This window comes from Phodopus roborovskii, unplaced genomic scaffold (assembly GCF_943737965.1).
Source record: "Phodopus roborovskii unplaced genomic scaffold, PHOROB, whole genome shotgun sequence".
Taxonomy (NCBI): Eukaryota; Metazoa; Chordata; class Mammalia; order Rodentia; family Cricetidae; genus Phodopus; species Phodopus roborovskii.
The window spans coordinates 2,470,178-2,600,091 of record NW_026126433.1 but is presented as its reverse complement, the minus strand read 5'-3'; the positions used below and the strand labels follow the sequence as shown (position 1 = coordinate 2,600,091).

General features: G+C 41.6%; 3 protein-coding genes across 3 annotated transcripts; 2 read left to right on the top strand and 1 right to left on the bottom strand.

Annotated features, from left to right (window-relative positions):
• Positions 1-13,198: 13,198 nt before the first annotated feature.
• Acad9 (acyl-CoA dehydrogenase family member 9) lies at positions 13,199-38,608 on the top strand. The gene is made up of 18 exons (XM_051185806.1): positions 13,199-13,410; positions 17,323-17,416; positions 19,642-19,743; positions 21,444-21,550; positions 22,309-22,409; positions 23,188-23,266; positions 24,225-24,399; positions 26,061-26,134; positions 27,530-27,605; positions 29,186-29,256; positions 29,477-29,596; positions 33,206-33,334; positions 34,935-35,014; positions 35,881-36,007; positions 36,229-36,306; positions 36,719-36,847; positions 37,486-37,558; positions 38,307-38,608. Exons 1-18 carry the CDS (start codon positions 13,240-13,242, stop codon positions 38,405-38,407), a joined length of 1,887 nt encoding a protein of 628 aa, XP_051041763.1. The 5' UTR covers positions 13,199-13,239; the 3' UTR covers positions 38,408-38,608.
• A 14,789-nt stretch (positions 38,609-53,397) lies between these two features.
• On the top strand, positions 53,398-64,955 carry LOC127223317 (zinc finger protein 345). The gene is made up of 4 exons (XM_051185805.1): positions 53,398-53,603; positions 60,548-60,674; positions 61,175-61,270; positions 62,668-64,955. The coding sequence occupies exons 1-4, from the start codon at positions 53,601-53,603 to the stop codon at positions 64,842-64,844; spliced, it is 2,403 nt and encodes an 800-aa protein (XP_051041762.1). The 5' UTR covers positions 53,398-53,600; the 3' UTR covers positions 64,845-64,955.
• Positions 64,956-89,092: 24,137 nt separating this feature from the next.
• Positions 89,093-119,727, bottom strand: LOC127223316 (pyroglutamylated RF-amide peptide receptor). Its single transcript, XM_051185804.1, has 6 exons — positions 119,388-119,727; positions 96,178-96,336; positions 94,842-94,903; positions 91,683-91,918; positions 90,237-90,334; positions 89,093-89,552 (listed from the first exon to the last, which is right to left on the bottom strand). Exons 1-6 carry the CDS (start codon positions 119,725-119,727, stop codon positions 89,155-89,157), a joined length of 1,293 nt encoding a protein of 430 aa, XP_051041761.1. The 3' UTR covers positions 89,093-89,154.
• Between the last annotated feature and the right edge of the window lie 10,187 nt (positions 119,728-129,914).

The window sequence follows — 129,914 nt, the reverse complement described above, 5'->3', positions numbered from 1 at the left end:
CCCAGTTGCCGAGGTTCATGCTCCCTCCGTCAGCCTTGTGCCTCTGTAGTGGCTCCCATCCTTCCCCCTCAGCCCTGCTAGCCAGCGGACACCTGGGCTCCCCCTCCAGTCCCTGCTGCGGCCCTGCTCTGTTGTTGTGTTTTTCAATTCCATACTGACCTCAGTGTTAGGTCTCTTCAACATTTCTTTCTCCCTATTGAATTCAGCCTTCAAACCCGAGTTTTTCTTCAAAACAAAAATAAAATTTCTGTTTATTTGTGGTTTTTTTCATTATTCTAGCATTTATTGCTACTCTCTAAGTTCTTTAAACTGTTTGTGCCTTACATTACTTGAAGTCTTTGATGTTCACAACTGTTGGTTGAAGTTTATGAATAGGATAAGTGGCCACCCTGTGAGATAATTGCCATATAGTTGGACAGGTAATTATTCCAGCAAGCTCCCATGCCAGGAATTTAATAGAGATGTGGTCTGTTGGTAAATGAATTCCATAAGTTCCTGCAAAACATCATAGGTTGTATTCCATCCTATTCAAGGTTTCTGTAAACAATTCATTTCTATTTAAAAATTGTCAGGTTTCTTTGCAAGATGATGCAAAAAAAATCCTGAACATACTCTGATAGAGTGAGATAACTCTCAGAACTATCTCCAAAAGATTCTGTATACTTAAAAATGGGGTTTGTATGTATGGGGGGTGTCCTGATGGATAAAAAGTCTTGTGTGTATGGAGGATATGTCTTGATGGGTAAAATGTGGTATGGGGGATGTTTACAGATAGCTTAGACATTAATACAAAACCACCAGATTTAATGGATGTATACTGGACTCAGTTGATGTCTCTTAATAAACCTTATATTGCAGCTTCTACTTATTAGGTCCCCATGAAAGCCATTCCACACACAGGGACTGATATTTCTATTAGTAGAAATCTTAAACTAGATCCTAAACCCGAAGCCCACTCTTAATCCTAACCCTAATCCTAAAACCACCCTAACCCAGGTTTAATCTAAATCCTAACACTAACCCTAATCCTAATCTGATCCTAACCTAACTCTAATGCCCTAACCATCACATGTAAAACCCAGACCCCTAGAGATTCTGGGTTAAGGCCCTATCTTAGTTGGGGATTTTATTGTTCCTGTGAAGAAACACTGTGACCATGGCAACTCTTATAAAGGGAAACATTGAATTGGGTTGGCTCATTTACAGTTTCAGAGGTTCCGTCCACTATCATAATAGGGAGAGCCTGACGACATGCAGACAGATATGGTGCTGGAACTGAGAGTGCTACACTTTGCAGGCAACAGGAAGTCAACTGTCTGTCAAACCAAGGGAAGCTTGAGAAAAAGGCACTAAGCCTACCCCCACAGTGACATACTGCCTCTAAGGGGCCACACCTCCTAATAGTGACATTCCATTTGGGGGCCAATTTCTTTCAAATCACCACAGACCCATAACCCCTAGCCCTCTAACTCCAATCCTCTAACCCTCTAACCTTCTAACCCTAACCTATGCTAATATTAACCTATCCTAGCCCTAACCATAACCTTAACCCCAACCCCAACCCTAACCCTAACTGAACCCTAACCCTCTAACTCTTATTCTGTACACGAGCCAAGGGAAATGGAAAGTCTCAGCCTCAAGGTAGTCATTGCCCTTAGGAGGCTGATCACAAAAACTTAAAACTGCCAACTGTAATTTATGCCTTTATAAAGTGACAAGCTAATTGGCAGGTATGCGTCTGTCCAGAAAATCCCACTTCCCTGCTGCATGGCCCCACCTTGTGGTTTTAGAGGATAGAACGAAAATGAAAGGTAGACTCAGAAATAAAGCCTTCTAGGAGTTGTCCTGGCTTCAGTCTGCTGGTGACATTTCTCTTCCATTCTCATTAGTACTGTTTACAGTGCTGTTTACAGAGAGAGGCCAGCAACAGGAGAAAGTGGGTGCATTACTCTGATAGAGACCAGTCTAGTCTACAGGGTGAGTTCCAGGCCAGCTGGGGCTGCACAATGAGACCTGTCTAAAAGCAAGCAAACAAAAACAAAACCTCTGTTGAAGATTCCTATGAAGAATCTTTCCCCTTCCACATGCAGTTTATTTCTTGTTCAATAAATGCAGAGCAAAACACTGGTTTTAGGGACTGGCACAGATTCAGACACCTACAGAGACACAGAACAGACACAGGCAATAGAGACAGATCAAATCTTTCTCTCTCATACACAGAGTTACCTTTTACCAGTATTTTGTTAGCAATAGAAAGACAGAATAAAATATATAGCCCATACTTTATCCTCGTCCCATGTATCTTAATCTGAACATCATTATCTGGTGTCAAAAGTGGGATAAGGATATTCATGGGACCCAGGGAATCAGGTTTCACCCAGCCAGCAGGGCATCTGTGCCACACCACTCTCCTCATGCTGTCTTTTCCCAGCAATAGAAACCCTAAGACAGTAATGATAACTCATTCCATCTACTCTTCTGTGGGATTCCCTGAGCTCTGAGGGGTGGGGCTTTATGGAGACATCCCATTTACATCTGTGTCCATGGACTCTGTCTCTGTCTCTCTCTCTCTACATAATGTCTGGCTGTGGGTCTCTGCAATTGTTTCCATCTGCTTCCAGAGGAAGCTTCTCTGATGATGGCTGAATAAGTCACTGAGCTATGAGTATAGCAGAATATCATTGGGGGTGATTTTTATCACTTCTTAAAAAAAGAGAGAGAGCAGTAGTATTTGATTTTTACCTTCAGTCACTGGGCTATCAAGTCTCTGGTTCTTAGCCAACCAAGCAGTGTTGGGTATGGGTTCTCTTATGGAATGTGCCTTAAGTCACATTTGATTGGTTATTTTCCACAAGCTTGTGACACCATTTCCTTAGCATATTTTGCAGGCAGGACAGCATTGTAGATCAAAGGTTTTGTGGCTGCATTAGTTTCTCTTTTGGTATTCTGCAGAGTACCTTCCCATATCAAAGGCACTAGAGCATAGGAGGGGTGAAGGTTCTATAAAGGAACCTGCTTGACTTCTCTATGTTCAATGAATTGTGTGGGTGTTGTCTTCATCAATGGGAGCTTGCTGTCAGTTTGTAGAGAACAATCTATTGTCTTTGCAACAGCCTGGGTTGTTTGGGGATTTCCATGGGACATCTTTGGCCAACAACTCAATTGGATGCCACCCAGTCCCAGTACAGGAAGCTTTATTTGGTTACAAGTGATGTCCAGTTGGGACTGTTTCCCCATTACTTTGAGACATCATTTGGATCACCTTCATACATTTTAGGAAGTGTCTACTATAGTAGGTGTCTTAGTCAGTGTTCTATTGCTGTGAAGAGACACCATGACCATGGTAACTCCTATAATGGAAAGCATTTAATTGGGGGTGGTTTACAGTTTAGAGGCATAGCCCACTTTTAGCATGGCAGGAAGCATGGTGGCAAGCAAGCAGACATGGTGCTGGTGAAGCTGAGAGTTCTACATCTGGATCCACAGACACTAGGAAGATCAAAGCTTCTGATCCTGGCCTGGGCTTTTGAAACCCCAAAACCTACCCCCAGTGACATCCTCCAACACGGCTACATCAGCTCCAACAAGGTCACAAGTCTAATCCTTCCATTAGTGCCATTTCCTATAAGCATATGAGAGCTGTTTTCACCCAAACCACCACATTAGGTTTTCATATCACCCCTCAAATGCCCTTAATTCTAGCTGTTTCTCCCTTCATGCTCTACCCATCCCCACCATATCTTTCCATTTTAGTCCCCTCAACCTCCAGGATACATAAAAATCTATTCTATTTGCCCTCCCTGGGGAAATCCATTGTGATCTCCCCAGTTCCTCCCTCTATACCTAATCTCTCTAAGTCCATGGATTATAGCATGGCTATCATGTATTTAATGGTTAATAATAAAATATAATCAATATATATTTAATTTTTCTTTCTGGGTCTGCCTTACCTAACTCAGAATGATCTTTTCTGGTTCCATCCATTTGCCTGCAAATTTTGATGTCATTTTTTTAACAGCTGAGTGATATTCCAATACATAAATGTACTACATTTTCTATATCCACTTTTGGTTGAGGGACATTTAGGTTTTTCCAATTTCTGGCTATTATGAATAGAGCAGCAATGAACATAACTAAGCACATGTCCTTTGTGGTAGAGTGAAGAGTCTTTGGGGTATATTCCCACTAGTTGCATAGCTGGGTCTTAAGGTAGATAAATTCCCAATTTTCTGAGGTATTGCCATGTTTATTTCCATAGTGGCTGAACAAGTTTGCACTCCCACCAGCCATGGAAGATAGATATCCTTGCCAGCATGAGTGTTACTTGTGTTATTGTTCTTAGCCATTCTGACAGGTGTAAGAAGAAATCTCAAAGTAGTTTTGATATGCATTTCCCCAACGTCTAGGAATGTTGAAAAATTGTTTAAGTATTCCAAAGCCATTTGAGTTTCCTCTATTGAAAATTCTGTTTAGATCTGTACTCCATTTTAATTGGATTATTTGGTTTGTTGATATCTAGTTACTAGATACTAAAACTCTGTTGGATGTGGAGTTGATAAAAATCTCTTCCCATTTTGTAAGCTACTGCCTACACTATGGAGTGGACAGCCTTGCCTTGATCCTGATTTTAGTGAAATTGCTTTGAGTTTCTCTCCATTTAAGTTGATGTTGGCTACAGGCTTGCTGCATATTGCCTTTATTATGTTTCTATATGTCTCTTGTATCCCTAATCTCTCCAAGACTTTTGTCATGAAGGGGTGTTAGATTTTGTCAAAGGCCTTGTTTGTGTCTAATGAGATGATAATGTGCTTTTTTTTCTTTCAGTTTGTTTATATAGTAGGTTACATTTACTATTTTTTCATATGTTAAACTGTCCCTGAATCTCTGGGATGAAGCCACTTGATCATAATGGATAATCTTGTTCATGTGTTCTTTGATTTGGTTTGCAAATTTATTGAGTAGTTTTGCATCTAACTTCAGAAAGGAAATGGGTCTGTAATTATCTTTCTCTGTTGGGTTTTTATGTAGTATCAGTACCAGGGGTTATGTGGCCTTGTAAAATGAATTGGGCAATGTCTCTTTTGTTTTCATTTTGCAGAAAGATTTGAAGAGTAATAGCATTTTACTTCTCTGAAAGCCTAGTAGAATTCTGTGCTAATACCATCTGGTTCTGTGCTTTTTTTATTTAAAATTTTTAAATTCATTTTACATACCAACCACAGTCCTAACTTCCCCCCATCCATTCCCCAGAATGATGTCCCATGGGACATCAACAAAGCCTGGCACATTAAGTTGAGTCAGTTACAAACCCCCTTCCACATCCCATCGAGGCTGAGCAAGGCATCCACCATAGAGAATATGTTCCAAAAAGCCAGCTCATATACCAGGTAGTTGGAAGATTTTTAATGACTGCTTCTATTTCACTAGGAGTTATAGGTTTGTTCAAATTGCTTATCTAACCATTATTTAAGTTTGGTATATGGTTCCTATCCAGAAAAATTGTGCATTTATTTTGGATTTTCTAACACAGTGGAGTATAAGTTTTTAAAGTATGCCCTTATGATTCTTTGGATTTCCTCGGTGTCCATTGTTATGTCCCCCTTTTCACTTCTGATTTTGTTAATTTGCATATTCTCTTTGCCTTTTTGTTAATTTGGGTAGTTTTGACAATCATGATTTTTCTCAAAGAGTAAACTCTTTGTTTCATTGCTTCTTTGTATTTTTTTTATTTTATTAATTCCCAACCTGAATGATTATTTTTTGCTATCTACTCCTTTTAGGTGTGATTTATTCCTTCCTTCCTTTTCCTTTCCTTTTCTTTTCCTTTTTCTTTTGTTCTAGAGATTTCAGTTGTTCTGTTCAGTTGGTATTATGTCCAATTTTTTTAATTTAGGCATTTAGTACTATGAACTTGCCTCTTAGAACTACTGTTATATTGCTTCATGTGTTTGGGTATGTTTCACACTCATTTTTGTTTAATTGTATTAAGTCTTTAAGTTCTGTTTTGGCACATTTCCCATTCACTAGAGCCGTTCTGTTCTCATGAGATTTTAAGCTTTCTATTGTTTTTGTTGTTGCTATCCAGTTCTAATCTGTGTTCTGATAAGATGCAAGGTCTTATTTCAATTTTCTGTATCTTTTGAGACTTCCTTTGTGTTCAAGTTTGTGGTCCATTTTGGAGGAAGTTCCATGAGGTGTAGAGAAAAAGGTACGTCTTTTGTGTTTGGATGAAATGTTCTACAAATACCTGTTAGGTCCATTTGGTTTATAATAACTGTTAGCTCCAGAATTTATTTTCCTAGTTTCTGTTTGGATGGCCTGTCTATTGTTGAGAGTGAGGTATTGAAGTTTCCCTCTCAGTGTGTGAGGGTCAATATATGATTTAGTCTGCAGTAGTGTTTCATTTACAAATGTGGAAACCATTGTGTTTGGGGCATAGATGTTAAAAATTGAAATGCCATCTTGGTGGATTTTTCTTTGATGAGTATACAGTGTCCTTCCCTATCTCTTCTGATTAATTTTGGTTTGAAATCTATTTTGTTAGATATTAAAGTGATTAGTTACACTAGCTTGCTTCTTAGGTCATTTGCTTAGAATATCTTTTTGCAAGCTTTTACCCTGAGGTAATTTCTATCCTTGATATTGAGGTATTTCTTGGGTGCAGCAAAGGGGGGAATTAGGGTTTTGGCCTAATTTGTTAGTCTGTGTCCTTTAAAAATTTTTTTTCTTACTTTGTGTGTGTGTGTGTGTGTGTGTGTGTGTGTGTGTGTCTTTCACAGCATGCATCTCAATTCCATTCATTTCCTCATCTTTTTGTATTAACCTCTGCCCTTGCACCCCACCTCCAATAAAATAAAATTTAAGAGGATAAAAGAAAAAGGAAAGGAAAAATCTGGTCATGGAAGCTGCAGTGTGACACAGGGAATCACACAGAAACCCTTTTACCCATATATCTTTACTTGCAAATATTCACTGCAAAGCTTCATTGGTCTGGTGGAGGCCTCTGGTTTCTGCTACACTGTGGATGCTGGGCCCTCACTGGGACTCCTCTTGAATATCCTGCTGTTGGATCCTGCAGCTTTGGGTCTGCAGGACTCGTCCCTTCATGAACTCCAACAGATCACAGATGGGTGGATGTTGGGGTGGGCCAACTCATAGCCCTGGTTCTGGGCCTGGGTAGTGGCACGCTGGTCAGCCTACCCGCTCTTCTCCATCTTCACCACCAGGGTGAGCTCTCCAGCGTTGCCATGGCTAGTTCACACTGTGCAGCCAGAAGCAAGGGGGCGGGGCCAATTCTCCTGCTTTCACATCCTCAGAGTTGGCTCCCCCCACACCTATACCCTTAGTGCCAGCTGTTCTCTGCAGCCTGGGCAAGGTGCAGGGGCCATACTCCCGAATGCTGCAGCTGGTGAGCGGCAGGAAAGGCTCTCCTGCTCTTCCGACTTCAGGACTAGCTCTCCCACCCTCCAAAGGTGACGGGAGGTGGGATTCTCTCCGCTGCCCATACCATCACAGGGCAAATGAGGGACGAGACCGGATCTCCCATGCTTATGTGATTGGGTCTGGTTCACCCATACCTGTCAATAGAGTCAGCACTGCTGTGCTGCCCAGGAGAGATGCAGGGCCTGTTTTCCTGAGTTTTGCAGCTGGTGAGGGGAAGGATCTGGCCACAGGTGGCAGGGAGAAGATGCCCTCATCCATGGCAGTTGAAGGGGGTGTGGTCCACTACCTGCTCTCATACCCTCAAGGCCAGCTCACTGGCACCTCTGCTTACAGGGTCAGCACTACCGTCGCCGATTTCCTGAGTGCACCTGAGCTTTGCATCTGCTAAAGGGGAGGGTCGGCTCCCTAGTCTGTTGCAAGCCGCTGAAAGTGAAGGGTAAGGAGGGACATTTCTCCCCTGCTCACACTGCTGCTTGACAGACTAGTAGTGGGGACAGCTCCTCAAGCTCACAACTTTTCAGCTGGCTCACCCACACCTCCACCAACAGGATCAGCTCTGCTGGGCTGTCCAGATGAGATGCAGGGCACATTCTCTTGGGTGTTGCAGCTGGTAAAGGGGAGGGTTAGCTCCCTTGGAAGCTGAAGGCAGTTGGGGCGAAGAGGAGGCCATCTTTCTCTCACTCCCAACAACACACCTAGGATGAAGGAGGCGATACCAACTATTCTCCTCTAGTGTCTTCCGAGAGGCTTGCCTGTTCCCTCAACTCTACTGTGCTGCCTGAGGCGCAGGGCCTGTTCTCAGGAGTGCTGCAGCTGATGAGGTATTGGGTCAAAACTCCCACTTGCTGCAGGTAGCGAGGGGTGGAGGGAAGGAGGGCATCTTTCCCTCACCCATGCCACCACATGGCAGGTGCGATCTGCTGTCCCATTCTTATGCCCTCAGGGCCAACTCGCCCACGCCCCTGAAAACAGGGTCAGCTCTGTTGTGCTGCCCAAGTGTAGGGACTGTTCTTCTGAGAGCTTCAGCCAGTGAGGGGCAAAACCAGTTCTCCCTAGTGTTGCAAACAGTGAGGGGGTGGAGCCAACTCTGTACAGCCTTATCCTCTCAGTCTTTGATGGTGTCAGGAGCCACAGGCCTTAACAGAGACCACGACTGCATGAGAGCCATGAACCCAGACATTGGTCCTGGCAGTAGCCCAGGCCCAGGCATCACTATGGCCCTTGGTAGCAATGGAGCACCCACTTCAGCCTACTCCTCACCTATTTTGCCTCTTCAGATATGCCCCATCCACAGGACATGAACACCCCTACTCTTCCTTCCCCTCTCCCCCAAACCACACCATACAAATGCTCACCATAGTAAGGCTGTTTGCCCAATGCCATAAAGCTTTGGGTGGGCCTGGGTTTTCTCCTTGGAGCCCAGGGCAAATTGCCCAAGGCCCATGTATGGGTCATGATGTTGGGCAGGACCATGCTTCCTCTTCAGAAACAGATCATAATAGTGCCCTGGTTCAAGTGGAGGTGTTGCTGAAGTCCCTTTGCAGGCTGCGGCTAGAAAGCCTGGCTGGTCTCTGTCTTTTTTTTATCAGTGAACTGTGACAATTGTCGAGAGATATCAAAGACCAATAATTGTTGGTTCTTGTTATTTTGTTGTTGTTCATGGTGGTGATGGTATATGTGTGTGGTGGATAGTTTTATGTCAAATTGACATGACCTGGAATCATTTGTGAGGAGGAAACCTCATTTAATAAAATACCTCCATAAGATTGGGTTGTAGACAGTGATTGATAGAAGAATGTCCAGCCCATTGTGTATGGTACCATCCCTGGGCCTGTATTCCTATTATTCTTAGATTTTGTCTTTTCATAATGTTCCAGGTCTCCTGGATGCTTTGTGTCAGGAGCTTTTTAGATTTAACATTTACACTGACCTATCCATTTCCTTTATTAAATTTTCAAGTCCTGAAATTCTCTCTTCCATCTCTTGCTTTCTGTTAGTAAAGTTCACCTTTGTAATTCCTGTCTGAATTCCTAAATTTTTCATTTCCAGAATTCCCTCTTTGGGTTCCTTTATGGTATTTCCATTTCAGGTCTTAACATTTTTATTCATTTCCTTCCACTGTTTGTTTTCCTGAATTTAAAGGATTTATGCATTTCCTCTTTAAAGGCCTCTATCATCTTCACACAGGTTGTCTTAAGGGTTTTTTCCTTGTGTTTCAGCTATGTTGGAATTGTCAGGGCCTGCTGTGGTAGGGTTGCTGGACTCTAATGGAGACATATTGTCCTGATGTTATTGGTTGTGTTTTCACATCTGGGTTTGGGATGACTATAGTTCAAGGTGCTGGTGTCTGGTTTTGTCTTTGTTGGGTGGTTGTTTTGTTTCTTGGTTTCTGTTTCATCTCTGGGTTTTATTAGAGCTGTGTGTTGCCTGCTGGAAAATTTTCTGTGGACCTGATACATGTGGCCACTGGGGATTCTAGGTACAATGTATTTCTGGGTATTGGGAACTGACCTTTATTAATGGGGATAGGCTAGGAGTCTGAGGAAGGAACACAGAGTGTTCCACCAGGATCTGCTTATTTGGTCTCCTCGGAATGGGAACAGAGAGTGAAGAGTGGTCACCTAAGAAGGTCTGCTGTAGACCTGGGGATGACACTGTTGGATCTGGAAGAAACGAGGGGGGGGGGCGGTGAAGATATGCAGTCAACCTACCTTCTTCCCTGGCAGGAGTGGCCTGCAGGTTGAGTGCCTGCTGGGTTTGGGGACTGGGGTAAATCAACAAGTGGAGGGAGGGGGTAGCAGAGTAAGGTTTTTGGGAGCCACAGAAGATGTGGGTAGGGGTGGAGGAAGGCTGAAGCAGATGTCCTGTTGCAGAAGTGGGGATGAGACTTGGGGATTGGCTTTGGAGATGAGGCAGTGTTGAAGGTCTTCAGTTAACTCACCTGTTTCCCTGGCCTGCTCAGCTGGTGTGTTCCCAGGGAACGCCGCTGGTGGGCGGAAGCTGGGACAATGGGATGCTTTGGGGGAAAGAAGGCTGGAGAACTTTATGATCTTTTGGACGTGAGGTCAGAGAAAAAGAGGGAGACCACAGAAGGTGTTCTGCTACAGAGCTTAGGAGGAGACTAAAATAAAAGTATTTTAACTAGCTATTGTATAACAGTAACAATATAGCTTGATAGGGATGGATGTTTAAATAAACCCTAGCAATAAGCATAGCCCTAAAGTCTAACCCCTAACTCCCTATGCTAACCTCATAATGAGAACCCCCAATACCCAATTAACATTAACACCCTAACCTATTTGTCTTAGGGAGACTACTGCTGTGATGAAACACCATGACCAAAAGCAAACGGAGAGCAGAGGGTTTACTTTGTTTACACTTCCACATCAGAGTCAATCATCAAATGAAGTCAGGGCAGTAACTCAAACAGGAGCCTGGAGGTGGGAGCTGGTTCAGGGGCCATAGGAAGGTGCTGCTCACTGGCTTGTTTCTCATACTTTGCTCAGCCTTTTTTCCTATAGAACCCAGGACTGCCAGCCCAGGGGTGGCCCCACCCACAATGAGCTGAGCACTACCCCAACCATCAATCATTAGTTAAGAAAATGCACTATAGGCTTCCCTACTGCCTGACTTTATGGAAGCATTTTCTCATTTGGGTTTCCCTCCTCCTAAATGACTTTAGGTAAGGTGACTTAAAACTAGCTAGGATAACTGACCCCTTGTTAACCTGACACAAATACACCACTGTTTAATTACAACATTTCCTTTCTCATTTGTCCTCAAGATGGCATGTTAATATTAAAGGTCAGTTTCTTCAAAATATCAGTCTCTTTAAAAACCCCAAATCTCTTTAAAAATTCAAAGTCTCTCAACTATGGGCTCCTCTAACACAGGAAGACAAGTTTCATACTTCTTACTTCAAGAGAGAACCAGGTCACTGTAACAACCTCAACAGATCAAAATAAAACTCCAGCAGTGTAAACAACCCAGGTATCCAATGTCTGGAGTCTACTCCAGAGTGCACGGGTCACTTCTCCAGTTTCTATTACTGTGACAAAGCACCATGACAAAAGGGAAGTTGCAGAGGAAAGGGTTTATTTGGCTTATACTTCCACAGCATTGTTCATTATTGAAGCAAGTCAGAACAGGAACTCAAACAGGGCAGGATCCTGGAGGCAGGAGCTGGCAGAGACTAAGGAGGGGTGCTGCTTACTGATTTGCTCCCCAAGGCTTGTTCAGCCTGCTTTCTTATAAAACCCAGGACTATCAGCCCAGGGATGACAGCACTACCCACAATGGGTTGGGTCCCCCCATTCATCACTAATTAAGAAAATGCCTTACAGCTATATCTTATGAAGGCATTTATTTTTCCAGTTAAGGTTCCTTCCTTTTAGATAATTCTAGTTTGTGTGTCAAGTTGACATCTGACTAGCCAGCACATAGGGCAAGTATTTCCTTGGTTCCTATGAACAAGGTGTGGCCTGGTAATGTAAAAGTGCCCCAGGCTTTAGTAGCCCCCAAGACTTTAACACAAACTGATGCCATGTTAGATGCACCACAGAACTCAACTTAGAACTCAGCACTGTAGGGGCCGGCACCTGCCCAAATGGGAACAAAGATCTAATCCATGAAAGACCTACCGTGTAGTTCCAGGACCTGGAAGAGTCTCTAAATGTACCAGGCTTGTTTTTTGCTTCCATAGTTTTGATTCTTGCTAACCAAAGAGTGTCAAATAGGACATGCTTTTTGTGCATTAAAGGCAAAGAACAGCGAGGCCCTGGGTTACCTGAGCTGGCAAGTAAAGACTTTCTATTGGCCTTAAAAGTCCACATGTTTTCTGAGGAGTTATCTTGCAACAATGGATGCCAAATTGTTTCAATGGAGATGACCCGCCCAGAAACAAAGGCATCACAGACATAGGAATAAACCCTGATGTGAGAGCTGGACCAAGCTGGACCAGACCCTGCCTCACCTTACTTCCTCTAACACATGACATTCATAAAAAGCCACGGTGTTTACAGTTTCCCAGGGAAGGATACTGACACAAGGGAAGTGACTTGCCCAAGGTGTGGTGGAGAGAGCAAATGTCTGAAGATCGTGGCCAGCAGAGGCCAGGTTAGCTGGTGCATAACAGGGAATGGTAGACTTAGGAAAGCATGAAACAGTATGCCATTAGTGGTTCATGTAATCTCTTACAAAATGATATCACTCCGTTAACATACGGAAAAGGATTTCGTAGAGGTGGGTTAGTAAAATGGAGCTCTTGTCGTTTTGTTATACTCATTTGATAATATTCATTAAGCGAGATGAGAACAAAGCAAGTCTATTTGCCTAAATCAATCTTCTACTTAAGGGGCGTGGTGAGAATAAGTACACAGACTCCAGGGAGCCCGTTTTCGGGAGCCCACATGGTACTTCAGCAATTTGACTTCTGAGCATTTTCGTTTCATTGGGAAAATTATAACAAGAGAAAATCCCACAAAAATCCCTAGCCTGTTTGGATGATTAAGAGAAATTACAATTTCTAAATTACATACTTAGAAATTACACGCAGCATTTTGCGCATCGACCCGTCCAACAGCCTTGGTTAGATTTCCTCCAGAGAGCCCAAGGGACATCACCGGGCGGCACAGCCCCAGCATCATCAAGAAGCGCGGACTAGCTTCCGGTTGCGAGCTAGCTGAGGGAGAGACCTTGGCTACGCGGCCCGCGGAAGGCTTATCGGACGCGGGTGATTCGCGTCACCGGGAGCGTGGGGAGCCTTCCGGTGTCTTTAAGCCTAATGTCAAGACCAGCATGTCTGGCTGCGGGTTCTTCTCTCGCGGTGCAGCGGTTGTGGCCACGGCGGCGACTGCTGTGCGAGCTTCCCGAGTGCCAAGGGTCTTCACGGTGACGCACCGCCCGCTGCACACCAGTCTGCAGAGCCGCTCTTTCGCCAAGGAGCTCTTTCTGGGCAACATCGAGCAGGTAAGGCAAGCCTTGGCTGCCTTTGTCCTGTTTCCACCTTCGTTGGTACCTGGCCGGAGTCCTTAAAAGACAAACACCCTAGAGGCTGGGCTCAGGGAAATGTGGCTTTAATAGGGACGCGGAGGATTTTGTTTTGAAACGGGATCTCACTTAAGTATTAGTCCAAGCTGGCTCTGGACTCACTCCGTAGACCAGGCAGGCCTTTATAGTTCACGACTCTCCTGCCTCAGTTTCCAGTGTGTTGATTTACAGTCGTGTGCCATCACACCTACCTTTCCAGCTATTCTTTGTCAGGGAAACTTGGGGAATCCTTGAAGAGGTGATTACGAAGACATCTTGTCCAGGCTGGGAAATGTGATTTCTAAGCAACTCACTCTGTGCGGCTTCCCTGGCTTCCCTTCAGGTCCGCGACTTCCTTCAAGTTTCCTGTACCCTTTCAGAGCTCCGGGGTAGCTTGTAGCAAACCCCGGCTATCACGTTGAGAGCGAGAAAGCTTTTTAATGGATTTGAATCGCTTCTTTTTAGTTGTGTGACTTTAGACAGTCTTCTCATAGTGTCTTATTGACTGCATTACAGCCCAAGACTTGGCTGCCCTGCTGGAACATACAAGTCAGGAACTTTGAAGTGTGGGAACCATTTTCCCCACAGCCTGGGGCTGAGGGTGCTGTATCTTGGAATCTCATGCTGTTCAAAGGTCATCACTTATTGTAAGCATTGAGGCGTGGGTGGAAAGGTATTCTGGCGATCGGGAGCCAAGGAATACCACAGGTCCCAGTAAGCATAGTAGCTCAGGAAGGAAGGCAGAGGTGGAAGGGTCTTGAGTTCCAGGGGCACCTTGTCTCAAAACAGCAGTCAACACAACCACCACCTCCACATAAAAAAGGACGGAACAACACAAACCACAGAGCAAACTCACGCTAACTTCACCTGGACTACCAGACACACTGGCCAACATCTGAAGATTGAGAAGCCAAAGAACTAACAAAAGCAGGTGAAGGAGAAAATGGTTTTCCAGAAGCCTGAGAACTGAAGTGTGTTCAGAACAAACATTGAGTACTTACCTGCATCAGATACCAATGATGGGTTGGGTAGGAATAGGAATGAGAGGCAATTAGTTATATCTGGCAACATTGAGATCACTATTGGCTGTTGTATGCCTAGCAAAGATGAAGGTTTGTAAAGTTCAATTCTATGGCCCTCTTTTCATCTACAGCCAGCCCCTTGATGAGCTAATTCAGTTTCCTAGCTTTAAATACCACCTTTATTCTTATGACTCAAATTTACTTTTCAACTTAAAAGAGTTCTTCCCTCAATTCCAGACTTCTGTCTTACTTTCTGCTTAAAATCTCCCCTTAGGTGTCTAATAAGCATCTTTGATAAGCGTATATGAAAACTCTCCCCTGGATCCCACCCACTCTTGCTTTTCCCAGCAGCTTGTTTACCATAGATAATGGAAGCTCTGTGATTCAGCACATTCTCCAGTGACATCTTGGTTCTTCTTACTCTCACAGTCCACATTGAATCCTATAGTAAGTAGATCTTTCTTTGTCTTCAAGTTATGTTTAGAATCTGACCACTCTTAGCAAGTTCACTGCTACTTTCTGGATCAATGGAACACAGTTCTCCAAGCATTTCTGGGCCTTGATCAGGACAGAGTTTTGAGGGAGGGAGTGTCCCAGCCATACGGCCAGTGGCTACCATAGGGGCAAGTGGGAGGTCCAATGGGTGAGGTTTGTGTGATGTAAGCAGACCTAGTTACAGCCACATGGCTTTTATAATTGACTTCTGCAGTAGAATTACTGGAATAACAGGTTCTGTTGTTTTACCGACTTGGAAGATGCTGTTAGAAATCAAGCTCTCCTCCCATGGCGTGCCTCATTCAGTTTTGCCTCTCATTACTAGAGGTTATTTTCCTTCTGGTCCCCAGAATCTCCCCATGAAGTTTCATTTTGCTTGCTTTGGTTTTGTTGGGGCTTTTTGTTTTGTTTGGGGACAATTATATTTATTTAGTGTTTTTGTTGTTGTTGAGACGGGGGCTTGATATGTAACCGTGGCAGGCCTAAGTTTCACTATGTAGACCAAGCTGGCCTTGAACTCACAGGAGTCCACCTGCCTCTATCTTCTGAGTGCTGGGATTAAAGGTGTACATCACCTTGCCTTGCCCCCTGAAGTTTTTAACCCTTTAATTATGTCTGAAGACCAGCTACCTGCCAGGTTTTCTGTTCTTGCCTAGTCTATCCACTGGGATAGGAATCACCTTCTCACACGGCCATTTGGTCAAGTCTAGGTGACCAGTGAGATTGTGAAGGTGATAGTTTGAGCTTTTGTACTCCAAGGAGTGGGCTGCCTTGTTCTGAGAGGTACAGAGAGGTAAGAGGGACCATGTTCTCCTGTGTGTCTACCTTGACAGTGGAGTGCTGGTGGGTAGCAGCATATTCCTTTAAGGAAGCTGTCTCTTGGAAGAGAACGATGATGCTTTTGTCCTTGGGCCAGCGAGGTGCAAGTGGATTCTGGAACACTGTTAATATGGAGGAATCAGGGAATTGAGGAATAGGACAGCAAACAGGGAAAATTGAGCGTTCCCCTGTGATGAGAGGAACCAAGGAGGTGGGAGACTTCTGAGCCTGGAAACTCGTGATCTGTCCCTGTTTAGTTATGGGTCCAAATCTATATCCCATACCAGGCAGCTATAGGGATGCCTGGATCTCAAGATGGTCACAGGCCCTCAAGCCATGTGGGGTGCTTTCATTAGCCGGCAGGGGATCCTTGCTAGTTGGCCACTAGAGTGTAGAGTAGTCATTCCTCAAAAGAAGGGTGTGGTGGTTTGAAAGAAAATGGCCCCCAGAGGGAGTGGCACTATTAGGAGGGGTGGCTCTCTTGGAGTAAGTGGTCTTGTTGGAGGAAGTTTGTCATTGCGGGGGCTGGTTTTGAGGCTTCACATATGCTCAAGATACCACCCAGTGTGACAGTCCACTTCCTGTTGCCTTCTGATCAAGATGTAAACAGCACCACATCTGCCTACTTCCCACCATGACAATAATGGACTGAATCTCTGAAACTGTAAGCTGCCACTCAATTAAATGTTTTCCTTATAAGAGTTGCCATGGTGTCTCCTCACAGCAATAGAAACTATGACAAAGAAAGTGGACATGAGAAGAGCTAGAATCTCAAACAGACATGTTTACTTCATGTTCTAGGACCTAAGTATGTCCTTTCTGACCCTCAGAGCTACTTTTCTCTGTTGAACAGGATTATGTGTAATATAGGAGAAACCACACTAATAGAGGACATGAAAGTTGGTCAAATCTAGTCACACAGGTAAAGTGTGGCTAAACTCAGGTTGAATTTTTGTACCAGGACCCCGCTGCCTCACATGTTCAATACAGGAAGCCAATAGCCATGCCCTAAGAAAGAGCTGCTCAAGGGTAGACGTGCACAGTGATTGGAATATGTTCTTACTGTTGGGAGCATTTGAGCTCACACGAAGATTGATGGCTGCTTTAATGAAGAATCCTCATATCCATTGTCTCACACAAATCTCAATGGAATCTTGGGGAAACATGATTGTCGATGAGAAAATGGAAGTATGCTGGAATCTGGCCTCAAAATTAATAAATAGCAAGACATCTAAATGTTAATCCCAGGCTGCTTGTTTATGGGACATTCTCAACCCTTGTTAATGATAACAAGGGTGAAAAATTAGGATTTAACTCACCTGCATGTGGAAGAAAAGAAATTCAATAGAGTCTTAGACATAAGCCCATCCCTGAAGAATCTTGTGAAGTCATGTCTCTGCCTCCCTCCTGGGCCCAGATGTGTAACCTAACACATTTCCCTTCCCTTCTTTTTGATAAACACTACAATGAGAAGTTCCTAGAAATTGAATTTGTCATACTTGTTTGTTACTTTTAGAAAGGAGTTTTCCCGTTTCCAGAGATCAGTCAAGATGAACTTAGTGAAATCAATCAGTTTGTTGGACCAGTGGAAAGATTCTTTAACGATGAAGGTTTGTATGCTTTTCTTTGTCATTGTCATTTCCTTTCCAAGTTTAATTGGGTTGCTTACATTAGAGGCACCATAGGGAGAGGAAGCTCTCAGTGTGGCTATTCAGTTACAATAGTTTCCACTCATAATAGGACCTTCAGAGATCACCCTGTTTAGTTAAAAAACACTAATCCAGTGCTCCTCTAGTCTCTATGGTAAGGAACCTCTTTGAGATGTTTCTATACTGCAGCAGGCTAAAACTTGTATATGAGACAATAAAAGTGAATAACTAGTGAAGATGAAAATAGCTGAGGCCAAGTAGTCAAACCTGTTAATCACATACTGTGGCAAAGGCCGTGTAAGATGACTTACATGTTTCTAAAGTTAAGTCTAGATCTTTGTACTGGGTGTTTTATGAATCAGTGATGATCTGCGGTCCAGCATTTTCTCGGGGACTGTTTGTTCTTCTGGTTTCTTCCAGTGGTAACATCTTGGATGACTCATCTAACATCACAAACAGGATATTGATACCAGTACAAGCCAGCTGACCTTACTCGGATTTCAAAAAGCTTAACATGTGCTGGTACATGTGTGTGTGTTCTCGTGTATTGCTACTGTATGTTCAGTTGGGAAGACACAGATAAGATTAGATTTTGAGAATTCTTGTGCTAGCTTTTTGGTTGTGAGCCTAGCCTTTAATGGCTGAGCCATCTCTCCAGCCCTCTTGTGCTATCTTTTTATGACCACATTTTACGTAGCTTCTACGGATCCTTGAAACATTTCATTATTTTGCCATTTCAAGAATGGGGGATGGTGTTTGGTGGGGCGGGCATTTGCTTTTTTTGGAGACAGGATCTCACTTAATTAATTTAGTTAGTCAGTCAGTTTGCCTCCCAAGTGCTGGGATGAAAGGCATGTCCAGCCAGGATCTCACTTTATAGCCCTGGCTGATGTTGAATCTTCTGCCATAGCTTTCCAAGTGCTAGGATCACAGATAAATGCTACCATAACCAGCTATGAATGTTTATTATTGGAAATATATCATGTATTATTAATATTTGCTGTTTTTTTTTCTTTCTCACACACACACACTCACACGCGCACACACATGCATGCACGCACTTTTACGTGTAGCCCTAGGTGGCCTGGAATTTGCTGTGTAGACCAGGTTGGCCTAACTCACAGAAATCCTTTTGCCTCTGTCTTCCATGACAAGAATGTACCAGTTTGTTAAGCACATATTAAAGTGTATTTGATTATTTACAGTGTGTTCATGTTTTACAAATTTTTTTAACTTAATATTTTCATGTCTCTTGTTTAAATGCCCAGGAATATTACTGATGGCTTAGGTTTCTACAGAACTGCTATGCTATGTTTAAAGTGCTGTGCCATTTTGCATTCTCATCAGCAACACATGAGATCTGGTTTCTCTGCCTTCTCTTTCACCTAGATTTGCACTGTGGCCTAACACTGGGTGGAACTAGGCCCAGACACTGTCTGCCCAGCGCTGTCTATCCTGATATTCCATTACATTTCTGAGCTGTGTACTTACTCCCTAATGTTTGAGAAGATACAGCAATTAAATTAAAAGTTTAGATGAGTGTGTGTATTACTGGCTTCTCATTCCTGCAGCAAAATTGCCAAGAAGCAACTTAGGGAGGAAGGGTTGCTTTGGCTCGTGTTTGGAGACTGTAGCCATGGAGGTGAGAGTGTGGTGACAGAAGCAGATCTTAGCTGTGTCTGCTCACTTTTCACACCTAGACAGAACCAGGAGAACAGATGGGTCCCCTTTCACTATAACCCAGGACCGCCTGTGGGGTGCTCACTGGCGAGGGCCTTCCCTCCTGAGTTAACGTCTTTGAACACTCTCTTAGAGGCACACCCAGAGCTTTGATTCCTAAGTCATTCCAAATTCAGTTAGGTTGACAAATAAAATGAAGAAAAGCATCATAGTATGCCTGTAGGAATCTGTGTCACAGAGTACATGGCACACTGCTGTTTTACATGACCCTGGTGACCAGCACCAACTCAGAAAGACTCACTTGGCATCAGTGAGTTCTTATGTGCCCTATGGCATAAAGTCAACTACATGCTGAGAGGTCCTGACTAGACAGCTTCAGATTTTAGACATTTTCTGCCATTGGTATTGGTATACTATACAGACACCATTCTGTATACTTCTATTTATATGAACATAGCTTATTTATTTTTTTCTTCTTGCTTAATCAAGATATTTGTTTTTTTCAGTGGACTCTCGAAAAATTGACCAGGAGGGAAAAATTCCAGTTGACACCCTGGAGAAATTGAAGAGCCTGGGACTTTTTGGCATACAGGTTCCAGAAGAATATGGTAAGTTAGAACAATGGCTGCTCAGCTATTTATCTGGCTCTTCAGCAAGTGCTTCTTATGCTGGCTTTTAAATACAGTCTACCATAGTCTTATGTACCAAATGCCATAAAAAGCTGTGCCTCTTATCTGCCTCTGCTATGGACACCTGCTGGGCCAGCCTTCCAGGTAGGACAGCTGAAAGGTTCTGGAGATGGGGGAGTGCAGTTGATAGCCCTCCTCCAGCTTGGTCAGCCTTCCTGGCTGTGAGCTGCTTATTTGGAGATGTGCTATTTTGCAGGGATGCCATTACTGAGGTTTTACACGGCAAGCTGTAGCAAATGGGAGCTATTCTTGGTCTACTACTTCCTTACCTGTTGTGTCGGCAGATACTAAAGTGTAAACTCCCTTCTACAGCAGAAAGTGGGCTCTCAAGTTTACAGAATAAGTGCATAGTAGTGCCAAATCTGGAACTGGTCCAAGCTGAGACACAGGTGAAAAATGCAAAGTAAGGGTGGTGCTTATTTGCCTTCTGTGGTATATTAACCTGGTTGAGTGAAGGGTTTAAAACTGTTAGCTAATGTGTCTTTTTTGAAACCCTATCACTTCTCAACCATATTACCAAGTATATGAAAACTTTACTGTCTGCAGATGCCTAAATTAATGCCCGATGCTGCTAGCCCTTACATTTGTGGTATCAGCACTCTATTTCTTCACTTGGCTTCTACATGAAGCTGTTATAGAGGTAACTCATAACTTGTCCATCTATACTGGGCATGAAGGTTGTAGTTCTCAAAGGACAGATGTCACTATCATATGCGGCCACACCAAATAATAGAATAAAAAGATGAGAGTACAGCAGCCCCCTCACTTAAAGTATTTTGGCCAAAACAAAGATGGGGAAGGGTGGAGTGGTATGGGGATGGAGGGTCAGGAAATGGGAATGCATGGAAGCCTGACATCATCAAGGTATTTACACACCTGTGAGGGTAACTTCCCTGGGTGTGTAGGCATGCAGCTCCCTCAATCGGACTCTGCATACTTAACCTCATGGGACAGACAGCTTTGTTAGTTACTGTCCTGGAAACTTTAAGCCTTACTTCTGTACAGTGTTCAGAGACACCTCTGGAATTTGAGGAGTAAATGTAAAGTATGTAAGTCCTTTATTGTTTTCAGTCCTTTTGTCTTTTATTGCCAGAGCGGTAATTCCCAGTTTTAAACTTCCTTCAGGAAACATGGGTAATATTCAGCAAACATTGGCAAGGTTGTGGGAATGTGGGCATGGGGAGATTTGCTATGACATCTTGTGGGTGGAGGACAGAAAGTTGCTTAACATAGTTCAGTGCATAAGGTGGCTTGCCCAACAGAACATGAACAGTATCCCAGGTGCTGTAGTGCTGTAGCAGAAGAGCCTTGACCAGCTGCCACCTGGCTTGTAAATGTCTTTCTGGTAGAAATAATTTGCAACTTACTGTTTTTTGTAGATGTCCATATTAACAACTCAGTTTCATACATGTTTCCTTGCCTCAGAGAAATCTGAAGATGTATGCAGAAATACTCTGGATAAGATTATAGATGATAGTTTTCTTGTGCCATTTTGTATTTTTATTTTTATTTTATTTTATTTTATTTTTTTGTGGTTTCTGCTATTACTTTAAAATTAGAAAAATAAAATGAATCTCTTTCCCTAGTTGGAGTCAGCTAGATTGGTCTGTCTTTCTTAGGTGGCCTAGGCCTTTCTAACACCATGTATGCTCGGCTTGGGGAGATCTTCAGCATGGATGGGTCTATCACCGTGACCCTGGCAGCACACCAGGCTATTGGCCTCAAGGTCAGTTGTCTGAGGTCATATTTGGTGCTTTATTGGAAAAATAGGAGGCAGGGGACTGTTTGTGACATAAATGGACTTGATAGCTCAGAGTCTAAAGAGCTGCACTTGTACCTGAGATGCTTTCTCTGAGCTGTCCTGTGTACACACATACCTTTCCTGACCCCTGAATTGAAAGAATGGTGGGGTGTGGGGGCAGCTTCAAAGGTGCACAGTTAGAAAAAGTTTCACATTAGCCAGCTCAGTTCTGCTGTATACAGGTGAAAGACAGTTAAATGAACTCAGCATCCAGCTTTGCAGCCCATGGTTGGGTGTCCAGACTGCAATTATTTAGCAGCAGGGTTGGGCTTGGGGAGTACAGCTTTGAAACTGTACACTTCCATCCTGGGCGAGGTTCTAGCATCCCCATGTGTGCATGCTGTCATCTAAACCATCCTGTCCATAGAGGAGAAACCCTCAGCCTGCAGATCATGTTGTGGAGATTTAGAGAAGAGTCATATCTCACCCAGGGTCACTCAGGAATGCACTGGGATAGGCAGGGATGAAAATCCTAGATGCTGATTCCAAAGCTACCACTGTGACTGCCCCTTGTGCATAAGTAGTGGGTCTTCTCTCAGCAGCTTGGCCTTCTAAGCAGTGTCTGAGTATGCTGCTTCTGAACTCACTCTGTTTTCTCTTGAGCGAAGTAAATATTGTCAACAGAGGGACTGCCCTCCAGTGCACCTCACTCTCATCTTCACTTGGTCTGTGTGTTCATTTAGGGGATCATCTTGGTCGGCAATGAGGAACAAAAGGCCAAGTATTTGCCCAAACTGGCATCTGGGGAACACATCGCAGCCTTCTGCCTAACAGAGCCAGCCAGGTGTGTCTCTTCAAAACGCCACCTGTATACTTGGCACTGACCAAGCTCCCTGGGACATGGAACTTGTGTGGAGTAGCTGGTTTGTATTTCCTCTTCTTGGAAGCCTTCAGAGAAATTGTGATGATTATCCTCTCTCTGGCCCATTGAAACTTACAGATGACATTCCCACAGCATCTACTAAATTAGTGTTTGTGGCTCACAAGCCTCTTGACATTCGGGGATGCATTCAAACTTCTGTGAGTCTTTGAGAGCACATAGGGAGTCTACATTTCTAGATTAGGAGCTGAAATTCAGAGAAGTTGTACCCAGTCCAAAGTTACACTGCGAGGATGAAGCAGACCTGGGCAAGACTCAGGTTCTGATGCAGGTCCATCTGGGGCCTTGCTTAATCTTGCTTCTCTTCATTTGAAATCTGGAAGCAGGATTCCTCCCCACACAGAAATTGATAAGCTCTTGTGGAGCCTACATTCCCATGTGGAAACTTTGGCCCTGACTGTTTCCACTACCACTTTTTTGCTTGTTATTCACACAAATCTTATTAGTATATGTTTTACTGGAGACTGACTACCTTCCTTGCTCAAGCATCAGAGTTGAAATGTAACAGACATGTTTTGTTTTGGTTTTTTGTAGTTGTTGGTTTTTTGTTTTTGGTTTTGTTTTTTTTTTTTTTTTTGTCTGACTCAGTATTTTAAAGGCCTGTCTTATTTCCAAGCCCTCAAAATTATTTAATTCTATTCCCAGTATTGCTCTCCCTCAGTCACATATCTCTGCCTTGCAGTGGGAGTGATGCTGCCTCCATCCAGACCAGAGCTACGTTAAGTGAAGATAAGAAGCACTTTGTCCTCAATGGCTCCAAGGTATAGCCATGACCTCATTGCCCTGTTTGGTTTAGTCTTCTCTGCCTGTGTGTGTGTCTGTCTTTTGCACATGGCACTGGATGTGCCACTGCTATATCAGAACAATCAGAGACATAACTGAGTGGCTGGCCCATGTCCCTTAAGTGGCAAAGCCAGGACTGGAGCAATGCAGTCTAACTCCACAATCTCATTGATTCTGTGCTTACAGCTGCTCTTGTGTGTTGATTTTCAATTCTGGAAAATTTCAAAGATGCAAAGTTTAGTGCAGTGCACTTCATGGCCCCGGTACCAGCCAGAGGAGTTACATACTCTGGTTACACACTTAACGGCTACACATTCACAGCTACACACTCACGGTAACACAATCACAGCCACTAGTCCCTCCTCTGTTGGCATCAGCACCTCTGGATGGCATCTTTGAGATTTCATCAAGAATTGCTTTGATAGAACACTGAAATACCATTAGCAAGTGGGGGAAAGAATAATAATGCTTTTTACCTAGTTAGCATTGAGATTTCCCTGCTGGCCTCTTACTCTTTCTCTCTGATCAGTTGTTTCCTTGAATCAAAAGTAAATCTTTCCCATCCATTGCAGTCTAGAGAGCACACACTTCTTCATCCCCATTCTCACTTTTGTCAGTTGCTAAGTAAATACAGTATATACAGTTTGTACATTTGCATTCATGCAGCAATGATAAAAAGGTTTAAGTCTGTCAGTGGTCTGGGAATGAGTGGAGCTCAGAGGCCATGTTAGTGTCCTTGGCTGTGCTCCCTCTGTGCTCTGGAGAGACTTAAGTTGTGTGTGCTCCTGTGTTCTTCCACACAGGCTTGGCTGATGCGGAACATTCTCCATGTCTTGCCTGCTGTGGAGCAGCTGCGTGTCTGGCCTGAAATGAGTGGGTGGATAAAGCTGAGAGGTGTCTAAGGATCTTTGTTTTTTTTTTTTTTTTCCCCCTCAGGTTTGGATCACCAATGGAGGACTGGCCAGTATTTTTACTGTGTTTGCAAAAACTGAGGTGGTTGATTCTGATGGTTCTGTAAAAGACAAAATCACTGCATTCATTGTAGAAAGGGACTTTGGCGGAATCACTAATGGGAAACCTGAAGAGAAATTAGGCATCCGAGGCTCCAACAGTAAGTAATGTGGCAGATACGCTTATTTATGAGCATGATAGAGAGACTGGAAAGACAGGTTCACTGTCCACTATGTTAACTATAACAGAAATGACGTTTAATTACTTGTGGTTTCAGTTAATCATTTTAGCAAAGTCAAATTAAGAATATGGTTGCAACTTGTGCTCGTTGGTGTATTCAGTATTGTTGATTCTAGGTGAGCAAGGTCAGTTGGAATCCCAGCCTTGGTAAGGCAGTAGTGGACGTCACACATCTAAGACGTGTCTTGGGTAAACATCCTGTGGCAGGCCACCCATCTTTCTTTCCTGAATTCCCCTTCGTCTTTCTTCCTGCTGTCCAGGCCAACCTTTCATTCCCTGGTCAGCCATCGCTTCAGTGGAGGCTGGTGTCCTGTTTGTTACCCTCTGTTCACCCAGTATGGCCATGGCAGTCTTATATTGTCCTCATGGTATAAGTTACCATCCTACAGGGTCTGTATTCCTGGCACATCAAGGCCCACATCTGTGTGCGCTATGTCTTTGGAGCTGAGCATTTTAAAGGTGTCAGTCACCTGTTGCCAGCTGGGAAGTTGGTGCCCTACAGCATACAGGACCTCAAAAAAGGGCCCAGGAACATGAAGTCAAAAGGAAAGGCATGTCTTCCCCATACTCAGTAGAGTAGCCTTTGAAAGAATAGCCAGGTCCTCTAGCTCATGTTTCCAACCCTTAAATATGACCAGCAGAGAGACAGGTCAGTTTGGTGGCATTCCACCCCATACTTTGCCAGAACAACAGTGGAGTGAAAAAGTATGGGGTCCAGCTCACAACATTGGCCTGACTCTCCCTTGAACCCTGACCTCCCTTATTCTGAGTCTCTCTCTCTCTCTGGTTCAACTTGCCAGCAGTTATATTGTTTATGTAACAGAACATGCAGGCAATACTACAGGGAGTATTGTGCAAGGGTACTGTTCCAGCCCCTGCCTCATCCTGGGAACCTTGCTTTCTTACCGTTTTACTCATACTCACCAGTGGAGCCTGCGTTTCCTTCAGGATCGCTGTAGTCCCTGGCTACAGTAGCCCTGTCTGTCAGACACCTTAGGATTTAGCTTACAGCAGCAGGATTTTATTCCTTATGGTTTGTGAATGCTTCAGCCTGAAGGGTGTTGATGAGTTAGTTTAGGTTGTTGTATGTCTGCACGCATCTGGTTTACTACATCCTTTCTGCTATCATCCCACCCAAGCTGGGAAGGTGCTACCCCATGGTACAGGGATATGGCTGTGTTAACATGGGGAGCAAGAATCCCATAGACTCTAAGGTCTGAGGAAATGCTAGTGCTCTCCATTTGCTTTTCTGTCTTTGGCTGTTTTGGTCGTTTCAATCTTTGTTAAATGTTACCTTACAAAAGCCTGGGGTAGCCTTTCAAAAGAATGACAGCCTCCCTTACAGCCCCATCTCTCTACTGTGCTGTTTATTTCATCACAACATTGATTGTGCTACCATGTCCTTGCGTTTATGGGTTGTCTTCTTGGCCAAAGAATGAGCTCTGTGAAGGCTGGAATGCAGCCATTCTCCCTTATTCTTCAAGATGCTAAATGAGTGACTAAGTCAGTCACAAGCCTGTAGGTCAGGCTCAGAATGGCTTGCATTTATTAGTCACGATCTTTAAATTCCCTGTGTTTTAGCATGTGAAGTCCATTTTGAAAATACCAGAGTGCCTGTGGAAAATGTCCTTGGAGAAGTTGGAGGTGGCTTTAAGGTAAGATGAAAGCCAGTATTAGTGAATGCTGTGCCATTTCAGTGTGAGTCTCATGTTCTGCCTTATTCTTTCTCCTGGTGGGCTAGCCTGTGCTTTATCTGAGGCTTCGTGTGGCTCTTGGGCATAGAAAATCAGCACCGTAGAGCCTGGAGAAATGGCTTACTGTTAAAGGAGAAATCTCATTTTAGATGAAGGGTCTTTATTCTCCTTGGAGATCTCCTCTTTCCTGAGTGAGGAATGGGGTTCCCCTCCCTAGTACATGAAAAACAGGCTGGTGGGCTCCACAGAAGCCCAAGTTCCCCAGCACCCTGTGTCTTAACTCCCTGCCCTAAGCTTTTCCTCTTATAGTCAGTTTTATACTTTAAAGATTTATTTTCTTGAAATAGAATAGAGTCTTGCCTGGAACTCACTATGTAGACCACACTGGCCAGAGATCCAGCTGCCTCTGCTTCCCCAGTCCTGAGATTAAAGACATGTGCCACCTAGTCAGCCAAATTCACTTATTTCTATTTTATGTATATATGCGAATGTCTACATTTGTGTGTGTGAATTGCATGTGTACCTGGTACCCGGAGAGGCCAGAAGGCATCTGATCCTGTGGAACTGGAGTCACAGGCTGTTGTAAGCCACCATGTGGGTACTGGAAACTGAGCCCATATTCTCTACAAGAGCAGCAAATGGTCTTAGCTGCTGAGCCATCTCTCTAGCTCCAGATTGACATTTTCTGAGAAATGTTTTATGTGACATTTAATATGCCATTTAAAAATACACGTGTCTGTCATTTTTAATGTATTGTCTGTGTGGATGAGGTTCACAGCATGTCAGAGCTGTGTACATGCCTGGCTCCCAGCTGTTGACTGTACTGGATCAGAAGAAAGGACAAGGAAAGAGGCAAGCAAGGTGCTAGCTAAGCCATCAGCCCCTGTCGTAGGCAGCTGGCTGCAGTCACTAGGGTCATCTGTGTTTGCAGGCTTGTCTGTCTATCCTGAGAAAGTTAATACCGCTCTGAACCACAGCTGTTTCGTCTGATCCAGAGATGGATCAGCACAACTGGAAAGTTCTTGCTGCTTGCAGCATAGTTCGATCAGTCTGGGTTTGTGTCCCTCACAGATGAGGAATACTGACAGGTGCATTTACAGTATGAGCAATGACTTTTTGTGTGGTCAGAGGGAGCCAGTGATGTTGATGGAAAGATAAAACAGTGACTAAGCCACCTAGTTTGAGGGTTAGAACTGCTTGCTTCTGGCCTGAAAACAGGCAGGGTGATTAACTTGGCCTGGATGCTGGCATGGAATTATGTAGACACTTTCCCTTGCTTTTATGAAAACAAATTGGGACAGCTGACACCCTCCACCTCCTTATAGTGCCTCTGGAACTTTTCCACCCTCCCTGCAGGTAGCCATGAACATCCTCAACAGTGGGCGATTCAGCATGGGCAGCGTTGTGGCTGGGATGCTCAAGAAACTGATTGGTACGTGTATACTTACTTAACTCATTGCTGTGACAAAATACTTCACAAAATAACAACTTTAGGAAGGGAGGGTTAATTTTGGCTCACAGTTTGCATGCCTGGTCCATCTTGGCAAGGAAGATGTGATTAGAAGACATCTCTATCTGTGGCTGCGGATATGTGAACAGCTGGCCACATTGTGTGTGAAGAAAGCAGGAGGAATGAATGCTGGTGCTCCCATGGCTTTCTCCTTTCCTACTCAGTCTGGATCCTCAGCTTATGAGCTGACTGCTCATATTCAGGGTGGCTCTTCCCTCCCCAGTTAAACTTCTCTGGAAATCCCTCACAAACAGTACCCAGAGGTGTCTCCTAGTGTTGTGATTTGAGGTTCTCAGGCAAACAGGTTAACACCGAAGATTAATCTCCATAGTAAGGAGTCAGGAGCAGCTTTTTGCAGCACCATCTGCATAGCAGGAATGTTTGTCGTTTCTGCTGGGTGGGCAAGGCGAGCTAGGCCAGTTAGACAGACAGCTTAAGTTTAGCATCTGGCCTTTGATTTAGGCCAAATGTATTCCTTCCCCAGAGCTAATATATTTTCATATTCTTCTGCTTTACTTACACACTAGTCAGGCATTCTGTCAGAAGCATAAAGCTTTGTTGCTCTATCCAGCACAAGCATGGTTGTTTAGTGAACTTTAGTCCACGAGCCAGCCTCTATGAAAACATTAGTGCTGATCTCACTGGAGCCCATGGCTCTTTGGGCATAGATGTTGGCTGTGAAGTGCTGGAAACAAACACAGCCTTGTGTACTTTGGGACTGTTAGAGTTAATGTAGGCCCGTGTTTGGACTCTTTCCTCTTTGGTTAGTAGAGAAACTGAGGCCCAGTGAGAGTGGTGGATTATACAAGCCCATGCATCATGACCTCAAGGCAAACCTGCTTGCTAGACTCAGGCTCCTTTCAGAATGCTCTGTGGCTCTCATCAGTGAGAGTTCTCACAGTCAAGAAACATGCAAGTGTAGGAACAATCAGAGGCCAGCTGCAACTGGATCACACCCGAGGGCGTGTTTGGGAAACAAGTTATAGGCAGAGTTAGTGCCAAGATAGAAGGCTGAGTGTCCCTCTGAGGCTCTTAGAGCCTGGCACTATCAACAGCCATGCACCTTGAGGCCCCAACCAGAGCTGTGACATGAAGGAACCCTTCATGTTGTGGTTGAGTATCTGTGGGCCCACTTCTACATCTCTCTTGGATGCCCTGTGCACCTGGTTTGTGCTAGATGTCTCTAGCCTTCCTCCTCTTTGTATTGTCACAGCATTTCTGTGAGCAGGGTGGTGTCTTAATAGAGATAGAGTGTTTCCCTCCACACCCTCACAACTGACTCAGCGTTCCATGTTCTTAACTTCCTGCCTGCTGCTTATAGGCCCCATGAGGAGCAAGAATTCCACCTCTAACCAGCTGTCAGAAAGCGGGAGACAAGGCTCTCTTAGTTCCTTCTGGGTGTTGAAGGGTCATTCATCATGTTGCTTTTAGGAAATCATTTTCCAGTATTCAAAAAACTCTTTTATGTTTGTTTTCTGCTTGACAACTCTGTTCTTCCTTAGAGCTGACTGCTGAATATGCCTGCACGAGGAAGCAGTTCAATAGGAATCTCAGTGAATTTGGTTTGATTCAGGTACTGAAGACTTTGATTCACTGGATGGGAAGAGGTTTTCGGTTACTGGCTCTCTGTACTGTGCCTGCGGGCAGGGACATAGGAAGAAAACTGTACTAGGCATTATTGCCCCCGGACAGCAAGGCTTCTGATGTGATTTGCTTCTTGGGAGAAGAGGTTAGGAGACTGAAGCCTATGCATGTTCAGATTGCTTCTGATTTTGTTTTTCTGAACATTTCAGGAAAAGTTTGCATTAATGGCTCAGAAGGCTTATGTAATGGAGAGCATGACCTACCTCACTGCAGGGATGCTAGACCAACCAGGGTTCCCTGACTGCTCGATTGAGGCCGCCATGGTGAAGGTAATCCCAGCTCAACTAAAGCTAGCACTTGGGGAAGATACAGCCTTTCTGATCCATGGCATTGTCAGCCACCTTCCTCCTCTTTTTTTTTTAATAGAATGGCTTGACTTAGGATTTGTGCCCACGCAGCTTTCTGACTTAGCAGGGCCTGAGAGTGAAGCTGGGAGAAGTGATATAGAGTGATGCTCACCTGAGTGTGAGTCTGCAGGACAGCTCACTGCTTCCCAGTATGGATGGTGCCCATTTTTACTGATTGATCCTAGTCTCTAGCACCAGGAAAAGACACAGATGGCAAGACTTTATAGCCATGTAAATTAGCTGGGCTCTCCTGGGAAGGAATGTCATTTTCTCAGAGTTGATAACCTTTCTTGATTGGAACTTTGTTTTATAACATGTTTAATGAGGTCAAGAATTTGATTTCTTTCTTCTTTCTTTCTTTCTTTTTTTTTTTTTTTTTTTTTTTTTTTTTTTTGTGTTGTTGTTTGTTTTTTAAGACAGAGTTTCTCTGTGTAGCTCTGGCTGTCCTGGAACTTACTCTGTAGACCTGACTGACCTTGAATTCACAGAGATCTACCTGCTTCCGCCTCCCTAGTGCTGGGATTAAAGGCATGCATGATTTCTTTTGGTGTGTGAAAGGACCAAGTTTGCTATTAGGCCGTATCCTGACTTTTCCTGAGTGTTGTTATTCTATCATAAGGGGTTCTAGAAACATAGCAAGTAGGAATGCTCTGAAACAACCTTTGGAGTGTACGACAGGCCCAAGTTTATATCCCTGTTCCTGGGGCTTCCTCAAACCATCCCTTCTCAAGGAGCTACTCCCTTTTCTGCACTAAGGATCCTGCTAGCTTTACGTCTGGGCCATAGCTTTGTCAGATAGCAGTAGTACTGCTTCAGTTGAATACTTAAGGGATAGGCAAGCAAATCTAGGATCAGGCATAGACAGAACCCAGTCCACAGCACAAAGCAATCACTGTCTTTACCTCTGTGGCATTGGCTGTTTCTACTCTTCTGTTTAGCCACCTTTCTGCCAAACGCATTAACTTTGGGTCATCACTATCAGTTGGGACTATTTCCATTGGTTCCACGGAGTTTCCTGATATGCTTACTTTAATAGCAAGAGCCTCTAAGTTCATTTTCACAACCCTCTAGCTTTGTTTTGTTTTTTTAATTTTTAAAGTATTTTTAATTTGTTTTTTGGTAATTTCATATAATCTCTTTTGATCATGTGCTTCCTCTTCCTTCAGATCCTCCCCCACTTCCTACCCACTCAACTTCATGTTCTTTCTCTCTTTAATCTCCCCGCACACACACACCCAATAACCCTGGAGCCTGGTTTGTGTTGTCTATCTACTGAGCATGGGGCTTGGGTGGAGTTGGGGTGCTATGCCAGTGTTGTTCCATTGATGAAAACTTTTTTCTCCTCTCCCAGCAGCAATCAGTGGCTTCCTGGCTAGGTTCTATTGGTGCCAACTTCCCTTTCTCCATGTTGGGGTTTTGTCTGGCTAGCACTTGTGCAGGTCTTACACATACTGTAGTTCCTGTGAGTTTATGTGTGTCCTATTGTGTCTGGGAACTATTTCCTTGAAGCCATCTACTATCTCTGGCTCTTACGGTCCTTCCACTGCCTCGTCCGCATTCATCCCTGAGCCCTAAGAGTAGGGCAGTGGTAAAGGCATTTAGGTCTGAGTGCTCCAAAGTCTCTCCCTCTCGTCATGTTGTCCAACAACCTTTCTTATTAACAATCAATGAACTGTAATAAAGAGGTAATTGTGGCTTTATTTACTAAATAGCTGACCATGGAAAGCTGTATCTGAGAGGCCAAAGAGATCAGTCCAGTCATCTTGGATTGCCTAAAATGGCAGTTTCCGGGGGATATGGATGCCTAAGTCTTGATGCCAGGGAAGACCTGGGAAAAGCACAAGTTGGCCATTATATACAAAACAGTGGAAGTGAGCTATGGAGCCTGGACTCAAATCCTAGATTTGCTATGCCCTAGAACAAGTCACTTAGCATCCCTCAGCCTCCATTGTTATCTACAAAATGGAGATAATAAAAGTATCAATATAAAATTGTTGAGAAAGCTAAAGGTGCTAATAAACAGCTTAGAGTACCCAACAAAACATGTCACCTATTATTGGTTAGTTTTATAATATTGAGGTGTAGTCAAGATAAACAGTAAAATTCCTATTGAAAAAAAAAGTCAAATATGTCAAATATATGTAGTAAATATCAATTTTCTGCTTGAGATTTTTTTTTAGGTTAGGGAAATTTTCTTCTGTTTTGTTGAAAATATTTTCTGTGCCTTAGACCTGGGTTTTTTCTCCTTCCTCTGTTTCTATTATTTGTAAATTTGGTCTTTTCCTTGATGTTTTATGCCGGGTTTTTTAAAGATTTAACTTTCTTTGACCATTTCTTCTGCCTTCAACTCCTGATATTCTGTCCTCCGTGTCTCATACTCTGTTAGCGAAGCTGACCTCTGAGGTTTTTTGCTTGACTTCTTACATTTTCCATTTTCAGTTTTATTTCAGTGTGGGTTTTCTTTAGTGCTTCTATTTCTACTTTCATGTCTCGAGCTGTTTTCATTATTTGTACACTTTGTGTTTTCACAGACTTCATTAAGGGTTATATTGATATCCTCTTTAACATCCTTGTTTTATGCTTCAACTATGTAGAATTTCTCAGGGTCCACTGTAGTATGGTTACTGGGTTCTGGGTGGGGACATGTAGTCTTGGATTTTTGTTCTGGTGTCTAGGCATTTGTAGTTGTGATAGTTGAGATAATTCTAGGTGTTGGCATCTGGTCTTGTCTTTGTTGGGTATGTGTTCTATTTTTTAGTTTCTTTTGCCCTCTCTGGATCTTAGGAAAGGATCTCTAGGCTGAGGGATGCCAGGTAGAAAGTGTTTCTATAAATTAACAGGTGACTTATTGGAATAGGAATGGGCTAGAAGGTAGGGTTGAGCAAGGGCCTTTTTAAAGCTATAATACACATACATATCAGCCCCACTTTAAACTGGCCCCTGGACTTGAATTCTGAAGAGAAATGCTGGGAGACGAGAGCCTGGAGGAATGGTCATTGCAGAGTCTGAGGTGGCTTTCTTAAGCTTAGGAACAGGGGCAGCTGTGTGCTGGGTGCAATTTATTTTTATTCTCATGTTTTCCTGGTATCTTCCAGCTACTGACTGATGTCCAAGAGCTGACCCTCTTCCACATGCTAACCCAGAGCTGAGTGTCTCACTCCGTAGGCTGTTCAGTGTAGACAGTGGTCATGAGCAAAATACAAGTCCATGAGGATGCCTGGAGTGGTCACTTCCGAAGAAGGGAAATTTGGGTGGATTACAAAGACAGGAGTTGGCACAAGAGGCGTGACAAGTCATGTTGGGGATGGAACACACAGTCTGGTCACTGGTCCAAGAAGTCAAAAGGACTTGCCTGTGCCTACCTGGAAATTTCCTCCTGGAACCACTCATCTCCAAGCTCAGAGTTTCCACACATTGTCCAGCTGCGTCCTGGACAGCAGCTCCCCACAGCTTAGGTCTTGCTCTTACTTCTAAGGGAATGTCTCATGGAGCACTCGCACCAAGCCCTAACCTAGTCTGGGTCTGTGGCAGGTGTTTAGCTCTGAGGCTGCCTGGCAGTGCGTGAGTGAGGCTCTTCAGATCCTTGGGGGCTCAGGCTACATGAAGGACTACCCCTATGAGCGTTTTCTGCGTGATTCCCGCATCCTTCTCATCTTTGAGGTGAGTGTCCCTGCTGACTGTGCTTCCCTGTATACCACCTTAGTGATGTCCCTCTGCTCCTTCCAGCCTTCATAGCCCTGAGAGAGGCTGCTAAATCTCTAGAAATAGCCTGTAATGATTCAGGGCAGGCTATATCCTCTGGTTGGACCCTCTTAACCGTACACAGGTGCTCCCACCGTCCCTTGGTTTGTAGCGGAATTTAGGCGTGGAAAGCCCAAACCGCCCCAAACAGGTCTCACTCCTGAGGGCCCTTTCTACTTGGGCCCATAGCTTCCCAGTGATGGCTGTAGTTTTGCCAAGTTCCTTCTGGCTGGGCAGGATTGAACAGATCTGTGGGAGAGTAGGGTTCCACTCCCAGCTCCCACTCTACTTCCATCCTATACTCTATAGGCTATGACTTTACTCTCAGTAAAGTGAAGTTAAGCTGACTCCTGTCAGCTCCAATGGAAGGTCTCCTTGGTCTTTTGGTCCCAGTCAACATCTCTGCCTTTTCAGTCAGTCACAGCCTAATAGCAGAAGGTGTGGCTCCCCAAAGTGCCAGGCATGTTTAAGTCATTTTGTCTTGGGGTTGCCTCTCTATTGGCCCTTTCTGCTAGGAGAGGCCTGGATTTCTCAAAGATCCTGGTTAGGTGGTGCAGTCTAACAGGATTTACTCTTGAGGCCATAATTCATAGATGGGCAGGGAAGTTTTGATGTGAAGCAGACTGTGTTCAGAGCTGGGGGCAATAACACAAGAGGCTCCATGCCCAACTTTTCCTCCCAGGAAAACTTCTCTCTCCTTGCCAGTCCAACTACAGGATGGTGCTGGCTGTGAAGCCTGGGTCGGTAGCCTACAGCTTCCTGTCCTATAGTAGAATTGTATTTGAAGCCTAGTAGTCCTGTCGGGTACTATAGTCTCTCTCTCTCTCTCTCTCTCTCTCTCTCTCTCTCTCTCTCTCTCTCTCTCTGTGTGTGTGTGTGTGTGTGTGTGTGTGTGTGTGTGTGTATCTGTATGCCTCTGTGTGTGTATCTGTGTATGTATGTGTGTCTGTTTGTTTCTGTGTTCCCCTGAGGAGCTTCCAGCTATTGCTGCTCAGTGGGTACTGCAGTCTGTGTGTGTTTCTGTGTGTGTGTGTGCATGCATGCATGCATGCACACGTGTGTGTGCGCCAGTGTGTCTGTGTGTTCCCCTGAGGAGCTTCCAGCTGTTGCTGCTCGGCTGTCTATAGCTTCCCTAAGGATTCTGGTCTAAATGAGAGCCATGGGTTGGTTATCTGTTCCACACTTTTTGTGTCCTGGTCATCACATCCCTCTATAACTCAGGGAGATCTGGTTTCAGTTTTACTAAGGCTTCTGGGACCTAGAAAAAGGTCTGGACTATGCAGGACAGGCTATGAGAAGTAAATGTCTCAGTGGGGGGGGGGGGGGGGGCATACCATCTGGTCAGCCTTATTACTCTTCCTGTGTGTTCCCTAATACCAGGCCATATCCTGCCTCTTTACCTTGCTCCCAAGCTGTTTCAGTGGCAGCCTCTACCATGTGGACAGTGAGTAGTGGCTGGATTTGTTCAGTCACAGATTACACTGCTGGGCTGCTTTGACCTTCACACTTCTGGCTGCAGGGAACCAATGAGATTCTTCGGTTGTTCATTGCCCTGACAGGCCTACAGCATGCAGGACGTATCCTGACCTCAAGGATCAAGTATGTGCTATTTTCTTTATCCTTTTTTTTTTTTTTTTTTGGAGACAGGATTTCTCTGTGTAGCTTTGGAGCCTGTCCTGGCCCTCATTCTGTAGACCAGGCTGGCCTCAGACTCACAGAGCTCTTCCTTGCCTCTGCCTCCTGAGTGCTGGGATTAAAGGCATGCACCACCAACGCCCGGCCCCATTGATTCTTGATTCCTACCAGACATCAGCAGCCAGAGAAAAGGGGTGGCCCAATCTTGGAACAGTGGGTGGGGCGTGCAGCCTGCACACAGGCTCACTGCAAAGCTGGCACAAGCAAGTACAGTATCATTTGCACAGTGGTGACAGGGTCTGGAAACCCACACCTCTAGTTTGCCCCTCACCAAAAGCAGCAGGAAGGGCAACCTGCCCAAGTTGTCTTCATTGCCTTTAGAGTCACATTATCCTCTAGGCACATTTAATGCTATCATCCCCCTCCCTTGCTAATGCTCATCTCCCACATTGGAGGGTCGCTGGTGTTTGGAAATGTTTAGTATGTTGACTGCAATGCTGAGACATCCAGAAGCTAAGGAATGAGAGGTGGTGAGTTTGAGACTAGTTTCTCTTCTCTGCCCCTCCTTATTTCTGCTGCCCTCATTTGAGAGCAGAGCAATCAGATCCCTGCTGGAGCCCACACACAGGCTGCTAATAGGATTTTGCAAACTCCTTAACTGTTTGGAAACTGGCCATATAACAGGCTTTCCATGCCAGGAGGAGAAAGCCACCCCGCATGGAACATACATGCTCAGCTACAGAAAAACACAGAGTTCCATAGTGCCATACTTTTGGTCAGTGGGAGCCAGCTGTAGGGTCTTAAATCACAAGACTGTGAACTTCCTGCAGAGAGCTTAAAAGAGGCAATGTGAGTACAGTCATGGAGACAATTGGTCAGAAGCTTCGGGACTCGCTGGGCCGAACTGTAGACCTGGGACTGTCAGGCAATCCTGCAGTTGTACATCCCAGTCTTGGAGTAAGTATGCCCAGCACCTATACTTCCCACATTTGGGCCCCCTTCCTGCAAGGTATTCCCAATGCAGAAGGATGTGACTAGTACCTGGAATCCTCCAGGAAAGTGGGGAACATCAGATGCCCCACCTTGTCACTGCCCTGCCTCCCTGGAGCTCCAGACTGTGAATCTTGCAAACATAGGAAGAGATACCGAGATACCAAGTCTGTCTTCTTCACTAATAGGACAGTGCCAACAAGCTTGAGGAAAATGTGTATTACTTTGGTCGGACTGTTGAGACCCTATTACTCCGTTTTGGAAAGGTAAGTGGAATGGATTATTGCCTCCCCTACTCATACTCCCGTATGGTCAGCAGCCATGGAATGAACTACTTTGGGCCATTGACCACCTATGAGTGCAGGCCTAGAACAGAAATCTTGATCTCCATGGGGCTGGAACTGCTAGCCAGGACTTCTGTGGAGGGGCCCTGCTAGGTGAATTATTCATAGTGTTCTAAGCACCTTCCAATAAGAGGGTGGCTCTCTGGAATACCTGGAGGGGCCACCTACCTGGGGCTGAACACAAGGGGTTAATCTGTGGGGAGTCTTCCTGAAGGTGTCATTGAGTGCACTAAACACCAGACAAGTTCCTGAGACCTGTTTAAGCCTTGACATGTGACCAAGTATAGAGAAGGGAAAAGATTCATTGGTCACCACTCTGGACCTCTGTCCACAGACCATTGTGGAGGAACAGCTGGTGTTGAAGCGGGTAGCCAACATCCTCATCAACCTGTACGGCATGACAGCCGTGTTGTCACGGGCCAGCCGCTCCATCCGGACTGGGCTCCCAAATCATGATCATGAGGTGAGTGTTGCACAGTCTACGCAGGAAACATTAAACAGAAGCCATAATGAGTTTGTCAGGGTGTGGATACTGGGACAGGCCCTTTATCCACTGTGCTTTAATGAAGCCTGGAGCTGAAGAAGGGAGACATTGGGCAGTTTAACCTGTTGGAGAGTCCTGCACAAGAGAGACTGAATCTCCAGCACTAAGTGGTTGTTGCAGATATGGGTGGATGAGTTTGTGGTGCTATGGCTGACCATGTCAGTGCTACTTCTCATCCTGGCCTTTAGTTTTGTACAGGAGACAGAAGATAGGTGAGTGACAGGCCCACCCTCATTCACTACCTGCACTACACTTTCTTCACCCTGCAGGGGGAAGCCAATTTAGTCACTAGCAAGTCCTGTTTACATTTACCTGGCTCTTGACACACAGAACAGTCCATGGGTGCACACTTCACAGATACAGATGCCATCTCAGAGACCCTGAGGAGCTTGCTCCTGGTCAACATGCATTTGGTTGGGTTGATGTGTAACTTCTGAGCCAGGCTTTTTTGCTCAAGATGTCATCATGCCTCGTGTGGCAGTAGGCTGGGTGTTTGTGAGTTCAAAGATCAACGTCAGAGCTCTCAGCTGCTGTCCTTTCTGACCTTGGTTCTCTAGGTTCTCTTGGCCAACATGTTCTGTGTGGAAGCTTATTTCCAGAATCTCTTCAGCCTGACTCAGCTGGACAAGTGTGAGTGAGATGGCCTATGGGAAAGCAAGTGCCTAGGTCCAGCCACCATCAATAGCTGTTGGTGCTTTATTTCCTCCCATCCTCCTGCCAGGAAAGTGGTTTGGGCTCACAGTAGAGGCTTGCCAGATCAAGTACATCTCTGAGGCCTCCTATGTAGGATATGCTAGTGTCTGTTTAGGAGAGGTCCCGAAAGAAGGCGGTGTCATTATGCCTGTCTCTTTAGCTGTAGACTCTAGCCAAAATGGCTTATGGAACTGCAGTATGCTGTAAAGGTAGTAAAATGGCTTCTCCCAAAGCCTCGGCCCTGGAAGACGTGTTAATTTAGGCCAGCTTCTTTATCTGAATGGTTTTTTTTTTTTTTTTTTTTTTTTTTTTTCCTCTTTTGTGACTGCCTGGCCATGTTTTGAAATATAACCAGTTTTTCTTTGACATGGCAGTCTAGCCCTGTTGCTGGTTACAGTGGAGAGGGCCATTACAACCCTTACTGAATGTAGCCTGTGGCTGTAGAACCCAGCCCAGGGGCCTTACATGGCTTTCAGGACTGTAATATACTGTGGAAGGTAGTGAAACAATCTTTCTAGGAGCCAGTTACCAAGTAGGGCCTTCCCACATAAGACCTGAGGGTCTAAAGTTTATCCTTGGGTACAGCATTCCAGTGGGGAACTAACTAAGGTAAAAAGCACACTCCTTGGACCTGTTTGTGTTACCATATTGCAAAAGGATTACCTATGACTTTCTCCTCTCACAGATGCTCCAGAAAACCTGGATGAGCAGATTAAGAAAGTGTCTCAGCAGATCCTTGAGAAGCGAGCCTACATCTGTGCCCACCCTCTGGACAGGACATCCTGAGGCTGGAACAGTGCCCTGTACCTACCACCTAGCCCAGGTTAACGTAATTCAGCATCTTCAGAAGACTGAAACCTTGGAGTCATCCTTGTGGACTGTATATCATTTGTACACACTAAAGCAATTATCCTGGGAAAGAGCAGTAGCTGGGTTTTGACCTGTAGGCTCTGCATCTAAAGAGATCCCATCTTCTGAAGGGGAAGGGGGGGGGGAGGAAAGAAGGAAGAAAGAGAGGAAGGAAGGACCATATTGTTGAAGAAAGAGTGAAATAAAGATAGGATCAGATTGCTGGTGGCCGTTAAGTGTGACCACATCATCAATGATCTCAGTGGGAACGGCTCATCTCTGTGGCACAAGGCTCACAAGGAACTGAAGTGTGGGTAGCCGTTCCTATTAAACCATACATTGAGAAGAAAGCTGAGTCCATACCACCTACTGAAACCGTGTGTAGTCTGAGGATCCATCTAACAGAAAAGAATGAAAAATGTAACACACAGTTCATATCCCTTCTAGACTTCATGTCCTTCCAATCCATGACCATGAGAGGTCTTAACAATAAAGTTTCTTGGATGTTCTAAAGTTTGTATTGAGATCTTTCACTTCTTTTGTTGGGATTATTCCAAGAGGTTGGTTAGTTTTATTTTAATAGAATGCTGATTATCTTTGATAATCTCATTCATGTAAGTAATGTATCTTGGTCATATCTACTCCCAGCTTCCCTTTTTTATTCCTCTGGCATCCCCAACATGCTCACTTCCCTACTTCTTTATTTTTATTTTTTTTTTTTTTTTACCCCAACCCTCTGAGTCTAATTAGTGATGCATGGGAATGTTGACCTGGAAGCTTGCTCTTGTGCATCATTTCCATCCTGTCTTCAGCAGCTCTCTTTAGGCCTTGGGAGGGGGTTGATATAGATGCCCTGTTGAGAGCCGAGGACCCAGCAGATCTTTCTAGCTGCCTGAGTGTCAAAGATTCTCCACATGCAACACTCAGATCTAAAAGTCAGTGTTACTTTGTTTGTTTGTTTTTGTTCCCTCTTGCTTAGTATTATTTTTTTTCTGAAGCCTCATAGATATTTTTTACCCTCTTTAGTCTGAAGTATTCCTTCAAGTATCTCTGAGCTAGACTGTGGTCATAAATTCCTTCAATCTATTTTTTTCAAGTATCTAAAAAAAATATTCCTTTAATTGTGACATACTTTTGCTTCATATAGAATACTGGGTTGGAAGTTATTATTGTTAAGTATTTAAAATACATCATTCCAAGATCATCTGGCTTTTAAAATTTCCGTTGGTTAGGTTAATCTGGTGGACCCGCCTTTATCTGCTGTGGTGTTGGTGTTTCTTTCTTGCCACTTTGAACATACTTAAAAAAATTAGTGTATTGTTGTACTATTATATACTCTGACAGGAAATTTTTTTTTTTAATGATAACTGAAGAGGTGAATTTTTTTTATTTTATATAACCAAGTCCATTTAAATGAAAATAAATATAGACAATCTTTGGGAATTTGGGCGTCGTTCTTTTCAAACTACTTCCTGCTGGTAACGGGCGCTGTCATGGGGGATTCTAAGAAGATGCAGAAATCCTGGCTGTAGTCTTCAAGGCTGCTTTGTCCAGTTGTTTTGAATGTAGGATCACCTGGTACTCTGTTTCAGGCGGTCTGGCTTGATCAAACCACATTACTGATAGGAAATTCTTTCCTGTTCTTGTTTGTTTGTTGTCTGAAATGCCTCAATGCCTCCTGTATCTAGATTGGTATATCTTTCTAATTCTGGGGAACTTTGTGTTCCAATTCCTTTGAAAATGTTTTCTGTGCCTTTAGAATCAAATTCTTCTCCTTTCAGTCCTATAACTCTGTTGCTTATTTTCCATATAAATTTTTATTTCCAGCACTTCATATAAGTTCTTTAGTATTTCTCTCTCTGTTCTCTCTCTCATATTATCCAACACCTTCCTTATGTCACTCAACTGTTTGTATCTTGAACATACTTACAATTCTGTTGTCAGGGCTTTCATTTGACTCTTTCTAGATGTCACTGCTGCCAGGTTAGTAATTTTTGGAGGGGTTATGTTCTTTTGGTTTCCATGTTTCATTTGTTACTGTTTAGGACTTCTTTGTTGATTTACATCTTTATCATATGTGTTCTTTCAATTGAAGTATTTGCAGTATACAAATGAGACTGCATTGTGTAGTTTAGAAAATAGTATCTCAGAACTTGAGCTCAGAGTGCCTGATATATGCTGTCTATTATTCTCTGAGTAGAATATTAACTGCAAAAGCAGCCCAGCAGTTTGATGTTACCACTGTGCAATTATCATGCCATCCAATAATAGTGGCTCCTTTGACTTCAGTAGTTGTTTGAGAATAAACAACCAAGGATAGTATGGCATATACTCAAGACTTTAGTAAGATTAGGAGTGGGAGGTAAGTAGAGTGGATTAGAACAAGGGTTAAGGGCTGGTAGGTTAAGGGTGCTTGGAGAAGACCAGAATTCCATTTTCATCACCCATATCGGATAGATCACAACAGATCCAGAAAACATTCTCTAGCCCCCTTGGACATCTGCATTCTCGTGCACATATTCACATAGTTCAAAATAAAAGGTAAAGAATAAATAGTAAATCCACTTTGAAAAGAAAAAAAAGTGAAGTGAATAAGAAGAAAGGAAAAGTTGGATTTCTGTTAGGGCCCACAGATTATATAGATTGTTAAGGCTGTAGATGGTTATAATTAACAAGTAGGACTGGAAAGATAGCTCAGTGGTTGAGAGCACATACTACACTTGCAGAGGACCCAAGTTCAGTTCCCAGCACTCATGCCATGCAGCTCACTACTGCCTGTAGTTGCAGGGAATCCAATATCTCTGATCTTCACAGGCATATGTACTCACGTGCACAGCCACATACTCATACACACAATTTATGGCCCCCAAGTATGGTGACACACACCTTTAATCCCAACACTTGGAAAGCAAAGGCAGGTGGATATCTAAATTTGAGGCCAGCCAGTCCATAATGAGAAACCCTGTCTCAAAAAATAAAAGTTAAAAAAATAAATAAAAAACAGAAAAGACGAAATAAAAAGAATACTTATGAAATGAATTGCTGGCCTGGCTGCCCTGGATTGAACAGTGCTATCCGCCCTTGCTCCAGAAGTGTCTGTGTAGCACTGAGGCATGGAGGAGAGACTGGGAACTGTTGCTCTCTTCAGTCTCAGTGGTCTCAGAGCTCTGGGATGTGAGGGAGGAGTGTTTAAGTGTTTCCTGATAGATCTTTGCAGTCCACTGTGGTCTGGTCCTGGAAGCCCAACAGATGTGAGGGATGTGGTGAGTTGGGTAAGAATGGCCTCTTAGACTCATGCTTTGCACACTTGGTCACCAGGGAGTGGCATTATTAGGACGTGTGGCCTTGTTGAAGGATGTGTCATTGGGGGTGGGCTTTGAGGGTTGAAATGCTCAAGCTAGTCCCAGTGTCTGTCTCTTGCCTACCGATCCAGATGTAGAACTCTCAGCTCCTTCTCCAACACATCTGCCTGTGTGCTGCTGTGTTCCCCTCCTTGATGATATGGACTAAACCTCTGAAACTGTAAGCCAGCCTCAAATAAGTGTTTTTCTGATAAGAGATGCTGTGGTCATGGTCTCTTCACAGCAGTAAAACCCCAAAACACAAGCAAACCTTGCAGCTTCTACTGCTCTTAGGAGCAGCTTTATTTGGCTGTTAGAACAGTACGGTGCCAATTGGACACAGAGTCCAGCTGGACTTTTGGTTCTCAGCTTGTTTGCTTGCTTGTTCCCCTTCCTTCTTCCTTCTTTCCTTCCTTCCTTTTTTCCTTTCTTCCTTCCTTCCTCCCTTTCTCCCTCCCTTTCTCCCTTTCCTTCCCTCCCTCCCTCCTTTCCTCCTTCCATCCTTCCTTCCATCTGACTTTTATGAGTAGGATTTTTCCCTGATTGCTTTCTCAGTATGTTTGTCATTGTTGTATAGAAAGGCTATTTAATTTTGTATGTTAATTTCCTGTCCAGTCACTTTGGTGCAGCACATGATTCTGTGTGTCATTACAAACACTTCACTGACTTTCTCAACAAAAGAAAAAAACATTGAGGCTAGGGAAATGGTTCACTGGGTAAGAGCACTTACTATGCAAGCGTAAAGACTAGTTCAAAAAATATGAATAACAGTACCCATGTAAAAGCCAAGCATGGCCTGTAGTGTATTCCTGGTATTCTGGGGGGGTGGGGGTGTAGGGCAGAGAAAGAATTGTTGGGGCTTGCTAGCCAGCTTGCCTATACTCAAAATGGTGAGCTCTAAGTTTAATGAGAGAACCTGTCTTTAGGGAGTTAAGGCTGAGAGATAGGGAAGGACATCCAGTGGCCTCCTACATGCACACTCTTAACACATGTGATACACCATGCACATGTACCATACACCATACAAAGGCAAGTTTATGAATGGAGTTTCAAGAAAGATGTGGAATGTACTTGTAATGAATTCAAACTATGCTAGAAATAATAGCACGAAATTCTAAATAACTACTTTAAAATATTTCAACATTAAAAATGAAAAATTAAAAATGAATAAAAGGGGCTATGAAAGCTAATAATTAAGTGGGGCTGGAGAGAGAACTCAGCAGTTAAAAGTACATCTTGGTCTTCCCAAGGACTGAGTTTTGTAAGGTGTTGTTCTTAGCACCCATATCAGGAAGGTCATAGCCACTTGTAACCCCAGCTCCAGTGAACCTGACACCTCTCCTGGTAATATGTATGTATTTTATACAGAAATAAAAGCATGAATGAAAAAGAACAAATTGGTATGGCATAATGAGTAGTCAGAGCTTTTAATGAGAGGATGTTTTTTGTAACAGCCATCTTGCTAAAGTAAGACAGAAATTGAGAACAGCAGAGTTATCTACTTGACACTCAAGATGCAGATTGAATGCTTTTCCTCAACTGCATTCAGTAGCTCAAAAGTTTTCAGGGTATCTCCCAAAATATGGTCTTGAGAAGAAAGTGCCAGTTGTTCCAGTAGGCCCAGCAGGATGTGGCAGACTTGAAGGCTTGTAGGTAAATTATGTAGCTTGATGGTGTTGGTGCACCTTCCCTGGCATTGTGGAGAGCTTCTGAAATGTAATACTAATGTTCCACAGCATAAACCATTGGATCAGTGGGTTATCTAAGTAAATAGCATTATAAAGTGATCTGTCCATCATACTGGGTCTCACTTTGTGATGCCTAACACTACCTCAGGAGCCTGCGTCAACACTAGTGAAAAGACCCATGGAAGATGCAGCCATAAAAAAAAGTTTATTTTCTTGATACTTGGTCTCAGGAATGAAATTACAGTAAACAAACCAAGACAGTTAGAGAAAATATAAAGCAATGTAGATGGTCAATTAGCAAAAGTCAGTTGGTGTCCTATATTATGGCAATCATTGGAACTTGAAATTATAAAAAATGTCATTTCAAGAGCAGACCAAAACTGAAGTAGTAAAGTATATGTCTTAACAAAATATGCACAAATACATATTCATAGTTTCTTGAGGCATGACTGAGAGAAACAAAATAAGCAATATATTCCTTGTTCAGTGGTACAATCATTATTAAGGTAATAAGTCTTTTCACCTTCTTCTATAGACTCTGCAAAACACCATTTTAATTCCTAAACATATACCAGCTATTCTAAACCTTGAAGAGATGTCATAAGACTAGAATTCTAAACACTTCAAGAACCTGTACATCTGGTTCCAAGCACTTGGCCATAAAGGAACAGTGATTTTGATGTATGATTAAAAGGCATAGATGAACTGATCTATGAGACAGAACAGCCACCAAACTGGCCTACTTAATCATGTCAACTGATGTCAAAGGCATATAGGTAAGTCAATGCAGAGAACAGTCTGTTCAACAAATGGCCACAGGCAACTGTGAAAAAAGCAATCCATAAGTAACCAAATGGATAAAAGACAAAAACAGCATTCTGAAAAAGGCCTTAAGGTAGAATTCTCATGTACAAAATTGTAGAAAATAGCCTACATAGCATTGTGTTCTTACAAAGAGGATGATTCAAAGTATAGATACACACACAGTGAAAATGATGTATGGACACTGGAGCTGCTATGCCACCGTGAACCAAACAAAACATAGAGATGCAAGGGCAAAGAGCCTTTCCTGGCATCTCTAGAGCACTGGCTCTCAACCGTCCTAGTGCTGTGGACCCTTTAATACCGTTCCTTATGTTATGGTCATGTCTAACCATAACATTTTTGTTTCTGCTTTGTAACTAATTTTGCAACTGTTATGTAGCAAACTGTAATGTAGATATCTGATATTCATGATATCAGAGATGTGGCCCCTGTGAAATGATTGTTCAGGTTCCCAAAGGGGTTGAGACCCACAGGTTGAGAACTACTGCTCTAGAAGGAGCATAAGCCTGTTGACACTTAAAAATGCATGGACTTAAAAAAAAAAAAACACGTGGACTTCAGAATCAAGAAGGCGAGGACAGCTCAGAAATGAATCCTACAGCCTCAGAAAGAGATCACTTTTGGACTACCAGTGATTCTGGGTAAATCAGTTTATAGATCAGTTAGTATAGCAGAAGCTCCTGGGGACTGAATGCTTTTGAAAATTCAAAATAATTTAACACAAAACCGCCCTTCAGCCCTCCCTTCTGTGGTCCTCTGAAAGCTCCAGGGCTCTGGGGAATCCATGGATGGTTTTGCATCCTACCAAAACAGCCCTCAAACTAACCAAAGTTTTCTGGAAAAGCCCTTGGTTGCAGCTGTAAGCAGAGGCAGTCAAGTGACTGCCAGGCTCCTGACACTTAGGGTTTTATTTAGAAGAATTGGATTCATATTCATTGTGTGTGTGTGTGTGTGTGTGTGTGTGTGTGTGTGTGTGTGTGTGTGTATCATACACTGCATTGTGGTTGGATAGCCTTGTTACAGATAAGTGACAATACCCTCATCCCCAGACACACACACACACACAGTGGTTTTGGCTTTTTTCTCTTGCTGTTTTAATTCTTCCAGGTGTGTTGTAGATCACTCCCAGGTCCTTGTGTGTGCCTGGAAAGCCCTCTGCTACACGTCTCTTCAAAGCTGCTGATACATTTTTCAGGAATGGCAGAGAACACTGAAGCAACATCTGGAGTTCTGTGGATGGAACAACATTCGTACGGAATCTGGAGATGATGGATGAAGGTTCTACGTACCTGGGGAGGGGGTGTTCACTCATCTAACAAGGGCAAATGATTTAGGAGAACAAGCCAGGGATGCTAAGACTTGAGGGTGGCATGCAATGAATTCATCTTATGAGATGGTGTTCTATGTGGAGAGCAATCACAATAGGCATGCCTTCAGTTTTCACTGTGTGTGTGTGTGTTTTGTTTTGTTTTTTTTATTGGTTTTGTTTTGTTTTGTTTTGTAGAGACAGGTTTTCCCTGTGTAGCTTTGGCGCCTGTCCTGGAACTAGCTCTTGTAGACCAGACTAGTCTCAAACTCACAGAAATGTGCCTGTCTCTGCCTCCCGAGTGCTGGGATTAAAGGTGTGCGCCACCACAGCCGGGCTTCATTGAGTTTATTAAGGATACAGAAACCAAAAGTTAAAAAAAAAAAAAAAAAAAAACCCACAGATCCTGAGATCCAGCTGCATATCTGTTATAGGAGAGAGATGGGTGAGACCAAAGAACAAAGCTTTACTGGGCGTGAACTGCTGTGCTGTCTCTGAGAAAAGGGAGAACAGTACCACCAAAAGGGAGTTTGGCTTTTTATAGGATGACTTAAATCGGGTAGGTATCTTGTGTCTTTTATTGCTGTGAAGAGATGCCCATGACTGCTGCAGCTGGGGTGGCTGGTTTACAGATTCAGAGGTATAGTCCATTATCAGCATGGCAGGGAGCATGGCAGCATGCAGGCAGACATGGTGCTGGCTACATTTTGGCTTGCAGGGAGCAGGTGGTATGGAGAAGTAGCTGAGAGTCCTACTTCTTGAGGGAAACAGGAAGTCCCCTGAGACACTGGGTGGTATCCTGAGCATAAGAAACCTCAAAGCCCATCCCTACAGCAATACATTCCTACAAGGCCACACCCACTCCAACAAAGCCACAACTTATGCGGGCCAATTGGATAGTGGTGGGAAGGCATTAAGGTAGGGAGGGGGCTGCTGCAAGCAAAGAAACTACCCTAAACAAATCCTTAGGAGGGGACATCTGCTTACTGAGATAACAGGATGCAGTGGTCTTGGTCAGGTTCTGAAACATGCAGAACTTGTAGTTATTTACCCGAAGGGCAGTTCCCTCTTGGCCATGGACTTAGGCTAGCCTACCAATCCTATCCAGCTCCTGGATGATGGAGCCCCTGGTAGGTAAAGAGGGTCGCACACAAAATGCCTTTCCCTTGGGTGAGCCTTCCAAATAGCTGTTCCCACACAGGCCTTTTTATATTATGGGATTAACAGTATTAAGTTGGGGGAAGGTGATATACAGTCCTGAGAACAATTTAGCTTCAAGCTGTTCTCAAGGACATGGTGATTTTTTTTTATTCAGTTTTCCCTCCTTCAGTTTTGAAAGGTACACAGTATTATTATTTCACTCTTCCCCCTTGTCACAGTGCCAGAGGCCCAACACATCCCTGGAGATGAGGTCTGAGAGGACATTTTGAGACAAACATAATTGATTCTGAAATGTGAGGGTATGCTGGCTAAATTTATTTCAACTTGACACAAAATACGGGTGTCTGAGAGGAGGGCACCTTTATTGAGAAAAATGCCTTCATAAGACTGGGCTGTGGGCCAGCCTGTAGAGCATTTTCTTAATTAGTGATTGGTGGGCAGGGCCCACACCACTGTGTGTGGGACCATCCCTGGGCTGATGATCCTGTGTTCTATAAAAAAGCAGGGTGAGCAAGCTACATGACATAAGTCACTAAGCAGCACCCCTTCGTGGCCTCTGCATCAGCTACTATCCAGGTTTCAGCCCTGTGTGAGTTCCAGTCCTGGCTCCATTCAATGATGCGGCAGTGTGGAAGTGTAAGCCTAATAAACCCTTTCCTCCCCGACTTGCTTTTCAGTCATGGTATTTCATTGCAGCAATAGAAACCATAACTAAGACAAAAGGGTTACCCTGGAAGGTCAGCTTCTCAGTAAACTTAAACAGCACATAACTGTTTACTATAAAATACATATTGCAGATTGGCATGAATCTGTTGGGGTCAAATACAGAATTCTACTTTTGAGTCTGGAATGTCAGTCATGTATTAAAGGTTGAGTCTCAACCCTGTGGTCACATGGGGGCATGATGCTTTTCAGAGGCGAGGATTGATGCCTGAGACTTTTCCTGAAGATATGCCTCTCTTTCTCTCCTCTCTATCATCTGTCTCTGTCTCTGTCTCTCTCTTTCTCCCCAGACAGGGAACCCAAAACTGACCAAAATATGGATACCATCAAAGTTCAACTTGGTGATCCAGTGAGTTTTATTAGGGTTCCTTACAGGAATGCAGGTGAGGGTTTACTTACAGGAGCAAAAATGACTCAAAGACAGCTGCATCACTAAAGTCCATCCAACATGGGTGACAGCTCACAAAAGCTGGGAGCCTAGAGCATACTGCACAGCCTGTAGGTAGCTTAGCAGTTTGGAAACCATCTTTTCCAAGGAATGACTTGATCTGAGCCTCGTCCATGCAGCTTGGCTGGTCCATGCTTTTTCCAGGTGACTGGGCTTGTCTCAAAGAGTCTCCTTCGCAACTGGGTTCATCTGACAGTGACTCATCAGTCCTTACAGGTTACTATTGGGATGGAAGAAGCCTGCTGAAGCTGGTCCATTTCAGGGACTTCCTGAAGCTCTTTTGAGTTTACTTTCTACCTTAAAGAGCTTCCCTGCAGTATGGAATGTTTCTCTAGGATATCACTACTACACAACAGGGATCTAGAAAGAAGTTTTCATGTCCTTGAGGGAATGCCCATGAGGAGAACTGTGGAACTCTGGTCTTTACTTTTTTCTTTTTTCTGATCCGCTGGCCCTGTACTAATAGATTTTGTTTCACAATGTGTGCTTCCAACTTAAGTGCTATTGTAGGCTTAAAGCTACAGAAATAACACCCACAACTGTGAGCCAAAGAAATATCTTCTGTCTAAATTGACTGTCAGATATTGAATAGTAATTGAAACCTGAAAAAAATTCATCATGTAACATTAACTAGTTTTATACTTCAGGGAACTAGAAAAATATAGCTAATCTTAAAGTTAACAGAACGAATAAAAATATGGCAGAAAGTAAAGAAGACTAGGAAAACAATAGTAAAAGTGACTAGGGGGTCTGGAAAGATGGCTTAGGGGTTAAGGGCACTTGCTACTCTTGCAGATTACCAAGGTTTGGTTCCCAATGCCCACAAGGTGGTTCACAGCCATCTGTAACTCTAGTTCCAGAGGATCCGATGCCCTCTTCTGGTGTCTGTGGACATTGCACACATGGTGCACAGACATATATACAGGCAAAACATCCATACACAAAAAATAAAACTAAATCATTTAAAAGAGAAAAGTCAGTAAAAATTAGAAATTTTTGAGATAAAGAAAACTGACAGAACTTCAGCTAGTTTTGTTGAGAAAGTTTAGCCTTCCAAGGAAAAGATTAAAATTAATAAAATCCTATATGAGATTTTCTCCAGTTATGACAATATTTTCCATAATTACTCCTGGTCCATTAGCACAGGAACAACAGGTTTCTCCCAAAAAACATACATACCCACCCCCAGGTTCATGAGAAGTAAGTCTCAGTCTCTCCTATTTTGTAGGGCCACTTCTGCAAGGGAAGTTCTAACTGTTTTAACTCAGAAATGGAATCCTCTAGAACAGTGGTTCTCAATTACTGGGTCATGACCCCTTTGGGTATTGAATGACCCTTTCACAGGGGTCACCTAAGACCATTGGAAAACATGGTATTACCTGTTTAGTATGTGTTAATAACAGTAGCAAAATTACAGTTGTGAAGTAGCAATGAAAATAATCTTATGGTTGGGGTTACCACAACATAAGGAACCATGTTAAAGGGCGGAAGAATTAGGAAGGTTGAGAACCACTGATCTAAGCCTCTGGTTCCTGATCAACCTTGTCTACTGAGTTTCTTAAAGTTTCCATCTCTCATGATAAAGGCTGATGAGCCTAGGGCTATTGAACTAGCCATGCCTGCTCTCTCCAGGAATGGGCTGAGGACAGGCAAAGCTCTTTTTTTCCCCTTAGTCCAGGGACCATATTAAAATATATTCTTCATTTTCTCCACTAAATAGGTATACCTGGTACAGAATAAAAGGGGTTTATCAGTTTGGAAAGCATCAGAAGAGGCACATTTAGTCAAATCATTAGTACATACCCACCAAATAGTCTCCGGGGCTCAGTAATATTGCTATTGTCTAGGTGATGTAAAGGTCTTATTTGGACCATCAGTTCCCAAATAATGACATGGAGACTTATTATTAATTATGAAAGCTTAGTCATTTTAGGCTTGTTCCCAACTTGCTCTTAAAACTTAAACTGTTTATATTAATCTGCATTCTACCACATGGCTCATTACCTCTCCTCAGTACTGTACTTCTGACTTCCTCCACACATTGCTGGCAAATCTCTCTTGCCGGATTCTTCCCAGAGTTCCTATCTCTGCCCAGAAGTCCGGTGTGTCTTGTCCTGCCTAGCTATTGGCTGTTCAGCTCTTTATTAAACCAGTCAGGTTAGACAGGTGACGTTAAATAGAGACACATCTTTGCACAGTGTGGTCAAATATCCCAAAACAAGAAGAGTCATCCCAGAAGGTGAAATAGCAGGCATCGGTAGGGGAAGTGCCTAGGTTTAAGATATTAGACAAGTTCCAGCCCTTTGTAAGCCCTCTAACATTAATTTGGGCTGCCCACAGTCACAAGGAGTTTTGTCAGGTTATAGATTGACTGTCTGATTAGTTCCTATCCCTATGTAGTACAGGGCTTGGGGGCTTAAACACAACCAGTAATCCTGGCCAATTTCCGGCCAGGAATGATTAACTAAGTGGTGGACTTTGTCAAGAGTGGAAATTAGGTTTGGGGAATCCCTCAGCTTCCTTGTCACTGGGAGGCAGGAAACTGGCCTGAGGTGTGTTGAGTAAGGTAGTTTCTTTGGAGGGGAGAGTTGACCAGAGCTTTGGCATGGGTAGATCTTTGTTAGAACTCTAAAGTCTGGGGACCTGAGGGGGACAGTTTCTTCTGGATAATAAACCTATTTCCAGGGCCTCTTCCTGTGACACAGAGTCTGATTCCCCAGGTTCTCCCTCTTTCCCGTAGGCTAGAATCTTTCTTAAGAAATTTCTAGACCTTTAAGTTTATGACCATTGAATTATGTTTTCCTATTGTACATTACTTGGGAGGGAAGCTTTCTTTCTCTATATATGTATTTTATATGTGTTTCCAGGGAGCCTCTGTTTCACAACCCCATTCTTTGCAATGGAAACTCCCTTGTTCTTGACAGTTAGAGGTCCCAGCCACAGGGCATGAACAGAATTGTAAACTCTGTATCCTGATCTCTGATCTCAAAAGATAAGCTACCACATCTTTTTTTTTTCCATTTTTAAGTGGACAAAGTGCATCAGTGAGCAGATCAAGGTGGGCTATGGGTTGCTGGTTTGTAGTCATGATAGCTAACACCTCCTCTTTGTGTATCTTCCTCAGTTCCCATGTCCAGGCCTGAGGGCAGTAGGAGTTGTACCCTGATCCCATACTCATACCCATACCCACAGAGTAAAACACAAGACTTAGGTGGAAGCAGAGAGGCAGGGAAAGGAAGCATCTGGGACCATTAAAACCTTAATTTTAATGAGCCCATAGTCTTGGAGACAGTCAATTTGGCATAGTTTTCTGTGACTTCTGCTTTCTTGATCTGTGTGTGGTGGACCCATAGTACAATGCCAGCTACCTTTGTGGCTCTAGGAGTGGAGATAATCACCATGTAGTGTCCTTTCCAAATTTGACCCAGTGCCTCTTGGCTACCTGCTTGACCTAAATAGTATCATTGGGTTGGAACTAGGGGAAACTGATTGTGGAGTTGGAGGTTAGCTGGGTCTCTTTTTGAGCAGGCATTGTGCAGGACTGAAAGGCCTGTAGTGATTTGAGAAAGGAATGGCAGAGTTCTGCCAACTGCTGGTCTTTGAGCTGGAGAAACAGTGGTGGAGGTCTTCCAAACATAATCTCACAGGGGATGAATCCCTCCATTTATGAGGTGCAGCAGGCCTGAAGCAAGAATAGGAAAAGAGGTCTATCCACCCTTTACCCAGACTCTAATGAGAGCTTTGTTAGAGTTTCTTTTAAACTTTCTGTTCACTCTTCCTACCTGCCCAGGACTCTGAGGTCTATATACATAGTGGAGTTTCTAATCTATGCTAAATTTTTTAGCTATGAAAGCTGGGCCATTGTTGGATTCCATTGTTAAGGAGAGGCCAAATCAGTGGACCAGTTCCTGGAGGAGCATTTTAAATACTATTTGAGCAGTTTAAGTCCAGGTGGGTGACACTTTTACCCACCCAGAAATGTTATCTATAAAAACTAGCAAGTACTTGTATCCTCCTCCGGCAGGCCAGACCTCAGTGAAGTCAGTTTCCCAGAGTTCTCTGGGTTGTTAGCCTTTGGTCATTTGGATCCCTTCCTGAGTAAGGACTTTCTGTTTGGATTTACTTGAGCACAAACAATAGAAGCAGAAGTTCCTTGCCAAACTCTTTTTACGAGGCTACAATTACTTGTTCCATAAGAACAAGTTCATAGTAGCCTGCTGGAAAGATGAGATATCATGAGGGAGTTGGTAAAGTTACCTTGGTTAATAGCCAGTTCACCTTTCTGGGGCTTTGCCATGTTGACAACCACCACTTACCAGATGCACCAGAAGTGGCCCAGCTGAACCTCTATTGTGGAGCAACCCAATCACCAACTAATACTGGCTTGTTATCCAGGGGTAGAAGCACACTTACTTACAGGCATGTTGGCATGACATGATATTTTAATTGTAAGTTACGTGGCAAATGGTAGCTGCTATGTATGTATTAACTTCCCTCCCCACTAATTACAGTTGCATCTCTTGCTGGATGTTGTTGAGTTATACAGAAAAATTTACAGACATGTGTGCATATGGTTGGCTCCTTAAATTTACACAGTATTTACTCCACATCACAGGAGAAAACAGATGTTCACAGTCTGACAATTAGGTTCAAAGACAAATTGAGGGGGGGAATGCCTTAAATTTATTTAAACTACAGAGGACAAGTCTGTGGAAGGATCAGAAGACACAGACTTCCCTCTTGTGCCCACCTATGGACCTGTCCTGGGGAGTCTCTTTTAGGACATTATTATTCTCATTCACTGGGAACTAAGAGAAACATTGGCAAGGAATTGTGTTCCTTCATCTATGACATAAATGGGAAAGATTCTCAGGCCCCTCACTTTATTGAGATCATAGTCTGCAGAGAAGGGATGTGACAGCCCTGAACTGAAACCTGCTGATAACAGAAATGTATGTGTGTGCACACACAATATGTATTGTAAGTATATATGTATACTTATGTATACATATATATGAGCAACAATAACAATTCTACATAATGATAATATTTTGAATACACTGGGTTTTATTACAATCACTATCCCATGTTTTAATCCTACATCAATACTGGAAAATTCAATATTACACTTGTGTGTTACTCTCCTTTTTATATTGGATATTGCTGATTCAGGGAATTGCTTCCCATTTTAAAATTTTGAAATCGGGAACATAGTTCAGAGAAAAATTGCCACGAAATTCTTTTGTACTGCGAATAATACACACACATGTGATTCATAAATCAGTATGACCTTATAGACGTGAATGCAAATGTCCCCTTTAATGTCAGCTTTACTACAACTGTACCAAGAACCTGTCATTCCAGCTTCCTAGGGCAGTGTTGGGTCCTGATGGGGCGGGACCTGAAAGTCATCCAATCAGCAGCCCGATAGTGAAACCTTCCAATAAGCCGTGTAGAAAGGGTGGAGGGGGCGGGCTTTCACGTTTTGTTTCTGAAGTCCAGGATCTTGGAATCCTCCGCAGGCTGGGTCTCTTCCGGTGTGGACGCTGGCTCGGCCCCGCCGCGTCCGTTTGCACTGCGTCTGGCGGGTACCGGGCCATCCAGGGGAGGACGCGGACGCAGCAGACGCCGGGCCACAATGGTGAGTGTGCATGGCGCCAGGACACTGGAAGGAGGCTGCGTGGAGCCGGTGGGAACCGGCTGCGGCCGGCAGTCTGTGAGGGAGGACAGAGGGCACGGCAGAGCCAGCTGCATAGTGTGTGCGTGGCGCGACGCTGCCGATGCTGTGCAGAACTGCGGGGAGCGGGCGTCTGAAGGGAGGCTATGGCGGCCCCGCCTTCCTGCGGTCGGCTCTGGGGTCTGACGGGTTGAGCCCGGCTGTGCCTTGTGCTGGAGGCCCCCGTGTCCTGCCGCGCCCCGGAGCTGCTGGGCTGTGGGCTCCACTTGCTGCGGGCGGGGCGAAGGCCGCCCTGTCCCGAAGATCGCTAGAAAGCGGCTTGCTCCACGGACAGCCTGGATTGCGTGGCGCTGACCAGGATCGTCACCGGTGTGCCAACCTCTCTGTGCGTTTCCCACAGTGCAAGGAGCTGTGTTCTGTGAGGTGACCGGCCCCTCCTCCAAATACATGCGAAGCAGAACCTCATCTAGGAGCCTGCTCTTCCCCTAGCCTCGCTTCTTCCATGGGTGGCAGAAGATTCCTATATCCTGACTACATATCCAAACACTAACTTAAAAAAAAACAAACAAAAAACAAAACAAAACAAAAGACTGTTTCCCACGCTGCGTTTCAAGTAGGTTTTGTTTGTTAGTTTTGATTTTTTTCCTCCACATACTGGGTGACACATTTTAAAGGATTTCCTCGGTGGATATTTCACATAAGATAAATGGATGTTTAGCAGCCTGAGGCATCGATCTACTGGGGAGCCGCTAGCTGTCTTGGGCCTAGGAAGAACCTCTTGGTGTACTCTCTTCTGAAAGGCACTTAAGCTATTTGATAATATTCTGTGCTTGGGGTGTGGGAAGTCTTCTGCTTGCTTAATTAAATCTTTGGTGCAAGTTTGCTAGAATGAATCTAGGCTGCCAAGTAATCATGGGGGAGTGTGTGCTGTAAAACCATTAGGGAAATGAAGGTGCCTGCTTTCAGCTCATTTTGCATTGCTCCCGGGGATGGAGCGTGGTAGGGTTCCTGGGCATGTTTGCACCCTTGTTTAAAACCACTAGCTTTTCTTGCTTCGTTGTTCTTTTATTATTACTTCTTTTTCATTTATGTGTCTTCTGAGTGGGACAGGTGCATGCCAGTCATGGTGTTACTGTGAGGTCAAAGGACAACATGCAGGGCTTGATTCTGTCCTTCCATAATGTAAATTTAGGGGACAACTTAGGATGTCAGTCATGACAGCTACTGCCTTTGCCCACTGAGGGGGTTGACTACTGAGAGCAGTAATCGGAAAGCAAGTTCTTTAAATAAAGGAATAGCAAAAGGCACTTTATTTTCACACATGGAAATCTGTTTTGTAAGTTTACATTTCTCAGCAGGAAGCCTGTCAGCAAGGAAAACCTACCTGCAGCCTGCCTTTCACAGCAGGGGACCTGCTCTGCTATCCCTAAAACAAGCAAGGCTGGTGTTAATCAGCTCTCAACCCCCAAACCTTTTTTTTTATTTATGAGACTCAGATAATTTAAACCTTTTAAAGTTTTAAAAACCTGCACCATCAGCAAGTGATACTTATAACTTTTGTACCCCAAGGTATTGTGAAGCCAAGTTTGTGAGATTAAACAGAGTTTCTGGCTATGATTGGAAGCGGCTGGCTGAGGTCAGCAAAATTGTCTGGTAAAGCTAGGGTCCATCACCAACACCATCAGAGATTTGAGAAGGACAAATTTGAGTAGGGAGATAGATCAGATGGCCTCTGTATCAGTTAAGAATGACGAGACTTGCCTGCTATCTGGATGGGCTGCCTGGACTCCTTGATGGTAATCTTGATGACTTTGTTGGGGGCAGAGGTCCCAGGGCAGCATCATCTTTGGCCATCAGACCCAGAAAGATCCAAAAAACTTTCCTAAAGAAGAGGTATTTAGGGAACTGGTCTACCTTGGCAAGGCCAGGAGAGGCAGTAGATTTTCAGGTGTCCCAGTTTCCCACAGTTTTGGCAGGGTTCTTCACCCAGTGACTGTGGCAGCCATATTCCAGGTGAATGTCTTCTCAAAGAAGACATTGGGCTGTGTCCTGGAGCTGGCATTTCTGTCTGTCACAGGAAGATTTTTTTTTTTTTTCATTAAATACCTCAAATGCCATTTTTCAGGGATTTGAGGGCTGTCATTGAATTCATTAAGTGTACCTGATTTTGCACTGACTTAATTGTTCTAGACTTAACCTTGACAACATGTTCAGAAGGCTAACGGTTGTCCTTGTAAGTGAATCACATTTGAACTTAGCATAACTACAAGTTATGCCCTGAGCTCATTAAATCATTTATGAGATAACTGGCTGTAACCTGCATGTCCTAATTATTTTTCTACAATTAGGATTTTACAGTTCTATTCCTGTTGTTTCAGCCTGAAAAAATGGAATTGGAGATTTAATTGATCCTTTAGCATCAAAATAAAACTTTAAATCATAAATATAGTTAACAGAGAGACTGGGAACCTTGCTTTCCTGGTTCTTTACTAATGCACCTTTATAGAATATCATGATTTTTTGTATGAGTCAATTTATCCAAATAGCTAAAGCTTTAAAAAATTAGCAAAGACAGAGAGGCTAGACATACATTTTTAAGTTAGTTTTTGCTAGCCTGAATGGACCTTAGGGATTCATAAACCTTATTCATCAAACATGTTCCTTATCTAAAAAGAGGTTTATAGAAGCCTGGTGTTGAACACAGCAAGGACATAAGTAGTTAGACAAACATCTCTAAGTCAGTTTTTGTTTACGTGAGTAGACCTTGTAACCTTAGGAATTCATAAACCTTCGTCAGCCTTGTTCATGGGTTTGCCCTTATCTGTTATTTTTTACTCTCAGGACAAAAATCACCATACAAAAAAGTCTATCCTAATCCAAAATATCTTGGAGGTCTGGTGTTGCCTCTTTAATCTAAAAGAGGAGGTACAGTGATAAGCGGAGGGCTCAGTAGGACCAAGAAGTTTTGTGGGTGCAGCCTTACTTGGTTTATACCACATGGTCACCTTAACCAAGGTGGTGATGAAGTCCTATTAGCTGCCAGTCACATGGTGGTTATTTCAAAGTGAACCATTAGGCACACACACTTTTTTTTTTCCTTTTTATAAACATCTATTTTCCTAAACAAGAGTTGAATCCAAGTTATGTTTAAGTATGTTGTAGCAAATTAAGATTATGTATAGATTTTTTTTCCTATCAACAGTTTCTGTTACAAGTTTTCAGCTAACTTTTTATTACAGATCTTTTAAAAACCACACCCAGCAAATTTAGAAATCCCAAGGTATATAGAAAGCTTGTGCTTAAGAAAAAGCTTTAGAGATATAAGAGAAGGAAGTATTCAGAAAGTTAAATAAGACCATGAAAAGGGGTATGAGATGAGTGAGCAGCAGTGCTCCTTATTGGGAATAGTTCATGCTTTAGTTATTTGAAAGCACATGCTGGCTTTTCCTGGCTGTCCTGCTTTGCTTCCCTTCTCTCCGTCACAGTCAGGTGGTTAGCCTGCCCCAGAACACAGAGACTTTGGAGGACGCTTTTAAATAAGCATGCTTGGGTCTGGAGACAGGCCATAACTCACAGAGTTTTTTTTTTTAGCAGAATAGTATAAAAGCCATTTTTAATTTTATCTGTACCCCAGCGGCATTTGAGTCTTTGTAAGATGGAATCCAGTGATCGGAGGAAGGGGCTAGGCAGCTTAGACAGAGAAGGCTTAGAGGGTGAGGGTTTTTGAGTGGAGTAGAGAAAGCTGAGAGATTTTTGGATCATTTGCTTTTGTGGTGGCAGTTGTCACAATCTGAAAATTTGGCTTTTTTTTTTTTGGAGGGGGGCTATTGAGGCTGACTATCTAGTCTATACTGAGGGCAAACTATTTGCAGTAAGGCAGAAAGGCTTTAATGGAATCCCTAAGTCTAGGGAGTAAAGAGAATAGAGGAGGCAGGAGAGGAGTCTAATGCTGAGTGGGAAGAGCCATGCTTAGAGATGGGTGCTGAGAGATAGTGGGAAAGAAGACACCTTTTAGAAGTGGAGTGAAGAGGAGGTGGGAGGGGCTTAAGGGAACTCCACCAATGGGAGGTTCCATTATCTTAGAGGCCCTGGAAGGCCTAGAGAAGCTAGCTAGCTACCTGGTATACCTGCTGGACTTCTGTAGAGTAGGCTCCAGAAGCTAAGGGAGTCAGAAGGACCTAGTGAGTGGGACAGAGACACAGCAGGCAGCTCCTGGTGGAGTGGGAAGAGAGGAGGACAAGGGTTAGCCATGGTTAGAGAGCAAGCTCCAGGAGGGAGTCGAGAGAAGACAGCAGGAGGGGAGGAGCCAGGAGCAGAGTAAGGGGATGGCAGATACTTAGGGGAGTAAGAGTCCAGGTGACCAGAATTTCAATTTGGGGCATTCTGATGTAGACCTAGAGACTTGTCAGACAGATGCCCAGGGTCAGTGGAGGGCACCCCTCCTCCACATGACGGTACTCACCTGAAAGGGCATAGTGGGCTCCCTGGCAAACCGGTGCACTTATGTGGTGGACTCTTGGTAAACAAAACCTTGAGAGATATGCCTTTCTAGTGAACAGAAAACTCTGCAATTGTTTACCCAATAACAACCCTTTGTTTGCCTGGCCAAAGCCCTGTTTGGGAAAGGGTCACCAGCACTGTCATTTTGGGAGAAGGGGAGTTTTGGACCTGACAGTATTTACACATTTTGCTCTATCTTTACAACTTTATATGTTGTGCATATTAGTTTAGAAATAAGGATATTCCATCACCCAAATTTGCTGCAGATCCCTAATAATTACTGATTTTTTAAAAAAGGCTGTAGACTTGATCACAGATATTTAGATAAATTTACACCATTGGGAATCTTTCCTAAGTTGTAATGTTCACCTTTTCATGAGTAAATATTATGCAAAAGGTGGAGTAAAGACACCAAATACATGCCAGGGAGATAGCTTCAACAACCATATTAATATTTTATTAACAGAGAAAATGAAGCATGAGAATGTAACTTCCAGAACTACTGACTTCAGAATGCTGTTTTTAAACAGATTCAAGACAGGTTTGTGGTAAAGAGTAGAAGCAGCTGCTAGGCCAGCAGGATTAAATTCTGCCATAGGACTCCAGGGATCTGTGTGGGAAGTTGAGCTTGAGCTTTTCAAATGGTTAAGCGTCTCAGAGGAAATTGTCACATTGTCCATTCCAAAATTCTTGAAAGAAGCGAGTTTATCCTTAAGTACTGTAGCAAGTACAAATGGAAGAGGCGGTGCCTCACCATTGCGTTGTTTTCTAACTTAAGCTTTTTATCAAACATTTGCATCACATGTAATTACATGTGTGTATGTATGTGGAACATGTATGTACCACAACACATATATGATGGTCAGAGGCTATCTTGTAGGAGTCAGTCCTCTCTCATGTGTGTCCTTGGTATTGAACTCAGATTGGCAGGATTTGTAGCAGGCACCTTTACCTGCTTGAGCCATCTTGTTGGTCATTAATATTTTTTAAATTGCAGGAACAACCACTTCTGATTAGTTTACTTATAGAATATGATTGAAATGTTATAACATAGTATCATATTTTGTAAATACTTTGTAAATACTTTTGTTTACTTTTTATCTCAGTTTTTCAAGAGTGTATAGATGTATACTTGGCATGTTAAATTAAATCACTTTTTTTCCTTGGTTTATTGAGACAGGGTTTTTTTTTTTTTTTGGTTCCAGCAAGTTCTGAACTTGATCCCTAGACCATGTTGGCCTTAAACTCACTGAGATCCACCTGCCTTTCTGCCTCTGGAGTGTTGGGATTAAAGACATGCACCACCACTGCCCAAACTAAAACATTTATCATGGGCTAAATTTAAAAAGCAACTATTTGAAAACCACACATTATTGTTACTCATTTTACCTTTGAAATATTTTCAAGTTACTCCTTGTTTACCTTTGATTATAATACACATCTGCCTGTTACAAGGGTTTAAGCAGGTCTTGGTGACCTTTATTTCTAACCGTGTGAGTTTGATATTCTCTTGTGTGTCCATTGCCAGGTGTGTACTGCTCCATTATCCCAGGCCTGGAATTAAAAGGTCTTAGACAAATGCACCTGACATACTGAATTGGTGTTGGGTGGAGTTACATGTAAACATTAATGGGAGTTTGACAACATGTCATAAATGATGAAAACATTCTTGGTCTCAATTGATTAGTTGGGGGATTTATGCATTAGTGTATGAAAAGTTAAGTGGTACTTAATATATTTTAAATTATCAGAAAGGATAGTTGCTGTGCTGCTATTACAATAAAAATAAATTCCTTAGAACTCTTTTAATTTAAATCCATTAATGAATTCTCTTGGTATCTACCTTATTGCAGGTTTTGTTTTTTGTTTTCCTTCCTGTTTTGGACCACCAATATTAACATTACTAGTGAGCTTGCTACATTGCCAGAAATCTACTCCAGTTTAGAACAGCTGAATCAGAACCTCTGATTTTAGGGCTGGGGATGTAGCTTAGTTATAGATCAGTTTCCTAGCTTATGTAAAGCTCCAGGTCTAAGCCCGCCCCACCCCACCCCACCCCCCCAAAAAAAAACAGGTAGCAATGTTTCAAAAAGTCGTAAGAACCTTTCTCAGTATGTCTTTTTCACTTGAAAAGTAGGCATACATTATCTCACATTAAATAGAACTTTAACATGTAAATACTTTGATGCCTTTACATGTAGTTTTTCATAAAAGTGCAGTATCTACCCTGCTTCTGTGGGTTTTATCTTGTCTTTACTCGAGAGTTAGGTGACACATTAGAAATATCTGAAAAGCTAAGATCACCCACCTATATGAAAAGTGGTTCTCCGTAACTCATTTCATCCTGGGTCACATTAAGAATGGAGTCTATGGCCACATGATCACTGTGCTACTTATTTTTATTTCAGGAACCGTTGACCTTCAAGGATGTGGCCATTGATTTTTCTGGAGAGGAATGGGAATGCCTGAACTCTGAACAGCAGAATTTGTATAAGGATGTGATGCTAGAAAACTACAGGAACCTGGTCTTCTTGGGTAAGGATAACTTCTCTACAGAATTACTATCTCAGCATTAAATTCAGTTTCTTTTCATTGCTAAATATATCTCTGAATTCTCTGTTTTCAGGAGAGAAATGGGGGAAGTACTATTGAAATAGATAATAAATATTGCTTTTTTTTTTTTAAAAAAAAAAATCTTTATCCTCACCTCTTCAGGTAATATATATTCCAAATTAAAATTAGTGGTAATTATAGCAGCCAAGTGGCATAAAATATTACAATTTACATCTTAAGAGTCCAATTCCCTCTTTATCTGTGATTTGGTTGTAGACAGAAGTGGAGCTTAGAATCTGTAAATTGCAAGTATATTACTGTGTATCTATAGGGAAATAACACTTGGAAAAATAATGTTCTAGAATATTGTGGTATATCTGTTGTGTATCTTCTTTCATCCTAAACATAATTCTAGGCCAGATATGTTTGTTAGTGATAAGGAAAATCAAGTTAAGTGTCATGTCCTGTTTTTCAATAACCAGGTCTTGCTGTGTCTAAGCCATACCTGGTTACCTGTCTGGAGCAAAGGAAAGAGCCCTGGAACATAAAGAGGCAAAAGACAATGGTCTTGTTCCCAGGTCAGTAGGAATGTCTGAAGCAGAACACAAAGATGAGATCAGGACTCGAGGAAGCCAGGCCTAAAAGATGTATTATGAAGCTCTGTTCAGTGGCATTGGTTTTTCAAAAGTACAGTTCTATTTGTCCTCTCATTGTCATTGAAGGGCATGTCCTACTGTGCTTATTATCCTTTTAAGTTTTCTAAGCCTAGTCCTCTTGCAGTGATCTGTGCATTAACAGTGGTTGCAGAAATCTTCCCCTTTACTCATGGGAGCTGTATAATGTGAGAGTTCTTTCATAACGTTTGGGGGCCTCAGAAAATCTGTGGACATTTCTCAGGACCTATTGGTCAGTATACTATAATATATTATGTGCTAAAGAAATTTTCTATTGACATCATATATATATATATATATATTTGTCTCAGAGCTTTTTATAAACATTTTAATGGATTTTCTGTGAATTTTTCTACCAAACACTGACTGCTAGTGATTGACAAGTATATAGAGAACTAGTTTTTTTGTTGTTTGGTGTTTTTGTTTGTTTTTTTTGAGCCAGGGTTTCCCTGAGTAGCTTTGTAGGCTATCCTGGAACTTGCTCTCGAACTCACAGAGATCCCCTTGCCTCTGCCTCCCAGAGTGCTGGGATTAAAGGTATGTGCCACCACTGCCCAGCTAAGAACTAGTTTTCTATAATAACATTTTTAATTACCACCTGCTTATTCAGGATTTTATGGGACAATGGTTCTTCTTTTTTCCCTCTTTATTTTTCTTTTTTTTCCTGTATTTTCAGTTTTTATAGCAGGTTCTTTATATCCATTAATATTACCAGTTTTACCTGTATTTTATTATGGAATATCTGCTATAAATACTGTATATTGCAAGACAGTGTAAGGTGAAATTAAAGTAATATTGAGTTAAGCACATGTCTATTACCAGTAAAATCGCATGTGTTTTTATTTGCCTGCATAAATAGTGCCCCTTTTTTGTTTATGATTGGGATGTTTTCTGACTGGATTGTGCTCATTGGCCATTTTATCCTGTCTTAATGAATATTCTTGACATTTACCTCATTTTATCTGTGTCTTGATAAATCTGTTTCCATGTCTAAGTTTGATTTTAAGGTAGCTTTTATTTCTGTTCTTAACTTTTAAACCATGATCAAAACCACATGAAATTAAATTTATTGTCCGAAAGACTTTATTATCGTATTTTATACTGTTAAATATATTCAAAGTGTATATTTTCTTCCAGAGTCATTGTGTTCAGTATTAGTGAAACAATGAAGGCCATAGATTTTCCATTCTGCTGTTGGATGTTGTGCTAAATTCACCATGATTTTAGATGGTAGTTTTGTAAGTTGTGTTCATCAGAGTCCAGTGAGTGAAATATTTTTTTTTTGTCTTGATTTCTTTCAGCTATGTTTCCTCATTATGACCAAGATTTTTTGCCAGAACAGAATATAAAATATTCATTCCGGGAACTGATCAATGGAAGCCATAGGAATTGTGGCCTTGACAATTTGTACTTCAGAGAAGAAAGGGAAAGTATAGAGGGGCATGGAGTTCAGAAGACCTATGATAATGGACATAACCAGTTTGTGATAGCTGGTAATAGGAGAAGCTTTATTCCCAGTAGAGAGCAAGACCCTGAAATGGCTCGAGGGAACTCTCATACTGTGTCAGTTACTTGTGAACAGCCATGCGCTTCTCTCAGTAAATATCAGAACCAGCTTTTGAAATGCACTTCTTCTTTCAAAGATAATTTGGGAAATACACAAGTGGACCTTGTCCATTCCTCAGTTAATGACTTCAACAACTTCAAATGTAGCTTTGGGCTAAGCTTTCATTCAAACATTTTTGTAGATGGGGAACTTAAAAATGAAGAAAAAATTTCTAAATGTAATGAATTTGAGAACTCCATTGTAAAAAATCCATTAGTGTATAATCAACAAATAGGTCTTTCGTGTGCCAAAACACAGAATTTCCATAAATATGGCAGGTTCTTTACACATCCAGTATCACCTACTCAAAATTCAAATACAGATATTTTAGAAATCCAGTATATATGTAAAGAAAATAGGAAGGCCTTTACTGAGGAGTCTGCCTTAAGTAATCACCAGGGCACGTATATTGGAGAGACAGTATATCAATGTAATGAAAATGATAGTGACTTAACCCATGAGTCAAATCCTGATAATCATCAGTCTGCTCATTTTCCAAAGAACTTTTATAAATGTTACAAATGTGACACCGTTTTTCATCAATACTCAGAACTTATCATCCACCAGTATATCCATATTCAAGATCAAATTTCCAAGGGCATGGATTGTAACACAGCTTTCAATAAAAGTTCCAGCCTTACTAGAAGTCACGCTGGAGAAAAACCCTACAAATGTAAGGAATGTGGCAAAGCCTTTACCTATTGTTCAAGTCTTAGACAACATCATAGGATTCATTCTGGAGTCAAGCATCACAAATGTAAGGAATGTGGCAAAGCCTTTTACCATAAATCACTCCTTACTCAACACCAGAGCATTCATGCTGGAAAGAAGCCCTACTGCTGTAAATTTTGTGGCAAAGCCTTTAATCAAAGATCAACCGTAACTCAGCACCAGAGGATTCATACTGGAGAGAGGCCCTACCACTGTAAAGACTGTGGCAAAGCTTTTCATCAAAGATCAAGCCTCAGCCTACACCAGAGAGTTCATACCGGAGAGAAGCCCTACAAATGCAAAGAATGTGGCAAAGCCTTCAACCGTAATTCACTCCTTACCCAACACCAGAGAATTCATACTGGTGAAAAGCCCTACCATTGTAAAGACTGTGGGAAAGCATTTAATAAAAAATCAAGTCTTACTCAACACCAGAGGATTCATACTGGAGAGAAGCCCTATTCTTGTAAAGACTGTGGCAAAGCTTTCAATCAAAGATCAAGCCTCAGCCTACACCAGAGAGGTCACACCGGAGAGAAACCCAATAAATGCAATGAATGTGGCAAAGCCTTTAATCGCGTTTTTTTTCTTACTCAGCACCAGAAAATTCATACTGGGGAGAAGGCTTACCACTGTCAAGATTGTGGCAAAGCTTTCAAACAGAGATCAAGCCTTACTCAACACCAGAGAGTTCATACTGGAGATAAGCCCTATCTTTGTAAGCACTGTGGCAAGGCTTTTACCCAGAGATCAAGTTTTACTCGACACCAGAGAATCCATACTGGAGAGAAGCCCTACAAGTGTCAAGATTGTGACAAAGCTTTCAGCCGAAACCTACTTCTCATTCAACACCAGAGAATCCACACAGGAGAGAAGCCTTACCATTGTCAGGACTGTGGCAGAGCATTTAATCAGAGATCAAGCCTAACTCAGCACCAGAGAGTTCATACTGGGGACAAGCCCTTTTGTTGTAAAGACTGTGGCAAGGCTTTTACTCAGAGGTCAAGCTTTAACCGCCACCAGAGAATCCATACTGGGGAGAAGTTGTACAAGTGTAAAGAATGTGACAGCACCTTTAGCTGCAGTTCCCACCTTGCTGACCACCAGTGCGCTTCCTTAGGCAGCTGCTTCCAAGACACAAAGTTTCTCCAGTATATGTGAGTTTATTGCTCTGTTAAAGCCAGTTAGCAAACACAGATGGATTTATTTTTAAAACATGTAATGTGCTTGACTATATAAAAGATATTTCTGTTGTTGCAATACCTTACTGGATTCCCAGAATGACATTCTGGTTTAATTGAGTAATATTTTTCTTTCTTGTCATTTTGTCAACTGGTTCTGTGTTGATGATTACATTCTCAAGTGTATTTCCCAAACACTGTCCAGTATGTATACATAAAACATACTGCCTTACACAGAGAAACCCTGTCTCAAAAAGCTGGGGGGGGGGGGGACGACGACACACTCAAAACCATACGTTGTCCAAAACTGTACACCAGGATTCACACTAGTGGTTTTTGACAGGTACCATTTGGAGTCTCAATGTGACTTACAGTCCCATCTCTAAGTTGTGTAGCATAGAGCGTGGCTGTCTCCTCAGGTTTGTTTACTATCTCTTCTGCAGCACAGTTTAAATAACATTTTCCATGAAGATAACTACAATAAGCAGATTTAAACCCTCACCCCCTGCATGTATATTATTTTCTTCAGCCATGAAACTGAGAAACCATAGAGCCCAGACAGCAAAAAGAAAAGAAAAAAAAAAAGTATATATTGAATTGGTCTGAGGATTTTGACTTTTGAGTCTACTGCTAACGTGACTGCAAATAAAATAAATATATAGCTGGTGCATGCTGAATCCACACTTACAAAATTAAATTACATTGAGGGAGGGCTGTTGTGTGCCATAGCATGCATTTGAGAGTCAGTGGGTAACTTATAGACGGTTGTCTATCATTTTGTTTTTGGAAATGGAACTCAGCTTGTCTAACCATGCTTCTACAAGCTCCTTTATCTGAGTTATTTCTTCAGTGATTGGACTTTAGGGTCTAGGGCTTTTCTGGCATGTTTAGAACAGCCTCTATGGCTTCAAACCCTGCTGTTTTCCACCCTGTTGGAATTAGAAAGTTAGGCAGACCACTTACAGTTTCAGCACAGTGCATGTAATCTCCCTGTGATTTGAAGACATGACCATATTTAAAAATGAGATTGTACAGAAAATATAGGGAAACAATTTTATGTTGAAAATTCAAAGCAAACTCCATAAAGCTAAAGGCCTTTTTTGGTAAGTCTTTAGAGTTCTCCAGATCATGTCTAGTTATATGTTGCCACTGATAGATGGCTACATGTTAGTGTTTTGGTCATGAGAGCAGAATCTGCATGGGCAAAGAAATATTGACAGCAAGCACAATTGGATTTGATACATTATCAGAAAGGAGAAGAGCTGATAATGGTGAAAGATAGACCAGCACCCAACCCAGAGCTGTGAAACAACTAGTTGTAAACTATACATTGGGGGTGTTGTTTTCCCCAGCTGATGGAGGTCCAGTTCTGTCACTGTCGAAGGTTTTCACTAGGGCTGTTTGATTCTGTGTGTTCTCCTGGAGTCAACCTGGGTCTCTCCTGCCTAGACCATTCTTTGTGCACTAAGTCCAGGATCACTGAGAACTGTCTCACTGCACCTAGGACTTGGCAGAGTTTTAGGGTACAGATTGCACGTTTGATTCAGGATAACAATCTGTCCAAAAGAGGAATGAATCAGAATTCCTTCAGAGAAGCATTTTTGGTTCTATAGAGGAATCATTTCAGTTTTCTGATACTCAAATGGGGAAACCTGTGGCCACCTACAGGCAAAATATGCTAAATAAATAAATTTTTTTTCACATAGCTCCTCTTTCCAAGACAACAACAAAACACACTGCAGACACACAAAGCTGCCATATCAGGAAACTTAGAAAACATCAGTGTAAAGCAAGTGGATAAATAATTGAACTTCGTATGAGGTGATAAGTACGAGGAAAGGAAGGAGTGGTTGACAAATTTGAATTTGTTTGGAAAAGATTATTATACATCTGATGTACTTCCACAAGGGCATTTTCTAGAAGAGTTATTTTATTTGTGTTGCTTTTACCTTATTGGAAGATTTGGACTCTAATTATCTTAGAGAAATTTAGTTATGTTAACTTGGCTGTTTTGTGTTACTAAGTGGGAAAATAATTGTAGTTTGCTCTCTGTTGCTGTGACAGATCATAACCAAAAGCAGCTTGGGAGGAAATGGTTCTTTGTTTCTCTGTCTGTCTGTCTGTCTGTCTGTCTGTCTGTCTGTCTGTCTGTCTGTCTTTCGCTTCCTTTTCCAGGTAGCAGTCTGTTACAAGGATGTCAGGATAGGAGCTAAACCAGGAAGAGCAGGGGATGGAACTATGGAAGAGAGATGCTCACTGACTTGCTCCCTGTCCCCCCCCACCCCCCTCCCCCGCATGCCCAGCCATCTTCCCTAAACATGCCAGGACTACCTGCCCTTGGGTGGCACTGTCTACAGTAAACTATGTCCCCCCACATCAGTCAACAATCAAAACCATTACAGACATGGTTAGGCCATTCTGACCTGGGTAATCTCTCAGCTCCTCAGTTGAGACTCACCTTTTCCACTTGATTCTTGGTGTGTCAAGTTGACAATAAAAACAACCAAGGATAGTAAACTCAAAGGACAAACAAGTAGCTACTGTAGCAACACGGTAACCAGAAGCCTACAACCTATGCTATGCTCAGAAGATATTCTGAGGCCCTGCTCAAGTTGAGGCCAACCAGCAGTCTCCCCTCAGAAGACGAAACAAAGGGTCAGCACATTTGGTGGATGCACTGGCCTCAAACTTTTCCCAGGCCTAAAAGGAGATAAGTCTGTTTGATGGGGTGCCACCTTGATTTCTCATTAAGCCTGTGTCTAGAAATGTTCTCTCAGGTACTCTGCTGTTTGATTCCTGGAGGTCTAGTGGCTGCTCCAAATACACGACGACAAGTTCAAACTCAGTAAAATTTCCTCTGAACTTCTTTAGGAATTTTCCTTTATCCCAATTATGGTGTTTAGTTCTTAATTCTCTGCATTAAAAATAAATGAGTGGTATGGAAACAAAAGCAACAGTTGGTTCTGTGTGTTTCATCATGTCTGATGAAACAGTGCCCAAATTCTAGGCCTTATGCAAATAATATGAATTCTCCAGCTTACAATTTCACAATGTGCTGTGAGCACATAGCACCTATTTAAATAGACATTTTTAAGTGACTATCTACAAATGGTAATTTATGGACAGGTGACTACAGCAAATTTTAAAGAAGCAAAGAATGATTTAAGATTTGTAATATTCAGTGAGAACTAAGAACATACGTTTTGAGAACAGATAATTTGCATGCACTTTGTGCTGTGCTTTTTTTCTAGGATAGTGCTACAGATGGTGGATGTAAACACCAACAAGGAATGTGCTATGATGCCAGTTCATGAGTGCCCCCCTCTAGTTCCCTCCAACTCACAGAATCACAGTTCCTTAAATTGGTGTCTTATGATGCCACATGATTTTTCTTCCTTCAAATACAATGTCACTAGCATACGTCAACAAGGTAGTGTGTATTTTTTTTTTTTTTGTGCCAGTACCATGCTGTTCCTTCTCATTTTTCTTTTGAGAATTTCATAAATATGTTTTTACTCCCACGTCTTCCCCAATCCCACTCCATTGCTGTTAGGAATAGTATAGTTTGATAATGCTACTTCCAGCATTATCTTTCCTACTCAAGATTGTGTTAACTATTTGTGGGCATCTTTTGTTTTCATATAAGTTTTAGGATTTAAAAATATTTCTATAAAGAATGTTATAAGAATTTTGGTTAAAATTGCATTGAGTCTGCATATCACTTTTGGTGCTATGAATTCAGCCCAACAGTGAGCAAGGGAAGTCTTCCTGTGTTTAGTGTCTTGTGTACTTTCGTTGTAGACTTGTTTAGCATGTTTGGTTAAGTTTATAAAACCTAAGTGTTGTGTGTTTGTGTCCATACACATGTGAGCATGTTGAGGCCAGATGTAAACCTTAGGTGTTAGTCCTTAGGTGCTGTCCACCTTGTCTGCCTGGTGTGGAATTCAGCAGGTAGGACTAGGCTGGCTGTCGGCAACCTCAGAGAAGTGCTGTCTCCTTCCCAGTGCTCAGATTCAGGCAAACATAACGTATGTAATTTCTTCCATGGCTTTTGGGGCTTGAATCCAGATCTTCATGCTTTCACACCCAGCATTTTGACAACTACTATCTCCCCAAAATCAAGGCACATTTCTGAAGATACCATGGATGTTTTTTCCTAACTCCTAGGTCATGAAGTTTGCTGGTGCGTGGAGAAAGTGATTTTTTGTGTGGGGGGATTTGCATCTTGCTTCTTTGCAGAAATTACCAAATGTAAGAAGCACCTGGGTCTTTTGGATGTTTCAAGCATAGTATATTTTCTACCAATCAGTTATTTGATTTCCTTTTGTTGTATCCCTTTCATTTTCCTTACTGCTGTGGCTAGGATTTCAGGAATTAATTTGATCAAGAGTGGTTAGAGTGGATATGTATCCCCTTCCTGATTTTAAAGGAGGCGCTTTTAGTTTTCCCCATTAAGTGTAATACTGGCAGTACAGTTTTCTTGTGTTGAAGTGTGATCCTTCTTTTCAGGACTAGTTTCTTCAGGACTTCTATCATTCAGGAGTGCTGAATTGTGTCAGAGGTCATTTTCAATATCGATTGAAATGACCATGTGAGCTTTGTCCTTATTTCTCTATTGATTTGTGTATACTGAACCATTTTTCATTCTTAATGTGAAACCAGCTTGATGACATATGATCTATTTGCTGTGTTCTTGTATTGAGTTTGCAAGCATTTTACTGGGGATTGTTGCTTGTAGATTTGCCGTGAAGGAAATTGTTTTGTAGTTCCCTTTTCCCCTCCCTCCTCCCTATCCAGGTTTTTTTTTTTTTTCTTAGCAAGGGAATGAATTTGAAAGTACTCTCATTTTTACATTTATGGAATATTTTGAGGGACACTGGTATTCATGTTCTTCAAAGGTCTGGTGGAATGCAGCAGTGAGGTCATTTTAGTCCTTGGTTGTCTTTTTTGGGCAGCTGTTACTATTTCCATCCCATTGACAATGATAGATTTCTTTAGTTTCTTTTACCCCCGTAATGACTGGGTGTTCAGAAGAACATTTTATATTTTTCAGTTTACTGAAATATATTTCATGTCTGTTTATTTCTTGGCATCTTGATGTATTATAGAAACCTGGATTTCAGTAGTATTAGTTTTATTTGATTTCTTAATTTTATTCATTTTCAGTTTTTTCTCTTATGTTACTAGGCTGTTTTCCCACTATATCTTTTCAAGCAGGTAGCCTTTCCTTTTGATCCTTCATGATTTTCTCTGTTCCCATTTCATTAATTTGAGGTTGGAACTTAGCATTTCCTTCTGCAGATGCTAGGTTTGGCTTATTCTTGTTCTCTACAACCTTGAGATGGCATCATTGGGTTATTTACTTGATGTCACTTTTTAATGTCGATACTCATGACTATGTAAGTTTCTTACAACTGATTTTGCTGTAGCCCACAGACTCGTATAATTGGGTTTTTATTTTCATTTGATTCTACAAAGTTTTTAATCCATCATTTCTTTAATGAACCACTGACCAATAGTACATTGTTTAAGTTTCATATATTAGGTTTATTTTCTCTTTCTGTTGATTTCCAGTTTATCCCATTATGACCTGATGGAGTATAAGAAGTTATTCAGTATTTTTTATTTGGTAAGATTTGCTTTAGGGTCTGATGTAAACTATTTCAGGGAAAATTTCATGGGCTGCTGAATTCAATGTGTGTTCTGCAGCTATTGGAATATTCTTTGTGTGACTGTGTCTGGGTCTAAGCTGTTTGGCCTTTGGTACATTTTAAAGCTTACTACTATCTTGTCTAGGTGCTTTGTGTATTGATGAGAGTGGATGTTGAAATAATCTACTATTGTACCTGGATTTATCTGTTCTTTATGTCTAATAGTGTTTGTTGTATGAAGTTGTCCTGCTAGTATTCACTGTGCGTGTGTGTGTGTGTGTGTGTGTGTGTGTGTGTGTGTGTGTATGTGTTTGTACACAATTGTTTTATCTTCTTGATAAATTGTTCCCCTTATTAGTATTTAATCATTTTTAGTTTCAGCTAATTTTGCTCTGAAATATATTCAGATACTGGGATAGTTATTCCAACTAGTTTGTTTTCCGGGTCCATTTTTCATGAATATCATTTTCTATCATTTCAGGCAGTGTGTCTTTGCCAGTGATGTTTATTTTAACAGGTAACAAAAATTGAATCCTTTTTAATTCAAGGAGCCAGTCTCTGTTTTAATTGGAGAGCTAACACTATTGACCTTTATGTTTGTTACTGAAAGATACATACTAATTTCTATTTTTTTCTGGTTGGACTACTCTGTATTTTCTTCCAAAGTAATCATAGCAAATTGCTGCTTTATTGTGATACTGTCGCTATCCTAATTATTATTTGATTATTTGTTTAGTAAGAATTATTCCTTCTTAAGCTCTTAGTATTGTATATATTGTTTTCTTAGTGTAGTATTCCTTTATATATTATTTGCAATGCTGGTTTAATGGTGTAGAATTATTTTAGTTTACAGTTGTTTTGGAAGGTTTTATTTCTCCACTGATTTTAAAGTATAGTTTCCCTGTAAGCTTTACTCTGGTTTTGTAGCTGTTTTCTTTCAGGGTTTGACATACACCATTCTCTGTTACCTTGGCCTTAAGAGATTTTGCTGAGAATTTGCTGTTACTCTGACCAGTTTTCTTTCAGAAGTAACTAGATGCTTCTTTCTTGGGGCTTTCAGTATTCTGTTCGGTACTTGTGGGATTTCACTAGGATGTTACACAGAGAAGTGGCTATCCATATAGTTCCTTAGATTTGAGGTATTCTCAACTACTTTATGAAATATGTTTTCTGTGCCTTTAGGCTGTGTTTAAACTCCCTCTTCTATACAAAAGATACATAAATTTTGTCTCTTAATTGTGTCTCACAAGTCAGGAATAGTATGACCATGATCTCTCGTTTTTATTATTTCTGAATTAAGAATTCATTAGCCTTGTGCTCAGTCCCTTCTTTGCCTTGCTCTAGTCCATTAGTGAAGCTTCCTGTGAAGTTCATTTTTTTAAGCTTTACAAAATCTGTTCCCAAAACATCTTCTTTCTTCTCTATGATTAATTTCTCATCTAAATCCTAATTTTTAAAAAAAAATGTTTGCTTTTTTATTTGTGTTCTTTAAAGTTATTGATCATTTCTAACCACAGGCTTTAGGATTTTTTGGTCTAGCATTTTATCTGCAACATTATCTTAACATTTTAATATTTAAGGGTTATTGGCTTTTGCTGGGGTTATTTTTCTTGCTTTTTTCATATTGTGCTTTTGTGTTTACTTTTTGAGACAGATACCTTTTCTACTGTCACATGAAAGTCTTAGTAATCAGCCTTCTCAAAAGGGCTCAATCCCTGGGGGCACTTATGAGAAAACCTGAGATATAACAGTACAAAACCAAGCCAAATAGATAAGTAGAGCATGAAACAATAACATATGCTACATTCCCAATAACAACAGAAAAAAGGGGGAGCAAAACATAAGATAGGTTAAAGAAATGGGAAACTAATAGTTTGAAAGTGAATGGTGAAAGGGAAAAACAAAATAAAAAGAAAACTGCCATTTCGGATTTAAGAAAATGTGAGGGGGAGTCAACATGAAATCAATATGAAGAGGAAAGTAAAACCTCTCCCTCACAGAAGACATGGATACCGTACTTTCCCAGGGCTGTTTCACAAGGCAGTCCATGTGGAAAGTGGGACAGTAAGTCTTCCTTCTCCAGGTAGGTAAAGTCTGACTGGCAGTATAGCTCCGGATAGATAAAATCTGATTGGCTGCATAGAAGCTGACCCTTGTCCTGCCAGCTGGAATTAGCTAAGAGTGAGATCTTAGGGTTCTTTGTATACCAGTGTATGCTGATATGGAATACACTGCAGATTTATGCAAGACACCTATCTCCTGATCGTGTGGGTGGGTGGCTGCCAACAGGCACCAAAGTCACTGTCAGCGTGGCTCTGAGCATGGGACATAGTAAGACAGTGGGAACATACCTTCTGTATGTCTCTGAACATGGAAACTGTGATCAAACCAAATTAATCTGCTAGAAGCAGGAAGTCTCAGACATCAAATGATGACCTAGCCCTGGCCATACTCCTCCATCTAACCTGGTATAGATGTGCACATGGTTTCAGTCCCTTGGGACATGGGAACCTAAGAGCAGCACTATTGCCGTGTAGAATTGTGCTATGGATTTTAAGTAACAAACATCTCCCTGGGCTGGCTGCCAGCTCCCTGTGATATCTCTGGTGACTAAGATAGGAAGGACAGGAGACAGTTCAGTATCAGCATGCTCAGGGAACGCAGAACTGCAAGCTGACAATTGTGTGCTTTCAAAACTGTTAGATTTATGTCTTGGTGTAGCCCTGCTGAGCGGCAGCTTCCCCAGCAGGTCAGCCCCAAATAACACACAGAGACTCTGTATTTGATATAATGCTGTTGGCCTGTTACTAGTTTCTTATCTGCTAGCTCTGTCTTAATTATTAACCCATTTCTATTAATCTAAGTATTTCCATGTGCTTTCATCTTACTGGAGAGAGGGGCCGGCATTCTGCTCTCTCCAGTCTCTCCATGCTGACCCCTCCCTACCACTTCTTCTCTCCTCCTAGTCTCCTCGTCCCTCCTATCTTGCTTTCCTTTTGGCCAACAGTGCTTTATTCATTAACCAATAAGAGAAACATATTTACAGAATGACACCTCCCATCAGGTAATAGCTTGAATTGAAGGGCTTATCTCTTGAGCCTGGAGATGGCTTGGACCTTGGACCATCTTGCCCTTGAAAAGACAGCCAGAAGCAGTACATGGTTTCAGTGGATTGATACGTTAAGTCTCCAGAGAAGTCTTGAACTGGTTGGTTCCTGACTTGAACAAATAAGATCTCAAGGCAAGACGACATCATGGAAAACGCTAAACCTGCTAAATTTGGTGTCATGAGCAGCTAGAGACCTCTGTCAGATGAGAGAGAGCCATCCTGAGGCTTCTCCAAGTAGACTGTGGTGAGCGCCAGGGGCACATCATGGGATTCCCCAGTACTTCTGATGGGCCAAACCTTATCCCACAAGAGCAGTGATTATTGTTGAACACTACACATAGTCCTTCTCTTTGACCCCATTTTCTAGGTAGCCAAGTTACCACAGTAATGGCAACAGCAGGCCTTGGACTTGGTGCTCAGGGTGAGGAGAGCAGAGGCTATGTCCACAAGATAGCCTCAGGTCAGGGAGCTGCTCCAATTTGTACAGCTGGACTCAGCCAACATGAAACTCCTCACTGAGTCTAAGGGAACTTAGGTCCCAGTTGCCTTGACCTACAGCTTCAGCTCACACTCCATTGGCTAAAGGAAAACTGCTGCTCACTTTTTAATTTTGCTAAATTCTTCCCCAGAGAAGTGAGATTAAAAAGAAAACAAAACAATAACGACATTGTATCCTGAGAGTTAAACTTTTAGTGAATTTTGCCTTATCTAAAACCAAACAACAGCAGCAAAAACAAAAGCCATTGTGAATAAGTGAAAAATTTCCATCGTTCTCAATAACCTTGGTAAAGAGCACTAAGCAACCAAGGATGTGGAGGGACCCCACCTGCTATCTTTTCATCAGAAAACTCACAAGTCCGTGCATCTGGAGTGCAATAACTATCTGAATTATCTGTCATGGTGATAACATGATGAAGTCATGCTTGTTAGATTAGAGTTGGAGAATCCCACATTTGCCTACCTGAGGTAAATTCTGTCTTGTAGATGTTATAAAGACTTAAAAGAGGTTGCTTCTGCATGCAGCCCAAGCTTTACACATTTCCAAGGGATACACAGATTTTCCAACAAAGTTTGTCTTTGGGGTTTGTTGAGCCTACAGCTCAGGCTAGACCCTTAGAGCAATAGTTCTCAACATGCCCAGTGCTGAGACCTTTTAATATAGTTCTTGTTGTGATGACTCCCAATTGTAAACTTATTTTTGATGCTACTTCATAACTGTAATTTTACTATTGTTATCAATTATATTGTAAATATTTTTGGAGGTAGAGACTTCCCAAAGGGTGATGACCCACAGGTTGAGAATTGCTGTACTAGGGATAATACTTGCCCAACTGTATATTGAACAAATTGAGGCTAATTATTACATCAGGTCTCCGTGAACAATGAGATTTGTATCAAAATACCTTGTGTCCATTTCTTCCTTGCTTCTTCTTTATTAAATAAACCCATAGTTGTCATTGACAGATATCCCAATTGCTTTGGAATTTACAAAAGAAAATAATTCTATAGAGAATTTATTTAGATTCACACATTAAACTACAAGTCTGCCAAATGTTTCAGTGCCTCAAAATGTGATTTCTTTAAAAGGTCGCCATATTATGACCTAGGGAATCAATCAAGGATCTACAGTGGTTGTAAATCTGTATGCATTTACAATCCAGCCTAGTGGCACATTTCCAGCATTTGGGAAACTGAAGCAGAACCAAGAATTTGTGGCTAGCTTGAGCTACATAGCAACATCTTGTATCAAAACAGTATCTCCTTGCACGTAGTAGTCAAGGACCCAGCTTCATAAAATACATGATGAGACTCAAAAGATAGGCTCAAATTTAGTATAGAAGTGTCAAAACCTAGCAATGGACAATTAGACAATACAAGTCATACACTGTTAACAAGAATTTACAAATGAATAAACCTTATCTCTTATATCTTCTGATCACAGTAGAATGAAGCTATAAGTTAGCAAAAACTGTACTGGCTAGTTGTTTGTGTTAAATTTGACACAAGCTAGAGGCGTTTGGAAGAGGGAACTTTAAGAAAATCCCTCTTCTATATTGGCCTGTGTACAAACGTCTGGGGCATGCTCTTGATGGATGACTAATGTGGAAGGGCCCAGCTCACTGGGTGGTACCACCCTGGGTTGGCCTTGGTGCTCTAAGAAAGCAGGCTGAGCAAGCCAGTAGAGACAAGTTAGTAAACTGCTTATCTTTACTTTTCCTGCCTCCAGTTGGCGAACAAATTCCTATCCCTGACTTGTTTCCATGGTGGATTTAATTGTGTAAGTGTAAGCCAAATACCATCCCCTAAACAAGTGGCTTTAGTTCATGGTGTTTGTCACAGAAACAGAGATCCTAATTAATACAGAAATCGGTATCACGTTGTGGAGTATTGCTGTGACAGACCTAAGTACATGTCTTTGGGGAGATAGTAATGTTGAGAACAGTAAAGATTATGAAGGGCTGGCTTGTGAAATTTTAGAGGGAAGCAAAGACCACTAGGGCTATTCATGTGGTATTTTGAATTAAGAACCACTTAAGTTGCTGGGTGGTGGTGGCACACACCTTTAATCCCAGCAGAGGCAAGAGGATCTGTGAGTTTGAGGACAGCCTGATCCACATAGTGAGCTCCAGGGCAGCCAGGGTTACACAGTGAAACCCTGTATCAAAAGCATCAAATACAAAAGGAACAAACTAATGGAACCACTAAAGTGAAACCTTTGCTTTGCTGGGACAATTGATGTCAGCCAGCTGAGGCTAAAGAATTCCTAATGATATTCTGTTATACTCATAGACTGGAGTCTAGAATAATTGTCCTCAGAAAGGCTTCATATAGCAACTGATGGGAGCCAATGCAGAGACCCACAGCCAGACATTAGGTGGGGCTCAGGGAATCCTGTAGAAGAGGAAGGGAGGATTGTTGTTAGAGCCAAAGGGTCAAGGACCACTATAAGAACACAGACCACAGAATCAACTAACCAGGGCTTGTGGGGGCTCAGAGAGACTGAACTGTCTATTAGGGAGCCTATATGGGTCGGACCTAGGTCCTCTCTATGTTCTGGTTGTGTAGCTTGGTGTTCTTGTGGGACTAGTAACAGTGGGAGCAGGGGCTGTCTCTCTTTTTGCTTTATTTTGGGACCCTTCTAAGGGTTGCCTTTCTATTCTTGATATGAGGAGCATGTGCCTAATCTTATTGTAACAGTTATGGCATGTTTGGTTGATAGCCCTGGGAGGCTTACCATTTTATGAAAGGAAACAGGAAGAGTGGATCTGGGGAAGAGGGGGAAATGTCGGGGTTGGGGGGCTTGGAGGAGATGAGAGAGGAAAAACTACAGTTGGAATGTAATACATGAGAGAAGAATTAAAAAAAAGAAAGACCAGCATCATTGAGGATCATAAACCTGGGAGTGTTTCCTCAGGGTCAGCACACATAAGCTGTGGGCCAGAGGAGGTCAGGGCTGCATCTCATGTCGTTTCCTGTCGTCAGCTGAACTTGGTAATGATTAATAGTTACCCAGATGGTACTGGTTTTGAAAGCATGACGTGGGCATGGAGAACAGCTGAGGCTTGGCACCATATACAGGGTTAGAGTTCCTGGAGAGAGCCGAGGCAAAGCTATTGGTGAATGTTCAGCTTAGTTGAGATAGAAAACTCCAACATTTTGGAAATGCCTGCAATATGAAAAAGCTGCCAAGGACATTCTGAACCTAAGAGATGAGCTGTGTGTCCTGCCAATGGTAGAGCCTAGGGGTCATGAATGGTCCCAGACATCAAGGACTCAACTGTTGGGCTTTGGGTTTGCTCTGGTTTGGTTGTGACTGTGTCCTGGTTCTTCCCTCTTGGAGTAAGAAAGTATTTAACTCATTTAAAAACAAAACAAAACAAAAAACAACTTTACAGGAACCAACAGCTATGAGACCTTAGATATCTTACTGAAACTTTGGGAATTTAAAGGAACTTTGATATTTTAGAAAGCTCGGACTTTTAGGGAAAATGGATGTTTTAGAGTGGCCTGGAAGTTTGAGAGAATGAACCTTTAAAGTGTGTGAAATGTCTTGACAGAGAGGGACTTAAACTTGAAATGTTTTCAGTTATGATATTGATCAATGTGAGGTCTTGGGATGAGCAATAAGGAAAGGTGATGATTAAACAGTAATGCATTCGTGTGTTAAGTTGTTCTATTTATTTATTTAGTCAATTTGGCGTCAGCTGAACCCATTTAAGAAGAGGGAAACTTAATTGAGAAAATGTCCCCACAGATTGGCCTGTGGGCCTTTTTCTTGATTAATGATTAACATGGGAGGGCTCAGCTCACAGTGGGTGGTGCCAACCCCTGGGCAGGTGTGGTCCTGGGTGATATAAGAAGGCAGCCTGAGCAAGCCTCAGGGGTCAAGCGCCAGTCAGTAGCACTCCTCCATGGTCCTTGCACGCGCTCTTCAGGCTCCTGCCTTGAGTTGCTGCCCTAACTTTGTTCGGTGGTGGAATGTGACCTGAGAGTTGTAAAATGAAATAAAACTCTTCTTCTCTAAGTTGCTTTTTGTTGTGGTGTTCTATCGCAGCAACAGAAACATGAACTAAGACCGAAAGTTTAGAGATTGTGAAACTATATTGAGATTAGGGACCTTTCCTTCCCCTCTAACAAACTGGGTTATTCAGAAAGTCAAAAAGATGCTGAAATTTTTCTTTGAACAAAAGCCTATGACCACAACATACCTAAATCTGTGGTATAGAGCAAAAGCCGCAATGAATGAAATTTATAATAATAAATGCCCACTTTAAGAAATGGAAATGTTTAAAATAACTTAAAGTTAATAAATAATAATTTATTTAAACAGTCAGAAATGCAGTGTCCTGTGATGTGGAAATCAAGACTGAACCATAGGCTGGAGCAAGACTGATTTGTTGCTTGGGAGAAGGATGAACAGTATAAGGCATTAAAAAGGGTCCATGCATACACCAGTAGAAAGCTTGCCAGAATCTGTACTGAGTACTCAGAGACAGAAAGAGCAAGACCAAGAGAAGGAGCAACCTCAGCCAGCTCATGAAGGGCTAGCATCACAAAGATCATCACATGAGTGACATGCCATCAGTCCTTCTGTCACTGAAAGGCACCAACCGGCAAACCCAGGGATTTTGTAAACAGGACAAACTCAGTTTAATGGAAAGATGAATGTAGACATAAACTTTATGAATTATACAAAAATTCACTAAAATATTGTTCACTATATAAATGGAAAAACATGTAAAGGTTATAGAGGAAGATCTACGCATCCTATGTCCTTGAAAAAGGTGCCAACAGATGGCCCAGTGAGTAAAGGGGCCTGCTGCCAAACCTAACAATTTGAGTTCAATTCCCAAGACCTACAGGGTGAAAGGTAAGAACTGACTCTCACAAGTTATATTCTGACTTGCAAAACTAAATAAATATGTAATTTTTAAAAATATGTATTTATCTTTATTTTATGTGTATGAGTGTTTTGCCTACATGTATGTATATTTACTGTGTGCATGCCTGGCACCCACTGAGGCCAGAAGAAGAAGGTGCCAGATCCTCTGGAACTGGAGTTATAGATGGTTGTGTTGCTTCATGTAAGTACTGGTTATTGAACCTGGGTTCTCTGGAAGAACGTCCAGTACTCTTAACCACTGAGCTATCTCAACAGTGCCAAATATGTCATTTTTAAAAGGAGCATTCAGATAGAGAAATACACAGGAAACCCTCTGTATGGAGATGAGAGATCTGTTGCTACAAGCCACTTAAGTTACAGATCTGAAGCGTAGTCATCTTTTTAGCAGCTATCAAATCCTTGCTGGATATTGGAAAGACTAGAAGCCAAGGTTAGGCTGTCCTGGGAGGGCTGAGTGGTTTTTATCCTTCCTAATACTGTGACCCTTTCATATAGTTCCTCGTGTTGTGCTGACCCCCAGCCATAAAATTGTTTCATTGCTGCTTCATAACTGTAATTTTGTCATTGTTATGAATTGTAATGTAAATATTTTCAGATATAGAAGACCCTCGGGTTGAGAACTGCTGGCCTAATGTATAGTTGACTCTGTTGCTGCTCTCTGTATTTGAAAGTGCTAGGCTTGCCCTTCCTGTGGCAGGCACTTGTCTGCCACCCTGCTCAAGCTACTGACAGCACATGTTCTGACTTGAGGTTGCTAGGAGGCCAGGGTCTCCTCCTTGTCTTCTTCTGGGCCTGAGGATTTCTAGGGCTCTAATGAACCCAAGATGGTGGTACAAAGGCCTTCAGATACTAGATCACCAGGCACTAGCTCCCTTTGCTACTCCCCCAAATGCCTTTCTCCTATCTCCATAAAGATCTTCCCCCTTATTCCCTCTATGACTATTATTATGACCTACAAGATGGAAGGTCCTATGGTAAGAAAATCATCACGACAAGCTTGACAGCTACCGACAGCAAGGCCAGGGCCTGATGTCTGATTCTGCTTAGGCCATACACCATTTTTTTCTGCAACAGACAACCAGGCAGGTGAGCTGAGATCTGTCACAGATTCTCAGAGTCCCCCTAGGGTTCCCCAACTGACCAAGAAATTCAGCTTCCTGGAATTTTTTTGTAAAGATATAAACAGGTCAAGAGAAAAGGGTGGGGGTCAGGAATGTTCGAGACAATATTGCTTTTTAAACAATGAAGCCAATAAGGAACCAAGCTATTGATTACACAATCCCATAATGAACTATTGGTCTAGGAATGAAAAGCTGGCATGAATGTCTGTTCAGTGACATGGACAGATGTCAAGATATGCAGTCAATTGAATAAAAGGAGAGAACAAAACAAAACTCAGCTCAATAAAATACTTGTTTCTTAGACACAATGAATTACCTTCAGACAGGTTAATTCTCCAGTCTATGATGTGTAGGGCATTCCTAGCCAGGCTTGCTGCCTGCCAACCAGGGAAGATGTCCTATAACCACAAAAATGTCAGAGAGCTCCCCATACTCGAGTAACACACTTCACTAGTAGAGGAGGGTGGCCTTGTATAAGGGTGGTGGGGTCAGCTGTGGAGCATTCTCTCTAAACAAACCTCACCATGCAGAATTCTCCAGATGCTTAACTCACATTCAAGTGGAGCAAATCCATTTTGTGCTTCCTAGAATACAAGTGGTTGTCACAGACACTATTCAGACAGGGCTAAGAAGCCACTGATTCTTCTCTGCAGAATTCCTCAGGGAACCCTGGGGATTTCTGTTGAGTTGAAGGTAAAGTTTGGTATGGAGTGCTGAGCAACAGTGTAGTCCACATTTGTTCTCTTTACCTGATTCCCCCGCCATGGTCGGACTGAATGTTGCTGACAACTCAGGCCACCATGCCACTGTATCTGAAAATAGGTAAAGTATCACACATAGAGGCGCCATTTGTCACTTTCTTGCCTGGGAACTTGTTGGCCTTATCAGACACACTCTGTGGACTAGGCAACCCCTCACCTCAGCACCTGGTCTACTGATATCCAAACGTGCATTATCTCTGCTCAGTCACTTTGGTGGGGTTTATTTATTCCACGAAGTTCATAAAGAATAAAGCTAACACAAACATCATTACATTTTGCCAAATGCATATCTGGCTCACCTACCAGATGTCATCAGTGTGTAAGCATGACACTACTCTCATGATCTGATGACAGGAACTTTTTTTTTCTTATTTTTCATATTGATCCCAGTTCTCTCCCCCTCCCATCCTCCCATACCCCCCAACCCCCCTCCCATCCCATTCCCCACCCACTCCACAGGGAGGGTGAAGCCTTCCAGGAGGGATCATCAAAATCTGTCAAGTCATACAGGGAAGGGCTTAGGCCCTCCCTCCTGCCTCTAGGCTAAGGGAGTATCCCTCTTTTATGAGCAGGTTTTCCCAGAAGCCTGGTCCCACAGCCAGGCCAGCCCCAAATAACACACAGAGATGTTATATTAGATATAAAGCGGTTGGCTTGTTACTAATGTTTCTTATTGGCTAGCTCTGTCTTAAATATTAACCCATTTCTATCAATCTAAGTATTTCCACGTGGTCATGGCTTACTGGAGAGAGGGTCTGGAGTTCTTCTCTCTCGGTCTTACATGTTGAATCTTTACCTATCCCCAAATCTTCCTTGTTCCCTAGTCCCACCTATCTTACTCTCCTATTGGCCAACAGGGCTTTATTCATTAAACAATAAGAGAAACATATTTACAGAATGACATCTCTCGTCATCTCCTCTTTTCTGTCTAAAACAAAAAGAAGGGTTTTAACCTTAACATAGTAAAATTACATATAACAAAACAGTTACCAATAATAACTATTGTTAACAATATTTAGTTTAACATTTAGCAAGATTTAAAGGAAATATTTTATCATCTATCCTATCTTTTTGAGTCTAAAGTCCTATATGTAACTTATCTTTAATCCTAACTAAGGAAAACTATAGCCATAACTATTTGTCTTCAATTCCTTCAAAGTTACGGAAGGATAATATATAAACTCTAGAAATGACAGAGATATCTTGCTAACTGATCAGTTACCTGAAGTTCTTCTGTAATATTCCATCTTCAGCCTATAGGCCATAGTGTGACTGGCAGACTCCTCAGCAAAGCAGGAAACTTTAAACTGTCCACCTGTTTTGGCAGTTTGTCAGTCACTTTTCTCTGTTATCCTGTAGACTGTCTGGCAGACTTCCATGAAGCAGGAACCCTGTAGCAATGTCCATCTTGTATCAGAAGTCATTTTCCTGTGGGTCCTGTATGTCCAGTTTATACAGCATGAAGTCAAACATTCCAGACAAGAGCAGTATCTTGCCCAAAAGGCTAGTCTTGCCATATTGGCAGTAAACTCCATAACATGTTTGTTCAATGTCCATCTTCATTTCCGACTCAGGTGGCGTTGCCAGGAGCAGTTTTGTTTCACTGTCAAGAAAAACCCTAAACCATTTTAAATGCCATATTCTGTAGGTCTTTGAAAGGTTTGAAGAATGCCTATCTGTCTCAAATACATCTTGAAAACATAACTAACTTAACTACAAGTTTTGACTATCATAGGTAACTATCTATAATCTGTACTAATTTATACATTACATTTCTAAATGAGCTATGTAAACACAATACCTAAACAAGAGGAAAAATATACATATCACAAAATTGACCTTAAATTTGTATCAATAAATGAAAATCCATTCCAAATCAAAGAATACATTTCTATACCATAATCCCCTTTTACCTTTAAAAAGAGATTGATTGTGATTATTAACCATTTATAACCAACCCCATATAAATGAAAACAAACATTTATAGACAATATTTGGGAATTTGGGCATCATTCTTCCCAAACTGTTTCCTGCTGGTGGGGGGGCACTGTCTTGGGGGAATCCTAAGAAGATGCAGAAATCCTGGCTATAGTGGTCTGCAGGCTGCCTTGTCCCAGCTGTTTTGAATGTTGGATCACCTGGTACTCCTTCCCTCCTTCTCTCCCTCCTTCCCTCCCTCCCTCCCTCCTTCTCTCCCTCCTTCCCTCCCTCCTTCCCTCCCTTTTACTCTCTTTGCCCTCTCACATGCACTCTAACCACCCTCCCCTCCCATCCCCCACCCCAATTCCATATGTAGGGGAATGCTATCCAGTTGGGGTGTTACTAGTGTTTCTTATTGGCTAGCTCTGTCTTAAATATTAACCCATTTCTATTAATCTAAGTATTTCTTCATGGTCTATCTTACCGGAGAGAGGATCTGGTCCTCTGTTCTCTCAAGTCCTACATATTGAATCTTCCTCTATCTATCTCCAAATATTCCTTGTCTTCTAGTCTCGCCTATCTTGTTCTCCTATTGGCAAGCAGGGCTTTATTTATTAACCAATAAGATAAACATATTTACAGAATGACATCTTCCATCATCCCTCCATGGGGAATATGCTCCCAAAGTACTTTTGTGCACCAGGGATACATCCTGGTTCCACTGTCAGAGGTCCCTTAGACTGCCCAGGCCTTCTAACCAAGACCCATATTCAGGGGTCTGGGTCAGTCTTATGCTGGTTTCCCAGGTATCAGTCTAGGAGTCCATTAGCTCTCCCTTGTTCAGCTCAGCTGTTTCTGTGGGTTTCTGTATCCTGGTTTTGACCCCTTTGCTTGGTGACAGGAATTTTATGATAGAGACAGAAGTATTACTTATATTTTCATCAGACGTCAATAAAGCGTTTAAATTCTGTAGTATTCATTTATTATCAATGTGTGTGCATGCACCTGTATGAGTTTGTGTGCACCATATACATATGGGTAGCTGATGAAGTTAGACTCCTGGAATTGAAGTTATAGGCACTTGTTAGCTGGTGTGGGTGCTGGAAGCTAAATCTGGATCCTCCACTAGAATGGTATAGTGCTCCCAACCACTGAGCCATCATCTCTCCAGCCCCAGACTCTATGGTTTTTGAAATGCAAATCTCCACTTCTATATATGTCCATTCCTTTATTCATTTCCAATTTTGTTAAGATAGTGTATATTAAATTCAGTTATAACTCCTGTTATCTCCCAGGTTCTTTCTGCTCACTAGCATCAATTTTCTTCTTCCTTCTCTACAAATTGTCTTTCTAAAACATACCAAATTCTTGGAATGATGTGTCAAGCATATAGATAGATCCCCAAGTTTTGCCTCAGACCTAACTGGACAATAATCTTTGTTAGTTTTGTTTAAAAATTTTGGCTGATTTCTTTCTTTCTTTCTTTCTTTCTTTCTTTCTTTCTTTCTTTCTTCCTTCCTTCCTTCCTCCCTTCCTTCCTTCCTTCCTTCCTTCTTTCCTCCCTCTCCCCTTCACTCCCTCCCTCCTTCCATTCCTCCCTCCCTGCCTCCCTCCCTTCATTCTTTCATTCCTTTCTTCATGTTTTTGTAGAAGGAGGGATGGAAAGATGGCTGAGCACTTAGAGTGCATGCTGTTCTTCTAGATAATCCATGCTCAGTTTCCAGTTTCCACATCAGACGTTTTAAAACTGCCTGTAACCCTAGCTCCTGGGAATCTGATGCATTCTTTTGACTCCTATGGGAACTCTACTCATGTGCACAAAGGTGATTTTTTTAAGAGTTTTCATTTATGTGTTTCAAAGACATATTTTTATTTTATGTGTATGAGTGTTCACCTGCATGCATGTGTGTGCACCATGTGTGTGCTAGTGTCTGTGGAGAACAGATAGAGTGGTGCTAGTTACTTGCAGTGAAACAATATTCTGGTACACTGTAAATGTGTATTATTCTCATTGGTTAATAAAGAGCTGAATGGCCAGTAGCTAGGCAGAAAAAAGTTAGGTGGGATTTGCAGACAAAAAGAGAGCTCAGGGTAGAAGAAGTTGGTTGCTGAGAGACTCAGAAGTAAGATGAATATGCTATGCTCAGAAAAAGTACCTCCATGTGGCAGAGTGTAGGTAAGAAATATGAGTTAATTTTTTGTAAGAGCTAGTTAGTAACATGCCTAAGCTATCAGCTGAGCATTTATAATTAATAATAAGTCTTTGTGTGGTTATTTGGGAGCAGGCTGGTGGGACAGAACTGACCAGCAGTTCATAGAAAAACTCTGCCAACAGTTATTGGATCCTCTGGAACTGGAGTTACAAATGGCTATCTGAGTGCTAGGAACTGGACCAAAATTCTCTGCAAGAGCAGCAAGTGCACCTCTCTAGCTGCTTGTAAAGACCAGAAGAGGGCATCAGAGATCCTGGAGCTGCATCACACATGGTTGTACACTGCCCAATGTGGGTGCTGTGAACTGAACTCTGTTTGCCTCCAAGAGCAGTAAGTGTTCCTAATTGCTGAACCATCTCTCCAGCACCTCCTCCAATTTCTTCAGAGAGGAAGTGTGTATATGCACCAGATGGGATGGTAAATAGTGCCATGTCTAATAGATTACAGCAGAATGGCTAGTTGTTATGTAGATAGTGACTATTTGTATCTGTATCTCCAGTAGATACCATCTAAGAGATCCCCCAGCCTCTCCAAGTTGCTGCTGAAGGAAACTGTTCTTTACTACTCTATGCATATCCCATGGCTTCCTACATATTGGTTATTAAAATTCATTTTTGGTTATCAAGAAATTTGTTATGATTCCTTATTTGCTCTGGATACCCTCCCTTCATCATTGCTGTATTGCTCTAGTTGGATGGACATATATATATATATATATATATATATATATATATATATATATGTGTGTGTGTGTGTGTGTGTGTGTGTGTGTGTGTGTGTGTGTGGTGTGTGTGTGTATGTATCACAATTAGTTTTGAACCAACCCCTTTTGTTAGAGTTTCAAGAGAAACCATATACTTGATATGCTTGCTTCCTGGGTTTTCAGATGTATATTCCTTTGCATTGGAGTCTTTTTTGTTTAATCAATTGCACCAAGTAAAAATTCAATTTTAAAGTCTTCTTTTGTATAACATTTTCCAATTTAACATCACTTGTCAAACATAAAGCAAACCAAGGATTGTGGCATAGTGACTAGAAACTGCTGGAGTCAGAGAAATGACTTATTTACTCCCATCCTCTCAGAAGTACAACATTCAAAAAGGCTTATTTAAACAACAACAACAACAACAACAACATCCTTGCCTCATTTAATTTCCAACCTTTTCTTCTATAAAGTAATCATAATCCATGTTTGGAATATAATATTTTTGTCAAGTAAGAGAAAAACATTCCTCATGCCTGATGTCTAAGTTGATAGAGATATGTTCAAGTCTAAAACTTATGGATTCACCTTATTATTTTTGTAGCTGAGTTTTCTCTGTTATTTCATTGGCCAGTCAATGTAAAGGCAATCAATCAGTATTATAAGGTTTAGAGAGGAAAGTGTTCTCGATTTGGGAAGGGAAAGATGTCTAGGTCTGACACATTGCAGGAGCTTCAAACACCTTAGTACACTAACACCTTAGGCTCAGGGAACATTGCAGAGGGCAGAAAGATAGTAAGAGATGGAGGATCAGGGAGTTTGCATGAGATTGTGTAAAGAAGCTTTACCTATAAAGTCTTATCAAAATGGTTTCCCAATCATGAGTTGAACAAGGACAACACCAGTGGACATGGCAAAGTGGATGGGGAAAGCTCATGAGTTCTCAACCCAACACAAAGAACTACGGGCAACTGAAGGAAGATGAGAGGAGAAGAGGAGGTCCTCCCCAAGGAAGAGAAAAAAATTGGTTACTTAGTGCCAACAGCCCTGAAAACACATATACAGGTGCGTTACATAGACCGAGCAGGCTAAATTTAGGAATATATGTGTATATACATACACATATATGTATACAATAACATTTAGTGAAACAAAGCAGCCATGGATTTGATGGAGAGTGGGAAGGGGTATATGGGAGGCCTTGGATGGAGGGAAGGGATGGGAGAAATGTTGCAACAATATTATAATCTAAAGAATAAAATTAAAAATGTTAATAGCTGGATACATGATAGTATCCCATTGTCCTTTTAAACATACCCCATAAAACTGCACCTGAAAAGCAGGAACCCTTTCCCCTCCATTTGTACTCACAGCAGTAAATTCTCACCATTTTATTTAAAGAATTTGTTATTCTTACAAGTAGTGGGGTTAAGTGGCTACATGTTAAACTTTGGGCAATAAAACAACATTTTTTGGAAGATTAGTTTTGTAAATTTAGAATGCAAAAATGACTGCGAATGGAATGTCAAATATAGGAATTTTATAGGCTTGGCAGTCTTAAAGATCAAATTAAGCGTTAGAAGAATGACTCAGTGGCCAAGAGTACTGGCTGCTCTTCCAGAGGACCCGGGTACTGTTTCCAGCACCCATGTAGCAATTCTATTCTCAGCATCCACATGGCAGCTCATAACTGTATTCCTGTTTCAGGAGATCTGGCGCTCTCTTCCGGCTTCCATGGGTACCAGGCATGCGCATGGTACATAGACATGCGGACATTCCCCCAACACACACACACACACACACACACACACACACACACACGCACGCACGCACGCACGCACGCACGCACGCACGCACACACACTATAATTTCTTGAATGTGTAGTTTCCTGTTACTAAAATTATTTTACCCATCATGTGTAACCATTAACGCTTCTTGAAAATATAGAGCATATTGTTGTAGCATTGTGCATTTGATCATTCTTTGGTTGAGAGCCATCAGGGCTGGCTGTCTACTTTGACCTTATTATTTATTTATGGATAAATATATAATATTACACACCACTTTGTCATAGCTGAAGTCATATCAATATTTAACATTTGGGTAAAGATAGCAAAAATCAGCACATTCAGTCTATTTTTAAGGATTTTTGTCTAGTTATACTGTAATGATTTTTTTTATTTCAATGTAACTAGACAAAAATTATAGCCGTTTACAAAAGTGATCCATAAAAAACAAATAATAAATTTCTCTTTGCTAATTTTCTTGTGTCACATGATTTATCTGTTGGGAAGGCAATGAGTGCTGATAATGGCTGTTGAATTTTTGACACATGGGACACAGGAGTGAGGGACTGAGCTAGTGGGGAGCTCTGTTCTTCCTAACAAGCCACCTGGAGGTCAGCCTTGTACATAGCCTGAAGCCTTCACCATTAGTCTATTACCAAGAAAGTCTCTTATTATGTAACAAAAATCCTTCATCTTACTAGTGAGAGAGAATAAAGTGCCAAAAGAGATCTATCTATCTATCTATCTATCTATCTATCTATCTATCCATCCATCCATCCATCCATCCATCCATCCATCCATCTATCTATCTAATAAACAAGGATACCCAGCCTTTCTCTCTCTCTCCCTCTCTCTCTCATTGATAAATGAGGCTACCCAGCTTGAGAAGAACCAGTTACAAAACAGTCTTGAGAGGAGAGTGGAGCAAAGCTGGAAGAAATCTCAGAAAGGGAAGCAGAGAAGACATTGGGGCTAAAGATGGGGTGAGGGCCGGGACTCGGATTCATCGCTGTAGAATGAAAAGTGCCTTCCTTTCCAGTCAGAGTTTGTTTCATGACTGCTCCACCAAGTAAGCGAGTGCTAACTCTCCATCCATACAGGAACAGGTAGAGACTTCAGAAGATGAGGTGATTCGTCATCACAGAGATGGCAGCTTAAAGGAGTGTGGCATTTTCTTTTAAGTTTTATTGTCATTTGCCTAATTATTCATCTTTTTTGACTATTATTATGGCACAAATGTCAGCTGCAAAGATTGTTACCTTAACTTGAACAGTATACCATAAATTACGTTATGGTGTTCAGCTGTTTAATAGGCAAAGATGATGATACAATTTGAATAATTTCCATCCAGTTTAGCAATACACAGAAAGTCACATTACATTGACTACCTGGATAAAAACTGCTGCCAAGACCATTGCTTTATATATGATGTCTTTAATACATCTACTCTAATAATGTACAAAGCTGCTTTAGTAATTTTTCAAAGTTATAGTTCCATTTATTAAGTCAACTTAGATGGAAAACATGCCTTGTTTTCCTTCTTGTCATCACTTAAAATATAGTCTTTGACCTTTGCTCAAAATAACTTTCCACACAAATGATATTAATTATGAAGACAACGTTACAATTCATGTCCACTGCCTAAAACTGAATTTTCAGAAAGTTCAGAACTGAAGAAAGCGAGCTGTCGCTTGAGCTGCCTTTTCTCCCCCAGCCGGTCACACAGTTTCACTTCGATGTTGGTATCGCTGAATGCATCTCTCTTGGTTTTCTCTACTGGATGCTGTTGTCTTGATAACGTGGTTCTTTTCTGTGTCACTGAACTTCTGTGCTTCCGCACTGGAGAAAACTTTTCTTTTATTATGCAATAACAAACAGCAGACAAAAAATTCTTTTTGAAGTTTTCATTCATAAATGCATATACAATGGGATTACAGATGGAGTTGAAAAACCCAATTATTTGTACTACAGCAAAAACCATCTTGATTGTGACTTCATCATATTCTTTTTCAAAATCACCTGAAATAGAATAATACTTTAGAATATGGATTGACTTTATTGAGAAAGTTAAAAACTACCATCTGATTTTGTCAGAGGCAAAAGGCATGTACATGTCTGCAGCCCATTGTGGGAGAGGAATCTGATTACCTGGGAACGAATGGTCTTCGTGATGAGCATTCTTAGATACACAGGCTGGCGTCCAGCACATACTACTGGGCTTACAGCATTTACACTAAATATTCAAATGTCATGCAAACTAGAAGCAGGGATTCTTCAAGTACTCACTTGCATTGCAGAAACATAGTCACATGGAAAGCCCTGTAAATTCATGCTTGTCAGGGAGACTATACTGAGGTGCTGGCTAAAATCCCAAGTATTATTAAAATAATACAGTGTGAGTTGAGATTGTAAAAAGAGATGGTTCATAAAATGACACATCACTCCCCTTAGGGATAATGTATGAATCTGGAAGCTTTCCTTTATTGTGTACAGCTAATAAAGTGCACTTACTTCCTAAAGTGCCCTTGTCACACATCATCACCCACCACATGGGGAACTAGAACTCTTGTAATAGGAAAAAAACCAGACTCAAGGCTTGGGACTGGATTAAGCCAGCGAATAGCAACAGTTTTATAGCCATTCCTGTCTATTCTAGCAGGAAATGGACCAGGAAGCCATCATTCTAGAATGCTAAGTACTTACTGTATTCAACCATCATGTGAACAACATGGAAAGGTGCCCAGCACGCAGCAAAGAGAGCCACCACTGTCACCATCATAACCACAGCACGCTTCTTCTTCCTAGACCCCCAAGAAAGCATTGTGTTGGTTCACTTGTCTGTGGAAATGTGTTAAAACATCTGGACAAACAAAAGTTGAGCTCAGGCCACTCAAACATAACCACAGGTAGATTGTTGCCTTTCCTGTGTATTTTACCCTTGTCTTTGTGTTTTTTGTCCAATAAATGTGCTTAGGATGTGTGCTCACTGTGGTCTGTCATTCTGCAGGTTACTGACATGGATTATATCATTAATATTCAAGGAAATCAATGGGCCAATGCAGAAGCTGCTCCACACCGAAGGTTCCTGATTCACAGTCACATGGCTAGTAACTGACATGCTTTGGGTTTGGATTTAGGAATCCAAAGTTCAGTGAGTGAGCTTTAATTCACTGTGTACTGAAAAATCATCCTCGTCTTTAACATCAAACATTGATATTTATAAAGTACAGTAAACTGAAAGGCTAGAATTAAAACTCTGGTTTACCAGGAATTCAAACTCATTTCTTCTTTATTTTTCTTACAAGGTAGATTTATATCTGTGCTAGGACTATATATCTGCTTTGTATTTTAAAAGTTCATACTTGCACCTCTTCTTTCAACTCTAGTATCCCCCTTTTTTCTGATGAAAGGGTATATAATTAATTCAATAAAAATTCTTCCTATATTCGGAGAGGCTTGTCCTTATATAAACTGGGCACTAGAGGACACTGCACACCGAGATTTAGCTACATCCCATCAAATCCTTAAAGTCTGTACCAGAGGCATCACTTGTTTTCATTTGAATGCTCATTCAGTAGAGATATAAAGTATGTGTTTTAAAATGGATACTAACGAGTAAGGTAAGAAAGCTTTTATGTTGAAATCAAAGTTTAACAATAACCATGTAGAATAAATATAGTGCTGCAGTTTAAAACCTTTTTATACGTGCCATCTCATGTATGTTAGCATCATCTTTGAGTGATAGGAGGTAAGGACGATGTTTTATATAACCTTGTATATACGAGGAAGAGATCTGTGTCACATGGTCAGCACGGTGACAGAGAGCAGAGGCCCCCAGGACCAGAGAGCCCTGACACCAGTTCATAGCTCTTTCCACAAATCATATTTATATACATTTATATACAGATGGATTGTAACCATGCTGTAAATTCTCTTCATTCTTCCAACTTCACTTTGATTTAAGAACAAATGATTTTGATCTATCTTTCTGACACACATTAAACTGCACAAAGTTTCAGGGGCTTAAGTACTCTCAACTTAGATTACTTTGGCTAACTTACCCAAGAGTTCTGACAACCATGGCAACTGTCCCTTCTAGTACAACTAATTGAATATTTTAGACAGAGGTGAGCATTATATCAGACAAACCTGGCTATTTTGGACATTTCTTTTCCATGAATAGTCTGAAGCACTGAACTGTCTCCAACTCTTTTCTTGATCCAGAGTTCATACCCGATCTTACTGTAGAGGACGAGCATCACCACCAGAGGCAGGAGGAAGAGGATGACAAGAATGAAGGTGGTGTAGATTTTCTGGTGCACAGGGCTGGCCCACTCTTCCAAGCAGCAGACATGTTCTTTTTCATATAGGAAGTCATACTTAATCTTTATAGCAAGAATAATTGAGTTGAAAGAACCATCATCAACATCAGAAGCAGTCAAGTGTTATCGCAGAGCATCATTTTAAGACTTTTCAAATTTGTCACTGATACTATTGCAAATATGAATGACTGTTTCGTTGTTATTTTGTACTAAAAATATAGTATTTCCACTTAACCTGCTTAGGTCTTTGAGAATTTTGTGTTTTTAGATTTGAAATGGAATTGAGATCTATGTATGTTTCTTTTGTTTCTTGCCTTTCTCAACTTTTATTTCTGTTTCTCACCACTTTTCAGTGAGCTAAAAGAACACACCATATGCTGTCTGTTTTTAATATTAATTAAACTAATTTATTTCTTTCTCACTTGTTGAAGCAACAGACTTGGAGAGTCACCAGACTTCCTTAAAGTAAGAGATGCTAAAATAGGCATTGAAAAGGCAACTGGTAGTTTTTAAATTAAGACAAATGAAAAATGAGATTCAAACTACTGCCAACCCAAAATAATTCTAATGGTATTTTATGCTGATTTATCCAAACTACTTCTGGCAGACTCATCTTTAAGATCAGACACTGTTAATAACAACAGGAAGTGGTCTGGCTCATTTCTAGACTGAACTGAACCCTTTAGCATATTCAGAAGCCACATCTCTAGGTATCAGGGTTGGAAATGTGAGCATTTACCAGGAACTCTCCTCTAGGCACACTGGATCTTTTCAGGTTGATACTTAGGTTTTAGACATAGTTTTGTTTATGTTTATATGCCTATGTACAACTTTCATCATAATCTTCAGTAGCAATTGAAAAAGCAAGAAAATTCAAGTTCTGCTCTAGGTGCTACTGACAAACACAACTAGGATGGTATAAGCCATTGGAAAATGATTTGAACTTTTTATGAATGGAGGTAAAAATATAACCTATGCTGACACTATAGAAGCAGGCCCTGCAATGACCATAGTCATGGCATAGCAAAGCCTAAAGCTCCATGCTAGTCTCTGATGAGCTCACATAACTCTAGGGACAAACTAATCTCTGTGTGCACTCTAATTCAGATATTTTCTCTTCCATCTCTCATGTGTGCACTCCATTCCCAGCCCGATAGTCTCCATTCCTAAACATACATTTTTCTAAAACTTCACTGTTTGAGACACCACCCAAGGTGAAGTTATTTTTGATCTATAATTCCACTTTTTTTCACCATTATCCTCATTCTGATTTATGAATGACATCTGTCCCCAACACAAATCTTACCACAAACATCAAGGAAAGATACAGGTTATTACTGAGGCTAGTGAAGCCCTCCCTTGGTTCAGGTGTCACCAACCCATGGAGAGCTTGGTGAGAAACACCCATGACAGAGTGTTCCATCTGAGTGAGGAATTAAGGCTTCTATGTGCTTGCTTACACTCTTAATTAGAGTAGTAAATAGCATTTAGGAATGAGGTGGTCATGGGATGCATGCTAATACAAGACAAGAAGCAAATGTGATTGGGCTGATCTGATAGTGAGCATAGTTATGCCAATTATATTGTACAAGTACTTAAGGTATATTTAAAGTATGCCATGGGGTAATTTTTTTAAATCACTACCATATATATTTGTTTCTGTGGTCCAGAAGTAGACTTCATTATTGGAATGTGTCATTTTTGAGTGATCCCATCACTCTACACCCTGCCAGCACAAAAGCCATGTTTGTGGTGTATAGAAGGGCTGGGGAATGGAACAGCAGCCAGAATGCTTGGGTATCATTGGGAAAACCCAGAAGAACAGCAATAGTCATGAGTCACAGTCATACCCAGACCTCATCTGTTCCTTCTTCTGCTCATTCTCCTCACCAATTTGTTGGAGAGAGAGGCTCAATGAACACAGAGGGGCAGAGACACCCTGAAGGCAGGCATGGCCCTTTACATTTCTAGGCCCAATGTCAATTCAAGCTGAAGTGTCACTTTTTAAACTTATTGTATGAACTTACATGATTAAGGCAGTGGACTAGGCATTTTATAACAGACTGAGGCAGCATGCACAGGGCCTACACTGGTCTGCACCAGATGGTGTCCCAGAGCTGGAAGGAGAAGCGGACACATGCCACATCCCTAAGACAAACACTATCCTAAATTGATAACTTGTAAAAGAAAAATTCTTTTCCTCCAAGGTGGTCTTCCTGGGAAAACAAACTACTCCTAAGGATAGACAGTGTGGCCAATACGAGTTGATGAACAGAAAACTAATTCAGCAGCGTATTTGGATGCTCCTCGTCTATAGTGCCCTGTCAGAGTTTTAAAAAGTGTATTTCTAATCCTTCAAGTTTTGTGTATATATTATGGCTTCTGCTTTTGTGTTTTTATGGGATTCCCGAGCGTGCAAACAAGTGGGGCTCTGCGTCTATGTCTGTTTCTTATGCCTTTTCTTGGGCTCTTTTCTGTTTGTTTGTTTTGTCCTATTTCAGTTTATTATTATTCTTTAGATGCCTATTTGCTTTCTAATGAGAGACAGAAAGAGGGTGGATTCAGATGGGAGGGGTAGTGGGGATAAACTGGAAGAAGAGGGAGGGAAAACTGTAATCAGAATATATTGTGTGTAAAAAAAACATCTATTTTTCAATGAAAGAAAATATAGAACACTCATTGGATTCTCAATTATATTAAGACATTGGAGCATTCTAGAGAAAAAACATGTTCAATTTGTAGGAAAATGGAGAAAGTGATCTTGAAACATTAAAAAAAAAGTTAAGTGCCAATGTCTTGCCAGTAGAATATCTAGAAGAGTTAAATAAAACAGAGAAAATGATTTTATTTCATTTGAAAGGTTTCCAGTGAAGAAGCTGAGGTAGAGCAGACTTGCCAACATGCTCTCAAGATGGGTAACGGCTGTAGATGAGAGATGTGGAGAAGTATTTCAGTAGTGTAAATAGTAATTCAGCCCCAAATCTACCTCAAGTCTTTGCACATGCCACATGGGTGATCCTACGATGATGGCCACCAACCAGACCACACCTGTAAAAAATGTGATAATAATCATAATGTGTTAAAGCAGAGCGGTGCCTGACTGTACAGACTCTATCTTCAGTGTTCCTTAGGATACAATATTTCCGACAGAAATACTGCTTGTTTATTTATTTCATATATTAATTAAATTTGCTACCTTTGATGATTCTATAGCTATACACTGTGCATCTGATTATATTCAGACCATTATAAGACATCTTAAGATTTTAAGCACTCAATACTAAATACTAAAAAGGAAAATTCATCTATTACTACATTAGACTTTAGGCCATTGTTTCAAATTCAGCCTTTTTATGGAATGTGTTGTATTGATCATATCTTGCTGAGCCAGGGACAGTCACAACAAGAACCTAGAGTTGCCTGAAGTGAAATGAAGAGAGTGGAATGTATCTTTGTCAGGAATTTGAAGAACTCTACTGCATTATCAGGCACTTGAAACCTCTATGTGAACTGTTTGGGAGCCATCTCTGTAAACACCCCCGTTCCCTGCTTCTGTCAAAGCACATTTCCTGCTCCACATTGAAATCTTTTGCTCTTGTACACTCAAGCCTTCTCATCTCAGGTCAGAAGAATGTTAATGTGGAAATGACACTGATGGCTATCAATCATTAGCTAAATGACATGCTTAAAAGTTGAAGACTTAAAACCAATGAAATATATCCATAATAATGTATTTCAATATCATTGCTTCTGAAGGAGAGATGGTGTGTGGTAAATACAGAGAGGGCAAAACCCCTAAAATTATACTGGAATGCTTAAACATAAGGGAGAAAACTTCAACTGTACAAATGCACTATTATTCTATAATGAAGAATGGCATTAACACTGTAGGTGGTACACTAGTAGCCATACCTAATGTTACTATTTGAGTGTTAAATGTCCTCCAAAGTCTCAAAGGACTTGACTGCTAGCTAATGGACTTTGGGAGAGATTATTGGATCATGAAGGCACTAACTTTATGAATGGATAAATCCACTGATGAACTCATGGATTAATGGACCACTCAGAAGTAGGACTTGTCTGGAAGAAGTAGGTTATTGGTATGTAACTTGTCCCAGACTGTTTCTGTCTGCTATGAGGTAAACACTGTTCTACCATATGTTCTCATCATGCTGTTCTGTGTTACTGTCCAAAGGCCCAGAAGTAACAGCCAAGTGGCCAAGGGCTGGAATCTCTGACACCATAATGCAAAAGCAAATCCTTCTACTTCTAGGTTGTTAATATCAGATATTTTGACAAGTGACAAAAAGTGACTCACATACCCAAGATTGTGAAAGCCCTTCGGTTGGTGTACTGCCCCTTCATTTTAAAAGGATGGACAAGTCCTTGGTGCCTCTCAACAGCAATGCAGGCCATAGTGAGGATTTCTGTCACAACGGCTGTGGACTGGACAAATGGCATCATCTTGCAGATGAAGGCACCTGCAGCGAGGAAACAGATGTGTCATACAAAAACTGTTTTGTAAAAGTAGTTTGTAAATGTTACAAACCATTAACTCAGAAGTCTCATGTTTATAACTATGCCATGGATGCAAACTAATGAACAAAGCCTGCGTTGGCTCATGTTGTATCTCTGACTAGAGTTTTAGGTTCCCAAGAGCTATGTCATTGTGCATAATAAGACAATGGGAGACACAAATCAGTATTTAGCTGTTGGTACCAGGCAGTGCAAGACTACAGTCTATCTGAGTGACAGAGTAAGGTGGTGCACACCTCTAATCCCAACACAGAGGAGACTAGGGTAGGAGAGTCGTTGAGAGAATTCTTTAAGTTTTCTTCCCAGTTGGTTCTCTGAATTCATAACAAAGGAGTAAGTCCCATCAAACTTCAGTGTATTTGTGTGCTTGCTTGCATGTGTATGTGTGTTGCGCGCATGTGTGCGTTTCATGTGTGTGAATGCAGATGTGCATATGTCATGCAGCCCACATGAATGTCAGAGGACAACCTTGGGTGCTAGGCCTTGACCTCCATAGTGTTCCCTGCTGTTTGTTTATGCTATTCTACTTGGCATGCAAGCTCCTGGGATTCTTTTCTTCCTGCCTCTCATCTTCCCATAGGAGCAGCGGAATTACAAATGATGTCACTGAATCTTTATTCAAGGGGATTCAAACTAAGGGCCTCACACTTGTGCAGCAAGTCTGCTACCCACAAAGCCCTTGTCCCAGCCCAGACTCAAATTTCTTCTTAGAGTGCCTATACAACTTGACATTTTATTAAACCTTTAACCATTATAATTGCTTTAGTTCTACACAGGGTATCTGTTTTTTAAATTGAAAATTGATTTTTTTCCATGCAATATATCCTGATTATGGTTTCTCCTCCCCCTAGTCCTCACAGTGCCTCCTGTTCCATCTGGATCCACCCCTTTTCTGTCTCTCATTGGAAAACAAACAGGAATCTAAGGAACAATAACAAAATAAAATAAGGCAAATAAAAAACCAAACAAATCAGAATAGAACAAAATGATAACAAACAAACAAACAAGAAAACGAGCTAAAGTAAAAGCACAAGAAACACACTTAGGTGCAGAAACTCATATGTTACACATATAGGAATCCATTAAAAACACAAAATCAGAAACTATAATACATACACAGAGGACCTTTAAGATAAAAAAAAATTCCTGACTCAACATTGTAAGACAAAGAATTTCAAAAGTGAACCATCGCATCTGGCAGCATCTGTCTTGTATACATGTATTTCAGGGACCAATTCAGGCAATCAGGCTTGTGGAGCAAGTGGTTTAACAGTTGAGTCATTGTGCAATTACATCAATATGGTTTAACTACCCAAAAGTCTGCCAACTTTTGTTGCAGTATTCATTGCAGTGTTATCTCAGTACAAATATGTTCATTTTGTCCACCATGATCTGATGGGGCAAGCATCACCTGAGTTCCTGACTTCAGGATGCACCCTGATCCTTATTTAACTGATAAACTTGAGATTCTGAGCCTCAGTTGCACTGCTTAAAAAAGGGTTGTTAATATACCCAGTATTTCCCCAATTTGCTTCTTGATGAATGGCAGCTTTTTCACTTGGGGGCAGCAAGACTGTAAGAGCTGAGGTACCCGTGGTATAGTAGGGGCTGCTATATTCTTTTTGGTTAAGTCTGTAAGACTGAAACAAAACAGGTGTTGATTTTGGTGATCTGGGGTTGTAGCTTAGTGACCAAGTCTCTGGGTTCATCTTCCACACCCCAAAAGAAAGAGAAAGAAGAATTTTGTTTTTCTCTCCCCCTTCATTGAGCCTCTGTTACCAACCTTCCCTGTATGAGCCACTTCCTTGATCTGATAGTCCCTGAGCTTTGAGGCTCTTCTGTTTTCTTGTCCTCCCCTCCCCAATGCATACTTTTCTAGAACATGTCTCGTGACATTTTTTTCTATTCTTATGATATTTTTTTATTTAAATTTGAAACAACCTTGTTTTACATGTCAATCCAAGTTCCCTCACCCTTCCTTCCTTCCTTGTCCCCACCACCACCCCCATCCCATCCCCTGTCTGCTCCCCAGGGAGGGTGAGGCCTTCCATGGGAATTTTCAAAGTCTGTCATATCATTTGAGGCAGGGCCTAGGTCCTCCCCCATGTGTCTAGGCTGAGAGAGTATACCTCTATGTGGAATGGTCTCCCAAAGTCCATTCGTATACTAGGAATAAATACTGATCCACTACCAGAGGCCCCATAGACTGTCCAGTCCTCCTGACTGGGTGGTCTGGGTGAGTCCTATGCTGGTTTTCCAGCTATCAGACTGGGGTCCTTGAACTCCCCCTTGTTCAGGTCAGCAGTTTCTGTGGGTTTCTCTATTTTTTTCTCTACTCTATGAGGAAGCTTCTCTAATGATGGATGAACAAGGCACTGATCTATGAGTATAATAGAATATCATCAGGAGTCATTTTATCACTATTTGTCCACCCCCCCCCACTTTTTAGACCAGTAGTTTTTTAGACCATAGACTTCACCCAAGCAGTGTTGGGTAAGAGTTAACATCTCGTGGAGTGGACCTTAAGCCAAATCAGTTATTGGTTGGTTACTCCCACAAGCTTTGTGCCACCATTGCACTAGCAAGTCTTACCGGCAGGACAGATTGCAAGTCAAAAGGTTTCGAGGCTTGGTTGGTGTTTATATTATCTTTTTTGATAACATACAGAGTATCTCTCTATGCCAAAGATGCTGGAACATTAGGGATGAAGGCTCTATGTAGGTACCAGGCTTGACATCTCCATTCAATATAGGGACTTTGTTATCAGTTTTTGGAGAGCAATTTACTGTTTTGGCAACAGCCTGCATTGTTTGGGGATTCGTATGGGCCTCTTTAGACAGCAACTCAATTAAATGTAACCCAATCCTGGTACTTGATATTGCCTTTGATGAAGAGAGGTGGCCAGCTGGGATTCTTCCCCCCCCCCCCCATTTTTTGGTGGTTTCATTTAGATTGCTTTCATGTATGTATATGTTTTAGAAAGTTTCTACTGTATTAGGTTTCCACAATACCTCTCAAATTCCAGTTTATTTTAGCTGTTTCTCCCTGTATTCCCTCCCATAACCCCATTCCCCTCCCCCCCCCCACTTGGCCTTCCCATTCCAGCCATATCTATCTTTTGTATTTACCTTTTTCTAAGGAAATCTGTTAACTCTAGTCCCTTACTCTAAATGTACATGTGGATGCATGGAATCAAGATTCACTAGACTCAGTACAGGTTAAGTGAAGATTTTTAGGGGAGAATGCACTTACATGAGAGATTGATGACCTGCAAGTTCCCTCTCCAAGGATCCACACCCAGGCTTCTCTCAGTGACCCTACCAGAATCAAGAGAGTGAGCTGGAGTCCGGTCCCCAGACCTAAACCCACACCATCATTTCTGCACCTGTGACCTCACCTGTTCGTGCATGATCAGTGTTACAGATACATGCAGGATGGATATCTCACTACACCTTCATTCTGTGGTTCTATGAATTGTAGCCCTGTTATAATGGACTTAATAGCTAATATCCACATACAAGAGAATGCATGCCATATTTGTTTTTCTGGGTCTTGAATATCTCACTCAGGATGATTTTATTTTCTAGTTCCATCCATTTAACTGCAAATTTCATGTTGTCATTTTTTAAAAATGGTTGAGTAATATTCTATTGTATAAATGTACCACAGTTTCTTTATTCGTTCTTCTGTTAGAGACATCTAGGTTGTTTCTAATTTCTGGGTATTATGAATAGAGCAACAATGAGCATAGCTGAGTAAGTATCTTTGTGGTAGGATTGAGGGTTCTTTGGGTATATACCCAAGAGTGGTATAGCTGGATCTTGATGTAGACTGTTCCCTTCTCCATGGGGAGCCACCACACTAATTTCCACAGCAGCAGTAGGAATTTGCACTCCCAGCAGCAATGGATGAGTGATCCTCTAACTCCCCAGTGTATCCAGTTTTACATTGAGGACTTTGATCCATCTGGAGTTGAGACTTGTGCAGGGTGATCAATATGGATCTATTTGCATTCTTCTACATGCGACATACAATTTGACCAGCAACATTTGTTGATGATATTGTCTTTTTTTTTTCCATTGTGTATTTTTTGGCCTCTATAAAAAATCAGGAGTCCATAGGTGTGTTGACTTATTTATCAGTCTTCAGTTAAATTCCATTGAGCAACATGTCTGCTTTTGTGCCAATACCATGTGGTTTTTATTGTTATAGCTCTGTAGTACAACTTGAAATTGGAAACAGTGATGCCTCTAACAGTTCTTTTATTATTCAGGATTGTTTTAGGTATCCTGGTTTTGTGTGTGTGTGTGTGTGTTTATCTGTGAAGCTCAACTTTGTCCTTTAAAGATATGTGAAGGATTGTGTTGGAATTGTGATGGCGATTACACTGAATCTGTAGATTGCTTTTGGTAAGATAACCATTTTTTACTTAAATCATGGAAAGTATTTCTGATTTGCATCTTCTGATATTTTCTTTCTTCAAAGACTTGACATTTTTATTGTACAAACTTTTCACTTGTTTAGTTAGAGATACTCCAACATATTTTATATTATTTGAGGCTCTTGTGAAAGGTCTTTTTTTTTAGACAGTTTGTTGTTTGTATATGGGAGGCTGCTGATTTTTGTGCATTAATTTTGTGTTAAGCAACTTTGCTGAAAGTGTTTATCATCTGTAAGGAGTTCCCCAGTGGACATTTTAGGGCCATTTATATATACTGCCCTATCATCTACTAATAGTGATGTTTTGACTTCTTCCTTTCCAATTTAAAATGGATATACCAGCTTGCTTCTTAGGTCCATTTTCTTGGAATATCTTTTTCACCCCTTTACCCTGATATGATGTCTATACATGTTAAGGTGTTTTTCTTAACAGGAGGATTGACCCTGATTTTGCATCCATTTTGTTAGTCTGTGTCCTTTGTTTGAGGAATTGAGACTGTTGAGGGTGAGAGATACCAATGACCAATGATTGTTGATTCATGTTATTTCGTTGTTGTGGTAATGGTGGTGGTGGTGGTGGTGGAGGTGGTTATGGTGTGTTTATGTGTATGCGCATGCATGTGCATGTGTGTGTGTGTGTTTGTGTTTGTGCACGCACACATATATGTATGTATGGTATATGTGTGCTTCCTCTCTTTTGAATTTGCTGGTCTGTAATTATTTTCTTCCATGTGTTTTCTTGGATGTAGTTAACTTTTTTAGGTTAGAGTTTGCCTTTCAGCATATTCTGTGGAGCTAGATTTATAATAAATATTGCTTAAATTTGGTTTTATCATGAAATGTCTTATTTTCTCTATCTATGGTGATTGAAAGTTGTGCTGGGTATAGTAGTCTGGGCTGGCCTCTGTGGCCTCTTAGGGTCTGCAACATGTATGAACAGGGCCTTCTGGCTTTCAGATTCTCCTTTGAGAAGTCAGGTATTATTCTAATAGGCCTGCCTTTATTACTTGGTCTTTTCCTCTTGCAGTTAGTTCTGTATGTTTAGTGTTGTGATTATTATGTGCAGACTTTCTTTTCTGGTCCAATCTATTTGGTGTTCAGTATGCTTCTTATACTTTGATAGGCATCTTTTTCTTTAGGGTAGGGAATTTTCTTCTATGCTTTTGTGAAAATATTTTCTGGTCCTTTGACATATGTTTCTTCTCTTTTCTCCATTCCTATTATTCTTAGATTTCATCCTTTTATAGTGTCTCAGATTTCCTGGGTGTGTTGTACCAGTATTTTTTTTTTTTTAATTTAACATTTTCTTTGAAGAGGTGACAGTGTCTATTTCTCCCACCACGTCTTCGGTGCCTGAGACTCTCTCTTCCATCTGCTGTAGTCTGTTGGTGAGGTCTGCCTCTGTAGTTCCTGCCTGAGTTTCTAAAGCTTTTACTTGCCAATTTCCCTCAGTTTGTGTTTTCTTTGTTGATTTTATCTCCATGTTCACGTTTTAAATGGTTTCATTAATTTCCTACAACTGTTATCTGTGTTTCCTTTAAGGGATTTACCTGTTTCCTCTTTATGTACCTCTATCACATGCACAAAAGTTTTAGTGTTCTTTTTTAAATTAAATTATTCATTTTACATTTGGACTGTATTTCCCCCTCCCTTCTCTCCTCCCATTCCTTCCCTCTACCAACTCTCTGCTCCCACCCTACCCCCAACTCACTCCTCCTGTTTGTTTAGAAAAGGGCAGGCCTCTTCTAGGTGTAGCATGGTATATCAAGTTGCAGTAGGACTAAGATCCTCCCCTTGTTTTAAGGCTGGGCAAGGCAACTCAGCCTCTTCAACAAATGGTGCTGGCATAACTGGATGTCAGCCTACCTGCTTCCCTGGCCTCAGTAGCCTGTGGGTTCCCAGTGAGTGCCTGCTGGAGTTGGGGCCTGGGATAAAACAACCAAGGTGTGTGGGGGGAATCTGTGAGATCCACTAGAGATGGGGGGGAGGGATTGCAGCAGGTGTCCTGTTGCTGACCTGTGGATGAGAGTAGGAGATCATGCTTGAAGGGGCAGAAATAAAGGTGACAGTCTGATGTTAGCCTATCCAATTCCCTGGCTTGGGGTTGTAAATAGCTATTTCAAACTAGGATAACTTTAAACTTCTTCTATTGGGCATCATTTCATGGTTGTCTGATTTTAATATCAGAGTTTCTTCTTAAAGCCTGTCTATAATGGATATGTCTCCTCTTTTGATTATCCAGCACCCACACACATTTCTTGTAATGGCAAGTTCCAGCTTCAGACTGAGCCCATGGGCCTCCAGTAGCCACTTACTATATTCTCTTAGCTCCTTACTTATCATCTTGTTGTTTGTAAACAAGTGAACTTACTCATCATGCTTTCCCTCTGAAAGTAGGCTTCCTGGAATGTAACACATGAAGGTGACTGTCCATTCTCTGTCCTGTCAACTCCAAGATAACCCGAAGCCTAAAGCTGCAGTTTGCTGTTAGATCTGTTTCATTTCCACAGTGCCTGACTCTGGCATGGAATGTACAATGGTTCACACGACCTCCTGATTAAGGAACACATTGCTTCCCATTTCAAACTCTGAACATCTACCCCCTTATTTTCCAAAGCATGGACCTCGTATTCTCAGCAGGAATAGTGCCAGCATCCTACCTCCTCACCCTGCCTCTTGATCCACCACACACAGCATGCTCAGTGATTGAAATAGAAACCACCTTGTGTGAAAACATAATGCTTGAAAGTCTAAAATAATCTGTATTCATTGTAGTGAAGCAACAACTTCAAAAAGGACACACGTGCAAAGGGCAGGGGTTTCAAGACTATTTGTACAGAAGATTAAAAACACTGCTCTAATAACTGAAAACATGGTATAATACACAATAATTGGAAGGAGCAACTGATGGTGATAACAGTTCGGCAATAAATTCCCTCTTTTGTTAGCAGGAAACAACATGAACAGACATTTGCTGTTTACCAAGAAAAAAGGGCTTTGCATCTCCACTATTACAAACAGATTTTAATGCAAGTAGGTGAGTGGTTAATTTACTGCACCACAGAAGCAAACTGTATTCATATCTTTGTCTGCCTATAACCCATAAATTGCTAATCTTATCTAACATGGTTCTTAGGCTGCTACTAATGAGTATCATTTTTGTACTAATTTGCCAATGTGAACCCCATTCCCTTTCAATATCCATTAGGAAAGGAATGGAGAACCCATCAAACATAGTCAAAGATAGAGTTGTTATAAAGTATTTTAGAGACCCACCGGAGACCCAAACTGAATGTCTCCATTAGAAAACCCTCTTGACTGATAGCTGGGAAGCCAACAGGGGACTGACTCGGACCCCCCTGAATATGGGTCTCAGCCAGAAGGTCTGAGCAGTCTAAGAGACCTCAGACAGTGGAGCCAGGATGTATCCCTGGTGCACAAAAGGACTTTGCAAACATATCCCCCATGGAGGGATAACTGCCTTATTCTAGAGATAGGAGAGAAGCCCTAGTCCCTACTTCACAGGACCTGTCAGATCTACATGACCCCAACTGGATGGCATGCCCCTACATATGGAATTGTGGTGGGGGGTTGGGAGGGGAGGGTGTTTAGAGTGCATGGTAGAGGGCAGAGAGGGCAAAAGTGAGGGAAGGAGGGAGGGAGGGCTGGAGGGGAGGGAGAGAGGGAGGGAGAGGGAACTGGGATCGACATGTAAAATAATAAATTTAAAAAAAAAAAAAAAAAAACGCTTTGACTCCAAAATTTAAGTTGAAGAACAAGTTACTGGGGAAAAGTATTTCTATTTTTGTTTCCACAGAAAATGAAAAGATGTGGATTCCTTCCAGACTAATGTGGTTTGATCACACCAGACCGCCTGAAACAGAGTACAAGCTGATCCAACATTCCAAACAGCTGGACAAAACAGCCCTACAGACTACAGCCAGGATATCTGAATCTTCTTCGAATCCCCCAAGACTTCGTGCCTCAAACCTAGTCATTTTTCTCAAGTTATGTTTCTTGTTGCTATAACAAAATGCCTAAGAAGAAAGCTGTGTAAGGAAGGAATGGGTTTATTTTGGTTTGCAGTTCGAGGGCAGACATTCCATCATGGCGGTAAGGCATTGCAGTAGGAGTGGGAGGATGACCACCTCCTTTGCCTCTGCAGCCAGGAATCAGAAAGCTGGGCCAGCCTATATTCTCAAGCCACCCACATCTGACTCATTTCATCCCGTGAGGCCTTTCCTAATAAGCATGCCCGAATAGTGACTAAGTGTTCAAGTGCATGGGCCTGTGGGGACATGTCACATTCAAACTACATCACCCTTCATACAAGTATGTAGTTCAGACCCCATACTCAGAACCCATTGCACACTTGTTTTTAAAGTCATTGACAAGGGAAATTCAATTTTAGAAATTAACTTGATAAAAATCTATTCCTTAGGCCAAACAAGAGTCCTAGTCTTTTCAGACAAACATGCCTACCCACTTTCTAAACATTTATTCCTCTGTTAGTAAAGAATAATATGAAAAAAAGCATGTGGAGCATAGATGATTATTCTATACTTCTGCACAGGGATTCATCCCCTCCTTATCCCTAAGTCAATGCTAATTTGTTATGGCAGTCAGAGGTTTGAACTGGATTAATAGAGCTGACTTCCTTTTCTGGGCTCTAGGAGAGAAGTAATTCCAATGCCTGTTTCGGTTTCTAGAAGTTGTCTACATTCTTGGTTTTGGCCCAGGATTACCCTGTCTTCTGAGATAACTTTCACACCTCTTTGGTTCTGGCCTTTCCCATCTCTCTCTCATGGTGGTATTTGTAAGTTACTCTCTAGACGATCCAGGGCAACCTCCTCACTGCTTGGTCCTTAACTTAATCATGTAGGCAAAGTCTCTTTTACAATGGAAAGCAGCATAGTCACAGGTTGTAGAAATTACCTTAGGGAGGCAGAGGCAGGGGCATTGCCATGTGTTCGAGCCTGGTCTACAGCGTGAGTTTCTGAACAGCTGGATTACTCAGATTACTCAGAAAAACTATTTTTTTGGGGGAAAACACTCTATCAGCACAGCCATTTAACATTTTACAGTGATTCTGCAAAGTTGCTACATTTCCCCAAAGCAATATATAAATTTTGGGCAGCATTAGTCAAAATACCAGGCAGATTTGTTAAAAAGTTAAAAATTTTAGTTTTAATGAGTACAGAAAAATAAAGTTCCCCTTATATAACTAAATCAGCTCTGGGAAAGATGCCCAAATGAGTGGGAAACTTCTATGCAATATTTAGAATAGCTGAAGATTTTTGCAATAAACACTGTGATGGGATTAGCCAGTGAGACAGCATTTCAGATCAGAGACCTAGAGAGTCACATAATAAAGTCACATCGTAAATCTAACACACACACACACACACACACACACACACACACACACACACACACTCAGTCCTGTTCTCTAGAGAAACCTGACTACAGCTTAACAGAGAGAAGCATTGCAGCCAGCAAAGCTGAGTGGTGGAAACATTCAGCCCTCGAAACTGGACACAGAAATGCAGGATTTGGAGTTTGGGAGTTTTGGTCTTGATTTGGTCTAGTATTTCTTCACTGTCTTACATTCTTCCCTTTTGGAATGGTAATGTAGGTTTATGCCATAGTATATTGAAAGTCTGTAATTTGATTTTTTATTTTACAGGGGATTAAAATGAGGAGCGTGTTTTAGACTGTGAGACTGAAAGACTAAAAGGACATTTGGAGTTGGACTAAATGCATTTTGCTTTCTGATATGTTGGCCATAAGCCAACAGGAGCGACTGTGGAATATGGTTGTTTGAATGAGAATGGCCCTCACAGGTGCCTGGATTTGAATGCGTGGCCACTGGTTCATAGAACTATGTGACTGGGAGGTGTGGCATTGTTGAAAAAGGCATGTGACTTACTGTTTTTCTGCCTTGTGATTGTGTTTCAAATGTAAGCTCTCAATAGTGGAAAGGCTACCTTAAAAGCCCTTCCCTGATAAAATGAGATTGATGATTAACTTACCTGCCATCATAGAGCCTTCATGTAGTAGCAGATGGAAACAGAAGCAGACACCCAAATAAACACTGAGCCAAACTCCTGGAATTCAGTTGCAGAGAGGGAGGAATGATAAGAAAATGGGGGCAAGACCAGGCTACAGAAACCCATAGAGACAGCTGACCTGAACAGGGAGGAGCTAATGGGCCCCTAGACTGATAGCTAGGAAACCAGCATTGTAACGACTCAGACCCCCTGAACATGGGTCTCAGCTAGAAGGCCTGAGCAGTCTAAGGGACCTCTGACAGTGGAACCAGGATGTATCCCTGGTGCACAAAAGGACTTTGGAAGCACTATAAGTCCTGCCTTAATTTATTGAAATAAATTGGTCAGAACTAATTTTCAAGGATTGGTCCCTCTGTTTTTAGAGACAGCCTCAAGCTATCCTTCCACTGTGTGTTATTAGTGTTTCTCAGAGCCTCCTAAGAATCAGGCCTATTGTGACACTTAGGGAGGTTCAAGGAGAGGGATGGCAAGTTTGCCACATGGGGTCCTCTTAAATTCCAGGTGGGACAAACCTAGGAACATCTCTGTGTGAGGACATTGATGCAGTATCATCCTGCTGCAGTGTGCGGTGGCCTGGAAATGCTCTTAAGCCTTGCAAGGAGCTGCAGCGTGGCAGCATTGTTCTAAACACCAGGGTACCTCCTCTAGGATGTGTATCTGCTGCTTCGTCAGTAAAGGAAAACGCTGCCATTTTCTGCCTGCTAAGGTCAAACGGTTAGTTTGAACCCTTATGATTTAAGTACAGAAATAACTTTTCATGTAAATTGTTCAATATTGAACACAAATATAGGCTACAAATTCATATGATTACCAACATTTTGTATAAATTCACATTGTATATACTTGAAATATAAGTAACTGCACTTTTTTTTAAGCATTTAATCACACTTACCGGACAAACTTACACACAAACTTACACAGAATTTAAAGCATTTTCACTCAATCTATGAACAACAGCTACATCTTCTTCAGAGGGTACCTAAGTCCCTATTTCTTTCACTTACAAGGCCCTTCATTTTCACATTAACCCTATGAAGTGGGTATATACATTCTTCCAAACTTACAAAAGAAGAAACCGAATCAAATATTTTAAAAATTGTCTTGACATCAAATCCTATCCTTTGCTAATTTATACCATTCAGAGGTTTTATATCCACTGCAATTCCACTAGGAAAAATGTCTTTAAAATAATGTTGCTGTCTCTCCATGTAGTATTGGAAGAGACTTTCAAGTAATATCTTATAGGTGAAAATATGTATGTAGTATTTACTTCATTCTGAAATCAAGTTGAACTCCATAAGAACTGGATATGAACTGGTTCTTTTACAGATAACTTTTATTAATTTTTCTCCTTTGACAGTTTGATAGTTGTATATGATATATCATGGCTACTCTCACCCCACTCCCCCATCCCCCTTATAACTCTGTCAACTTCCCCTACTCTTTATAAGTGCCTTTCTTATAGTTATGTCTTTGTATTTTTTTTTACACACTGAATTAAAAAAGGACTATTTGTGAATATGGGATTGAAACTAGTCATTGGAACCTAGTCATAGGCTCACCTGTAAATATACAAGTGAAGACAATGCCTGCTTTCCCCTCAGAATCTACCAATTGTTGAGGCCCATAGAAATGGCTCTGCTTCATCTTGACTTAAGGTCAGATAGTTCAAACCCACTATTGCCCTGTCAAGGTTAAACAACACAATGTTTTGCCTAAGGTGTGGCTGTTGAGTATCTTGTCTTAACAACAGGATATCTGTCTTAAAGTGTAGCTAATGAATGTCTCATCTTGACAACAGGATATTTAGTTTAAGGCATGGTTACCTACCAGATGTTGTGAAGGTAATTACGCTTGCTTGTTCTTTGTATCTTGGTAAGGAAGTTTTTTTGTCCCCCCCCTTTTGATTGGGGTATATAAGAACTTTGAATAATAAACTTGGGGCTGATCTTACTATTCACAAGGATGATCTCCCAACTCTATCTCTTATTTTTGGCTATTTCTTTCCTCAATCCGCACTCCACCTCTCAGGTATGAACCCAACAGATGCCCCAGTACGTGGGCCTATTACAGATGATGCCCTGAATGTGGGTTATGATACTAGTGACCAGTATTTCATCAGGATGGGATATGGTTCCATGAACCTTTCTCTAGTCTTGACTGATGACAGGCCCAGTCAGGGGAGGTAACTGTAATTGCTGTGAGATTATGACTGCAACAGCTGTGTCATGCCCAGAACATAGAATTTCATAGCCCTGTTCTCTGTCTTCTAGTTCTTATATTTCTCTCTCCTCTTTGACCATGTTTCTTGAACCTTAGAAGGAGTGGTATAGGTACTCTTTTTAGGGTTGAACATACAATTTTTTGCTTTGGGAAACCACGAGTCTCTGCATTCACTACTACATATTGCAAAGGGAAGCTGCTTTGGGTAAGGCTGAAAATAGTATCTGTCTATGGGTATAAACATAAAATGTTGATGGGGGGCTGTTTAAAAAAAAAAAAAGATGTAAAGCTTGTATTGTTGTAATAGGTCCTGCAGCTGTCATACACCACCAGATGGCAGCATCAGACATTATTTTTAAGCTGCTCTGTTTGCTCTAATGACAGGCAATATATGACCTACCTAACACAAAGCAACTCATAGACGGTAGGACACTGCACAAGCCCATCCTTACTGCACTGCTGTCTTCTTCCTCTCAGGAAATGAGAGCACGCTGTCCTTTAAGGTTTCTGTGATCTGTACAGTCTCACTATAAACTCCGATATTGAAAGAAATGGATGTGTTTAGTTTTAGTTTCAGGAAGTCGGGTAAAAACAGAAAACATTCCCCTAGCTGTTACAGGATTAATCATTAGGAACCCATCATTTTCAGATGGAAACAAACAAAACTTCTGCTAGATCTTCCTCATGCCACAGGCTGGGGGGAGCTGGTCAGGAAAGTTCCCCAGCTTTGCTTGCTGAACTGTCTGCGATTCTTCAGCAGAGGAAGACAGCAACTGGGAAACCGGAAACATAGAAGTTAGTCTGCCACAAAATGTGTGAGCTTGAAGGGACAGGCAGAAATGGTTTTCATTAACTACAGAAACAGTTGACACATTTCCTGTGTTGGATACGGTGTTGGTGACGATGCTGGTGGGGCTGACATGGGTTTTATAGTTTCTTGGAAAGCTCATATGTCTTTTCAGGTCCTCCAACCCATACCAGGATATGTGGGTGTGGAATAGCTTCACAAAGCTGATTGATCTCTACCTCAAAGTCTCATGCAGGGATTAGGCCACAGGGGAGGATGTCAAAGAATCCAAGGGCTAGGTTGTATGTCATGGAGTTTACTGGCTATTAGATGGACTTGGTTGCACAGACTTACATGGCCAACCCTTCGATTCATACCCTCCTTCAGAGCTCCTTATCCAGGGACCACACATTCTGGAGGACCTCGGGGGTCAACAGGGTCACAACTGTCATTGCTGTGCCATGAGCTTGGCTGGTTATAGTTTCATACATTTAACCCCCAAGGAATCAATGATTCTGTCCATACTTGTGAGCCCTTGGGAATCAACACAAATTCAGGAACCTTATTACTTAGACATCGTGGAACAGATAAACAAGTGCCGGCTCCTATGCCTCCAGCCCCACAGAAAGAAAATGACTAACAGCATGAACAAGTGGCTCATTCTGCTAGGGTGTAGACAGGCTACAAAGGAACTCTCACAGGCTGCAGCCTGTGGTGAAATGAGAAGTTCTGAGCACAACTGGAGCCAAACATAGCAGATAGATGAGAAATGATCTCCCACAAGACAAGGGTAACAAACTACCTTGCAGTGCTGTGTTGCTCTGTGAGGTATCTACAGGCATCCTGCCAAAAATCAGCTCAGGTGGTGGTAAAAATCTTGCCTGCCTGGCCTCATTGGAAACATGCAAGGCTACCAGAGTACCATGTAAAGCTGATCCCAAGTCTCCTGAGCAAATATGCTCTACACAAATCATTCAAGTACTCGTAGCCATAACCTCGCAACCTGTCAATCCAGCCCACCACCACTGTAGGACATGACTAAGTCCTGAGCAGAGGATTCCATAGCTTCATTCCCAATATCTGATTCCACAAGAAAGAGTGGAGAACAGCTGGCTGGGACCCTTCTAGAACTTTCCTGAGACAGCAAGAAGTTTCCGTTTTTAATCTTCTCAGGTAGAGATCAATTTTTAATATAGATATCCTTTTCTGCCATCATTCTGATTGTTGTCCTACATAGAGAAGATATTCTACATAAAATCCCCTGGCTACTCCCCTCTTCTACTTTCTATGCAAATTTAGTGATTTCCTTGAATTGTAGTAACAAGAAAGATGCTAGTTTTCCTCTCAAAATATGCATAGAGCTAATTTGAGAAAGCACACTTAGATCAGCCGCATGACACAATTTCTGAGTTTACTTCCAAACTTAATGTTGCTGCCTACCTCTTGATTATTTTTCTTTAAAAAAAAAAAAGGTTCTTCTCCTTCCTCCTCCCGAAAGACTAGTTAATAGTTGTCATCATTACTTTTAACAGATTTTGTTTTTAAATCATCACACGGTAGTATCGATTTCACATCAGTTTGGCCATTTGGAAATTTCTGAAGTGTGAAAGAAAAAGAAAAATTATTATAACAAATGTAATTGCTATCATTTCATTACTAACTGATTAATAAAGTCCCAGGATAAGCCTTCCGATCCGAACTGCTCTCACAAATTAATATCTTTTCATAAAGTTCAGCAGCTTCCTTTAACCTATTTCTTAACTTACTAGTTTGCAGTCTCTAAGATTCACCAACTGTTCCACGCATCACACAAGATGTGTTCTTTGTTTTCCTTCCTCCCGCCCCTCTCTCATCCCTTTCAGTGAAATAAGTTGTTGTCTTTTGTGTAAAACCATAGGCAAAGTTGTATTTGTTAAAAAGAGTGGCATGCTTTTCTTAGAGAACCTGAGAGACACACCTCCTCCTTTATTCACACAAACCAGTCCTTGAGACTCTGGCAGCCAGATGGGAAACTCTGCAAAGTATATGAATTCATAGCTACAGTTGTATTTTCCAAAAGAGAATAATCCTTGTAGTTTTTTATATGTATGCTTCATATTCCAACATTCAAAAAAATGACTTTAACTTCTTTACAAATTTATCTTGAATGACTCCAGAAAGGCCAAGGACCTCAAAAAGTCACAGCAGACTGCCTACAATGGGACAGCTGCCCAGAGTCCTTGCCTGTGTCTTGCACAACCCTCCATTGCATGTCAAAAACATTTCTGACTCCTTTTCACATTTAAAAAAATTACAGCTCCACTGAGGTTGTGTCAGACACCTTGCTTTTTAAAACTGCCTCAATCATTTTTTAAATTTTAGCCTTCCTAACAAGCTAAGACCAGACACTGTCAGCTTTGATGCCACACAAAGGTTTTCAACTTTGCCTCAAAATTATAACCCTAATGTGTGGAACTTTTGAAAATGTAAACAAGTTATTACACTCAGACTTATAAAATCAGAATCTCTTAGTGTGGGAACAAGTGTTCCTTAAACCTCCCCAGGGGATGATTCTGTGTGTCCCAAGACTGAGACTCATTGCTTAGAAGTCATTCATTCATTCATTCATTCATTCATTCATTCATTCATTCCCTCCTTCCTTTTCTCTCTCCCTCCTTTCCTTCCCTCCCTCCTTCCCTTCCTTCCCTTTTTTCCCTCCATCCTTTCTTCCATTCCTTCCCTCCCACCTCCCTCATCCCTCTATCCCTCCCTCCTTCTCTCCCTTCCTTGTGTCCAAGGCTGCAAAATGATGAATGATGGGCTCATAATAAATGGCATCACTTAACTTCATCTTCCCGCCATCATTTCCCCCCTCCTGGCCCCTACCTTCTGTGCTTATAATCCTTCCTCACTAATTGAAGAACTCCATCCCAAATCTCTGGCTTCTTTCTCCTTCCTTGGTCAGGTGGGGCACCTTAGTTTGACCACACTGGAGAGCCTAGTTTGACCACACTGGAGAGCCCAGAGCAGTGACTGGAACAGAGAGAAAGGAAAAGGGTCTGGATAGGTCAGTGTTGTGAAGTAGGGGCTCTTGTAGCCTGGAGCACCAAAATGGGGTCCAGGGGCAGAGGAAAGGATACAGGCTGCTCTGGGAAAGGTTGCCCCTGCAACCTCATATTATTCTTTTTGGGAACAGTCAACACTTAATTGTTTGCCCTTCCAGCACCGGTTGTAAAACCCTACTGGGGCCACATCCTTTTCCAGCCCAAGCTGCTCCACAATGAAGCTGTCTTGCAGGGGGGTGGGCTCCTGCACTGCAGACATGTTCTCCAGGCTCCTCTCAAGCATGTTCCTGATACTGCTCTACATTCTCTAGCAGGCCTGCCACAGAAATTCTGCTCGCGAAGGTGGTTGTCACCATTCTCCACCCACTTCTGCAGCCCCACACATTCTTGACTGAGCTGCAGGTCCCCAAAGAGGCAAACAGTCATCTAGCTGAACCCCATGTCGGCCTGGGTATACTCCAGGGGACCCTTCTGCTTCAGCAGCTTGGAAAACTGCTCTGGTTCTTTCTGCAGGACCTTTAGGTCCTGGGACTCCTCAGGACTTGGTTCTGTCTTCATGGCCCTGGGCCGAGGGGAGGCACGGACCCCCCCTGAGCTGCTTTCCCCTGCAGCTCCTGCCTGGTCCTAAGGCTATAAACTCTCCAACCTGAGGTCCACAGTATACCATCCCTCCACAGAACTCATATGGCAGGGGACTTAGGGAGGTCCCCAACACTTCTGCTGGCCCAACCCCTGACCCTATCCCAGGCTCACTCCGAGGGGCTTGGAGGCTTAGTCAGACTGGAGGGTCCATCCAGCCTAGCTCCAGCCCTCCTGACTCCTGGCGACATCTGAAGCTAGGTATATGTTTATGAGGAAGACAGGCACTCCAAGCTGGGGGCCTGATGGAAGGAGGGTTCTCCTAGGGACCCGGAGGTAAATTCTTATATCAACTACTGAAAAATTCATTTTCTACATTTCCTTACTCAAGCGAGTATTTTTTAAGAGTAGTGAGTGCACATGGAAGAGCTCTTCTCTTGATGACACTGCCATTACTTGGGATATTTTGGGAGCTTTTTCTTGGAATTGCTTTTAGCCAGTTTGTCAGCCACCATCAAAGCATTCATTTTACTGCCCACCGCAGGATTGTGGAAGAGCCATACATCTGGGAGCATCTGGGGACTGTCTCCCTCACCCACTCCTGACCCCACTGACCGTGTACTCATCTGGGAGCACCTGGGGACTGTCTCCCTCCAGCTGAACTCATGGTAGGATGAATGGGCACAGACCGTGGTCTCCTAGTAAGGCCCCTGCTTGCACCTGCCTTCAAACCTGTGTCTCAACCTGTGGGTTGAGGGTTGAGACCCCTCAGGTTGAACGGCCCTTCCACAAGCGCTGCCTAAGACCATTGGAAACACACAGTCATCTGCATTATGATACCTAACAATAGTGAAGTTACAGGTATGAAGTAGCAGTGGATATAATTTTGTGGTTAAAGGTCATTAAAGGTCACTACAACATGAAGAATTATACTGAAGGGTCACAGCATTAGGAAGGTTGAGAACCACTGCTTTAAACACTTCCATCTTACTTTGTACTTAGAGAATCATAAAGGAGGATAGAGTTAGAACTGGTTTTCTACCTCCTTCTGGATCTTCAGAGTTAATCATCCTATGTCCTGTTTCCTTTTACTTTAGTCATCCAAGCCCCACTCCTTTAGACCCCCCACCCCACCCCACCTCAAACCCATCAGGCTCTGAACATCCAAACTCAGGATCTTCATCCTTGCCTGGTATGCTCTGGAAGCCCCTATAGTTACATATTCCCCCATGCACTCTCCATCTTCTTGCTGAATACTTCCTTCCCTTCTTGATCCAACTAAATTTAGCCATTCCACAAGGATAAAATTTTATTAATACCCATGGTATCTCAATACCCCAGAGAAATTATCCAGGAAATTATTAACACAATCATGATTTACTGTGATAGTACCATTGGTCAACGTTTGGGCCTTGGGAAAAAGGCAAGATATGATGAGAGAACGGTGTGTATTAAGATTTCTCATCAGTTTTTCCACATGGAAACTCGTGAGGTATAATAGAAAAAGAAAAGATGTTACATTATGATGAGCAGTCTTCAGGTCAGGTGAAAGACTGTCTTCATATTGTGATTAAAATTGGAAGTCCCTACAATTGCCTCTCTGCAGAAGTAGACATTGAAAGCGCCGGCAATGGTCTCTGCAGAAATGGGCAACGAAAGGAAAGACTTTGCAAAGCCAGAGGGAGTTGAGTACCACTGAAGGAAGAGGATGTACAAAGGAACATGAAGGAAAAGAAAGACTGAGAAGGGGACATTGATCTTTATTGCTGGTCCAAGAAAAAAAATATCAGTTATTCTGAAACATCTGGAAACAGCATAGGCAGGGAATTCAGAGGAGTCCTTCAGACAGCATAAATGGATAAAAAGAAGAGGCAGAAAGCAGTAAAATGAAGGACAGGTAAATTTGATGGCTGCAGGGGGGAGAAAGAAAGGCTGACAACTGGCCAAATAAATGAGAGGGGGGACAGACACAGAGCTTCCAGGCTCCATTTCTGAAAGCTGTGGGTGACACAGCCCCACACTTGTGTCAATATAAAGAAAATCCCTAAATATATGCGGCTCACAGAGAGAACCCCTCTCCACTCCTGCCCCTCCTTTTGGAAGAATTCACAGAGAATGGTGAGTTAAAGAAAATCCGAGTAAAAAAATGCCAAGATGAAACCTGCTATTTCGGTTTATTTATTTAATTTGGTTTGGTTTTTGAAGACCAATGAGTTTCTCATTGTAGCTTTGGAGCCTGTCCTGGAACTCACTTTGTAGACCAGACTGGCCTTGAACTCACAGAGATCCACCTGCCCCTGCTTCCCGAGTGCTGGGATGAAAGGTGTGCGACACTACCACCCATCGGAAACCTGTTATTTTGTGTGTTAGCTAGAAATGAATAAAAAGTAAAATGTTAAAGAAAAGGAAAGCTGATAAAAGGAAGGAAGGCGAGTGTGGTGGTTTAATGAAAATGGCCCCATAGGCTCATGTATTTGAATGCTTGAGCTCCACTGGTGCAGCTGTGTGGGAGGGGTTAGGAGGCATGGTCCTGTTGGAGGAGGTGCACTACTGAGGCTGGGCTTTCGAGTTTCACGAGACTGATGGGATTCCCAGTGTGTTCTCTGCCTGTGTCTCAACAAGTGAACTCCCAGCTGTCCTTCATTCCAGAGTCAGAGACTTTAATCTTCTGAAACCAAAAGCCAAATTAAATGTTTTCTTTTTTAAGTTGCCTTGGTCTCTGTGTTTTATCACAGCAATAGAAAAGTAACTAAGACATCAGAAAAGAAAGAAAGAAAGAAAGAAAGAAAGAAAGAAAGAAAGAAAGAAAGAAAGAAAGAAAAAAAGGAAGGAAGAAAAGAAGAGAAAGAAAGAAAGTCAATGTCTGTTCTGTGTTGTTCTGGAAAGTCAAACTGAGCTGTTTGTTTTGCAGCCATCAACTGTAGTTGTTGATTTCTGCGGTGTACCCCACCCCCAGGACTGATTTCAAGCCAGCAGCATAACATCCCTAAAGCAGGCTTTGAATGGGACAGAGGGCTCTGGGCTCTACCTGGCAGCTCCAGCTGGCCCCTATTTCCAGAGAGCCCTGTCACTGGACTCCGGGCAATTTCTAAGAGTTCTCCGGGAGATTTTCTGTGTTGGTGGTCTGAGAATAAGTGCTTACCAAACTTTATTTTGCATTACTCATCACCTGGGGATCTTGTTAAAATGCAGGTGCTGACTCAGTAGGTACTGCTGGTCCCTATCAAGGGACATAGTGGACGGAAAGAAAAAGCAGTTGCTCAGCCACTACTGTCTGGGATACTTGGGAGAGTGGCTTGTTAGACAACTCACTAACTAGAAGTGTGAATTATTTATGATCATCTTGCTTTTTAATTTGAGTTACGGGTCAAAGTCATAAAATCCATATCGCCACCCTCTCTGGGGGGACAGAAGTAACAGTTACAACAGAAGAGGATGTGACAATACCAGGCACCCACCCTGCCCTTCCAGGAAGCAGCTACTTTTTGCCATCATTCCCTTCTGGTATGCCCCACATAAATGCTTTGCTTTTCCTACCACCGCCTATGACAGGTCTTCATATTTTGGGCTTTTCCAAACACATCCCCTTCCCTGTTTGCTTTCTGTATCTTCCCATCAGTCTCCATTTGTTACGTTTCCTGAAATGCCTTACACAGCCTTCTTAAAACACAGCATGTTTTCTCTCCCCAAACTACAGAGTGACAAGTGCTCCCAGACACCCTTCTCTGTTCAGACAGCACTTCCTTGGGGAGAGATTCAACAGTAGAGCGGATCTTCATCTATTCCATTTTAATTTTGCTTACTGTGGGGCCTCTTGTATTCCCTGAGACCCCAAATAGACTGCAGGCTTTTATTTACTTTTGTTGTCTCAAGGTGATACTTTGTCATATGGGAGAATTTTTTAGTACATTTGTCAAATAACTTATGCATTATTTTTTATCTTTTCCATTCTTCTGAACTCTCTTTTGATGATGTATCATGGCAGCTTGGCAATTATTATCCTATCTATGGCATGCAAGTTAATTCTCTCCCAACCTGTCTGTGGGTCTTCTTCAGGCTTTTCCTTCTCATCTGAACTGTAATTTTTTTCTGTTGTATACTAAACTTATAGACTGTTATTTACCTTGTGTTGTATAAATATAAGCAACCTCCAACTAAACAGTTCTTAATAGAATTAACCATATACTTTCGCAGCATCCCCCCTCTCTTTTTCCCTCCCTGTGTGTGTGTCTCTCTCTGTTTTATTTTTGTGATTCAGGCTCTCCTATACAAAAGCACTATGTAGCTCAGGCTTGCCAAAAACTTGCTGCTACTACTGCCTGCTCCCACCAAGTGCTAGATTACAGGTATATAACCATGCCTAACAGAGCTAGCGTTTCCAAAGCACACAAATATGCAACCCATTACCACTTTTCCAGCATTTAGAAGCTGAAGTGAAATGTCTCCTATAAAGCCGGAAGCAAAGGAAACAGAAGCATGAGGTTAACCATAGTTGTTCCTTCCTATGTCCTCTACATGGAAGAAGTGCTAGCCCGCCCTGGGGCCCACACCTCCTCTGGCTGGGGGCTAATGATCTGCTCTCGGCTTTCAAAGTTCTCTACTCCTCAATACTCTATTGAAAAACTGGAGCCCTACTAGGCCCATTTAGCATGTATCAGAGCTAAGGGACAATCTAGTCTTTAGATGACTGCTGTTAAACGATCCCACATTGCTTATGTTCCTTTTCAAGTGGAGTGTAATTGCTTTCTAAATCTATGTTCAAACACTTAGAAGTAGTAACTTAAGATGCTTCCTCCAGAAGAATTCCCTCAGGAATTTGTTGGAGCCAGTTTTAGTGGTAAATCTTAACTATCCAAACAATAATTTCACTAGACAGGGTGAGAAAGTGTCTGATCTGTGGACCAATTTACAACCTTCTACACCATCACTGTCAAGTCAATCCTGCATGCTCAACAGTTAATGATGTTTTAGAAACACACGATAGATGGGATGAGAGCCGACAACTTATCATTCCCACCTGCTGAAATAAACACAGTACAAATTAGTGGCAAACAGCAGTGGCAAAGAAATAAGTAGGAGATCTCCAGTGGCAATGGAGGGGTGAAAAACACCACTCATGCATTAGAAAGACAACACAAGGGTGGAAATGGCAGTGTCGGGGCACAATGAGCCATCTCTCTTACTTAAAATCACTCTCTAGGGATTTTATGTAGGCGAAAGAACGCAGTTATTTATGAAAATGGGTAGAGGCAGTGCACGCAGCAGTGGGAAGAACACAGCACACGAATGCAGACCAAATCCAGACAGCCCTGTGTGTCTATGAGAACTAGTTTCTTGTTTGTTCAGTGCCCAATACTGTTCCAATATCAGTGCCCCACTCAACAGGTTCTTTGTTGCTTCCCCCCCTCCTCTAACGAAGGGGAGTCTCACCTTCCTGTTAGAAGTGAACAGGGGTTATGCTTTCTACAGCCCTCCCACAAGATTCTATTAGTACAATTTCTACAAAGGATATGTTCAGGATACCTTTGTGCTGCAAATGTGAAGAAATTTTTAAAGGTGATTTTTTTTTCATTTTTTTATCTAAAAGGATAGAGGGACTCTAACTATGTAAAAATGGTTGAAATAAGTGAAGGTACAGGTTCCCTGAACTGTTCCTCTCACTTCAACCGATGTCTGGACTGAACCATATAGACAATCCCTCAACCCAACCTTTTCCTACAAGGTTACAAGGGCATTTCCAAGAAGGGCACAGGATTCAATTTGACAGAGAAAGTGTGAATGTAGTGGTGTGTGTGTGTGTGTGTGTGTGTCCCCGTGTGTCCGCGCGTGCACACGTGTAATCACTCTCTTACCACCCAGCCACTTGTCGGAGATGTTCTGGAGCATCGTGACCGGGATGCAGAAGAAGGCGATGAGAAGATCACTGAGTGCCAGGGAGCAGATGAAGATGTTGGTGACAGTGCGCATAGCCTTGCTGCGGGTCACCACGTAGATCACCAGAGAGTTGCCAAAGAGCGCCAGAGCAAAAATGAGTGCTCCCGCCAGCGCAAAGGCCAGTTTAGCGCACACAGGCAGCTCGGGAGTGTAGACTAGTGGCCTCAGCCCATAGCGATGAATGAATTGCTCCCGAGTCAGGTTGTGCGCATTCAGCAGCCTGGAGAACTGCTCCGCGGTGATGTTGAGTGCCGGCATTCTGAGCCTAAGCTGCTGGCCTTCTGATCTGGCTGATCCAAGGCAAAGTCTCAGCTGCCCAGGCAGAGCTCAAGAGGAGTGAGGCGGCGCCCAGACATAACATGCCAGCGGGAGCAGGAGGCGGGGCCAGGCGATCTCACCCACGGAGGGTTTTAAGTTCACAAAAGTTCTGGGAGTGTCTACGCCCGGTGCCCCTGACTCTGCAGAGTCAGTGTCTTGGCGCTGGGCAGCAGGTAGTCCTCAGCTTTGCATCCTTAGGTGTGGAGAGCCGCCTAGGGCTGGTGAGGTTGGGCAGACCCTGCCATCCACCTGCTGTCAGATCCTCTCAGCCCTTGGTCTTGTTAGATTGAAACTGGAGGCTTGAGTTTTCCATTTCTCATCCAGTCTCCTCCTCATGAGAAATAAAATGAGCCACATCTATCCAAAGCTATTAAAAATAAATTGCACAAGAGGAAGGCACAGTGATAGTGAAGTTCCTTGTATCCTTCACTCCACTTGACTCCATTGTGTCTTAATATGCAACAACACAGACCCAGGAACTCGACGTGTGTGTGTGTGTGTGTGTGTGTGTGTGTGTGTGTGTTTGTGTGTGTGTGGTTCCTGAATGTGACTGTGCACGTACTAGGAAGCCAAAGCAAAAGCAACCAGTTTCTCTACTACTCTTTGACTTAATGACTTGAGATACGGCTTTCTCACTGACCTCTAAAGTTGCTCTATTCGGTAGGCTGGCTGGCTATCAAACTCTTGGAATCCCAAGAAGGGCTTCTATGCCTGTAACGACAGCGTGGGGTGGGGAGCCCAGCTTTTTATGTAGATGCCATGATTTTAGACTCGTTCTCATGATGGCACAGCAAGCTTTCTTACGCACACAGCTGCCTCCTCAGCCTCACTAAAGTGTTACAGCTAAAATTCTAGCTGTGCCAATAGATGTGTAGTGATGTCAGTGGGGTCATTTGCACTTTCTAAGGGCCCAGTGACACTGAATTCTCTTGTATTGCTCCCCTCAACCTAGTATCTCCTTCAGTGACGTATTTCCACATTTTTTGCCCATATTCTAACTGAACTATTTACTTTATAAATGTTCAAGGGCTCACTCAAGTCCTGTCTCAAGAAGGTGGTTTGCAAATATCTTCTTACAGTTTACGGCTTAATTATTCTCTTACCAGTATCTCCCAGAATGAAACTTTAAATTTTGGTTTCATTGATTTTGCTTAGGCTTTGGTGGTCTATACCTAGTTATTAATTTTGTTATTTGTTTTCTTGTTGATTAAAATTTAAATTTAGCATATCAACTAATAGGTTTCATTGTGGCATTTTCATAAACATATGTCCTTTTATTTTTTTTCTAATTACTCCTCTCTGTCATTTCCTTCCTACAACCTTCTCTCCCTCTTACATATCTCTTCCTGTGCACAAAGAGATCCTCTTCTGCTTACCTGTCACATGTATTCCATTAGCTTCCTTCCCCTCCCCCACTCTGAAGGCCTCTGTTGCCCCTCGACTTTCTACTTTCCCCCCCCCCTCTCTCTCTCTCTCTCTCTCTCTCTCTCTCTCTCACTCTTGTGTATGGAGGGAAACATTCAGTATTTCTGAGCCTGGTTTATTTTGTTTAGCAAGATCTTATGTTCTTACTATTTTCTTGAAAATTTCTTTTTCGTTTTCTCCTTATGGCAACAAAAACCCCATTTGTGCATTTACATCTGCTGCAGCCAAGAATACATTTTTTTCCCTTATATTTTCACCATCTATTGATGACCCTTTAGGTTGGTTCCATTTCCTGGAGGTTTTTGTTTTGTTTTTCTCCACTTAATTTCTATCTTCATGAGTTCTATGTTAGTACCTGGAAAGGCTGCTAATTTATGTAGGTCAGGTATGTATCCCGCTACTTTGCTGAAAGTGTGTCTGAGACTAGGAGCTTTCTCGTCTAGGCTCTTTTAAGGGTCCTACCACCTGCAAAAAGCTATACTTGGACTTCTAACTTCTCATTTCCATCCTTTTTGTTTCTTTTCTTTCTTCCTTTCTCTCTCTCTTTCTTTTCTTTTTCTTTCTTTTTTATTGTTTTTGCTTTACTGTTCCAGTAAAGACTTTGAGCACACTCAACACTCTTAGCTAAAATAACAGTCCTCCTCAGTGTTCCCCAAAACCTTCCATGAGGGTGTCTCCCAAATGTGCTGTGAAAGCAAACTCAGCTCCTACATCTGTAAGTTAGAGCGCCTGCCCTTTTATTTTCAAAGGCTCTTGAACATCCATCAAACTGCTGCTAATATTGGGGCATTCACCTGCAACTGGAGATCTACTTCACTTCAGTTGCCATTTACTCCACAAATCCTGTAGATTGCTGCCTTACAAATACACATATTGAAGTGGTGTGTAATCATCATTGTGTGTTGCCTCTCTGTGCCAATGAGTAACTTGTTTAAGGATCACTCTCTGAATATTGATAAAAGTGTCCTGACTTCTTTTGATTAGTACTTTCCTGGCATGCCTTTTCCACCTCTTTGACTTAATGACTTGAGATACGGCTTTCTCACTGACCTCTAAAGTTGCTCTATTCGGTAGGCTGGCTGGCTATCAAACTCTTGGAAAAAAAAGAAAGTGAGTTTCTTTTTTTATTTTAAACAAAGCTTACATTTATTAAATAAAAAGTGTATACATACTCAGAGAATCAAATATGGACATAAAGGAAATACATTTTAAGTGCTTTGGTGGTAGTTTATTTTTTGTTTTTTGTTTGTTATTTGTTTGTTTTGGAGGAGGAGAGGTGGTGGGGAGGGGTTAGTAGGAAAGAGGAGAGGAGGGAGGAGAAATTTCAGTCCTGATGTAAAGACAAAAAAATAAAAAATAGATAAATAAATTGAATTTCTGATGCATAGCATACTTTTGGGTCATGATTTTTTTATTTATTTTTTAGTCCAGCCTGTGAATCTCTGCCTTTTGATAATATATTTACATTTAATGTAATTACTGATAAATTAAGATTTCAGTAAATTCTTTGTTTTCTCTTTGTTTTGGTATTAACTTATCTATCTTCTTTTCCCCATCTTCCTTTGAGTTATATAAACATTGTAACAACACATTTATCTTTATTAGTTTGTTTTAGTGGGATTATCTTTAGTAGTTTATTTACATTGTGTATTTACATACCTTTTGTCTCTAAGCATTATATAATTTGTAAATAATGTACCACCATCTACTGGTGCTGACATTAACCAAGTTGAGTCAAATATAGAGATCTTACTTTTTTTATGTCCCCCAATCTTGTCTAAATTTATTATCTTAAATACTGCCTCTACACTTAGAATAATAATCGTCATTATTTTAACTTTATCTTCAACTATTAAAGATGCTTCAGAAATGGCAAAAGGAAAATCTAGTACATTTATTCATGTGTTACTCTTTTTCCTGGTCTTTATTTTTACTGATGTTCCTTCTTGATAATTCCTTTTCTGATAATTCTGACTTTAATAGGGCATCCTTTTTGAGATGTAGAAGTCAGATAAAGTAAGTGCCTATTGTTTAATCTATCCAGAACAGCATGTTGGTATGGCTGTCCAAACATACTAACAGATTTACATGTAATAACATATAATTTTGCTCCAATCCATCCTTTGGTTAATATGGATCCTATAGATCCATATATCTTGATTGTATTTACTTTCATGATAACATACCAGTTAGAAACTACAAATGTAATATTATCTATGTATAGAATTTAAATATTCTATTTCTGACACCTTCATATACATCAAAATGGATTTATACATGGCCCATACATCTACTCACATGTTATTATAAGCAAATGCCACACATGGGAATGTATCTTTTTATTAGTAAAAAAAAAAATGAAGGAAGCTGAGTGATGGCTCACATCCATGACCTCTGTTCTTGGCTTGGGATGAAAGGTTTGGTCTGAAAGACCAGGTGTCAAATGATGGAGAAGTGATGGGTGATGTTATTATGTATATATGTTTCTCATACTGGTTAGTGAATAAAGCACTGTTGGCCAATAGGAAAGGAGATAGGAGGGACTAGGAGACGAGAAGGAAAGAGGAAGTAGTAAGGAAGAGTCAAGATGGAGAGTCTGGAGAAAGCAGAACCGCCATTTTAAAAAGACAGAGAACACGCCTTTAATCCCAGCACTTGAGAGACAGAGGCAAGGAGATCTTGTGATTTCAAAGTAAACCTGGTATGAATAGTAAATTCCAGGACAGATAAGAGACACACAGAGAAACCCTGTCTCAAAAAATGGAAAAGAAACAAAATAATAAAAAAGCCACATATGGAGAGAATCTGGATACTGTAAGGTATTATATTGTCTTTGTATTGTTTGACTGCCGAGGAAACAACTGTTAAAGGAAATGTTGCTGGATTAATTCAATTTATATATTTTAAAAATGCTTTGACTCCAAAATTTAAGTCTGACTCCAAAATTAAGTAAGAATAAGTTACTGGGGAAGAGGATTTCTATTTTTGTTTCCACAGAAAATAAAAAGCTGTGAATTCCAGACTAATGTGCTTTGATCAAGCCAGACCCCCTGAAACAAAGGACCAGGTGATCCTACATTCAAAACAGCTGAACAAAGCAGCCTTGCAGACTACAGCCAGGATTTCTGTGTCTTCTTAGGATCCCCCATAACAGCGCCCCCTACCTGCAGAAAGTAGTTTGGAAAGAACAACACCCAAATTCCCAAATAGTGTTTATAAATGTTTGTTTTCATTTAAATGGGGTTGGTTATAAATGGCTAATGATCACAGCCAAATCTTTTTAAAGATTAAAAAGGGGATTATGGTATAGATATGAATACTTTGTTTTGGAATGGATTTTCATTTATTGATACAATTTAAGGTCAATCTTATGATGTGTATATTTCTCCTTTTGTTTAGGTATTGTGTTTATATAGCTCATTTATAAATGTAATGTATAATTCAATACAGACTATAGATAGTACCTATGATAGTCAGATATTATAGTTAAGTTAGTTAAGATTTCTAGATATACAGACATGTATTTGAGATGGATAGGCATTCTTTAAACCTTTCAAAGACCTACAAAATATGGAATTTAAAATGGTTTAGGGTTTTTGTGACAGTGAGACATAACTGCTCCTGGCAACACCACCTGCGTCAGAAAGGAACATGGACCTTGAAGAAATGTGTTATGGAGTTTGCTTTCACTATGGCAAGACTAGCCATTTGGACAAGATACTGCTCTTGTCTGGACTGTTTGACTTTGTGATGTATAAACTGGACATGCAGTACCCACAGAAAAGTGACTGCTGATTCAAGATGGACATTGCTACAGAAATCTGCTTCATGGAAGAGTCTGCCAGACAGTCTGCAGGACACAGAGAAAAGTGACTGACAAACTGCCAATACAAGAAGACAGTTTAAAGTTTCCTACTTTGCTGAAGAGTCTGCCAGACACACTATGGCCTATGGGCTGAAGATGAAAGATTACAAAAGAACTTCAGGTGACTGAAAAGGCAAGATGTCCCTTACATTTCTATAGTTTATATATTATCCTTCTGTGGTCTTTGAGGGAATTAAAGACAGATAGTTATGGTTATAGTTTTCCTTAGTTAGGATTAAAGATAAGTTACATATAGGACTTTAGACTCACAAAGATAGGATAGATGATGGAATATTTTCTTAAATCTTACTAAATGTTAATGGACTAAATATTGTTAACTGTGATTCTTATTGGATAACTGTTGTGTTATATATTTTGCTATGTTAAGGTTAAAACCCTTCTTTTTATTTAGACAGAAAAGAGAGATGATGGGAGATGTATATATGTTTCTCATACTAGTTAATGAATAAAGCACTGTTGGCCAATAGGAAAGGAGATAGGAGGGACTAGGAGACAAGGAGGAAAGAGGAAGTAGTAAGGAAGAGTCAAGATGGAGAGTCTGGAGAAAGCAGAACCGCCATTCCTCTGCTCTCGGTAAGACCACATAAAAATACATAGAAATGGGTTAATACTTAAGACAGAGCTAGCCAATAAGAAACTAGTAACGGGCCAACAGAATTATATCAAATACAGAGACTCTGCGTTATTTGGGGCTGGCGCGGTGGCGGGACAGACCAGGCGGCAGGAGGAAAAACCCTACTCCATACAGAGAAGCGTGGAGGTAGAAGGGCATACCTCTCTTTCTCTGGTCCTTGTATTGGGATCAAGGAAGAGCAGTAGTGTAGCTGCAACCCCAATCCTAACCCTACGTGATCCAGAAAGGTGTCAGCTAAAGTTTTTAGGGAGAAACAAAAGCAATCCTGGTTGTCTTACTTAGGGGAGCAAGTTTGGGAAAAAGGGGTTTATTTGGCTTACACTTCACATCTCTTCTCATCATTGAAGGAAGTCAGGAAAGGAACCGAAATGAGGCAGGGCCCTAAAGATGATGAAGAGGTCATGGAGAGCTGATTACTGGCTTACTCCCCATGGATTATTTCAGGTCCTACTTTGAAAACCTGTACTCCACAAAATTCAAAAATATAATGGAAATGGACAATTTTCTGGAAAGATATCATTTGCCAAAATTAAATAAAGAACAGATGAGCAATTTAAATAAATCTATAACCACTAATGAAACAGAAGCAGTCATCAAAAGTCTCCCAACTCAAAAAAGCCAGGGACAGATGGCTTCAGTGCAGAATTCTACTAGAAATTCAAAGAACAGCTAATACCAATACTTCTCAAAGTGTTCCACACAATAGAATTAGTGGGTTGATTGCCAAACTCTTTTTACAAGGCTACAATTACCTTGGTAACCAGCCATACAAAGACACAACTAAGAAAGAGAACTACAGGTCAATATCCCTCATGAACATTGATGCAAAAATACTCAATAAAATTCTGGCAAATCAAATCCAAGAACACATCAGAGAAATCATCCACCATGACCAAGTAGGTTTTATCCCAGAGATGCATGGATGGTTCAACATGTGAAAGTCCATCAATGTAATCCACTATATTAACAAACTGAAAAAGAAAACCCACATGATCATTTCACTAGATGTTGGAAAAGCCTTTGACAAATCCAACACCCCTTCATGATAAAGGTCTTGGAGAGATCAGGGATAACAGGAACATACTTAAACATAATAAAAGCAATATACAACAACAAATCAACAGCCAATATCAATCTAAATGGAGAGAAACTCAATGTGAGTCCTCTAAAATCAGGAACAAGACAAGGCTGCCCACTCTCTCCATATCTCTTCAATATAATACTTGAAGTTCTAGCTAGAGCAATAAGACAACAAAAAGAGATCAAGGGGATAAAAATTGGAAAGGAAAAAGTCAAACTTTCACTATTTGCAGATGATGTGAAAATCTCTACCAGGGAACTGCTATAGCTGATAGACACCAAGATTAACTCAAATAAAACAAAACAAAACACCCAGTAGCCCTACTATATACAGACAATAAAGGGGCTAAGAAGGAAATCAGAGAAGCATCCCCTTTTACAACAGCCACAAACAACCTAAAATATCTTGGGGTAACACTAAACAAACAAGTGAAAGAACTATATAGCAATAGCAAGTACTTTGAGTCTTTAAAGAAAGAAATTAAAGAAGATACTAGAAAATGGAAAGACCTCCCATGCTCTTGGATAGGTAGGATAAACATAGTAAAAAATAGCAAACTTGACAAATGCAATCTACAAATTCAATGCAATCCCCATCAAAATCCCAGCACAATTCTTCACTGACCTTGAAAGAAAATACTCAACTTTATATGGAAAAACAAAAGACCTAGGATAGTCAAAACAACCCTGTAAAATAAAGGAACTTCAGAAGACATCACCACCCCTGACTTCAAGCTCTATTATAGAGCGATCATCCTGAAAACAGTTTGGTATTGGCACAAAAATTAGACAGGTAGACCAATGGAATTTAATTGGAAGTAAGTACTGATATTAACCCACACACCTACAAACACCTGATTTTTGACAAAGAAGTTAGAATTATACAATGGAAAAAAGAAAGCATCTTCAACAAATGGTGCTGGCACAACTGGATGCTGACCTGTAGAAGTCTGCAGATAGATCTATATCTATCGTCATACACAAAACTTAAGTCCAAATGGATTAAAAAACCACAGCATAAATCCAGCCACACTGAACCTCTTAGAAGAGAAAGTGGGAGGTATCCTTGAATGAATTAGTATGGGAGGGTACTTCCTGAACATAAAACCAGTAGCACAGACACTGAGATCAACAAATAATAAATGGCACCTCCTCAAACTGAGAAGCTTCTGTAAAGCAAAGGACACAGTTGACAAGATAAAATGGCAGCCCACAGAATGGGAAAAGATCTTCACTAACCCCACATCTGATAGAGGGCTGATCTCCAAAATATACAAAGAACTCAAAACACCAAGTAATCCAATTAAAAAGTGGGATATGGAACTAAATAGAGAATTCTCAATAGAGGAATCTAAAATGGCTGAAAGATACTTAAGAAAGTGCTCAACTTCCTTAGCCATCAGGGAAATGCAAGTCAAAACAACTCTGAGATACCATCTTACTCCTGTCAGAATGGCTAAAATAAAAAACACCAATGACAGCTTATGCTGGAGAGGATGTGGAGAAAGGGGAATACTCCTGCACTGTTGATGGGAGTGTAAACTTGTACAGCCACTTTGGAAATCAGTATGGTGGTTCCTCAGGAAAATGGGCATCAGTCTACCACATGATCCAGCAATTCCACTCTTAGGCATATACCCAAAAGATGCCAATTCATACAACAAGGAAATCTGTTCAACTATGTTCATAGCAGCATTATTTGTAGTAGCCAGAACCTGGAAGCAACCTAAATGCCCCTCAACTGAAGAATGAATGGATAAAATGTGGTAATTTACTCAGCAGAAGGCAAATGGATGGAGCTAGAAGAAACCATCCTGAGTGAGGTAACCCAGTCACAAGTCACAAAAAGGCAAACATGGTATATACTCACTCATATATGGATTTTAGACATAGATCAAATAATTACTGACCTGTAATTCATACTGCCAGAAAAGCTAGGAAACAAAGAGGACCTAAGAGAGACACGCATGGTCCCCTGCAGAAGGGGAAAGGGATAAGATCTCCTGAACAAATTGGGAGCATGGGGGAAGGAAGGGGAGAGGAAGTTAAGAAAAAGAGAAGGTGAGAAGAGGAGGGGTGAGAACGACATGAGGGAATAGAAAGATTGAATTGGGGGAAGAATAGAGAACAAGAAAAGAGATACCATAATAGAGGGAGCCATTATAGGTTTAAAGAGAAATTTGCTACTAGGGAAATGTCCAGAAATCTACAAAGATGACTCCAACAATCTAAGCAGTAGTGGAGAGGCTACCTTAAATGCCCTTCACATATGAGAATGATGACTACCTATATGCTATCCTAGAGCCCCCATATGTAGTGATTTTTATCAGGGATGTCAAGACCATTTAACAGAGGAGGGTCAGTATTTTTACCACATGATCTTGGGAAAGCTGGATAGCCACATGTAAAATAGGATGAAATCATAAAATCATCTTATGAAAAATTAATTCAAATGGATTGAAAAATCCAAACCATCCAAATACATAAATTTCTTAGAAAAAACAGGATAAAATCTTTATGAGATTGGATATAAAAATAATAAGCTATCATTCCCTCAAAGTTAGAAGGACTTATAAAAAAGATAGTGGGTATTATCAAAGATGTGAAGAAAGGGGAATGCCTTTACACAATGATTAGAATACAAATTGGTGCTATCATTCTGGAAGATAGTATTAAAAGTACAAAGCTACCATTTGATCCAGCAATTTTACTTATACCCCCAACAAATTAAGAGCACAGTCTTGAAAAGGCCTCTGTGTGTGTACAGGCATGCAGATGCATTGTTCCCAACAGCCAAAAAGTGATAGTCCCTCAAATATTCTCCTGGGGATGAATGGGTGAACAAGCCATGGTCAAGTATTCACATACTGCAAGAGAATATTCATCCTTAGAAATTTTGATGCATTATGTAATGTGGATGAGACCTGAGGGCATTAAGCCAGTCACAGAAAGAAAAATGGTTTCACGTTTAGTGAGGTACCTGCAGGAGTCACAATTGTAGCAACATAACATAAGGGAGAGTGGCAGTTGCCAGGGGCTCAAAGGATATGGAGTGGAAAGATGGTGCTTAACAGGCAGAGTCTTCAGTGTTCAGAAGCTTTG

Coding starts and splice junctions, on each gene's coding strand:
- LOC127223316 (XM_051185804.1), bottom strand. CDS start 119,727: ATGCCGGCACTCAACATCACCGCGGAGCAGTTCTCCAGGCTGCTGAAT. Junction 96,337..119,387: donor CTCCGACAAGTGGCTGGGTG/GTAAGAGAGTGA, acceptor TCCTCGCTGCAG/GTGCCTTCATCTGCAAGATG. Junction 94,904..96,177: donor AAGGGCTTTCACAATCTTGG/GTATGTGAGTCA, acceptor CATTTTTTACAG/GTGTGGTCTGGTTGGTGGCC.
- LOC127223317 (XM_051185805.1), top strand. Junction 60,675..61,174: donor CAGGAACCTGGTCTTCTTGG/GTAAGGATAACT, acceptor TTCAATAACCAG/GTCTTGCTGTGTCTAAGCCA. Junction 61,271..62,667: donor GACAATGGTCTTGTTCCCAG/GTCAGTAGGAAT, acceptor GATTTCTTTCAG/CTATGTTTCCTCATTATGAC.
- Acad9 (XM_051185806.1), top strand. CDS start 13,240: ATGTCTGGCTGCGGGTTCTTCTCTCGCGGTGCAGCGGTTGTGGCCACG. Junction 36,307..36,718: donor TATTACTCCGTTTTGGAAAG/GTAAGTGGAATG, acceptor CTCTGTCCACAG/ACCATTGTGGAGGAACAGCT. Junction 37,559..38,306: donor CCTGACTCAGCTGGACAAGT/GTGAGTGAGATG, acceptor CTCCTCTCACAG/ATGCTCCAGAAAACCTGGAT.